This window comes from Perca fluviatilis, chromosome 12, assembly GCF_010015445.1.
Source record: "Perca fluviatilis chromosome 12, GENO_Pfluv_1.0, whole genome shotgun sequence".
Lineage (NCBI taxonomy): Eukaryota > Metazoa > Chordata > Actinopteri > Perciformes > Percidae > Perca > Perca fluviatilis.
In genome coordinates, this window is record NC_053123.1 from 14,601,656 (window position 1) to 14,745,246 (window position 143,591).

A 143,591-nucleotide genomic window follows, 5' to 3' on the forward strand; every position below is an offset into this window, starting at 1 on the left:
GCATTAAGCAAGAAATGGATGACTCCATTTTAGCACCAGAATGCATAAAGGGAGTTCAGGAATAAGGAGGATATATCTTTGATTAAAAAAATAAATAATTGGTATTTAAAAATATGCCCAAAACTCAGGAACTCAAAGTCTTAATTTTACCAAATTGATATGAGAATTTTTCATACTAACCAATGTCTGTACTGCCCTAGAAATTAGTTTCTTCTCAGTGAAAGTGGCTTCTTAAGCTGGATTTCACTGAGCCCGGAAGCTGTAAAAGCATTCCAACAAAATTAGGTTAAGCAATGACAAACTTGCTCAACACTGTATTTATGTAGTACAAAAACATGGGTACAGATACAAATTAGATGATCATTTTCATCATTAACATATTAAAAACATGTTAAATGACTAACAGAAACCGAAGGATTCATTTTTTAAAGTAAAACGAAGAAACATATTATGGGGAACGATTTATTGAGAAACAACAGAGGTTTCAAACTTATAAAAATCAGGTTATTGAACAATGTTCTCTCTTATTGATAAAATAGGTATACATTGACACAAAAGCTGTCTAAAGTAATTTTGATGGCACAACAAAGAAGCTTTACAGGTAGGTAGGTCAATTTTTTATTTAAAAAAGGTAAATCAAAACAAAAGAATATTTCTAAATTTGAAACAAATTGTCTATTTAATAAATCGACTGGTTTTGTCACCGAAAATAAATGGCAAATGCCAACTAAGCCCATCTAATATTCCTCTCCTTCCTCTTCTTCGTCAAAGGAATCAATCCCAACCTCTTCATAATCCTTCTCCAGGGCAGCCATATCTTCTCTGGCTTCTGAGAACTCTCCCTCCTCCATGCCCTCCCCAACATACCAGTGGACAAAGGCTCTCTTGGCGTACATGAGGTCAAACTTGTGGTCGAGACGGGCCCAGGCCTCAGCGATGGCTGTGGTGTTGCTCAGCATGCACACAGCTCTCTGCACCTTGGCCAGGTCTCCTCCAGGAACTGCAGTTGGAGGCTGATAGTTGATGCCCACCTTGAAGCCTGTGGGGCACCAGTCTACAAACTGGATGCTGCGTTTGGTCTTGATGGCTGCAATGGCCACATTGACATCTTTGGGCACCACATCACCACGATACAGCAGACAGCAGGCCATGTATTTACCATGACGAGGATCACACTTCACCATCTGATTGGATGGCTCAAAGCAGGCGTTTGTGATCTCAGCCACTGACAGCTGCTCATGGTAGGCTTTCTCTGCAGAGATGACTGGAGCATAAGTGGCCAGAGGGAAGTGGATACGAGGGTAAGGCACCAAGTTGGTCTGAAACTCTGTCAGGTCAACATTCAGGGCTCCATCAAAGCGAAGTGAGGCTGTGATGGAAGAGACTATCTGGCTGATGAGCCTGTTCAGGTTGGTGTATGACGGGCGTTCAATATCGAGGTTCCTGCGGCAGATGTCGTAGATGGCCTCGTTGTCCACCATGAAGGCACAGTCGGAGTGCTCCAGGGTGGTGTGGGTGGTCAGGATGGAGTTGTAAGGCTCTACTACAGCTGTGGAAATCTGGGGGGCCGGGTAGACAGCAAACTCAAGCTTAGACTTTTTGCCAAAGTCAACAGAGAGTCTCTCCATCAGCAGGGAGGTGAAACCTGAGCCAGTGCCTCCACCAAAGGAGTGGAAGACCAGGAAGCCTTGGAGACCCGTGCACTGATCAGCCTACAGATACAGAGAAACAATGATAAAGCCTGGATAAAAACAGTAATGCAAAGCATTACTTCACACTGCTTAATACTTAGGTGTACGACCATAAAATAAAAAGGAAATCTACAGTATCTTCACAGATCTGCATAAAGGTTTCATACATGCAACCTGTAGTCCCTTTCAAAAGGCTGCTCAGGCCCATTCTGCATCCACTTTTATTCAGCACTAGTAGCAGTGTGAGCTTCCATTCTATAACATGGCTAAATATACTGCAGAGTGAGGTCTGCAGTTCTGACGGTTTTCTGTGAAAATGAGCTGTTGACTGTAAGGAGCTCTGTTAGGAGGGCAAAGGCAGTGTGAATGCAAATTATGCAAAAAAAACCTACAAGTGCCTTACCAGTTTGCGGATTCTGTCTAGTACAGAGTCAATGATCTCTTTGCCGATAGTGTAGTGTCCACGGGCGTAGTTGTTGGCTGCATCTTCTTTTCCTGAGATCAGCTGTTCCGGGTGAAATAGTTGACGGTACGTTCCTGTGCGCACCTCATCTGGGAAATTAAAAGGACAGAAGCCACAGTTGAGAAAACTAATTCATCCATTATAGAAAACGCTATTAGTGGATAAATAATTTCACATGATCACTGTGACACCTCATTCTCTCACCTATCAAAACATTAATATGAAAATGTGTGTTGTTTGGTAAAATAAAAAAAAAGGTAAAATAAGTAAGACACAACTTCATCCTCAAAACAAAGTTCAATATCCTCTATGTTGTGTCAGCTATTGACAATTGGATAAGCAATGTCCGTGGAGAATGATGGATGATTAGATTAACTTCACTCAATTTTCACATCTGTCTTGCACTTATCTATGCCACAAAGGAAAATACTACCATCTTCTGAAATTGCTGACATCTAAGAACATAACAAGCTCCACGTGATAACACTACTGACCAATGACAGTGGGTTCCAGGTCAACAAAGATCGCTCTAGGGACGTACTTCCCAGCCCCAGTATCACTGAAGAAGGTGGTGAAAGAGTCGTCGTGGCCTCCCACCGGCTTGCAGTCGGGCATCTGGCCGTCTGGCTGGATGCCGTGTTCCAGACAGTAAAGCTCCCAGCAGGTGTTCCCCATCTGGACCCCAGCCTGGCCTACATGAACAGAGATGCATTCACGCTGGAAGAGAGGAAGAGGAGAAGTTGAAAAGGGGGGCAGAGAAAAGGAGAGAAGGGAAATACAGTGGAGGGAAGATAAAGTGGCAATGCAGGGAAGGTAAAGGGTTGCATACTCTTCGAAACTGTGTTGTTCTTTTCCAGTGAGCTAAGAGCTTTAAACATAGTGAAGGGATTTTTGCTTTGCAGAATTTTATTGGCAAATTGTATCATAATCAGATTTTACACAAACGCTACAGTTGTAGGGATCCAAAGGAGTCATTTAGAAACTCCGCCACTAGGTGGAAGCAAAGAGATATATAGGGGGAAGAAGGTTCAAGTCGAAAGAACAAGCAAAACGGATTTGCTGCAGAGTCACTGCAGGAAATCTGTAGTGTAATCTCTCTAAATAAATAGTCAACAATCAGAGATTTTGTCCCCTCCCCCCCTTCTCTTTCCCTTTTTGGGCTTTTCCGCCTTTAAACGATAGGACAGCTAGGTGAGAAAGGGGAGCGAGAGGGACACGACACGCAGGAAATAGTCACAGGTCGGACTCGAACCCTGGACTTCTGCGTCGAGGTATAAGCCTCGCAGTATATGTGCGCCTGCTCTACCCACTGAATCAACCCAGCCACAACTGTCCCTTTAAAATATCACGTAGTCTGGGACTGTGTTAGCAATGTTGGGAATCAATATGACCGACTGTTTTATGGAAATACTGGATTTTTTAAATCAATGTGATGAAAATCCTTGATTTGTCTGGTATCCAATTTGCTGGATTAGGCTAAATCAACATTCCTGTCTGGTTAGTATTTTCCCCAAAAGTTGTCAATTGATTTCCCAGAATAGGAATATAAAAAAAAGACATACAGAAGATTTTATCCATATCACCCACCCCTAGTTCAGAATGTTTAAAAAAAAAAAAAAAAAAAAAAAATGTCCATCACAAGTTACCTGAAGTCTGTCTTAACATTGTTAACTGCTAACATTGTAATTGTTCAATTAATAAAATGAACCAGAGAAAAGCAAGCATCGTAAAAACATCTTCCTGTTACTTTATTCACCCGATCAGACCTATGGATCAGACAGACAAGAGAAGGTGCTGGTGGGCAAGGGCTGGGGAGCAGTATAGGTGGAGGGTATAATAGGAATGACCCTGTAATGTATGTTGTTTATCAACAAGAAGTTTTATGATATATTCAATACTATAATATAAGCTATATAAAGCAAAGGTGATCCTACCCAGACTGGCCTGGGTTTCCAAGTTAGCAGAGCTCTTTGCAGCAGCTATTTTAGGTTCTTCATACTAACCTGACACCTAGCAGCAAAGGCTCAGTTACTGTTTCAGTAAACACTGACTGGCAGTCCCCAAAATAGTGATCACGCAGGGTTAAACTTTACACTCGATCTGCTTTTAATGTTAAAGTTGAAAATGATAAATGTAAAAGGCAAAATGTATGTATCGTGATTTTTAAAAATCAATTCTTTCTTTTTTTTGTATTTTTACCAATGATTCACCTAAATATTTTCTGTTTTTACGGTACCGCTGACGGCGACTACATCATATCCATTTTCTGACTGAAACCAGAAAATACATGTGATGTACTTCTTTACAAATTAAATAAATGTCAGACTGACAAAACTGAGAAAAGAAAAAAATAAGCTTTTAGAAATGTTTCATGATCTTGATATCTTGTGTAAGTGTATTATTCAACTTTTGTTTTTGTTAAAGAAGGAAAATAAAATCACAATACTCAATACTATTGAATCGCAATACTTTTAGAACCGCAATAAATGAAAATCGTAATACAAATCGAATCGGCACCCATGTATCGTGAAAGAATCCAATCGGGACAAAAGCATATCGTCCCAGCCCTAATATTTTCAGTCAAAATTAGGTTGTTCACTGAATGCTGCGATATTATTTTTCATCACCACAAGCATAAAGGAACAGTAAATATTTCAAGACAAAGTACACTCAAACCAAACTTCTCCTGTCCCTGTAACCTGTTGGGGTGTGTCTGTAATTTGCCGTAAACAAGGGCCTGCCTGAGCCCACACAGACTTGAGATTCCAGTTTTGTTGGTCACTAAAACTAAAAGTCTACAGAGAGCGAGAGAGAGGAAAAGTCAACAAGATAGAAACAAAAGAGCAATCAATTTGTTAAAAGCTTTTTCAGGTCAGCAGACACGGGAGTAGAGATCCCTTAATACCCCATCATCAAAGTGCAATCTGCTTCTATAACACGAAAACAGACATAATCTACCATAAAGTCAAGGTGAGGATAGATGAATATGATTTCATGGAATCTTGTCAAGAGACCCAAACTGCCATGTATTTAGTTTATTATGATGTGTATGAAACCATGCTCCAAGAGCAAAAGCAGACATATTAATTCATCTTTCCATTTTGTACGTTTACATGCTGCTTGAATGCTGACTTTGTTATTTAGTTTATTCTTTATTTTCTTTTTCATTTGGTCGACTATTCGGTCTGACAGCTTAGTCTAGATCAGGATGTGTCTACAGGCCAGACTGATATCATACTTGGAATGGATATTCATGGCACTTTGAGGATGATTCATCATGATTTTGGAGACCCTATCCATTTGTAGCACCACCATCAGCCAGAAATTTGTCACCCACAGCAGTGTCAACTTTGGATCTAACAAGTGAATGTGCATGTATTTATTTATTGTGGATATTAATGACTATTGTGATGATCATTTGACCTTTCTTCTGTTGCCACCCTCAGACCGAAATCCCCCAAAGAGTTGTGCGATGTGTTTTAATTTTGATTGACTTGCAGTGAAGCTCACACTGGTAGTAGGCACCTTGCTGTGTGTGCATTCTCAAAGTAAAAAACTGTGAATCCATTTCATGCTCTATTTGGCTAAATGAGTACACTTTCCTCTTGTGCCTTAGATAGCCCCATTGATTCTGATAAATAATAGATAACCCCTAGGTATTTCCTGTGGTGATGCCCTAGTCTTAATCAATGTGTACCAACCTGATAAGCCCTCACTGGCTGACTATTCTACATCTGTGTTACCCTTCAGGCAAAAAAGGCAACATGCTAAAGATGGATGAAAAAAGTTTAAATGTGCTATAGGCAGCTAGGTCAGGCAATACAAGACTAGAACCACCATTGCACGTAATATACAGAATCCGACTGTTAAGACAGGGATAGCCTCCCTTTTGAATTTAGTGCTATCATGACAAGTCCTTTGTAGGCTACAACAAGCACGGATTCTGCCAATTCTAAAAACATCTTGCACAAAGTGTGGGGCAGCCGTGTGAGTTCACTTATGATCCTGGGTCTACTTTCTTTATGCATATGTTATTTAGTGTCACTGGTCAGGTTAAATATAATTTGTATAGCTTTATACCATGCATTTAGTGTAGCTCTTGATATTTAAAAAAAACAACATTAACAATATAGGAACTTAATGGATCAGAATATTTGATCAGGGCAGGTATACTGTAGGAGTGTACTTACAATGTACACAATATCATTTGGTTTTATAAGGACTCACCACTGACAATGCTAACACTCTGTTTATACAACACTGTGCAAACAGAACATGTTGCCTGTGTGTGTGTGTGTGTGTGTGTGTGTGTGTGTGTGTGTGTGTGTGTGTGTGTGTGTGTGTGTGTGTGTGTGTGTGTGTGTGTGTGTGTGTGTGTATGTGTATGTGTGCTAGTTCAATTCCTGAAACAAGACACAAGACTAAAAAAGGGATTACAATCACCTTACCCAGTAACATCCCAATTACATACACTGCATTTGGCAGGGATTAGCCTACAGTCCCATTTTACTATGACAACATGTGTCTTTGCTTTCTACCATATGGAAGCTACTTTTAAATTGTTGTTGGAAGTTGAAGAAGCCCAGCCCACTGTTAGAACTTTACCGTGACTGTTTGAATTTGGAGGGAAAAGATGATGTCTTACCCTGGAGAAACACTAGTCTCAATCTGAGCTGACTTGTTGATAGACTCATTATGAAACACACCTACATTCCTTGCCGATGTGTGTGTATGTATGTATGTATGTATGTATGTATGTATGTATGTATGTATGTATGTATATACATATATATAATAAAATGCTATTAAAAGATCATCTCTCACTTCATATAAAAATACTGAACTATTGATATTTTATAATAAAATAAATGCAAAACAAAAACAAAATCACACTATATCAACTATGTTTGATTATGTTGGTCTCTGTGATCATCCCCACCTGCTCACACAGGTCAGCAACCAGCTCAGCGCTACTGCCAGTCATGACTCTATTTCTGTCACAAGAGTCCTGCTACAGGAAGGCGCAGAGGGGGCAGATCCGAGGAGTTGCTACATCGCACCACATTGAAAACGCTGAAGATTCACTGACGCACTTTGTAAACTAGCCCGGGAGCCAGACGAATCTGCGAGCTCGTTCCATTTGCTCTGGCAGATATAGGTCTACGATATAATGCGCATTTGCGAATAAGTCAATATAGCCTGTTAGGCTAGTAAACAAAATGGAATGGCTGGTGATATATTTACTCACTTTTAGAAAATAAACAAATCGAACTTTGGAGTAGAAATTTCTCTCCAACTAAAACTGAAAATTGATAATATACGTACCATTGTAGCTTCTTAGTAGAATGTCCTTGGAAAGAAAAGCAACTTGCAGCTTGTTATATTTTATCTGTAGCTTCTCACAGCGGCCGTCAATGTGGTCCGAGTGAGTGAGTAATGCCAGGTGGGCGAGGAGCTGACGCGCTATGTTCAACTGCAAACCACTCCCACCTGTCTATTTGACGTGAGCGCGCACTGTGAGCGCGCAGGCCACTTTATGTATTGCAAGATACTGTGTGTTATAGAAATTAATCCCCCTAAACCCCAAATTAGTCCCACTGTTATCATTATATATATATATATATATATATATATATATATATATATATATATATATATATATATATATATATATATATATATATATATAATAATAATAATAATATAATCATTTCAAACACAACCCCTGGGGAAGTTTTTACAGAATACAAGATTAAATAATGTGTTTTTATTTCCCTGTTCACACACTGCACACTGAGACAGCAAAAATCCTACAGAGAGAGGCTACAGGAGGCAGGTTAGTGTATGCACAGTTAAAGGGTAAATAATAATAAAAGTGAGTTTTAAGCTGACTCTTTAAAGCAGGGATCTCAAATTCATTTTCACTAAGGGCCACACTGGAAAAAGAGAATCACACCAAGGGCCAGATGTGTAGAGTTTATTGACGTGCTTTTGTTACTGCATATCGCTTTTTTTAAAAACATTTTGGTAGCTTTTTTCCTCATTTTTGTTGTTTTTGTTCCAACTTTTTTGTGGCTTTCTCAGACATTTTTTTACCTTTTTTGTGTTGACATGAAGCCCTACAAAAGTCATCAAAAGAGTTCCTTAGCCATCATAGAATTTAGCAAATCAAGCAAAACAATGATACTTTTTTTTTTTTTTTTTTTAAAGCAACACTATGTAACTTTTCCCGCTTTTGTCCCCCTACAGGTTGTCTCATTGGAACTACAGCTCACACTAAATGTTACATAGTTTTTGCTTTTAACAACAACCTGTTTCACAGCCTGAATATGAAAACTCTCTGCTTCTGGGGGAATTTCTGAGTCTCAGAGTCGGCAAATCTGCCATATTCTGCTTTGAATGTCAGGTAATTGCAGTTTAAAAAACACTTTCCTGTATTTTTGGTTTGGCGCAAAACTAGGTGGGCCAACATTTATTGGTAACCCAAATTGATATTCGGGCTGGATCTAAATCTGGAATGGGCCAGATTTGGCCCGCGGGCCTTGAGTTTGACACATGTGCTTTAAAGCATCTATTGAGAGGGGAAATGTATGGATGGAGAAAGGGAATTCTATAGGTTTGGGGTGGCTATGGACTTTTTCACAGCAGACATTTTGACTTGTCATAGTAGGAAAAGCACAGCTGAAATTGATAACCTTAACGATGGCTCAATTCCATCAAGTGTCCCACTAAGCTGTTTCAGTGAGTCAGCATGTACAATACCAGGACCTCTCCTAAGTGGAATGCAGCCATCATTAATGGTTTTGAATACACCTTTGCTTTTCCTATTAGGACATGTCAACATGTCTGCCATGAAAAAAGGTCTATTGAAAAAAAACTTTTACTGTCTATGAAAAAAACCAGTCAGCATAGCACTGAGTCCTGGAGTGAGGCATAGATAGAGACAGTTTAGTGCAGAGTAATGTACAGAGCAAATCGGCTCATTTATTATGTTTAAGGGGTTTTCTGCCTGGTTAGCTTTTTAAGACTATAATTCATATGTTTTTTAAATATAAAAAAAATATTATTTCATAATTTCCCAACACACTGCTCTGCTGAGTAAATTCCTACCTGATCAAACACCAAAATCAACTTGATATTACTTTTGTTTTGGACATTGTATTCATTCATTTAACTGATCAATTACATCGCCTCACTCACAGATTGTTTAATTCATACCCAGCAGTGTGTCTCTGTTTTCTTACATGATGATAGTCTAAATGCTAAACACATCTCAATACTGTCAATAGCCTAACAAAATGTGTGTAGGGAAACACCAAATCCCCTTTTCTTTCTTTTTGCATCAATCATTCATGTCAGTTGCATGCATCCATTTTATTTGCCAATACGTTACTTAATCACATTTTTATATCCCTGTCTCTAATTTGAAAACCCCCATCACTTTTGGTGCCCTGGAAATACAATCCCGCCCACAGCAATTCAAACTGCCCTTCTTGCCATAGACTGCTTCTTGCTGCATGTGATAGTCACGCCTACAGTCAGTTACTGTATCTCTAGGGTGGGACGAACATCCTGCAAACCGATCCATAACAGCAACCCTCCCCAGACTACTGGATATGCTGTCATTTGAAAGCTAGAGGTCGTAGTTGTTTCACCATGAGTCACTGAATGAGAAACACTCTTTTACTCATACAGTGTTCATTCATTCATTTTACTCAACAGACAGTCCATGTGACATCCTAAGAGTAGAAGTATTTTTTGTTCACCACTACAGCAGGACCTGTAAAGCGTTGTATTTATGTTTTTTTTTTTTATTTATCACTCTTCAACTACCATGCTTTCTGTGTAAATTGGGATTGTAAGATTTTAATTTGTAATGTCATATACAGAACCATATGTGGCTCTCAATAAAATTACAAATATTTACATTTCCACATATTTAGTTATCATGACCTCAAAAAATGTGCAAATGATCTCTTCATCTCATCGTTTTGTTCTGCTCTGGGTCTCTATCTTTCTTTCCAGTACTGGCATTATTATGACCTATTAGTGAAAAGACTCAATTGTGGGGCGTTGTTTGAGACGTATGCTCTCAAACAATGGAAGTAGGACATAGCTTTATGACTCAGGCAACACCTATGAGGGCAAAACACATTAAAGAAGAAGACAACAGCAAGGTGTATGCTTTCCCAGTGATATTTGACAATATTTCGGCTCACAGAACATGAACCAGACCTAAAGATTTGGTAGCATATTGATGATTACTGCAATGTCCTGTTTTCTGGTCTTCCAAATTGTGCCACTAGAGGCCTTCAACTTGCTCAGAACACACAGCCAGAATCTGGACAACAACTAGAAAATATGATCACTTAACACCCGTTTTGACCTCTCTTCCCTGGCTACCAGTGCAAGCTATAGCGCTGATTTTAGAAGGCCCTGCATGGACTCGCACCACCTTATTTATCTGAGCTTATTACACCATATACACCCACATGCTCTGTCCGCTCCCTTGACGCTGGCTTCCTGGTCATTCCCCTACTAAACAAAAAAATCTGTTGGTTATAGAGCATTCTCCTACTGTGCCCCTCAAGGCCTTCCACTACATGTAAAAGAAGCTCACATAGTTGACATTTTTGAGTCTAGATTGAAACCCCACCTCTACTCATTATACTATAGCCAACCATAGCACACCATCCTCTCTGCGTCCTTGACAATCAAACCTTTGAACTTATTGTCTTATGTTGCTGGTTTTGTACTGTTTATTATTACTGCTTTAATGCTTTTCAGTTGTTATGTTGCTGTCTTTTATTTCTGTGTTGCTTTAATTGTGAAGTGCACTGAGACCATGTCTAATGGGGATTTTACACTTTAAATAAATTTGATTGAATGATTGTTAATCATCAATTCATCAATTATAATGAAGAGTGTTTAAGTGCAACTGGCGCTATGGTATCACTCTTAGCTTCTCTTAGCTCACTTTTTTCTTGGCTGCCACAAATGTGTTCACAACCAACAGACTCACTCTGGTTAGTTGATGTAGTCTCTAATTTTTACTTTTGACTGACATCCATCGTTTTTTGGGAGAAAATAACTGTGCATGTGACAGCAAGGAGGAAGTCCACATGACATTTGTGAACAAAGAAGCCATAGATTGCAACAGTGTTGTATCTCAAAACAATAGATTATACTGAATCGACATCTCCCATATTACAGTGGATGCCTGTTGTTGGTCTTGAAAGTGGTTTGACTTGTTTTAATACAGAGCAGAGCATTCTTCCTTTGAACCATGACATCGTATTGAATTTGGGATATTCCTGCCAGCTGAAACAGGCAGAACTCGACCGCTATCCAACTGAAACTCATGTTGAGTAGAATTGTGAGCATGTGATCTAAACAACCTATTGGAAACCAATGGCTTTCTGGGCATAGAAATTTAAATGGAGTGGCAAGGACACCCGTCGTGGATTTAAAATCGTGATTGTGTACCTTGTTTTTGCCTTTGGTCTTTCATGTTGCATATCGTGGAACTAATCCGGCAGGCAGGTACTGTTTACTCCATGTGAGCTGACGCCTTAAGAGACAATTCACATGTTTGTTTCTGTAGTCTCCCAAAGGGGTTGAACAACTGAGAAAGGAGGAGCACACATCGTATTGTAGTTCTTAATAAAGACTGACAGTTCATTTCAACTTATGAAAAGAGTGTGGGAAAAGTGCAAGTGATATGCTTGAAAAACAATGTATATTATTTTAATAAAACTGTAAATTTTTGTTTGCTAAAAGTGCCATTGGATTCAACACACGTTACATGTTTGGAGATTTTGTCTTTCCATAAAAAAACCTTTTTAACGAAACTTTGAAGTTTCATCTTGTACTTTTAGCATGTATTGTATGTGAGAATCCACAGGCATCTTTAGAAGAAGAGCAACAATGAATCTGCTAAAGATCAAAGTCAATTTTTGCTAATTGTTTGTTCAAATTCATGCATTTAACCATCAAATTCAAGTTTCCACATATTGATACATAAGTCATACAGCATAACAATGTGACATTGAAAAAGTCAGTAATAGTAAATAGCTGGATTGTTCCCACCTTACCTCACCGTTATTTGACAGTGACACTGCAGTGACAGTGTAATTTGATTATTTCTCAGACTATGATTCTGATTAAAAATATCCCTGCTATAAAACAACCTCAAAGTTGTTGTTTTTTATCCTGTTATAAGCTACATCAAGTCATATATTAGAAGGTGCTGAGGGAAACTGCATTAGGTTACCTTCCCCTCATCTGGGGTTCTGCTTCTGCTTTCTGAAACATGAGGTGCACATAAAAACCAGTTGTCACAGACTCACACAATGAATAGGGTGTTGACCTCATTTTGCATTGTGTATTTGTCTGTTAAGAGGATGATCTTATCCTGGTCTCATCAGTAGGTTCTCTGATTACAGCTCAGATCGAATCACTGTTCACCTTAACCTGCAGGTATAAAATCACAGAGTAACACAGCTGTCTTCAGCACTGCATCTTCTTACTGATACCTGGACATTGGAGAAGAGAGATAAACTATGGTAAGAAAAGTGGGTTACTGGTGTAAAACTTACTTTAAGTGCATACTGCTTTATGTATTAACAATGTGTCTGGTAATTGAACAGTGTTCCTCGCTCTCTGCAGCGTGAATGTATCTCTATTCATGTGGGCCAAGCTGGGGCTCAGATTGGTAATGCATGTTGGGAGCTGTACTGTCTGGAACATGGGATCCAGCCAGACGGACAGATGCCCAGTGACAAGACCACTGGAGGAGGAGATAACTCTTTCAATACCTTCTTCGGTGAGACAGGGGCAGGAAAGCATGTTCCCAGAGCCATCTTTGTCGACCTGGAACCTACTGTCCTCGGTCAGTGCATGTTATATAGTTGATGATATATTACAGAGATTGGATGTTTTTATGTATTTATGAAGTTTTATTATTAACAAAGCTATATTAGAGAATAAACATTTCCATTGTAGAAACATTTTAATGTCAAGCTCTTGAGAGTGATTCAACTTTAGGAGCCCTCATTCAGTAAATCTGTTTGTCTATCTCCAGATGAGGTGCGTACAGGAACCTACCGGCAGCTGTTCCATCCTGAGCAGCTGATTACAGGAAAGGAAGATGCTGCCAACAACTACGCCCGTGGACACTACACCATCGGCAAGGAGATCATTGATCTGGTTCTTGACAGGACTCGTAAACTGGTGAGAGTTTAGTTAGTTTGCTGGACAGATTTAGCATTTTGGCAGGCTTGTCTTTTGACTAAAGAAAATTTAGTTCACCAAAAAGGATATTTACGGAGCGGTTTTCAATATTAAAAACAATGAAGAAAAGGTAATTGAGTTTTTAAAAATAAATGTCCGTGTGACTTCATGCATTTTGATATTGTGAAACTGAAGTAGGATTTTAATAATCAAAGGAAATTTACCTTTCAGGCTGATCAGTGCACTGGCCTGCAGGGATTTCTAATCTTCCACTCCTTTGGTGGAGGCACTGGCTCAGGTTTCACCTCCCTGCTGATGGAGAGACTCTCTGTTGGTTATGGCAAAAAGTCTAAGCTTGAATTTGCGGTCTACCCAGCCCCCCAGGTTTCCACAGCTGTAGTAGAGCCTTACAACTCCATCCTGACCACCCACACCACCCTGGAGCACTCCGACTGTGCCTTCATGGTGGACAATGAGGCCATCTACGACATCTGCCGCAGGAACCTCGATATTGACAGGCCGACTTACATCAACCTGAACAGGCTCATCAGCCAGGTAGTCTCATCCATCACAGCCTCACTTCGCTTTGATGGAGCCCTGAATGTTGACCTGACAGAGTTTCAGACCAACTTGGTGCCTTACCCTCGTATCCACTTCCCTCTGGCCACTTATGCTCCAGTCATCTCTGCAGAGAAAGCCTACCATGAGCAGCTGTCAGTTGCTGACATTACCAACGCTTGCTTTGAGCCAGCCAATCAGATGGTGAAGTGTGATCCTCGTCATGGTAAATACATGGCCTGCTGTCTGCTGTATCGTGGTGATGTGGTGCCCAAAGATGTCAACTCTGCCATTGCAGCCATCAAGACCAAACGCACCATCCAGTTTGTAGACTGGTGCCCCACAGGCTTCAAGGTGGGCATCAACTATCAGCCTCCAACGGTGGTTCCTGGAGGAGACCTGGCCAAGGTGCAGAGAGCTGTGTGCATGCTGAGCAACACCACAGCCATCGCTGAGGCCTGGGCCCGTCTCGACCACAAGTTTGACCTCATGTACGCCAAGAGAGCCTTTGTCCACTGGTATGTTGGGGAGGGCATGGAGGAGGGAGAGTTCTCAGAAGCCAGAGAAGATATGGCTGCCCTGGAGAAGGATTATGAAGAGGTTGGCACTGACAGCATGGGAGAGGAGGATGAAGGAGAGGAATACTGACTTTCCTAAGGCCTGCATTCAAGGCAAAGTACATTGATATTGAATTCCTGTTTTAAAATAAGACATTTAGTTTTTTTGTAGTGAAGAAAAAATGTAGGTCAAATAATTTGGTTCAGAAAATAACACATTTTAATGAACCCCAATATTAACATTATCCTCAAAACAGAGCAAAATGGTAATAAAAAAAACCTCTTACACCATTTTAATATTTAAAAAGTTGCACCATGAGGAACTTTGTAGCATATTCTGCATACTGTGACACACATTAACAAAACAAAACTGATCCCAAAGTTTAGCTGTACATCTTAAAGACAAAATCGTTAGTTATAGTACTGTGTAAAAACATGGTATTAGCATCAGAGCAACAAAAAAAAAAAAAAATAAATAAATAAATAAAATTGTGGTCGGACATATCTTGCTTTGGGCATTCAAAGATATTTTCTTTCTGCCGTATCAGTCTGAAAAACCTTCTCTTTTGTGCACCTCCCCCCACTATCCTCTCCCATGTGGAATGTAAGTTATGAAAGGGCTCCTATGTCAGTTTATATACCATTCAGCTGTGACTGTGTAAGAGCGGTAGGGAGAGAAAATAACTGACTAACTTCACTGACTGGTGTTGTTTGTGTAGCTCATACTCAGACAGTAGCCTACAGCAACAATAGGATCCCAGTTATGTATGAATCACAGCTTTCTGATCCAAAGAGGCTTGTTGAAAAGTTGTACCAAGGATAAGCAAAAAACTGGCCTTGACATTTCATGGAACTGTTGTTTGTTTTTAATCTTTTACATTTCAGTGGTGAGTTGATTTCCAATGTGATGTTTCTCTGTGCATTCCGAATTAGCCGATTAAACTGAAACTCTGCATGTTGCAATGTCATTTGTGTCATCCCACATTACTTGTAAGCACTCTTACTGCTAACCATTTACTTTTCCTACCATTAAATAATAGGATTATTAGGAATAAAGAACTTCATAGTGTTTTCCTCTTTTCCAGATCATCATTGTGTGAATATTTATTTAACGATTTAAATACAGACAAAGGGTGTGTGTGTGTGTGTGTTGAGTGTGTGGGTACAGATGAATGCATCCAATACACATAATCATTCTCTTAGCTCACAGTCCTTGTTAATGTCTATACTGTATTATAGGTTGAGAAAACTTCAGGGGTGAACATTTGAATGCTACTGGTAAATTTCCCAAAAAACTATTTAAACATTGTAATTAAACTCTCTCTCACACACACACACACACACAACATGAGAAAATAGGGGGAAAATGCATACATAAGCATCTAATCTCAAACTGACAGACAAAGCAAATCAATGTAAGGGCGGATAACATGACAGATAGTAATAGGGACTTCCCTTTTTTTCTTTTTTTTCAAACTGCTGCTCCCTCCCGCCAATGAGCTATGCAGCTGCTTGCTGTGCCTTCCTGCCTGCCCCCTCCACATCCTTGCCTATATAAACCCTGACTCTCCCTCTCCTCCGCACTTCTGCCTTGTATCTGAATCCTCAACGTCAGTCGAAGGACAAGCAGACACAATGGTAAGTAACAGACTGGCTGATGACGTAGCCTTGAAATGTCCTCTCTCTCTCTTCCCTTTAGCCTCCCTTTGTCTTTGTTTCTTAGCATTAGATTGATTAAACAGTAAAGCCTCTTTAATGCTCATAAGGCCTCTGCTGTGGAGTTGAATGTTACTGATACAAGAGCAGCTTTATCCTATTAAGTGACAGTAGTTTTTTATCTGAATGTATGTAAATTAAACTTTTTTCAGGGCATGTCTGGTGAGAATTGAAGGAGAGGAATGCCATGGGATAAATACTCATGACTATAAGTGTCCATAAGTCATTTCTGTACTCTTGGACAGTCTAGGTCAGATGACAGACACTTTTTGAGTTAAATTGCTTTGTCATTTCCATACTTGTTTGATGTACTACAACTAGTCAAAAAGAAGGAAACATATGTAACTAATAGAAAACAATAACTTGAGGCTTAATCATGTGTTTGTTGAGAAATTAAAGTAGGACTAATCTTGACAGAAAAAGGAGTAAGCGGGGTAATCGTGGCAGTGGGGGGATGGATAGAAAGAACAGAGAAAAGAGGAGTGGTCTGGCCTAGACAGTATGAGTTAGTTGGCAGCCATTTTGCAGCTGTTAGGAGTTTTTGGTTGGATAGAGATGTGGAGAGAGGGAAAGAGAGAGGGAGACATCCCTGACTGTTACATAGCACTATGCAGCTGGACAGGATGGGGGAGGAGAGAGACACAAAAGGGGAGGGGATGAGGAAAGGGAGGAGATACATGATGGAGAAGTGGGGGAAGGTTTTCTCATCTTCTAGAGGCAAGGCCTTCACGTTTGCCACACAGTGCCTTAGTACTGTATATAGGTTCCACATTCTTTGGGGAAACTCCATAAAATGGGTTAACTGCATTTCATCTGTAGCTGTGTTTCCTAACTACATTTGCTGGATTCTATAACAACAAAGAGTGCAGACTCTGGACAATCTAATAGCTGCTTTCATTTAAATGCTGTCTTGCTCGTTATGAGCAGCTGAAAGCTTCAACATTCTGCTCTGACACAGTTTTCAGCAGTCAATGTTTCTTTGTCAGCTAAGCTGTTTACTCCCTGAACCGAGTGCAGACATAATATAAAAGATTGTTATTAGACATGAAGAAAGAAAGAACATTGCAGAGCAATAATGAAAAAGGCCTAAAATGGTCTTTGTTTTTTCTGCCTTTTTATGACAAATGTAAAACTTGAAACCACTAAACTGAACATACTCGTGAGCTTATCTGACATACAGTGACGCACGCTGTAAAAGTCCCCAGTTATTTGTAAGCAGTTTGTGTTGGGTCGGGCTAAATTAATGCTGCAGTGTGTAGAATGCAACAAAAAAAAAAAGCCAGATCTTAAAGTAGAGTGAGACCACTTCCTGCAGCTCCCCTCTTTGTCGTATGGGAAATGCATGAGCAGAACAGCCACACTCTCTCTCTGAAATGATCTGTGATTGACCAATCTCCTGTGATAGCTAGATTTTCTGAATACAGAGACAAAAGGAGCTGCAGAAGTCTAGTTTTCTCTCAGACCACTTGAATTACAATATGCTAAATGATTATTATGCATTTTTGCCCAACAACGCCAAAAATAGAGTGCCCACAGCTTTAAAGCAAATGCAGTAATACTTTTTAATTAATCAATTACATCTGATTCAATTACATCTGATTTTACCAACCTCTCTACCTTCTTTTGTTCAGCGTGAGTGTATTTCCATGCACGTCGGCCAAGCCGGAGCCCAGATGGGCAATGCATGCTGGGAACTGTACTGTCTGGAACATGGGATCCAGCCAGATGGACAGATGCCCAGTGACAAGACTATTGGAGGAGGAGATGACTCTTTCAATACCTTCTTCAGTGAGACAGGAGCAGGAAAGCATGTTCCCAGAGCCATCTTTGTTGACCTGGAACCTACTGTCATCGGTCAGTAATGTGTAAAAGTGTGTAATGAACTTATATACACTTGACTTCACAACCAATAATTTCTAAAAGACAAGGTGTACTGTATCTACACCGATGACACTCTATACTTTGACTTAGACCTAAGTATTGCAGGTTAAATGCTATTTAATATTTAATTACAGTATCTAAGAAAATATGTTTAAAACATTCATACCCTGTGGAAATTAGCTTTCTATCTTGTTTTCTTTCACAGATGAGGTGCGTACAGGAACCTACCGGCAGCTGTTCCATCCTGAGCAGCTGATTACAGGAAAGGAAGATGCTGCCAACAACTACGCCCGTGGACACTACACCATCGGCAAGGAGATCATTGATCTGGTTCTTGACAGGACTCGTAAACTGGTGAGAGTTTAGTTAGTTTGCTGGACAGGTTTAGCATTTTGGCAGGCTTGTCTTTTGACTAAAGAAAATTTAGTTCACCAAAAAGGATATTTTTATTAGTTTACAATGAAGAAAAGGTAATTGAGTTTTTAAAAATAAATCCCAGAACGGGATTTTTTTCTTGTGACTTCATACATTTTGATATTGTGAAACTGAAGTGAATTTTAAATAATCAAAGAAAATGTTCCTTTCAGGCTGATCAGTGCACTGGCCTGCAGGGATTTCTAATCTTCCACTCTTTTGGTGGAGGCACTGGCTCAGGTTTCACCTCCCTGCTGATGGAGAGACTCTCTGTTGATTACGGAAAGAAATCAAAACTTGAGTTTGCGGTCTACCCAGCCCCTCAGGTCTCCACTGCAGTGGTGGAGCCTTACAACTCCATCCTGACCACCCACACCACCCTGGAGCACTCTGACTGTGCCTTCATGGTGGACAACGAGGCCATCTACGACATCTGCCGCAGGAACCTCGATATTGACAGGCCGACTTACACCAACCTGAACAGGCTCATTGGCCAGATTGTGTCTTCAATCACAGCCTCACTTCGCTTTGATGGAGCCCTGAATGTTGACCTGACAGAGTTTCAGACCAACTTGGTGCCTTACCCTCGTATCCACTTCCCTCTGGCCACTTATGCTCCAGTCATCTCTGCAGAGAAAGCCTACCATGAGCAGCTGTCAGTTGCTGACATTACCAACGCTTGCTTTGAGCCAGCCAATCAGATGGTGAAGTGTGATCCTCGTCATGGTAAATACATGGCCTGCTGTCTGCTGTATCGTGGTGATGTAGTGCCCAAAGATGTCAACTCTGCCATTGCAGCCATCAAGACCAAACGCACCATCCAGTTTGTAGACTGGTGCCCCACAGGCTTCAAGGTGGGCATCAACTATCAGCCTCCAACGGTGGTTCCTGGAGGAGACCTGGCCAAGGTGCAGAGAGCTGTGTGCATGCTGAGCAACACCACAGCCATCGCTGAGGCCTGGGCCCGTCTCGACCACAAGTTTGACCTCATGTACGCCAAGAGAGCCTTTGTCCACTGGTATGTTGGGGAGGGCATGGAGGAGGGAGAGTTCTCAGAAGCCAGAGAAGATATGGCTGCCCTGGAGAAGGATTATGAAGAGGTTGGCACTGACAGCATGGGAGAGGAGGATGAAGAGGGAGAGGAGTATTGAAGGGCCAAACATCATCCTGGCTTTACTATCACATATTCCAAACGTTATCATGAATGCAATACATTCCCAAAAACACTCTGATAACCTGCGATGGTGATCAATATCAGTATTATCAATAAAATGTTCTCATGAACCTATTAAATGATGAATTGTGATCATTCCTGAACTCATCCAGTATAGCTTGGCATCCAATTAAGCAAATATGTTATTGTAAATTACTACAACAATAATAGTCAAACACTTTGCTAGCCTAAAAAGCTAATACACCCTTTATACTGAGTCATCTGGAGTTATCTCTGAGTTTTGCATTTAACTTTTACAACTGTTACAGATTATTCCTGACTTTTAGAGAGGAAACTGGTAACATATGATATCAACAGCACTTTGGTGAGAATTACAAGATTTGCTGTCTATAAACCTATGTGGTATGTAGAGAAAATACTACTAAAATGAAATCATTAGTAGTGCCCAAAGAAATATTTCTATCAGAGTAAACATGTATTAAAAGAATCTACACTACACATTTGCCCTAATTAAATTTACAAATCATTCAATTCCAGTTTCTCTGCCTTGGCTAATTTCCTGCCCTTTTGTGCCATGTTGATGATGAGCCACAAAGTATACAATGGGCTGGGCTGGCCTTGTACCTGCAGTTGCTTCCCACAGCCAACAGATGGCTGTAGCCTATATAAAGAGGTTTAGTCATTTAACATGACTGCCCAGTCTATGAGCTCATCATGTGATCCTGGTGAGTCACACATTGAACTAAAAGCCTACTTTTTGGTAAGTTACACTTCTCTGGTCTACTCAATATAAGTAGCCTACTGTGCTCTCACTCTCAGCAATGAGTTTATACATTCTCTCTATACAATATTCTTCTCCTCTATATGTTAACGCTTATCTGTGGTTATAGTCAGCAGTGGAATAAGTATTCAGCTCATAAGTGAAAGTAGGCTATTAGAACTATAGTGTACAAAATACCTCATTACAATTAACAGGTATTTAAAATCTTAAGAGCAGAACTATTATCAGTAAAATGTACTTAAAGTAGGACTACTCATTGCACCATAATCGTCCCTGTGAGAATAACATTATTATAGGCCTGCATATTAGTATATTATTGGATAATTATTACTTATAGAAGCATGTTTAGCTGGTAATAATTTTAACTACTTCTTGGATGCTCCAATGTATACCATTGTACACTGGCCTTATGTTTGTGTACAATTTTGTGGCTGTCAGATAAATGTAGTGTAGTAGAGTAAAAGGTAAAGGGAAACAAATACTCAAGCAAGGTACAAACTACTTTTTTTTTTTTTACTTTAGCACAGTAGGCTACATTTGGTTAGCCAACATTGTACCACTGCATTGGTAACATTGTAGGCATAGGATACAGAAAAAAGATAGTTTATTTAATGATGTTGTTGCCATGGAAATATTTAGAAACATCTGTGAAAAGCCTGTTGGGCTAACCTAAATGGTTGGCCATAGTAGGTTTTCGTGACTACCATCAGAAGTTGCTGGTGTTTTTAAACCACGTTAGCACAGAGCAACAGGCAGTGCTTGAGGCAGGCAGGGCGGGTCTGACGACGTTTCCAAACACGAGCATGTTCCAGAAGCTCTATTTTCCTCTCTCAGCTGATAGTGACGTAACGCGTGCAGCTTAGACCCGCACACAAGGCAAACAGGGTTAACTGACTGCTTGTTTTCCCGGTGGTGGGGACCGTAGAGTAGACCACTGAGGCACAGCGGTACACTGCGGACATATTGTGTTGTCGAAAATATTTGTGTCGGGGCGGTGGAGAGGAGGACTGAAGGAGGAGGCTGTCTGTGCGGCTGTCACGAAGAGAGGGGGAGCACATACCAGAGGTACCGCTATCATAACTAATTCATTGTCGATCCAAACCGGTGGACAGACGGCTAAACTGCTCACTAATTAGGCCGAAAGACTCAGACGGTATGTTCATATAGCTTTGAATAGTCGTGATAAGTTGTGGCTACCCACTGTCAATAGACCTTACAGTTTATTATAGACGCCCAACTTTACCATATTAGGAAATAGTATTTCTACCGAAATACTAAATAATATGTTAGGTGTACCCTTTATGTTAATGCTACGTAGTTACTTGAATATAGACAGCACCTGTGCCTGCAAGTGCATCTGCCCATGTATGTAAGTTTGTGTAGGCCTGTCATGGCAGCAGCAGTTGTCAGATGCCATGGCGCTAGAAATAACATAGTAATAATACTTGTGTGAGCGCATGGCTCAATCCGAGGGGGCATAGAAAGTTAATTTTAGTTATTTTACCTCAGTTTGGAAGTCCTCTTCAGCCTTAAAACTGTTGGAAGTCCACTAATGAGATTGGCATGGTGGTTTGCATGCTGACTCTGACTGTGGCTATAATGGAACTACTGACTGTACTGAGGTCTTATCATTTCAAGGACACACTTTCAATTAGTATTAGTGATTAAAAAAATAAACATTGTTATATTATTAGCATAGTTTGGGATTAACTTAAAATGGATCTAATAATGGAGTCTTGCATGTATCTCAGATAAGTCACTGGTCTTTTCATTGATGAAAATGAAAACAGTGCTAACCTAACCATAAATAAAATAAAAGTACTGCTATCATCCCCTACCTCCATAGTAATTCTTATGGTCATCAATGTGAGACTATAGACTACAGTATTGATTCTAGTCTTAATCAATATGGCAGTCAACTCTTCAATGCTTGTGTGATATTTGGTATCCCATTCCTTAAACTAGTGAAAGATTGCAGCTTTAAAGAGCAACTATTGTTGGCTGAACTTAATGTGACTTTAATAAAACCCTGTCGACTTCTTTGGCAAAATGTATTTTATATATATTTATTGGAGCTTTTCAGCAGGCAAACGATCAGTTGCCTGGGGTGAATTTAATTAACTGTGAATCGAAAATAATAAACATATATTATTGTCACATAGACACTTATTAACACCCACCATACAGGTGTTTCAATTAGGCCTACTCTGGCAGATTAGCGCTGCTGGAAATGACATGTCATTAAACAACATGTACGAATAGTAAAATGTGTCCTGACATTTGAGGTATCAAAACTAACAAGCTAGAGAGGGAGATGTCAATCAACCTTTGTCTGTAGATGCCCACAGTCCAGAGAAAAGTTCCCAATAAAGGGAATTGCACAATTCCATAATCTGTAGGCCTATTTGTCAACACTTTAGTGTATAGAATGATAAACAAACGTGTACATTACGCATTGCCTTCTTTAGCCATTCCTCAGATTGCTATTGTTGTATATGACCATTTTTCTGCAAATTAAATAAATAATGAGCACAGAGCTGTTTCTTTTCCTTTTTTGGATTTTAGGAAATACCATAGATACCAAGGTTTTATAAAGCTTCTATGATGAGTGATAGGAATTTGATAAATGCACAATGTGTGTGACCAATCAGAGTTCAGTATATTCTGTACTGAAAACATTTGTAGTTGTATTTTCCTTTCAGGGGCAGTGCAGTGAGGAGTGACAGGAGGCAACATGGTGGATTACTACAACGTTCTGGGAGTGTCCAAAACAGCCTCTCAGGATGACATCAAGAAAGCGTGGGTAGTCTCCCTCAAGTGTTGGGGCTCACTTTACACAATTCATAAACAATAAAGCAATATTTACCTTGAATATAACATATTGTTTATGAAAATATATTTGGAGTTTACCTTCTTACTTAACATCGCCTGGTTATATAAGCCTTGAAAAATTTGAGGCCGCATCAAAATAAGCAGGTTCTTAGTTGTATGTGTCTGGATTTTACGAATTCAGAAATTGGAATACAATGACAAAACACCAAAAATACAATAACTCAATATACATTGTAACTAAACCCATTAGTAGAGGTTTGAGAACCACTAGTATGACAAATACAGACTTAGCCGAAACATGGAATGGTCCCAGTAGTCTGGTGTCTTATTTCTTGAAGGCTCTCCATAGTGCATTGTTTGTTGTTGTAGAACAGACCATAGTACTAGTACATGTCTTTATCTAGATATATTTACTTGTATGTACAGTATGAGTTAATGTCTGTGCTTATGATGTGAGTTCAGGTACAGGAAACTGGCACTGAAATGGCATCCAGACAAAAATCCAGACAACAAGGATGAAGCAGAGACAAAGTTCAAAGAACTGGCTGAAGCCTATGAAGTCCTGTCTGACAGTAAGTCAGGGCAGTGTGTATCTTTATATACTGGTAAATGTATATGTGTGTGTGTGTTTGGGTGTGTTGTCAAGTGGCTGTTGGGGGTTGATCTGTATTGACGCTGTGAATCATAAATCTGAATCTCTGTGTGATTATGTCAGGCTCTTCAGAGAGGAACTTCATTTACAGAACCCATAAATCAGTTTCTAACGTATGAGTTATACTTTTAATTTAATGTGTGTGACTGTCGGGCAGAGGCGTCAAAAGTGTTCACATTCATTACTCAGGTAGAAGTATAGATACTACGGTTTGAAAAGACTTCTGTAGAAGTTGAAGTATCAACTCAAGCTTTTTACTCAAGTAAAAGTGTAAAAGTACTGGTTTCAAAACTACTTAAAGTATAAAAGTAAAAGCAATGTAAGGGAAAAAAATGCCATTAAGGACAAAAGCTTAGGCAGCACCACAGGGGCCTATAGTGCACTAGCCCTCCACAAAAAAACATTTTTCTAAAGACCATAACACCTGGCCAATAAATGCTATTGAAGGGCGGGTCTTGGCGTGGCCATAGTGGGATTCGTAATATCGCTATCCGGATGGTGCGATTTATCTGGATAGGTTTTTTTAGTATTTTGTTTTTTTGAATGAAAACAAGCCCAACTGATATAGGAGTAATGAGGCTATTTTTACATGTAAGGAGTAGAAAGTACACATAATTGCATGAAAATGTAAGGAGTAGAAGTAAAAAGTCTGCTGCAAAATAATTACTCCAGTAAAGTAGAAATACTCAAAATATCTACTTAAGTAAGGTAACAAAGTATTTGTACTTTGTTACTTGCCACCTCTGCTGTTGGGTGTTTGTTAAGAAAAAAGAGAGAGAATGGTTTTGGTGTCTGTGGGTTTTTATTCCATCGTTAAATTGTACTTTGTTCCTCTTCTACAGCGAGCAAGCGTGAAGCATATGACAGATATGGAAACGACAGAATGGGACACACAGGTAAATAAAACCCTGCTCCAATGAGATATAAAGATATTATTGCATCTATTACCATTCCTTCTTCCCTCCTCGCTCTCTTTTCTTTTGCCCCTCTCCTCATTCCCTTACTTAGATTTCCTGTATCTTCCATTTCATTCACTTTTCCCGGTTCGGTTCCCTAATATGTTTACCTCCATCTACTTTTTCTCTCTCTTGGTTGCTCCTCACAACTTAATTTTTCAGGGTCCTCCAGCTCAGACTTTTCATCAGATTTCCCAGGATTCACCTTTACATTCCGCAACCCAGATGATGTGTTCAGAGAGTTTTTTGGCGGCCAGGATCCCTTCGCTAACTTCTTTGGTAAGTCATACACAATACTTATGTGGGGTTATATTAGCATTTTAGGAATATATTGTTCTGTTCATATTAGGGGGATTTATGGGGGGGGGGGCATTTATTATTTATAGATCTTATTTTTGATGGATACCCTCTGGACACATGTTAATGACTTGTGGAACAATAATTACATATATACGCCAGGGCTCCAGACTAACTTTTTTCACTAGGAGCACAGTGGCCCCCAACTGAAAATTTTAGGGGCGCAACCAGAAAATTTAGGGGCCCACACTGTAAATTAACATGTTAACCAAATATTCACATTTCTACTAATTTCCACTGTATTACAAATAAACACTTTGATAACAGAAATTACAATGTGCTGTTTCCAATTTATTTTCACATTTTATTGTGCACTTTTGAAGATGCAACATAAAAGGTAAACTGACAGCACATCGCTGTCATGACAGTACAAATATTTAAAAAATATACCAGCTCTAGTCTCCAGTCTACAATTACAATGAATTCAACTTAAAAATTAAAAATGCATTTTTTAGGCTACTAAACTAAAATAAAAAATAAAACACCTCCCTCTCTCCTCCCAAACCCATCCCTACAACCTTGAGTTGAATAATTTTTCATTTCTTACTCACTGTAACTTGTATTCTTTATTCTTTTATTCTTGTATTTGTATATTATTCTTTTTTATTTTCATCATGACCATTTTTAACTGCTCTTTACTGTTTCATGTAAAGCACTTTGAATTGCCTTGTTGCTGAAAGGTGCTGTAGAAATCAAGCTGCCTTGCCTTCTAGCCTCAGACTGTCAGTCAGTCCCCAGGGCAGATAAACCACAGTTTGCCTGCTTGTCAGGAAGTGTACATCAACAGCACCACGACTGCTTTCGCCTCACCGTTAGTATCATATCGCAGCAAACGCTGTCTGCGTGAAGTTTTGAACAACTGTAACCTAGGGTTGGGATCGGGCCGAATTTTTCTGTCCGAGCCCGGGCCCGCTTCCGACAGAACCATGACCGAACCCGGCCCGGCCCGACACCGTTAAAATCTCATTTTTTTCTCATACTAATGACACATGTAGGCTATGTTTGTTTGTGTGGAAAGCCCGCTTAAGCAACTGTAAGGCACTCAGAAATGTCAACAGATGAGCGCATCAGCACAGTGTTGCCCAGTGTTGCACACGGGGCAACAACCGCACGTTAACACAGGCGCACACAAGAGGCCCAATCATATAATTGAAATAAAATTAACATATGCCTAGACAACTATGTGAAAATACTTCCACACAGTAGACTTTACTTCATTTTTGGTGGTTTTAAAATCTCCTGAGGCCAACTTCTTTTTAACATCTTCCATCGTTGCGCTCTGAGCCGCAATGCGCTGCGGCATGCAGTCTGCCTGATATGCACGTGTTTCGTTGTCAATTAAAGCTATAAACACATTTCTGCAATTCTGCACACAGGAAGACGGATGTTAGGTTAATATTTTAATTTATTTTAATCACAAAAACAACCTTTTTTTAAAAAAAAACCCCCTTAAAAATTATTATGCCGCCCGGGGGGGGGGCGGGTCCCCCCCGCCCCCCCCCCCCCCCTTTCTTTTTTTTTTTTTACCCTCGGCCGGGCCGGCCCGGGCCGGCCGGGTGGGTGGTTTTTCCCCCTCCTTTCCCTTCCCCCTCCTCTCACCCTTTTTTGCGGCTCTCGCCGGCCCTTCTTGCCAACCCCGAGTGGGGGGGGGTTGGTTTCGCCTCTTGTGTTGTGGGGGGGGGGGGGGGGGGGTGGGTGTGTTGGTGAACTCCGCTCTTTGTCATATACAGAAAGGACAGATAATCTTGCGCTTACGAGCTCTCAGGTACCGAAATTTCCATGTTTAATATGTAAAAAAAGGGGGCAAATTTACTGGTCGCACATGTGCGTCTGGATGTAAAATTTGGTCGCAAAATGCGACTATTTGGTCGCAGTCTGGAACCCTGTACGCTCTAATAACATAACTAACTTCTTAGTTAGTTGACATCATAAAACCTACTGTAATATTACTCCTTACCTAACAGTACAGTATTTCAGTAATGTCTCTCTTTCTCTCATCCAGATGACTTCTCATCCTTTGGAGGCTCATCCTCTCGCCTCGGCCCCAGTCGCTTCTTTTCTTTTCCTTCAGCAGGAGGTAAACAGTTACATGCTGACAGTTGCGTGGTGAATACAGCATCCTGTACTGTAGCTGTCGAATTAAACATCATGACATATCGTATTGTGACCATAATGTCAAAAGCACTGGCGTTGAACAACTGCATCATATTTTAATCTGGTCCAGTTTTGGAGTTTTGTCAATTTACACAACACATGCACAGCAGCGATAGCAGCTTAATGCTGATGGAGATATAGTTCACTGAAATATGAGCGAACTGTGTTTTATTTTTGTCAACATGTAAACCTTCCTTTTGTTCAAGAGATAGAGGGCTGCCAAACTTTATAATTCCCTGTAACATGGAAAAATACCGTCATCGGTTAAAATTGAAACCTCAAAACATAGTTACATTTTTCAAATCAATGCAAAATGTATATTAGACTACCTTTTAATTAGAGTAGCGTTACATATGCTCCAAAATACACTACCGGGTAACTCACTGGTTTAACTCATCTAACCACGGGTCATGGATTTTGTGGACAAAACACTTTTCTTATTATTTCTTCCTTATTTTCTCATATTGGGACACCTCACTGTGCATTTCAGCCCACACTTTCTGTGGCAATAACATAGGAGTGGTATTACCTTTGCACAGACTGAGATTGCGTAATAATAATAATACATCAAAATGAATCACTCTTCTCTTCTCTTCTGCTTTTCTTTCCTGATCATCTGTCGTTCTTCAGTTGATTTTACCTCCTTCTCCTCTTCCTTTGGTGGTCTGGATGGGATGGACAGCATGGGTGGAGGGATGGGCAACTTCAAATCAGTTTCTACCTCCACTCGCATCATAAATGGCAAACGCACCACCACCAAGAAGTACGTTATGCCATCTTTAGAAAAGTAACCCAACTTGGGAAATATATATATTTTTTTAATATTTCATGACTTTTTATCTCAACAGGGACAGATGGGCGTGGGTTGTTATGAGCAATGCACTAAGACATGAACATGACAATAATATATTTTTATATTATATATTTTAAAATGATCTGAAATCTGTCATAATTCTACAGCTTACGCTTATTCTACAGTTACAGCATAGTAACGTAGTTTCTGATTTGGAAAGTATTCTCACATTTCTAGTTGTTTATGCCTAGGGTGTGATGGCATTCTGCCATGCAAATGCAGACACACACACACACCCAGACTAAAAACAATGATGGAAATGGAGAGATTTTAAAGATACCATTAATTTGTGTATGTGTCTTGCTTACAGGATAAAGGAGAACGGGCAGGAAAGAACAGAGATTGAGGAGGATGGGGTGTTAAAGAGTGTCCTAATTAATGGTAAGACACACACACTGAATGGTGTGACAAATAAACGTAGTCTTATGTAATATTTTCTATCCCTTTACTTTCTACTAGTTTTGTCAACAAAAGTTCAACAGTTGCAGTGAAATTTAGTGCTTCCACAAAAGTAGCACTAAGTCAAACTTAATCCAACACATTAACCTGAACTGGTACCACGTGCAAGATATGGCACGGTGACATCCCTACAGAATGTATTTCTGCATGTGTGTGTGCATATGTTAGTCCATGTTTCTTGTGCACACATACACAAATGTGTTGTGTGTGTTGTTCCCAGGTGTGGAGGATGAAATGGCCCTCGCACTGGAGCTCAGTCGACGAGAGGGACAGCCCCGTCACTCACCTCAGAAGCCACAAATCCAAAACAGATCACCTGCCGAGTATGACAGATCCCGCCCCAGCCCTTACTCTGCAGCCACACACCGGTCATTTAGCTCCGCTCCCTTCTACAACTGCGGGGTTGTGGGCGGCAGCGAGGATGACGAAGAAGATGAAGACCTGCAGATGGCTTTGGCATGCAGCCTGTCAGAAATGGAAGCCCAGCAGAGAGCAGCTGCTACTGACTTCATATCAGGTGCTGGGGGTGGGGGCAGAGCCATGATTGACAAAACTGGTGGTCATAAAGGAGGCAGGGTTGTTAAGACTACACATTTGAATGTGGCTATTAGTAAAAAGGTTGTTGCAGGGGAGAGAGATGAAGAGGGGCAGTTTAAAATGGGCTCTGGGCCTGGAGCTCGGTGGGAAACGGAGAGAAATGGAACCAGGGAACCAGACTTCTCTCCTGAGTCATCCACAACTGCCAGCACTACGCCGCTAAGCCAAAGCACTGAAGAAGAGTTTGAACCTGCCATGAAAAATAGTGATGGCAGTGTGAAAAAGAAAAAGAAGTGTGGGTGTATTATGTGCTGATGCAGTGTGTGTGTGTGTGTGTGTGTGTGTGTGTGTGTGTGTGTGTGTGTGTGTGTGTGTGTGTGTGTGTGTGTGTGTGTGTGTGTGTGTGTGTGCACGTATGCGTGTATTTGGGATGCCTTATTTTTATACTTACCTCAGTGTTGCCTTCAGCCAGACTCTAATGTTATGTGATTGCCAGCCTCTTTCAGACAGTGCTTCAACTGATCACAAGGCTTTCATGCTGTCTTAACACCTCTAAAAGAGACAGTGAGTCAACCTTGGCAGGGTGTCAACCTAGAGACATAATTTGCCAATACAGCTACAAGATCAAATAAAATGTGAAGCAATACAGAGGATTGTTTCTGAATGTATGTAAATAAACCAAAAAGAATGGGATTAGGAGGGTTTTAGATGTGGCCAAGTTGGTAGTGATTTAAATCCCAGTAAGGGCAGAGTATTTGTGTCCGTGTGTTTGGGTCAGTTGAGAAGTTTCTCATTCTGGTTCTCTGGCAAAGGGAATGTATCAGAACTGTGTCACATGCCCAGTCTGAAACAATAGATACACATCTAATGCAGGCCACAGAACTTACATAAAAACACACTGACTTCCCAGTCAGAATTGTTCAAACCAGTAGCTCAGCTTCTACACTGTTGCAAAGTTGCAATAGTCAGGGGCGACACTTTTACATCACTTTATGAAGTTGTAAGTCAAAGCACAGTGTACAATGTGTACAGCATTATGACTGATTGTAAACCACAGTTACAAATAATCATTATATACATTTTTCATGTGTCCTCCTTTTGGTGCCTTTGCACATTTTTACTACTTTACTCTGTGTTTACCTTGATTACATTACCACTGCAAATGTGCCAAGTACAAAAAAAAACTAAAGCAAAGCAAATGTTAAAGCTATACATTAGTAATTGGGAATGATGTCAGGTATTCTGAGGAGTGAGAGTTGTCAAATTCAACTGCATTATTATAGTTGTGCGAATGTTTAAAAATATGAAGCTGAGCTTCATCACCAAATCAATACTAAGTTTGATTTCCCTGTGAACTGTCAGGCCAGGGGGGGTGCTGTAGCTGCCTTTCCCTTCTATCAACATCTGTTGATTAAGTGTAACCTGAAGCCAGACACTTAACCCCACCTTCTCCAGTTTAGCTGCTTAATGCGCAGAATTACACAGACGTTGAGTGCTGAAAAAAAATTGCATTCATCGTTAAAATAAGAATTTTTAATCTGCCAATAATGAAGAGCATAACTTGAGATTAGTTAAGAATAAATCTATATAGTCTGTGTTTTGGTTTCAAATTGTGATGTTATATTTTGGTCTTATTGAAACCACAACAATATACGCGTTATACACACACACACACACACACACACACACACAGTCATAGTTGAATACTAATATAACAGTTTTAAATGTGACTGTTGCTGTATCTGTGAAAAGGCTAAAAGCAACAGAAATTCCTGTTGGTGTCAAAACACAAAGGTGTTAAAAGTAATTACTAGTACCAATAATATGTTAAAATAATATTTTTACAAACCTGTCTCAATAAGTACCTTATTACAGACAGTGTTCCTTTCCCTGTCCCGCTTTCACACTGCTCGTAGAGCACAATACGTTTGTTTGGTTGTCATATATTTTTCACAAGTGCCTGATTTATTTAGCATTGCATGACTTTTACTTTGACTTTAAAGGATAACTATCATCACTGTCAACAAGTACAGCTGTGAGAACACATCATCAGTTTCAAAATTCAAATAATCGTTTTCTCTGAGTTGTTTAGGATTTCTCCTCTCCAACTACGTTATTGCGTGTGGAGAGGGAATGAGGAAGAGGCAGATGTTTGTCTTTTTAAAATATATATCCACCTGTTTTATTTGTATGACATTGAAATGCCATGTGTTTTTTGTTTTTTTTCAGATTGTTAAAAGGGAAATAACAAATAAAGATTGAGCCGAAGAGGATATTTGAGATATTTGATTTTTTTCAGATTATGCCAGTAATAGTTCTGCATTTTCAATTAATTATCACTGATTTCATGCTATACTAGTACTACCATTACTACAACCAGCAATGATACATGTAATGAACTGCAGTGCTTATCATTCTTTCTGAATGATTCTTTCTGGGTCTGGTCTTTCTGAATCTCTATAACAGATGTAGATCAGCTATTTTAAAAAGAAAGAAATTATTGCGTATATTTACTTCTTTTTTTTACGATAAATGCCAACAGAACTTGATCAGTATGCTAACATTGGATTTCATTCAGTATGTTGTCCAAACCAATGTGTCCCTATTTACTTACAGTGCCATCCTAACCCTTTACACTCCCTCAAAAGCTGTTTGTTGATCATTATAAGTCTGCCTGCCTTCTCATCTGTTCATCTATCTGCTCACCCATGAGCTAATCTTAAGTTTGTTTTAAGATTTTCATTGCAACTATTATCTTTGTAAGAAAAAAGACATTGCTAATTAATTAATTAACAAACAAAACAAAAACTGCCATGTACAGTAGATGTCCATGTAGAGCTATCCTCCACCAATCATCACCCATTTGAAAAAGTCACTGAATATAACTTAATCTCACACTTTGTGATCTTTGTTCCTCTGCTAACGGCATGCTGGTATCACCTCTTAATTCTTATCTTGCATTGTCATGTTATGAGCTCTTATTTGCTGTAAATATATCTCATCTCAGACATCAAAGTAATACATTATTTTATTTGTACAAACACACTGTATTGTACCACATTATTAGGACTTAAATTGGAATTTGTTATTTGTCTTACACTTCCTGCTTCCTGTTTCAGACTCAGACTTCGAGGCCTTCACAAGCTAACCTGATTGGCTCATGCTGTGCTATGCTGTGCCCTAGCCCTGCTCTGAGGTAAAGAACCAGTGTGAACCTAAAGCACCCTGGAAAATGCCCCATAAGCCCCATGTAGATGATGAAGTCCCATCTTGTTTTAGAAGTCATATTTTTATCAGGTGATGCCTACAGTATTTGCATAACTGATAAAGTGTAACATGTCCTTATATGTCTATTCTTACAGGTCAATTGCCCATGATGCACTTGTCTCTCTCTCTGCCCACCTTGGCTCCTACCTGCTGAATGACACTTAAAAAGATACAAATGTGTGTTTTTTATGTATGTGTGTACATAGCTCATTGTGTAAACTGGAAAGTTTGTATTTTGAAACCAAAGGAAAAAGTTCTAATCATCTCTGCATTGCACTAACTAACAGTGTTTCAGCTGAATTTTAAATTTGCCTGGATATCTGATGAATAAGACAAATAGGAAAATGTTTAAAAACATATACAACGGAGAAAATAAAGCATTTCCTGCTCAGTCCATGGTAGTTTATCTTTGTAAAAAAATAATTTAATTAATATCAAACAAATATATGAATTTAATAAATTAAAGATGTAATTTGAGGTTCAAAAAGATCTCCTTGACAGTGTAATACACCTGTTTTGGGCTGTTCCACCCTTGTGCTGCAGGGGGAACTGTATGTAAAACTCTGAAAGTGCAACTTTTGATGCACTATTTTGAATAATACATCAATTTCACATCAATGGATAAAATACACTAGACAGCAGAACTTGAACTTTTGTATAAAACAAAAAGCACAACCACTAAACAAAACAGGGGTTCTAAAAATGAGCACTTGAGGCTTTTTTTTATTAGTTTTTTGCTGCATCACGTCACAAATTTATTCAGGTCAAGTCAAAAATACATTTATATAGATATTTTCTATCTCTCTGCTACATGAAATAAACACAATCATCAGGATGAATTATTTACATTAACCACAAGGTTGTACACCGAGTCAGACAATAAAAGAACCCAACCAGAGTTACTTTAAACGCAGAACGAGAAAGACACAAGGCGAGGTGTACCGAGTGGTCAAGGTACAGCGTCTGTTACAAAAGGACCAGTGCTTAAAGCCAACAATCATGTTGTCATGGCAAAGACAAGCCTTGCAAATAAAAACCTGCTGGAAATCATCACACACTAGACAGTAGCATACAGTATTCTGGTGGACACGTAACAACACACTCAGAGAGTTCAAATGGATTGAAACCGTATCAGCCAGATAAATGTCTTAGAAATTTGCTAAGTTTGTAAAGGGAGAAAATGTTCAACAGAACAAACCTTCAGTGTTGGTAATAAGTCATCTGTTGAATCATCATGTCCAGTAAATGGGTAGATGAAGCAAAGAATCAGATGGTGGTAAGATAGGTAACAATGTCACACTCCAACCATCAACAGAAGTGTATTCTATCCGGTCAGACTCAGACACAGGTAATGTGGAGAGGGGTACAGTAAATGCAAGTTTTTACTCCTTGTAGTTCACTGCTGATGGCCTCATTGTTGTCTAATTAACTTCAGAGAGCACAGATCAAATGTGTGCCATACTGGTGAAATAATTTGATATTCTGTCCATATTTACATCCTGCCAGAAATGATTTATTTAAGTTCCAAAAAGTTTAAAAAACCCAGAGAATGAGTAGATGGTAAAATACCGCATGCTGAAAATATGAGCAGTAACTGCTCCAAGTGTGGTCGAGCAAATTCCTATTTACAGTGATGGCCAGACATACATGACTGGATCCTAAGAGTATTTCTTGCTGTGTGCCTGTGGATGTCCTCACTGTGGCAGGGCTTTCAAGATGGCATTCACCTCCTCGGCTACTGCTGTCAGCGCAAACTCAAACTGGTCCTGATCAGGATGAGAGGTGGGGAAAAGAAATAGCGAGATGGAAATGCAAGAGTGAAAGGTGTGAACGGGATGGTTAGAGATACGACAGAGAGAGACACTTGGATTATGATAGACGTCCACTTCAAAAGTGCTTAAATAGTGCAAACACAGATTTATGGTACCTTGGTGCGGACCAAGCCAGGTCTCTGGTCTCTGATGTGCTCCAGTGTGGCTGCTATGTCGATCTCCTTCACTCCTAAAAACAACAACAGGAACAGTAAAAGCATCACGACCAGTTTTTGAGGTATACTGCCAGAGTTTTGGTGCCACAGAAGTTAAGAGCCTTTACTCTTAGCACTCTATAAAAATGTAAATAGGAAAATAGGATTACAAAGTTATCCTGACAACTAAGAAAACAATTATTATGCTACCCTCTTTATATTAGCTTGACACACTAAAAGAGGATAAGATAATGGTGAATTGATAGTTAATTTAGCTTAAGTCAGTACCCGTAGTATTTGTTAATGATTCCCAAATGATTTGATTAAGAAATCATTTGGAAACCGTCATTTGGAAACATTATTGGGATGGCTATTATAAAGTTGCAACCTTGTTAATAGTTGATTCATACTTTCTAAAGCATCTATAAAGATTATTCAGATAGCTCACCAAAAAAAGACTTAATAGGGCCAAATGATTGTTACTTCATGCTTTATAAACCACTTATTAATCATTAATTAATTATTAAAAACATTAGTTGCAACTTTATAATAGCCATCCAAATAATGTTTTTTTTAGATGTTTACAAAACAATTATTAACCATTGGAAAAGTATTAACTATCTAAATGTATAAACTAATTATTTTATATGACACTAAACTAATAATAAAATAACATGAATTACAGCATTACTGATCATTAGTAAATATCATTATGAATCATCATTTCATTGTTTTGTTAACAGTAAAATAACTAACGTTATCAACTAAAGTTTAATTAACTATCAATTTACCATTTATTAATGATGGTTATTAAAGTGTTACCTATTATGGAACAACAGCCATAAATGATACATGTATACATCTATAGTTTAGTGTGGAATAATTCAAATGTCACATAAGCAGACTCATTTAACTACATTGTGACTATAGCCCCCTCCTCTGTCCACAATAGGTAACACAGGTATACACACTGAGCTCTAATGAGCCTTGACAAATTCCACCCTCAATGTTGACTTTGCTGTTTGCGTGTGTGTGTGTGTGTGTGTGTGTGTGTGTGTGTGTGTGTGTGTGTGTGTGTGTGTGTGTGTGTGTGTGTGTGAGAGCAACTCACCCTTGGCCATGCGGTTCAGTACCATGTCGATCAGGATGTATGCGCCAGTCCGGCTAGTGCCATCACTGTGAGAGTGAGAGAGATATAAAAGGAAGCATTGCACTTGTAATTCTCCAGAGTGTTTTACCTGCTTTCCAAACACATATTCTTCATATTATATGATTCTGTAAATTCCAGTGCTTCACAGAAATCAGACACTCATTAGATTCTTTTTTTTTCTTTTTACCCGCAGTGAACGATGATTGGGCAAGAACGACCTCTGTAGCATTTGTTCACCTTCCTGAAAAGCAGGAACAAAGGGACAGCAGAGAAAGAAAGGAGAACAAAGAACAGAAAAAGGCTTTATTATAAAATAATGTATTATAAACTTAAATCAAGACATTAAATCAAGACATTATACAACACCAGGTGCTTGAGGTTTGTGATTCAATTAAAAGGCAATGAGAGGAGAGCACAATGTGGCCAAGAAAGAAGAACAAAGGATTGAAAGATATATGACAGATGAAAACAGTAAGATCAGGATTGAGGTAAAGGATGTCAGGACAGGAACAAACAGAAAACTGCATGAGGTGGTGGACGTCAGTGACATGGTAAAACAGGCAAGAATAGGTGAAGAGGAAGCCACAAATTCACTGTCCCTCTTGCAGTAGCCAGTCACACCTTCCAATGCTCATTTTTGTGACTATGCAACTGGAGCCAGAGTACTAGCTGCAAACCACAAAAATGACACTGGGAGATGTTAAAATACAAACCTATCAACCTGCACACTGGGCGAGAGGGAGAGAGAGAGAGAGAGAGAGAGAGAGAGAGAGAGAGAGAGAGAGAGAGCCAAGATGATAGATAGGGTATTGAATGTGGAACACACCATGCAGAATGGCAGGGAAGATTGGACACAGAGAATAAAAGATGGATGTGATGAACGTGATCAGGACGATAAAAACCTGCTGGTGTGTTAGGGTACCAGTGAGTCATTGCAACATTACACACACTGCATCCTGACCCCCTGTCGCGTTTAATATTGAGAGTCTTGTGGCACCTGTTGAAATCAAGGGCACAAGTGGGGATAGTCGCTATGTTCACGTTTACGTGCAATTGTGTAGTTTCTTACCTGCGGAAGTCGAGCAGCGGCCGCGTGGAGGTGGGGATGCCGTCATCCGGCCAGCTCAGCAGGTGAAACTGCGTCAAGGTCCTGGTCTCCTGCGTCTGGAGGTTCTTCAGGTAAAAGCTACGCACCAGGAAGTCCTTACACCAGATGTGCTCTGACACCAGGTTCACCTGATAAACACCAAGACACAAAGAGGAAAGAAGAGAGGGACGATGGCAGACACAAGAGAGGTATGGACAAGACGGTAAAAGAAAGTAAGTTGATGGATGCAACATTTCAACCCTGCAAAGTCTTCATCAGGCAAACATCCATGTGAACCTTAAGCAGTATTCTTGCTTAAATAAAAAAACATTTAACATAACCCTGCCACTCTTTTGTACATATGTGTTTTGAACAAAAACTATTTTGGGAACAGGTCTACTGGAGGGAAACTGTACTTATTACACTGAATGTTTGTTACTAGGAGAGTATTATAAAAAAAGTAAAATGAAAGGTTGTGAGTTATATGACAGGAAAATAACCTCATAGATGTGGTAGAGTGATGAGCCCTCATCGGGCCAGTATCGCTCGCACTGTTTCTCTCCATCTTCCACCAGAGCTGTCATCATCACTATCACTGTGCAGCCATTCTCCCACACCATCTGCCGGTCAGAGAGAACACACACACACACACACACACACACACACACACACACACACACACACACACACACACACACACACACACACACACACACACACACACACACACACACACACACGACACGCATTAAAATAAGTACAGTATGTGAGTAACAAGGCAGATTTCCTGCAGATGGACTGAACGGTCCAATGGCCTGCATTGTTTTAATTTGTCACTAAACAGCAAGTAAAGTAAAATCCTCTCAATTGGGAGTAAGACAGAAAAAAGAACAGAAGGAAGATTGTACTGACCTGCCAGAAATCAGCGACAGTGTGAGGCAGTGGTCCCTGTGTGGCAATATACGCTGGCTGGCGAGGGTCATGATCAACCTATGGGTTAAAAAAGGAAGAGAGCAGAGTTTCTCAGGAGGTGTTTCCTGCTGAGGATTCTAAAACAAGATATAAGTTACAGCAAGGGAGCAATTCAATCTATTACAATAAAGTCAAAAGCTTCAAAATATTTTCTTTGGCCTCTTGGGTATGGATTTAATTTTAGACATTAGACTTAAATCAGGTCTAAGTGTTCATAGTCTGATAGAGAGACTGTTAAAAAAAACAGAATATAACTGTAAGACACATCCAAATAGTTTCATATTCACAGTTCACAGATTTTCTCTAAAATGGTATTTTAGAAAAATTTATTAGTTTCTTGCTTAAGTCATATACAATGAAAATGTATTAGCAGCAATATATAGTTGTATAGTGTTCTATTATAGTTCAAATATATACCTAGGTCAAACTTGCACAGGACATCATAATCAAAGACTGTTTATTTATATCCTCATATTGTATATTGTATATATAGGGGATAACTCACCATGTAGCAAACCACTAATTAAAAATATCATCACATACTGTAAATGTTTTAGATTGTTTGAAGCATTCTTACAATGATGCTGGCGTTGATGTAGTCTTGTTTATTGGGGTTGACTTCAGTCTTCAGCTTCACCCGGGAGTGATCATCTGTGAAAGAAAACAGGTGTCAAGATTGAGTCACTGAACGAATGACTCAGCAGGGTGATCAATGACTGATATAAACATGACACCAGCACAGCTAAAGATAGGAAACAATCACAGTGACACATTGATGAACTAACAGGGGATGGATGCAGCGTGTCTGTTTTTGTCGATGTTGCTGGGGATTTGAGCCACAGCTACTGAACTGGGCTCAGCCTGGTACGAGCACAAAGCCTCCCACTCCCTCTGAAGACGGTCCTTATTACGCAGGTGATCCTCCATATAAGCCTGACAGAGACATAACATGCACATAAAATGTAGGAGGTTAATATCGGCGAGGTAAAGGATGAATTTGTTTTTTGCTACACCAGGAAGTACATTTTCTCTCCTTTCTGATGAACTCACCAGTATCATGTGCCCAGTAGAGATGTCCATGTTAGACTGGGCTGGCTCTTCGCTCCAGGACGGGGTGGAGCTGTGGGTGGACGACGGGCTGTGCTGGAGGCCATCGCTGAACTGGGAGGAAACGCTGCTGACGCGAGACGTGTCCGTACCCCTTCGACCGCCAGCACCCGGGCATATGGCGGACCCCGCCATGGTGCTGCTCACCCCGGCCACGAGGTCCTGGCGGGACAGGGAGGTTTTGGACGCCATGTGCTGCCGACATAGCTCCTGAGTGGAAAGTAAGGAGAGGGAGCGGTAGAACAGGAAAACAAGGTAATTAATAAATAACAGGGCTGCAACCATGCATTATTATCAATACTGATTGATTGAATAATCAGTTACTGTATAGGTGAATTGTGAAAAAACATGACAAATGCGTTCAAAAGTCTTGGCTTTTTTGCCACTTACTGTTTAGTACTGATGATTATTTTCTGTTATGGTTTCAGTGTTTTGCCTTGTATTTTGTTCCATTTCTGTTGTCTTGTTTGTAGATTTCTGTATGCATCCTGTTTTGTATATTTATGTTGTGTATATTTCCCAGTTCATTGTGTAGGTTTCTGTTTACCCTGTTTTGACTGTGTTCTGTGTATTTGTGTTTCCTGTTTTATTTTGATAGTCCTGTTTTCTGTCTTGTCTTGTCTAGTTTTACTTCCTGTGTTTTCCCGCCTTTGTTAATTACCCTGTCTCTCCTAATGTGTTTCACCTGCCCCTCGTTACCTCATTACCCAGTGTATTCAGTCCTTGTGTTTCCCTTGTCTCTTGTCATCCTATTTTATCTGATCATTCTATAATTTGTATTTAGGCCATATCTGAACTATCTATATGTAGCTAGGAGTGATGAACTTTACTCTTGGGGGATACTTCTATAGGAAAAGGGCCACAGGACACATCTGGCATGCATTATCAATGGGCCCCCAGGATGTTGAGATAGAGCCAGTTGGCATGAAGCCATTGGTCAGGTATCGAACCCACCCTAAGTTATGAAGAATAGATATACCATGTGTTAACAGCAGAACCTCAGAGTGACTTTTGAGAATCTGGGAAGCTGTCCTCTCCGAGCTCTGCAGGGCTTGTAATTTGATGCTGATTTCTTGAATGTGAATAAACCTTTATAATCAAGAAACAGTGTCGGCAGATTCCTCTCTACACAGCAACGCATCATCGATACCATATAAACAACACTTGTCAGATTGTTTTGTGTTTCGTCCTGTCTGTTTGCGTCCTGCTCAGTATTTCTCAGTCAGCGTGCCCGTGTTTGTCATCTCCCCTGCAGCCTTTTGTTCCTTTTGTTTGCCTGCCTCCTCAGGACACCTTGTGTTACCTTCTGCCTTTTGGATACCCTAGTTTGTTGGAACTCTGCCTTTTTTTTGTTAATAAATCATCGTATTCAACCTTCTCCTGCCTGCCTGCCTGCCTGCCTGCCTCTCCCTGCATTTGGGTCCATTATCCCGTGCTCCTCACAATTTTCTGATGATTGAGTTAATCAACTGACGTTATGATTATTTCATGTCATTAACATTCTACGTCATTCTTCTGTCTGATTAAAAACAAAATGTCTTCATTATGACCTACTGTATATGCTCTAAATAACAAATGTAAATTCACAAATTGATTCCTCTTTCAAACATACATAATGGGGTTTCTTACACATTGTCATGACATTGACACTTATGTAAAAGCAAACAAACAAAGAAACAGAACTCCTGGGATTTTGTACAAAATGGCCTTTCCTCAGTCCTGAATCTTCTTACGCTGCCCTACCTGGTAGTCAAAGTGTGTTTCTGCTCCTCCCTCTGGCCCCAGTCCAAGCTTGCCATTTGCCACTTGCTGAGAGTAGTGCCTGAGACAAGCTACGGCCATGGCCAACACCAGCACGCCTCCTACGACTGCCATAGAAACAAGGGTGATGACTGTGCCACTGGAGCCCTGGGAAACCCTGGTTACCTGAGGGAGGCCCCGTGCATCGGTCCTCTGTGGGGGGGAAAAAAACATAAGGAGCAGTGAGTAATATGGGCAAGGGGGAAGGAACACAAAGAAAACATTATTATTTACCTAGGCTAAGTGCTATCTCCATTTATTGATATCTCGCCTTTTGAGAGTAGTCAACCCAAGCTAAGCTACCCAGGGAATCTGCCCTCACCACTGGAATTTAAAGGTCACTCATTTCACTTGAACAACCCATTTGGTTCTATGTAACTGTACACGAGAGCAAGGTGTGCTCGGCGAGAGGTTGATGTTGAGTTTTAAAGACAGAGGTCCGAGAAGTCAAGGTAGTATGAACCAGGAACCAATTAAAAAGACAGCAGTGTGTCATTCCACCTCTTCATCATCATCTTTTCTATCTTTTAAAACTATGTTGCCCAATTATATGCAGCAGCCCCTGAATCCAATTGGTGTGTGTGTGTGTGTGTGTGTGTGTGTGTGTGTGTTATCCTGATAGTCAGTCTAAAGGGAATTTTGTTATCGATCTATAATTATACACACAGTTTGAGATGCGGGCGATGAGTCAGAGGCCTGGAATCATGCTGTTTGTTTGAACAGCAAATAATGAGGTTAATGACACCTGTGACTGTTGCCATAGCACCTGGGATCTGGGAGCCACAGGATGGGGTGGGAGTGGGGGAGATTGAGCACCATGGCAACAAGTGACATGATGGTTGTTATGAGGTGAAGATTTGCTGATTAGCTCTGGCACACGCACACGCACACGCACACACACACACACAACCACACACACACACACACACACACACACACACACACACACACACACACACACACACACACAGACAAACACCCCCACACAATATTACAGCACAGCAAGTGTTGTGGTGGATGTAAAACAAGCTCTATAACTGAGATGAATGTACTGCCTTTGTGCTGCGTCACAGTACAGTACAGTGCTTGTGCTCACCAAGTCATTTTTCTTACAAAAAGTTGAGCTCATTTTCTTCCTCAACACCTTCGTTTGATGGTATTTACTGATATTCCGACTGAGCAATACCAAATATATCCTCTGCATTTGCAAACACAGTGTTCAAATTTGTTGGCAAAGTCCTGGCTCTTCACAATCTTACCTACTGCAGCTTTAATTCAGTTTGAACCAGTTACACACTGCTGTTGCTATCCTAAAACCCTTTTAGCAATTCTACTTCTCAGTGATTAGAGAACGGTAAATGAAGAACACAGATGCAAATATACAATAACTTCACCAAACTCTCTGCAGCCTGGAGACCTCCCGTCTCATGCCCTCCCGGCTTGGTGCTGTCCGCGAGCTTCGACTTTTCAAAATAAAAGCTTGCGTCTGGTCCGCTATGTTTTCGTACAGTGTTTTGGATGTTTTTGAACTAAACAGTACGGCAATCGTGCTAATGAATAAGATACATTTTTCAGCAGATGTCTTAGTTACAACACAATGGAGCTACCAAAGCAGTTTTGTGTTTATATGTGCGAGCGGGTTTTATTCAATTTGGGAAATCCCACGGTCTCTAAAGCTACAGCTCAAATTGTCTGGCTGACTAAACAGGGAGGGACCCATCTGCTAGCAATAGGGGCCGAGACTGAGAGAGCTTCATGGAGCTACATAGATAAATATGCACCGAACAAGCCACTTTGAAATTTTGCTGATCTCATGAATAAAAAAGTTGGGTGACCCTTCCCCCTAGACTAAAATAAAATTGGATGACCCTCCCATCAACAAAGAATAAAAAGACATGACCCTCCCCTATTTTCCTCCAGTGGTCCATTCCATAAATACCAAACGGTCCCTTACACACTGAAATCAAAAGTATTACACAATTATCAAAACCTGCAAAGGGTCTGAGGTGTTCTGCTAATTGGGTGTGTGATTGTGCTGATTGTGTGTAGTGTTCTGAAAAACCAGTCCCTGTTTTCAAAATAGTGCAAAAAAACTGTAAGCAATCATGTGTGGTCATAGGTGTGGTCATTTGACAGTCAGTGCTTTGGAATTGCAAGGAAGTGACATCATGATATACTTCTGTGTCTAATGTATACAAGTGTGTTTAATGTTTTGCAAATCACTGTGTGTATTGTTTTGCAAAAAGTGTGAGGCTGACATTGTGCTTATAGTGGTGCACATCTGGACCAACATTTTGCTCCTTGAGTGTAAGGTTTTGATAATTGTGTAATACTTTTGATTTCAGTGTGTAAGCAATCGGCAAAAACTGTAATAGGAGCGGTTACAAAGGGAATTTTCCACAGAGGCTAAGTGAGATTCTGTGTATGTGTGTATCAAGTACCTCTCCCACTCCCGCCTGTACAATCTTCAGGCCTGTCTCAGACTCCAGGAAGTTTTTTTCAGATACTGTTGGGGTGGAAAAAAATCATCAATTATTATTGATGTGAGAAAAAAAAATGCATGTTTGGTGAAATGGTATTTGAGAAAGAAACTGTGAGAGCGACAGTACAAGTTGCCCACGTACTTTTCACTTCATGCTTGTGTGTATGTGTGGGTAGGTAGGTGTTAGTGTGTCTGTGTGTTTTTGAGCCTCACCAGCTTTAGCAGCCACCTCTTCAGCCGTCATGTTGTGTTCATTCTGGCGGATACGGAACGTCAGCGCAGGGCCCACCACACTGGCAACACAAAACCACAGGGACACACATGTTAGATGCTTCAAAACTGTAAAAATGATTCTTAATGTTTAGAGTAAAAATCTAAAATGTACAACTCTCTCTCACACACACACACGCACGCACACACGCACGCACGCACGCACGCACGCACGCACGCACGCACACACACACACACACACACACACACACACACACACACACACACACACACACACACACAGTGGTGTTACCTGATTTTAATGAAGCTGCTTGTTGTCAGGTGTATCTTATCAGCCAGTAGCTCCAACAGCTTCACTCCATCATACAAACTCAGAGGACTACGAATGAAAAACATAATTATCCTCCTTGTAAACATCATGTTTGATAAATGCTATATTTGCTGCTCTATACTAGCAAGTAATATGACATTTAGTGACTTCATGTTTAAGCAGTTTATTTATAATAAACAGAAAGCTGAAAGCTGATTTTGATCGAGTGCTGACCTCTGGTTGGTGTAAATGTACCCATACTCCTCCTTGGCTCCTGTACCCTCAACCAGTGGCAGCCCCTGCTTCTTCAAACTTTGTCCAGTTTCAGCAGGAGCGGCCTGCGGAGGCTGGGAGGCAGAAGGAGGGAGACTGGCGCTCTTGGCTGGAGGTGTAGTTGGCACTGAGGTGGAGGGGGGGGCAGGAGGAGCATCAGGGGGACCGGGAACAGGGACAGGCTTCTCCGGCTTATGGGACACACTGTCTGTTTTTAACAGCTGCATCTAAGGGGGAATGATGAAAGACCTGTCAGTCATAAAGGTGTATGATTGCTCCTTGTGAACACTGCTGACAATGAATGCTGACATACCTCCTTGAGGGCAATACGGTCTTTCTCAGTAGGATCTGTGTTAGGACAGACAACAACGCAATTCTATTTTAGCATTGTCTGTTTTATCTATTTACGCAAGAGTCAGCCAGCAAGATGTTCTATTTTTCTTGGGATATTTAGATCTCCACATCTTAAAAAAGCAACACTTACTTTACTGGCAGAAAATGGATGATAGAATAAAATCATAAGGTATAAAAGTCATATTAAAAGGTAGTAGGCTGCAGACTTTTTACTTCTAATCCTTCATATATGTATATACGGTATATAGATGTTGAAATGTAATATTGTAGCTTTATAGTTCCACTTTTATGTGTAAAAGAAAGGACAGAGGACTCAGTATTTCTATTTAGTTTAGAAATTACTGAAAGACCTGTTTTGTCTTGGGCCCGCATCAGCTGCAGAATGAGGGCTAGCTTGTAGAGCTGCTCTTGACTGAGATCTCTGGGGTCAACTCCGTACCTCTGCAGGACTCCTGACATCCTCTGGAGCAGGCCATCTAACACAGTATACCAAAGTTAGCATTAACTTTTCCAATTTAGAAATTGGATGGATGTACTGTATATGCACACAGTGTAAGTACGCCTATTGCTCAAATCTGTTGAAGCATTTCTTTAAATGTGTTGTAATACATCATGTAAATTAAATTTGAATCAAATGAAGTTCCTTTTCCGCACCATTGTTTCCAGACAGAGTGCTGATGTCCTGAGGAACTTTTTTATTCTGCAGCGTTTGTTGTCTGCCAGCAGTACCAAGTCTCTCCTCTAGGGTGTAGTCTTCCACATAGTCCACTGGTAGCTCCAGTTCCAGGTCTTCATAATAAGGCAGACCTGCTCATAGCATAGCATAGCATAGCATAGCATAGCATATGATGTTAAAGAGAATTGTTTAGTCATAATGTTTCTAAATGCTTAAAAAAACCTCTACATGGCAGTATTCTTTTGACCATACAGCAATTAAGTTTAATGTTTTCATCTGTCATGCTTCTTTATTGTGTGTTTTATTTAGGAAAATAACAAATCTCGTTTACCTGCAGGAGCCATGGCAGCGGCCCCTCGGTGGCGATAAGAGGGCTGCGCAGACGCCAGGTACAGAGACAAGGCTTCCTGTAGCAGCTGCCTGTCACGCTCTCGCTCTCTCTCTCGCTCTCTTTGATTGGCCTGGGACCTTGAAGAGGGGCGGGCATAACCGGCCCCTGTTCCAATGAGTGATCTCTCTACATCATCTTGATATCTATGCTGGAATTAGGAGAGATATTACGCTGATTTAGTACTGTCTGGATGTGTGTGTGTGTGTGTGTGTGTGTGTGATATCTAAGGTTTAATATGTCATATTCATTATATTTATTCGTGTTTCTGCGTTTTCTGATGTATTTACCATCTAGGATGATATACAATGGGTTTAATTCTAGAATGTGATGTCCTATTGTTTTATGAGTTGGGATTTCATTCATGTTTGTCTGTTTCAACCACACTTATGCCTGGGACAAGTTTTGTAGTTTGACACACACACACACACACACGCATGCACGCACGCACGGACACACACACACACACACACACACACACACACACACACACTCACACACACCTGCCTTTGGATGCTAATGATGTGTGTGTACCTGGTGGTATGCATATGGGTCCATTGAGGCTGTCTGCATGTGTAGTGGGGACTGAGGAGGATCGACAATCATGTAGTCCACATAGTTGCCACCAGAAGGTGTGGACCCCGACTTAGGGTTGTGGTGGTGGGGGATGTTCTGTTTGGACCTGGCAACCCAGAGAGAAACAAAGAGAGATTAGGACGGCACAGGGGTTGAGAGGAGGAAAGGATAAGGGAATAGGTCCAGAGGGAAATAAATAGACTCAGGGTGAAATGAATAGATGTCTCTGACTCTGTCCTTTGACTTATTTGTTTTGTGTACATTCCTCAGTAAATATCACTGTAACTGGAGAGTACTCACGAATGAGAAGAGGAGGAAGAGGAATTTGGCTTAGAGGGGTGGGTAGTATGGGGAACTCTCTTCAGCTCCTTTGATAAGATATACTGAGTGATGTCATTTTGCCAGGAAAGACCTGCACACGCGCGCGCGCACACACACACACACACACACACACACACACACACAAAGCAATTAAAGAATGCTAAGTGCTTGTATAGTGAATGGATTTCTGCCTGTACATTTTACTGCACTGTACTACTGTACTGTTAGTGTTAGCATGCTAACACGGTACACTAAAGGGTGAACATGGTAAACATTATACCTGCTAAACATCAGAATGTTAGCATTGTCATTTTGAGCATGTTAGCATGCTGACCTTAGCATTTAACTTACAGAACAGCTGTGTCTATGTACAACCTCACAGAGTTGTTAGCATGGCTATTGACTTTTAGTCTTGGTTTAAAAATATTTTAATTTGCATTGACTTTCTTTCCTTTGAATTAGACTGACACATGACAGAAGACTGAAATTTAAATTCCAGGTACAATAATGCAGATAAATTACAGAATGTAATTAATGTAAAAACGGTTAAAATGATCCCCAAAAGAGACACACCACACACCAACTATATTGTTTAAAACCTTTGACTATACAGTTACTTAGAAGCAATGGGGTATTCACTCTAAAATTCTTTGCTTTTTTAAATAATGCTATTGATGATTTTTATATGTCATCTCACCTTGCAGCATGAGCTGTTTGAGGACTTCCTGCATTCTCTTCAGAACAGGAACTGACACCTGGTACTGGAACAGGTCCTGCTTCGAGCTACGACACTGACCGAACAGTCCATCTGGAATAAACACACACACACACACACACACACACACACACACACACACACACACACACACACACACACACACACACACACACACACACACATAACATATACAACATATTTTTAACCCTTATTTTGCTTGAGCTTTCTTTTTAAAGTGACTTCTGGCCTAAAATCCAGCACAGTTTACAGACAATAAGGAGGAAAAGCACAGTTGTAAATAATAATAATATTACTGATGGCTGAATTCCATTTCCTGTAAGTGCTTCAGTTTCAGGGTTCAGGTATTGTGCATGCACTTACTTACTTGAATAGAACAATAGAACACCTACTACCTATAAATGCCTATTGAAAATACAGTCTCTGATAATGCAACAACGCATTTATTGAAGTTTTTATTTTCTGTGATTTTTAGCTAAAGCTGTTCACATTTTAACCACCAATATCTAATGGAGCTGTCCTTGAGGTATGGTACATTCCTTTGTAATAATACCCCTAATTCTTATGTAGCACACCTACCTGACCGCACTTCCACACAGCACACTAGCCCACAGCAGTGAGTCATAGCCTTGAAGTACAACCCACACACTTATACTACTTGTCACTGCTTTTGACAAAGTTCTGCCACTGTTAGTCTGGTGCTTTAGAAAATTTCCTTTGAAATAGTTGCTAACCTGCAGGCAGCCTCATGGCAACAGAAATGATGAATCATCATTTGCTCAGTATTATTTTTAGTGAATTGTTCTTATCTCATGATCACAAATTAATCTATATTTTTGAACATCTGCAGTACACGAACAGATGTACCAATTCTGTGCATTATGTCAGCCTAAGCAATTTACTTTTTTGACATAAGCCACAATGAAAAATGGCTGGAACCAGGGAGTCAGGCGTACTGGAAAACCCCTGACCTACTTAGTGTCCTGCTTCAGCATCAGATAGAAAAGATTCAGGAGGAGAGCAGCCGTCCACCAGAAAATGTAAGTTACGTAAACAAGTGAGTTAGTTATTGAGAATCTCAAATGTCCTACTTTATTTAGAGATATCAATATTGATGTCACATCAGTGGCATAAGGCCTGAATCTATCTCTGAAATCTCAGTGAATAAAAATGAAGATATTTCTGAAGAAAAAGATAGACTGTGATGTGATGGGAATAAATCGTATCTGGCGCACTGATGAGTCACCACAGTCTTTCACTACACTGACTAAATCTGACACAACCCAACCTGCCACTGTAAAACAGTGAATTGTTATACTGAAAAGATTAGTGAGGATTAATGAGTTTATGTAGTTTATATATTGTTATAGGAAACAGTACAGATTATGTTTTGCTACTCAATGTTTTGAAGAGTAAATAGACTGTCATGTTTTTAATTAAATTATGTTTTGCAGAGTTAACTCCTTGTAGGTGGGTGGGTATACAATCAGGTGAATGCGTTATCCTTGTGTTAGTGTTAACCAAGGTGATCTTTAGTCTGAGAAGATTTACAGAATATTCACTAGAGATACAGATACAAACTTGTGCATCTTCCCCCACAAATTGTATTCCAGTCAGTGAAACCTTTAATCAAATTACAAATAGTTGATGTCGATGATGTGATGTGACATAGGTTATTGTATCCTGGCAATGCATTGCACGGATAGAGTGGCAATACAGTAGCTGTTATTCTGGTGGTGAACTGGCTGATGACTGGCTGAGAGAAGAGGAACATGAGGAGGAGGACTGGAAGATGAATGTAGAGAAGACAGCAAACTGCATGGTTTGATTGGATTGGGACTATTTCTGGAGCTTGGGTTATTTCTGTAGATATCATTTTTGTGCAGGGAACATACCGTAGTAATTATCTTAGGACGGGGGATATCTGTTACATGTATAAGAAATGCAATGTTTGGCTCAAATTAGATTATTAAAAAAATGCTAATATGCAAATATTTATTGTTAAATTAATTGTGATGACAAGCATTTGTGCTATATTCTACAGTAGGTGAAAGTTGTGTAAGCCCGAGGAAGAAAAGTGTGTGTAGTCACAGTAAAGTCAATTAGCCAAGCCAATCAAACTAGAGACATAAACACTGGTGTGGAGCACCGCACTAAAATGTGCATGTGCTACAATGGCCTATTACAACAGACCCACCAAACCTTCCCTATTTGGCTGGCTGGATTCCTGTTGTACACTGACCTGGTATCCCCTAAGTAAGCACCTCAAGGAGCAGCTGGTTGACATGATCAGGGTGCACACAGAACTCAGGTCACAATGTATGACCTTAATCTGTTTAACACAGGCCTAACACTCTAATGTACTCTACAGGCTTACAGGGCCTGCAAAAACAACATTAATGTGACGGTGGTCCATCATAAATGACCTTACACAGCACCACAAACAGGTCAACAACACCTCCTCCACCACCACTGACTGTCTTTGAGAGCTGTGAAAACTTCTACCAAATGTATCAAAAATAGTGTGACAGTAACAACCTGAAAAACGTGTAATCTGTCTGGCATATAGCCAAGTCTATAAGGGCCAGCCACACATCCTGTAAAAGACATAAATAAACAATTGCTGAGAGCACCTAAAAGATGATATGCATTCATGGCACACCGAGACACACAGGACACAATTCATCTTCCCGCTGCCTCCTGTACCGGATCAGTCTCTACATCGATCAACACAGAGAGACGAAATTGATATCGATACTCCCATTCAACTCCTGGTACGTCAGCAAACCAGCCTGCTTCAAAAAACATTGGAGTATGTGGCTGGATTGGCTCAGTTGGTAGAGCAGGCGCACGTATACATGGAGGTTTATGCCTCGACGCAGAGGTCCAGGGTTTGAGTCCGACCTGTGACAATTTCCTGACTGTCTTCCCCCTCTCTCTCCCCTTTCTTACATAGCTGTCCTGTCCATTAAAGGCAGAAATTGCAGTCACACCTTTTCAACCTCCTAATCTAAACGCAACACAGCAGCTGCTTATTAGTTACCAGGAGACCTGTATGAATCTATGGAGACTATGGAGATTTTAAAAGAATTAGGTCAATTAGTATGTTTGTGTCTAAAAAACATTGTTTGCAGCTTATTTTGAGGCTCCCATGTTGTATCCTCAGACACACAGATGTGCATAAATACAGCCTCTGCTCCTGAGTCTGCTCCTGAGCTGCAAGTACGCTGATCCATTCTGTACTCCGTCCAATGGCTGTTCGTGTACGTAAGTGCAATTTCCACAGAGAAGTGCGTAAGTGTGCATCAGTGACTCATCGCTCTATTGCCACAACAACTGTGGGGGTGTCGACCTCACAGTGATGTCAGTGTTGCTATGGAGACAGTAGAGCGGGGGAGGGGCTAGCTGAAATGAAGATGAGGACAGGGAGAGGGGCAGGTGACGGAGAGAGATAGACACATTGGGCTGAGAAAGGAAAGATCCTTGACTTGTGTTTGTAAATTGTCACTCAGTCTTTGTGTTAGCGTGCTTCCAGTTGCATACAGTGTGTGTGTGTGTGTTTATGTGTGTGTTTGTGTGTGTGTGTGTGTGTGTGTGTGTGTGTGTGCATCCAGCTGCAAGGTTAATAATTTAATATGCTGTAAAGGTACAGAAAGGATTAATTAAGTACACCGCCTTAAAAGTTCAAGAGAGAGATTGTTTGATTGTGTGTGTGTGTGTGTGTGTGTGTGTTTGTGTGTGTTTGTGTGTGTACTCACCATCTGAGCAGAACTGATCCCCTGTGCACAGTTTTCTCTCAAACAAGCAACCTGAGGTAGAAAGACAAAGAGATGGCTAACAGGTACTCAGAGTACAAAAATCTTTCACAGTAATTTCCATGGCAACGACTGCTTTAACTCACATTTAGAGGGTTGAAATGAGAACGCAGTTCAGTGAGCTTAACCCTGGTTTACTCATTATAATCAGCTTCAAATGTACTACTGGACAGTGGTTGGTTAAACACACCCTGTCTTCCATATTTTAGTGCTCCCATTGTCAAAGCCAACCCACACTGCACTTATCATTTATAAGACCTTTACATAATTGCACAAGTACATTTTAAAAGCCCCCTGAATCCTCAGGTGGTGTCATTCATTAGCATAAAAACCTGGAACTTCTAAAAAAAAAAACTTAAAATACAAAAGGATCTTATTTTCACTTGGACAGTTTTGCTACTGCATAGACATCATCAAATGTGTTACAGGTTGGACAGGCTATCAGTGCTTCTACATATATCTTTGATAAGCATGTTGGAAGCTAAAACCTTGACCTAAATGTTGTGGTTGGGAAATACTGATCCGTTAGAGGGATAAGATTATTTTGGGGCTACAATGTTATGCTGATTTGTTAACTGGTTTGTAATTGAACAGTGTTGTCACTAGTACTGTGGTTGGTAATTCCTTTGCATTTCATTTTTAGCTGTTCCACCACTTCTTATTTTAGGGTGGTGAGTAAGACCTTGGAGGGTAGTGTGGGAAGGAGCAGCTGGCTGACGATAGATAGGAACGTAACTGTCTGTCTTTCTCTTTCACGTCACAGCTCACTATTTGCTACAACGCTAGGATCACGTTTTGTCTCTGTTTGCATGTACAAGACAAAAACAAGTGAATAATGGTATGGAATATGTGTGTGCATGTGTGTATGTGAGGAAATGAGAGATGTATTATTCCAAATGAAATGCAAAATATGGCATATAACTAGTTGGATGGCAGAATGGATATTAATTGAATGTTTACCTGAACATAAACTTGGATAGAGAAGATTGAAAACTATTTCCTCAAAACTTTACACACACACATACACACACACACACACACACACACACACACAATGTGCACACAGCACAAGTGAGTATCTTGTATTTCTTTGATGTCTTCTCAAATTTTTAACTTTGAAAACTGAGGCTATTTTTGAATGACTAATGGGGGCAGTAATCACTTTTCTGGAATTTTGCTTCACTCTGAATTATTTGGATCAAATCTTACTCTAAATTTTACACACACATTTGATGACTTCTTACTGTAAAAACAACAATAGAGTGTCTAGGTGCTGTTTTGCAAAACAACATGCAAAACCCATTTTCTTAGAGACCTGGGCTCTAAAGTCTGTGGAATGTTAAGTGAACCTTAATGTGCAGGGGAAATAATGAGGTATCTGAGTAATTGTAACACACAGGGGCTTGCAGTGGGACTGACATACACATCACCACAATGTTGACAAGACAATAATGTACGTAAATGCCAATGTTAGTCATCTAACACGGATTGGTTGTCCAGGAAAGGACATCTGGTAGTGTTGGGCCAACAAGCAACATGGATGTAAATCCAAGAAACAAATGACAAAAATACTTCAACTGTTTAATTTTACTGTTTTACTGTTTATTTTCTAGGGCTGGAAACTTATTTCCATTCCATCCATTTTAATTTCCTGTACACTTTGGTTTGGTCCAAAGGCCAACAGTCGGACTGGCAGCAACAGCTAAAACAATATTTGTTTTTTTTAGGAACAATTATTTTAATTTCAAATGGGAAAAAAGTGCACCATAGCATGGTAAAATGTAGCACAATGGGTTCAATGAATCTCATGAGTTTGGTGAGCAATTTTAGGGGAAACTTGACCTATTATACATGTTTGTCATAGCAACAGGACATCCACCCTTAAGCTCTAACATAAACATCATACTGCATGTGTGAGGATGGACAGTCGGACTTATGGATGGATGGATGGCTAATCAAATGAACAGATGAACTGGTGTGTGAAAGAACAGAGATGGAAGCAACGAGGCGTTAATGGATGAATGGACAAAGGGAAGCAACAGTGGTTGCTGGTTTCTCTCCATGGTGCTGAAATTTCAGGCACTTGCAGAATGGCTTCCCATTGAGCTGTCCATTATTCATTGTATTAAGTTTTTTTTAAATGCAATTGTGATTGGTTATAGCTTTTCGCAATGATGAATGATTTGTAATAGCAAGCTGCACATAATCACACACAGAATCAGCAGTATTTGTATGCATGTATCCAACATTTTATGTTCAATTTTGCTTGTTTTAATAGATGTTTTGTAAATGTTTGGTGTTCAAAACTAGATTTCAACAATATGACAATACAGCAGACCAAGTATGAGGGTTATTAAAAATATTGTATTCACAGTCCATCAAACTCTAACATTCCTTGCTATCACAATGAGCTGCTTTAGATGTCTAAAATAAACCGTACTCAATTGTTTCTAATCTGTTTAATGCATCACATTTTGGTGATTGCACTTAAATGATAAAACTGAAGTAAAACAAAAACCTGAGAGAGAGAATGACATTTAGCCTTTTTCAATCCCTGTCTGAATTATTCATTAAATTCACTCCACACTTCACAAATCAGATATGTGTCAGATGGACAGCTATTTAATGTTTGTCAGCAAAAACAGCAATAAAACATATCTTTGGGTGGAAGTCTGAAAGGTGGGGGTGGGCAACAATTCACTTGTTGCATCATTGCATCAATCACAAATGATGCCGGTTCATTGCATCCTTCTACAAAAAGGAAAAACAATGAAATCACTCTAACTTTAGCAATTAACAATATAAAATAGTCAAGCTGAAACTACTACCGCTGTCATAGTCAATACTATTAAAACAGCCACAATTGCTAATGTCACAAATTTGACATTGACACTGTTCAGGCATCAGTAAACACATTTTTAAGAAACAATTTCACTTGTTTTCTTTACTCATTTGTTTTCATTTATTTTTCAATACAGAATATGCAATCTACAATATATATCTGATTAAAAGCAGTCTTTTCTGTCTTCAGTGTATGGTATCATAGAAAATGTAGTGGTGCATAACTTTTTGTCTCTTTTTTATGGTTAAAATATAAAAACTGTTGTCAACTTTTCTCTTCTTTTTATCATGTACTGTATGTTAGTCTGGTCATTATTCATGTATCCCCAACAACTGAATTTGGTAGGTTTTCCTTTGTCAATAGAAAGGACTACAACGATAACATAATGCCAATAACAGCATTAGGAGTGTTGGTGGGTGGCATGACATGGATCATAATTGTACTAAATGAGCCCAGGCTCTACCAGAAAATAAAAAGAAAACACTCACTATAGACCCAGGTTTTCTCTTCCCTATCACTCTTCGCATCCTCCATCTCTCCGCCGCCTCAGTGTAATCTCATTACCTATATGTAGTACCCACACAGCCCGTCTCTCTATGGCAAATCATTTACAGTTTATTTTGGAAGAATGACACTTAAATATAGAGATCTCTAAATGTAGTCTCTGTTGAAATATTACAGAACCATGATAGCGATGCCACAGAGGATAAAGTACCCTACAGTCGGATGAGATCACCGTGAAGTCATTAGCTTTACTTAGACACACCATGTAGCCTACCTGTGGGAATATTACTGGAATATGACCGTGTTTTTTTCTGATAAGGACCATGCCATCATAATCACCATCACTGCCATTATCATCTTACCGTATTTATCTGAGATTCCGGGTTGGCACAGCACGGTTAAAAGGAGCAAAGCTCGCCATGGCTTAAAGTGTTGCATGGTCCTCTGAAGTCTCCCAGCAGCAGAGGAGATGCAGAGAGAAAAGATGCAAAGTCCTTTTGCTTTGGTCCCAGTTTATTTATTTTAAATTTTTTTTTTAAATCCCCATCTTTTTCAAACGAGCTGCAGCCAGTTTCGACAGCTCACATTGCACCCCAAGAGCCCATGTGACGGAAAATATAAATGAATAGCTGAAAAAAAGGTAATTATTCACAGTGAAGGCGGGGCGTGAGAATGGGGAGGAGGATGTGAACGCGACGTAGTATCGACTCGCCACTGAACGACTGCGGAAATAGCGTAGCTCCAATCTGTAGAAGCAGCTGGGGATCTCTCAGAGGGATTCAACCTTCTTATATACTGTCTATGGATTCAACCTGCAGCCGCTGTACGTCATCACGGCTAGCGTTAAGTTTTATTTCCACCTATTCACAGACGTCATGCATTCATTAATCATAAAGGTACGCGTGCACACACAACGTGGGAAATGCATTATAAGGCTTGTGCACAGGATAGGTAGCCTACATATCCAATTCTCACATCTTAAGATGATGTTTCAATTTAGACACTGGTAGCCAACTTGGTGTTTATTTGGTGATGAAACAAAAATGTGCTACACACATATTTTTGTCTTTCCCCCCAATCCGATTAATGGAAGGAAGGATGGGAACACGAGTTATATCTCAAAGAACTATGCCTAATGGCCCTACATATGCAAAGTAGTCTCTTCAGTTCACTTCAGCCCAGGTAAAGTAAGAGTGCACCAAGAGCCAATATATGGAAACTAAACTGACATTAGCCTACCAGTGTTATGACATTCCCAGTGTCCTGCCAGTTGTGATAACTTGGGTGTTCAAAAAATACTTTCTATATCATAGATAATAGATCTATCATAGGTAGATATTTGACTCTCAATCTAGCATTTTAGAAATGACCAAACTTAATGTACCATTCTTTTATTATGTATCTTATTTGAGGCTTCCTGATTGGAACTGCACTGAATATAGTAGAGATCCGCATACACTGAGGAAGTGGTGTCACAGCAGTTCATGTTGTCTAGTTGGCCTCTTGCTCCCTCTTGTGTCTATCAAAACACAAACAGAAATCCTACTGCACTACCATGCTGTAACATTACTGAATATATATTCATAAAACACTCAATAATAAATGGAAATGTCTACTTACATGTTGAGTATTTTGCTGATAAAGCAATATGACTGAAACAAGTGACACAGGCTACAATGGCCAAAAAAAAAATGTCATTGCCATAAACTTTTCCAGATTTCACAGGAATATATTGTTCTAGTTTTGCATATTTTTAAATCATTTATGTTCTGTTTGTGCAACTTGATTTTAAGGTAGCCCATATACATATACACATGTTACACCAAATTATTTGATTATTGAGCTGGGTTTGTTCTCCACTCTGTTATAGATTTTAGGAGGATACAATACTACTACTATTACTACTACTACTACTACTACTACTACTACTACTAATAATAATAATAATAATAATAATAATAATTATAATAATAGCAAGTTGAATTTACATGATAACATTCTTTGTGAAATTTTCTTTCTTTATTTAAAGTCATGGGTCTTGCCCAGTAGTCTGCACTGATTACACTATGTGCATTCAGCTCTGTTGTCATGCTGGCAGCTGTATGATGTAACAGGTGAAGAAGTCTATGGCTGGCCACACATTTACAGAACCCTATTCTGGACAATAATAGGGCTAGAAAATACTACTAATTATAGTAAAAATTCGGAAACTCTGAACATGTAAAATAATGAAAAATACAATTTGAAAGACAAAAAACAGCTGTGTCAGCTCTGGCGCTTTCCAAAGAGTACTAAAAATATACTTGCTTTTTAATAAAGCAAACTAACAGATGTACAGACTGCCCAATAAAGACCAGATTCTTGGCTTTGGCCATGATATTCACACAGTGATCCTATCCTTGGCAGCATCCAATCTGATAATGTCACGGGATCAGCATCGCTAGAGTTTACTTGTACTGAATGTTAAGTTGTGCATTGTTCTCTCATGAAACAGTGCTCATTTTACTGACAGAAGGTGCATCTGGGCTGTGCTAAAACAGGAAGTAGCCTTTCTATCTAGAATGGCTTATGAATCACATGGTTTGATTCGACACCCACTGCTCGCTATTTCAGGCACATTGTGTTGTCGCTGGCTTTTGAAATCATATCTCTCCTAAGATAGACCTAAAATAGATCTGGAACAAGTTTACTCTTAAAAGATGTCTATAAAGATGTTTCTGTGTTACATGGTTGCATGCAATCACCAATGTGCAAACACACACACACACACACACACACACACACACACACACACACACACACACACACTGCCTATATGGCTAATCCACTGTCTTCCTCACTCCTTTACTCTCATCACTCCTTTACTCTCATCCGTTCATCATTGTATCACTCTTGTGCGACAGCTCAACTCATTGGCATGTGTTTAGGCATGTTTGGTTGGTTGCTGGGCAACTTGCATTTAGTGTTTATGAAGGATGAAACCAGCTGAACAGCCTTTACCTATACATACAATTTAAATCACATTAAAACATCATAGGATTTTCACCATTTTTCACTCTGCTTTCTCTCACTATTGCTATTATACCGCCACTATTATCACATTCTGCAGCTGCCAGATCTAATATACACTAAGACTGTGACTGTATAACTTACTGTTTATTCATCCTAACACAGAATTATATAGAGGTGTCTTTGTAATTATTAAAACGCAGATTGCCTCTATATCTTAGTTTCTCAAGTCTAGTGGTTAAATAAGGATCCGCAAACAATTTCACATCATGCCATTTTAACATCATGTCATCCACACTGCTTGGCTCATGACTACCCTAGCATTCCACAGGCCAGAGGGCCCCGCACCCTACCCAAAATACCCCACCCTTAAGTTGACAGAATAGATTGAACTTTCACAATTATGTCTCTATAAATGTCATTTTAGTACAGGAAATGTATTAAAACGTAAATCCAGGCAGGATGAATGGCAGTGATAATATCTCATTATGAAAAGGTGAGGGAGGATTGGAGTGAATTCAAATTAATTGGAAATGAAATGTGATCTGTAGTGATAGAGATCTGTAGTGGATAACATTATTGGGTTAATTAGCTTTTTGTAATGCAAAGTTGGGGAAATTACTGCTAATATTTTTATATTACAATATTGCATTATTCCCAAAATAGAATCATGACATGGCTGACTATGTACTGTTGATATTCTCAGACTTGGTCCGTGTGTGTGTCTGTGTGATAACTATTTTCCCAGCCGTGCCGGGATCTGGATGCTAATTTAAGTGTGGGTTTTTCTAGGCTACAGGTCAGGTATTGCTCCTGTGTGTGGGGTTGTTAGGCAACTAGTAGGTAGCTCATTTTCTGTGCTGAGCTGATGATGTGGTCTTAAATTGGGAAACTCCCAGATGACCGCTCCAGTCATAGCAGAATATTATACAGTCAAGTCACATCACGCTCATATCAGGTCATTTCACATCATCTGTGGCAGTGAAAAGCCCCCACATCATTTGTGGTATATGAGAGCAGTGGAATGGGAAATCACGTGGAGCAACAGTTTTAAAATATGACTCTAAAACTCATAGCTGAAAATTTTAGATGTGAATTCATTGTTGGTGGATTCATTTTTTTAAGTCCAAAACTGAACCCTTGTCTATTCAGGGACCTTACCTGGACCACATGGGCCTTTGGCATTGGAACAAGGAAAGTCACGGTTCTGGAAGGGGGCCTGGCGAGTCCTGAAGTCTGGATTCCCAGAGCCACAAAAGACAGAAAGACAATCTGATAATAAAGAACATACATAGTTTGTAAAAACAAAAGTGTTTTGGGACAGTAACATCAAGTTAAAAAAGGTTTATTTCAAAAGATGTAAAACAAAATTCCTCCAGTAATACTTGGTAGTTGTGCTTGGACCATTTTTTTTCATTTTCATTTGATATCAGAGTTCGATTGTCATCAGTTATATTTAACCTAGGACATGTCAGTAAAAGTAGCGTCATTATGCTTATTTCTGTTGATGGTGTCTGGCTCTGTCTTTAGTCCCATGATCCTTTGGGAAAGTGGCTGGACAACAGAGTACAAACGGGAAAGCTAAAAATAGAGCTGACACCACCAGCAGCTGACAAACACACCCACACTGCTCTGTGAAACGCAAATACACGCACGACCACACACAAACGCCCCAGCCCCCCTGTTCTCGAACTCTACACCCACAAAGAGCTCATATACGCATGGGACACTCGTACTCATACACTCCTCTTTTCTCTGTAAATTAATTTCTACATCATCAGGATAAACACAAATGATTTGCTCAAGTTACTGCAAAAGATTTTCAGCTCACACACAGATGCACAATTTGCACCACCTAGAGCTAACTTGCATTAGTTCACGCTCGCTTGTGTCTTACCATTAACTTTGCCTGCAGTTGTGTTTCCTCTCTTCTGAATTCTCTTGTTGTGTTCAGTTTAAACAAACCGAACAAAAAAGGTTGTGTGGCTGTGTAAAGGGATGTGTGTGTGTGTGTGTGTGTGTGTGTGTGTGTGTGTGCGCGCGTGCGCGCGTGCGTGTGTGTGTGTGCGTGCGTGTGTGTGCATGACAGAGTGAAAAGCTTCTCTAAGTCCTAAACAAGTGTTGCTGAACATTTTGATATGTAATATGTGTTTGTTCACTATTTTACGCTCCTTGACTGGAACACTAGAATTTCCTATTACATTTGAATGCTTTAGTGGCCAGTCATAAACCTGTTAAGCTTGAGAGAGAAGTCTGAATTAGTATGAAAACACATATGCTTCCTTTATACACCAATGGTCCAACTTTGGACAAACTAGGTTTAATTGACATCTCCCTTACTCTACTGTTAGTTTTGTTGAATCAGGTAGGGCAGGACAACTTACCCTGTTTTAATTCTTATTGGTCCATATAGTTTTGTGACATCAGCAAGATTAATTGAAAACACCTGCATGGGTGTGCAGGACCTTTAAATGGATAACGTGTGTTGGAAGCGAAGTCAAACAAATGTTATCCCTCTATTCAGCTTTCAGAGGTATGTTTAGCATTTTACAGAACGAGAGTCGTAATCATCGCCATCATCATTATCATCATCATTACCAGCAACACATTCACACACACTAGGTCCTAAGAAACAGGGCAGGGCAGAGATGCCTCCCGAGCCTGGGCTTGCTTTCAGCTGTGCAGCTTTGGGTGTCTGCCATGAGCAATGTCTGTTATAGAGCAACAGCATATACACACACACACACACACACACACACACACACACACACACACACACACACACACACACACACACACACACACACACACACACACACACAACGTGTAGTAGTACTATTCTGTGGAGGACCTTGTATACTACATTACATATACATTCATTTCCTGGAGGCTCACCTTCACCTTACAGCCTGCTTAACCTAAACCCTTTGCGTAACCTTAATCTAAGCAATTAAAAAATATATATTAACATGAAATTAAATAGGAAAGGGTTGCATGTAGTGACAAATCCAAATCTGCAACTATGGACCTTTATAGCCTATTTTAGGCCCACTTTTTTCCTATTAGGGTTGAGTCTGTGCTGCTCAACCTTGTTTCCAGCCCCAATTACCCCACTTTATGCTAGCTGCCTAGCACCAAATGACATCTAACTAGTAAATCAAGTCAAGCATTTAGTAAGTTTAAAATAAGTAAGTTAAAATAGACTTCACTTGTTTTAATCCTAGTCAACATGACACCTTTATAAGGTGATATTATGTCATTAATTCAGCTGTAACCTGGTGGTAAAAAATGTATGGCTAAATCCATGGGGACTGAATGTTTGCTTTCAGGTGGGAGAATTTTTTTGTCCCTCGAAATCAACATGATGTATACAGACACAAACTAATACATATGGTATCAAATGTTCAAACGCTGCATTTAACAAATAGTGTATTGCTGGTCTGCACAGATTTGTCCACCCACTTGAGTCCAGTGGAGAGCACTTATGACCGAATGGAGAGTCAGTGACCTTCCCAGCAGCAGCTCTATCAGTCAAACCATACTGCTCCTTATGTAACCAAGGGTAAACACATAATGTAACCAAGGGTAAACTATTGTAGCTCTAAAGCTACTGGCAGGGTAGTAAGTCAAAAATAAGACAAATCCTATTGTGCAGCATTAGGACACTGCTAAAAGTTTTCTGTGATTGAAGGGATTCAATTAATACGGTGTAAGGTTTTAAAAAGTAGCAGCCAATAACATGTCATGCATTGATACAAATTAGGCTGTATATCTTAACAGAAAGAGGTATGTGCTTTTATGATCTAGTTTTTTTTAGCACCATTAAACTTGCATACACTGAATTACAGGAAGTAAGCCTATGCAATTTCAAATGTGTAAAGCTATTTAAAACTGATATAAAAATGGAATATCATCTATTTTAGTCGATTGACATATAAAATCTATCTCCTCAGTGGTTTATCTTCCCTTTGCATGTGGTATACAGATAGTGTTTATGAAATAAGACCATATAACAACTGCGTAGACTGACTGACTTACCCACACATGCTTACTCACTTAATCATGCATCCATCCAAAAATGCAGACACACACACACACACACACACACACACACACACACACACACACACACACACACACACACACACACACACACACACACACACACACACACACACACACACTTTCCAACAGTTGAAACCAGACCCCTTTCGACAGCTGAATCGAGGGTTCGGAACATAGGGAGAGAAATAAGAAAAGATGAGTGGCTGAAGAGGGGAAGGAGATATGGAGGAAAGGCCTGTAGAATAATGGATCACATATCAAGGTACTGCAATAAACTGATAGAAATATCACTTTTTTTTTATTTAAATGGTAATCATTTAGCTGTACGATTATTGATGCAACTGAATTAAAATTCAATTTGTGAAGTCAACAGAAATAGGTTTAGTTTACTTAACGGATTTCAGAGGCAAAATAAATGCCCCAAAAGAAGAAGTCACGTTACTAAAAGTCATCCAAGGATTGAATTTTGCGTTGCAATTATAAGCAGCTAAGTAAACCAAAGTTGCACTTTGACTCAAGCAGCCATATGCTTATGTCACAGTTTTTTAAAAGTTCCCATATAATGTAGTCCCTCCAAAAAAGCCCCATTAATGCTCATTTACAATGATTAGATTGAAATAAGCTTGGGTAGGAATGGAGGGACTTTCTCTGCTAGCCTTTAATTGGCATCTCCATTGTGTTTTCCTAATCTTAACCCATCTTCCAAAACAGGTCCATGGTGAACTTTCTTCACGTTGGATCCTGATTTAAAATGGTGGCAAAGTGATCAATTAAAGGAAAATGAGATTGAGGTACAGTGAAGAGCGGGGGAGGAGGAGGTAGTGGGAGGCAGTGGGAGTGCAGACGGGGTGAATGGAGACAGATGGAGGACGGAGAGGAGGGGTTGGGGTAGGAGTGGGTGTGGTAAATCTACAAATAGCTGCGCTCAGTGTCTGGCATTTCTTCACTTCGTTTCTCTCCCAGTTGCCCAGTGGGACATTTGGGTCTCAACACCTCAAGCGGCTCCATCCTACCACAAGCCAACCGTACAGTAAACCAGCCATGAGCAAGTCCTATTCCTCCTCGGCCCAGTCGGCCTCCTCATACCGTCGCACCTTCGGCTCTGGCGTCGGGTCAACTCCAATGTCCTCCCTCTTCTCATCTGGAGGAGGTGGCCGCAGCGCCTCTGCAAGCCACATGTCTTCCCGAGTCTATGAGGTCAAGAACGTCGGCATTCCCTCATATTCCAGCTACCGGGTTTCCTCTGGTGCTGGGGGAGCAGGGTTCGGCTCCTCTGCAGCAGTGCGCACCTATTCTGGTGAAAAACTGGACTTCAACCTGGCCGACGCCATGAACCAGGACTTCCTCAACACAAGGACCAACGAGAAGGCCGAGCTTCAGCACCTCAATGACCGCTTCGCCAGCTACATCGAGAAGGTGCGCTTCCTGGAGCAGCAGAATGCAACGCTGACAGTAGAGATTGAGAAGCTGAGGGGCCGCGAGGGGCCTGGCCGCGTGGCTGATATGTACGAGGAGGAAATGAGGGAGCTGAGGAGGCAAATAGAGGCCCTGTCCAACCAGCGCGCCCGTGTGGAGGTGGAGAGAGACAACCTGGCTGATGACCTGCAGAAACTGAAGCTCAGGTAGGTTAGAGGATGGTTGAATGAGTTGAGGGATTGATGTGTATCAATGGATGTACTGTTAAAGAGTGTCAATGAATGATGAAAACGGGGAGGAATGAAGAACACATTATGCTGATGTGGCTAATTGTTTTAACAATACTTTTCCAGAAAAGTAGAGTGAGCAAAAGACCGATGTTAGCAATTCCAGAAAAATAAACACCAATTGAACAGCTTGGACAGGGTCTCTGCACTTTCATTATAGGTTATTACAACTCTCCATCATTGTCTTATGACTTTAAAGCAAAGCAATTTCAACTTTAGAGCAAAGCTACAGTTTTTTCACTCGTGAACCCTTGTCACGGGTTAAAAATGTCTATGAGTTAAGAGCACTTGAAACCAAAAAGTGATCTTTGCTAGTGACAAAACTCTCCAGTAGTTCTAAAAAAACTTAGAGAAAATAATAGAGAAAGGTCTTCAAACAAAACAAAAACCAAACCAAACTAAAATTATGTTTATGTTAATCATCTGATGACCTTTCAGATTTTTCCTGCGACCCCTTGGGGGGTGGCTCGAACCCCAGGTTGGCAACTGCTTGTCTACATCAGAAAAACAGGGGGACTCTTGCCGGATGTTAATTGGAAAAGAATATAGGGCGGGGGGGGATGGAAAGCCGGAGAAGGGAGAAAGTTAAGACAGTGAAAGAAGTAAAAGCCAAGCATGTGGCATCAAAGACAACTCTTTCATTTCCAGAGGGTGTCTCTCCTATTCTGGAGAAAATGCAAACAGCAAAGTAACAAAGGAGAGATATGAGAATAGCTTCACTGCAATGAGTGTTATGGTCCACCAGCTTTTTACAAAGTTGTTTTTTAATTTGTTCACAAGAGACATAGCAGAGAGAAATTAAGAGAGAGAGACTTGCAGGCTCATAGGAATAAAGCTGAGGCAGACAGACAGACAGACAGACAGACAGAGAAAGTTTTAACCAGACAGAAAGAAAAGAAGACAGACAAAAATGAACACACACAGCCGGTTATGTTTGTAAGAGTAAAACTAAGAAAAACAGAACAAAGTTAAAATTCAAATGACAGTTCTCCAAATACACATTGCTTGTGTTTGTATTACAGAGAGAAAAAAAAAAAAAAGAGAGAGAGCTGTGACGTGGGAGAGAGAGAGCTGTGATGTGGGTGTATCTCTGAATGGTCTATTTGTAGCTACTAGGTCAGCTCTTTGAATTTAGTATTTCTGTCACTGCAACATCACTTAAAGTTAAGTGTACCGGTATGTAGAAACACAGACACACACACACACACACACACACACACACACACACACACAAAAACGTACAGAACGTCCAATTCACACAAAGCACATACACACTTCACTTTCTTTCCATCAGCCATTTTTAAATTGTTGCCTGCAGCATTGAGTGAAGCTTGCCAAAGCACCTGCTGCTCCCACTGAGATCAAAATACACACATAGACCTCCTGCCTGCTGACAGTTACAATGCACACACACACACACACACACACACACACACACACACACACACACACACACACACACACACACACACACACACACACACACACACACACACACACACACACATATACATACACATAGAATGTTTGTACAATTTAGGGATAGTATCAGCAACTACAGTACATTATATAATGTAAAAACACATTTATCTTACAAAATATTTTTTGCTAGGCTCTTTTGCTGAATCTGCAAAAAGCAGAGTGGAAATAAAATGTATTTACCACACACACACACACACACACACACACACACACTCTGCAAACACCTTTTACATGCATGCATTCTTTCTGCTAATTCTGGAAACAGCACCAGCCAAGGGCAGACCACTGTTCCTTTCTCACTGTTACCCTTCTGTGAGACAGCAGCTGCACCACAGCTTTAGGACTCAAAGAGCATGTGCACAAGCGTGTGTGTGAATATGGATACAAATAAAAGTTAGACTATGATGTGTCATTGTTTAGTCAGTTCTGTTCTTGTAAGTAAAAAAAGAACAGATCAGAATGCTGGAGGAATGAGAGGTGGTAACTAGTTTTTCTGTCTAGTAATTGGTCCCTGAGGAAGAAGTCATGCTCTCCAACACAGTTGTGTTTGTTTTAACTTATGTTTTAACACCCTTCTTTTTTTCTCTCTACAGACTGCAGGAGGAGATCCACCAGAAGGAAGAGGCTGAGAACAACCTTTCTGCCTTCAGAGCTGTAGGTCTTTTATTTCCATAAGATCACACTATATCTCAGTTTATCTCAGTATATCTCGTTTTATCATCAAATCCTGAAGTAAAAAATGAAACACTCCATGCAGTCAAAACTTTCCCTCTTTACTCTATCATCAAAAAATCTTTTCTTCTCAATTTCTTGTTCTGTCTGCACATTTTTACTTTTTTCTATTAGTTGTACTTATACAGTAATTTCTGTGTTTGTATCCAGGATGTTGACAATGCCACTCTGGCCAGGCTGGACCTGGAGAGACGCATTGAGAGCCTGCAGGAGGAGATTGCCTTCCTCAAGAAGATCCATGAAGAGGTCTGTTGATATGTCTTTAAATTATGTCTGTCTGCTATCTGCAACCGGACACCTACAGTTTAGCTTTGTACTATGTATGTCAGTAGGATGTTCTGTACTGTATCATATCACAACTCTGTGTGAGGCTACACTGCCACATTAGATATATCTCAAAAAGGTCACACTTTATCACATCCACTGATGTTAAAACATTATGCACATTTACCCAATCTTTCTTGTTCTCAATGTGGGCAAATATGCAAAGCAAGTGCAATAAGTGCAAGAGATACATTTCTGCACATTCACCCAAAGACATCATAGGACATACCGAGCTACACGCTCGCACATGTGCCAGCACAGTTGAGGTCCCTTCCTGTCATTTTGTCATCTCTGCCTCAACTTTGACCTCTTAGAAATGCTGAACTGTCGATTGGTAGAAAGAGCATGTCAGCTGTTGTGTGTGTGTGTGTGTGTGTGTGTGAGGGAGAGAGAGGTGAGAAAGAATGTGTGCATGTGAACAGATGCAAAGCTATTTATATATTTTGGTTTGATCAGAAGACAGCTGAGTGGGACCAAAGCTTACTAGTTTCACAATGTTAAAACTTGTCTTGTGCTATTCTTGATTTTTTAATAATATTTTTTATAATGCGCCACTGTGCAAATTCGTGGTTTGACATTTTACATTTCCCCTATGTTAATATGTAAATGTCATTGATGTAGAATGTAGAATGATTGTAGAATGTCCTAGCCTGATTTTATTTTATTTATGTTTGAACTCTCCCATTTAATGAGCTCCAATGTCAACATAATAAGTATAGTGTTGTGATTTTTCTGACATCAGTTATTAATGCAGATGAGAACTTTGCTTCCTGCCATAAAGTTTTTTTTTTTTTAAATAATGTTGTTTTTTGTCCTCCTGTCACCTTGTAGGAGATCCGTGAGCTGCAGGGCCAGATGCAGGAAACTCAGGTGCAGGTCCAGATGGACATGTCTAAACCCGACCTGACTGCCGCTCTGAGGGACATCCGCATGCAGTATGAGGGCATCGCCGCCAAGAACATCGCAGAGGCTGAAGAATGGTACAAGTCTAAGGTAGGATGGGAGCATACGCACACACACAAACACACACACACACACACACACACCTGTGTGTTTCCTGGAGACTTACTCTAACCCTAAACATAACCTTTAAGGAGTTTTTTTAAAGTGTCCTACCACACATATGGTCCCTGTGCCCCTTTGTAGCGCCCAACCCGGGCACTGCATCTTAACCCAAACCTAACCTAAATCTTAACCTAACCTTAAACCAAGTCTTCATCCTAAAATGTAATGATTTTATGTTATGGGGACCTCCATTTTGTTCCCAGAAGTAAGGCGATTCCCACAATGTAAACAGATTTATGTCCCCACAACATGAGTAATACATTCCCACACACATACACACACACACACACACACACACACACACACACACACACACACACACACACACACACACACACACACACACACACACACACACACACACACACAGATAGTCTCCTTCAGCTGTTGTACTACTAAAACCTAATCCCCTCTCTCCTCAGGTGTCTGACCTGAGCCAGGCTGTGAATAAGAACAATGATGCACTGCGTAATGCCAAGCAGGAGAGCATGGAGTACAGGCACCAGATCCAGTCCTACACCTGTGAGATCGACTCACTCAAGGGCACCGTGAGTATTGATCGCAGCATCAAGACACACAGCCCTTATCTCCATCTTTCTATCACTTTCACTCTGTGTTCGACCACTGTGTTCCACTTCTAACCTCATGTCTCTGTTCTCCTGTAGAATGAGTCTCTGCTGCGCCAGATGAGAGACATGGAGGATCGCATGACCCGGGAGGCTTCTGGTTACCAGGATACTATCTCACGATTGGAGGAAGACATTAATAAGATGAAGGTAATTAGTGATTTTACACTCTTCACTCGATGAATTCACCAGTTTATAGAAAGTTGCATCAGACTGGTGCAGAGTTCAGGTTTCTTCTCACTCTAGTGATAATCACTGACAAGAACTTATAGATTTAGCCACTGCATCACTGATTATTATAAATAAATTGACAGCCAACTTGAAAGCCACTGAAACCTCAAATGGGAACACTGCCTGTGTTTGTGATTCTACAGCTATTACACATATATTGTTAAGTTTGTGCTTGGTGTGAAGTTTATTTGAGCAGACAATACAACTTTCTACGTATTGATTTAAAGGATGACATGGCTCGTCACCTGAGAGAGTACCAGGACCTCCTCAATGTGAAGATGGCCCTTGATATTGAAATCGCCACCTACCGCAAGCTGCTGGAAGGAGAGGAGAGCAGGTGTGTGTGCATGTGTGTGTGTGTGCTGTTCACTTTTAGATGTGGGTAAAGTTAGATGACTTTTGTTTCAAGCTTTTATTGCGGTGTTTAATTTGTATTTAAGTCTTTCTCCCCTGTTACCAGCTTGTAGGCTAATGCTGAATGTCATGCTTCTCCTTTTTGCAGGATCACTGTGCCTGTCCAGTCTGCTTATTCCTCTATTGGATTCAGAGGTAAGAACAACAGTACATATTCTTCCCTTCACACAGAGATACCCATACAATCCATTTTACAGTCCAAATGAGTCAATGAAGGGATATAAAAAGTCTAATTATATCTTGTGACTGTATATGGTAGGTGCTATTTTAAAGACATGTTGCATACCTGCAGTGACAAATTCTGACCACTGTATGGCAATATATGACAAAACCTTCTTGGCTTTTTGATGCACAGGGGCAATCATCAACAAGCCACACATCAATAATCACACAACTTAGCCCATTCACCTGATGTCTTGAACCGTCCAAATGTGCAATTAATCTCCAATTAATCTCTGCCAATACATTCACTGGCACCACTTTGCGGCTGCTTAAATGAAAACAGTGAACAGTAATTAAAGATGATGTATTAGGTGCAGCCACAATTCATTAGCGTCCTTGATTTTGAATATGTGTTGAAATATTTAAGTGGCATAGTCATACTAACTCATCTAGCTCATTTGATGCCTGTCCCATTCATGTGCAAGGCAAGTCATTATGTTGTTCAAAGCCAATTAGTTAGAGCATGTGTCTTCCAACGGAATTCATTTTGTGCTTATTGTGTGAGTTTATGAAGTAGTGTAAGAGCTATATGAATGTGTTGTTACAGAGACCAGTCCTGAGTCCCAGCATCAGCGCTCCTCAGAGGTTCACTCCAAAAAGACTGTTCTCATCAAGACCATTGAGACCCGCGATGGAGAGGTTTGAGCACAGAAACACACACATGTATAGTAGATATATAGTACACTTACATAACATACAGTACACTTTTCAGCCCCAAAACACCCATAGCCATATATACTGTGATATCATTTTTGCACCTATTTATTTGAGATGTTAAGAGATAACATTAATTATTCTTCAACTGAATGATTTTCATTTGTTATATTCTTATCCAGATGAAGTATTCTTTGAGCCAGGGCGCTAGTGCCCAGTCTGTAAGTCTGGTTCCTATATCCCACCTACTTTTTATCATCTGTTCACTATGGGTTGAAGCAAACTACCAGATTTCGGATCTGTGTCTAAAATAGGGTGAAGTTAGCATCTGGCTGGGACAGCATAGATTAAGCAGAGAGTAGAAAGCAACCTCCATCCATCCATCCATCCATCTTCGTCCGCTTATCCGGTATCAGGTCGCGGGGGTAGCAGCTCCAGCAGGGGACCCCAAACTTCCCTTTCCTGAGCCACATTAACCAGCTCCGACTGGGTGATCCCGAGGCGTTCCCAGGCCAGGTTGGAGATATAATCCCTCCACCTACTCCTGGGTCTTCCCCGAGGCCTCCTCCCAGCTGGACGTGCCTGAAACACCTCCCTAGGGAGGCGCCCAGGGGGCATCCTTACCAGATGCCCGAACCCTCAACTGGCTCCTTTCGACGCAAAGGAGCAGCGGCTCTACTCCGAGCTCCTCACGGATGACTGAGCTTCTCACCCTATCTCTAAGGGAGACGCCAGCCACCCTCCTGAGGAAACCCATTTCGGCCGCAAGAAAGCAACCTATATATTGTAATCATAGCTGCAAAAAAGCATCTCTAGTCTCTGTTGACTCAAATCTTGTAGTTTGCATCGACCCTTTATAGACACTTATAAGTAAACCTCAATCCTCCACACCGGCATCTGTAAGGCAGCTTTACTGTCAGTGGCCTCTGTGTCCCCCTGCACAGCACTTCACTCCAAACAATACCTGCTTCACCATTGATGTAAAATACTCTCACTCTATTATTTGCAACACTCTGTCCTCAACATAGATGATTCATGTTTTTTCCTCTTTCTCTCCTCTTCAGGTTGTCAGCGAGTCCACACAGCATCAGCAAGACATCATGTAAACCGGAGGAGGCAACGTTAGAAACACCATATATGATAAATGAATACAATAAATAGTACAAAAATTTTCCTACCACAATTTATAAGCTGACCCTTTTTTAGAGACATAATGCTGCATTGTTAGCTTATTTAAAATGAAGCACAAAATTATAAAAGCTAATGCAACCGGAATACATCTTTAGACAATGTACTGTATACATCATAAACAGGATAGATGCAGTATGGAGGCACAATGCACTGCCTTTAGCCTGGTTTTAAATAAAGGTCATTCCAGGAATTATGCTTTTTTCTTGTTACTTTCCTTCTCTCAAAAACACCAGAATTTGTCATATCTTGTCTGCAAAATTAATTCAATGGCAAGAGTTTCAAATTAGTAAAATCAAGGCCTTGTGTAGCTGTATTGGCCCAGTATTCATAGGGAGGTTTGCAAGGTGCAAGAAAGATCAATGGGCCTGAAACACCATAGTCAAAAGCAATTACTATACTTTTCACTGCACATATTCCAAGTCGTTCTGTGCAAATGTACAAGTGTATGAATAAGAAGGGATTTTATTTGTGTAACTGATTTAAGGAAGTGAAATGTTGTCAGAAACACAAACATCTAATGAAAAAGGAACTCAGTCATGTTTCAAGTTTGAACTCATGTGCTGGGTGTTTGATTGTATGAGTATGGGTGACCATGAAATGTTGCTTCACTGTGGCCAAAAACTCAAATAAAGAGATTTGTTATCACCGTTTGTCACTTGAGTCAGCCAGTTTTTTAAGATTTTATAATAAAAGAAAAATGTGTCTGTACATAGCACATGTATTGTGTAAGACAATTTCCTTTTTAAACTCATCTAATTAGCATTCCTTAGATAGCCCACAACATGTCTTTCCATTGGTTTCTTTATGAACTATTTCTACCCACTGCATTCATCATCTGATGTGGGCGGTGTTAGCTTTCTAAAAATCATACGAGCGTAACCGCCTTCTGTTAACATTTAATTCACTTTTATAAAGCAAATAGGAGTTGCTGCGTTGCTATTGAAATTATCAGTAACAGGACTGATCTCAGTCTAGGGAAAAGTTAGTGAACAATGGCTTGTTAATGAGCTGGCCTCGGTCATGCTTTGTTGCCAGCGGAAGGAAGATTAGCACAGCATCAAGAATTGTATAGTCTGTGTGGTTTGTTTCTGATGTCATTGGACTGAAAATGTCAGCAGAGATTAAAAAGGAAGTGGAGGAGGAGAGAGAACAGGAAGATACAGTGAAGGCAGGCAATAAACAAGCATGCATGAAAGAGAGCAAGACCGGGAGGGTGGTACAGGGAGAAAACATGAAAGAGACAGTGTGCAGATGCAATGAAAAGGTTATTCAGAGACACACAGAGAAAAAGAGACGAGGAAGATTTAGGGATAATTAGGCAGAACAAAAAAATAAGCACAGAAAGAAAGAAAGTAAGTGAGAGACAGCCATTTCACTGCTTTTCCAGCAATGTTGATCAGAACTTTCTGATCAACTGTTTTTCTCGCAACTGCTCCCAAAGGCAACAGTTTCCCAACCATTATACAGCAATTAAAAAGGGTCGCCTGTTCCTCTTCAATTTCCTTTAAATGAAGTCAGTTAACCTCTGTGACTCTCCCCTGTAAGTTGGTGAAGGTACTTTTTGTGCTGCTTAAAGTTTCTTATATATATATATATTTATATATATTTAAATGAACACAGAAATAAACACTAGTGATAGGGATTCCCTCAGATTTATTTTTAAAAAATTGTGACCAACATACATACTGAGCGAGACATTTTACAATAATAAACTTGTCAGTGGTCTCTGACAAACTGTGGCTTTAGTATCACTGGCCAAACACACCATATTTTGTTCTCTGAACTGTATTAGTGTGTGCGCAAGCGTGCCTTGGTATTTGGTATTAGTACTCATGAATGCACCTCTGTATATATATATATATATATATATATATATATATATATATATATATATATATATATATATATATATATAATATATATATGTATATATATATGTATATATATATGTATATATGTATATATATATATATATATATATATATATATATATATATATATATATATATATGTATATATAGGAACAGTAGAGACAAACAAGACCATTAGATTGTAGAATAACAATGTTTATCATATTTTAGGTCCATATAAATTCATGCTATCAATAATAATAATAATAATAATTATTAGGTGATTTGTACACATTTAAACAGCGTGGAAAGAAAATGAATTGTCGTCTCTTCTCAAAATGTGGAGCAACTATTGAATTACTGAAGGTAGCTGATAATCAGAGTCAAGGCTCAGTTTGTTTGCTGATTTTCAACATTACACGATGAAACAGCAGGATGAGAATGACACAAGTGCTTCCAGCACCCAGCCAAATCAAACCAATTGGACATACAGTAGTAACGCAATATAAAACATGTCTGATACAATCAGCTGGATAAATGACATAAGTGATCATGGTGTAAACATGAAAATGAAAGAAAACGTCTGTACATTTTAAAATCATTTACAGTTCAATATCTACAACAAGTGTTTCCTCACGTATATTCAGCAGTGACAGGCAATCACAAAAAATAATGAAAACAAAAATTAAAAAAAGCTAATAAAAATAACTGACAATTTAATTACAATAATTCATGTTGTCCCCAAAGACAAGAACGGGGCCTATTATGTTTCAAATTACCATTTTGTAAATTTTTATTTTTCTAAAATGTAAAGACAGTGATGTTAAAAACGCTCGACAGTAAAACCCCAAAAGAAGACCCAAACAGGACTAAAGTGAAAGCAAAAGCCAAAAAACACTTGAACAGCCACTACTGCAAAACATTATTGTTACAATGATAACAATGATACAGTAGATTAGAAAGTGAGTTAGCATAATGCATGTCAATAGGAGGGAAATTGTTTTAATGTCTTTTCAAAGCCCTTTACCTGGACATCATAGAGAGAAGAGAAGAGAAGAGAAGAGAAGAGAAGAGAAGAGAAGAGTTTGTCCTTCATCCAGCCAATGTGGATTGTGTTTTGTGCACCCTGGGACCAACAAACTATAACTGGAAATCTGAGGTTTTCACATGACAACAGGGACACACTAAAATACTGACACATTGGAAACAGTTACACAAGGATTCTCATGCAGTATGGGTTAAGGTGGTAATGATCGGTCCTCTAGTGCTAAGCCTGTCACATCCCATCTTAAGTACAGTACCGTGGAATGTTTTTGTTTATCTAAACCTCAAAAGTAAAATCTCCAAAAATGTACATAAAACACAATCCAAGTCTTTTTGTAGTAACATTTAGTCTCAGTGGGAATTGTAACATTGGTAGTGTTGGTGTGTATTGTGGGGAACTACAGTACGTCAATTTCAAAGAGGTTCAAATAAAACAAAAATAGTTCCATTGTTCCATCCTGTACAAATCTAACTCCCTTCACCTCTCTGGATGTTCAGTACAACAATATCAATGTTCGGAGCACATCTGATTTTAAAAGCAACTCATATGCAGATGCATGTAACACACAAACATATGCACACATAAACAGTAAGTCTAGGAAAAAAAAAGGCCAGTAGTAAACATTAGAGGGCGCTATTTGCAAATGATTTCATCTTTTCACTGTCTTATCATTTACAGGAGATTATCTTCCTCCTCCTCCTTCTCATCATTGAACACTGCATCCAAACTATAAGATTCACATCTTTAATTGGACCAGTAAATTGGCAAAAAGAGGAAAAACAATACAGCATATTTTACATACATTACAATGAAACCCCCTCTCCTTGGCCAAAATTTGGTGCAGTCCATCACTTGCCACAGGGCTCCTGTGTCCACTCACACACACAAACACACTATATTTAACTCTGCCATGAATGACCAGATAGCAATGTATTGTCTTTGTGCCTTAACAGCATATTTAGACAAATAGCTGACAAATTTAAGATTTTTTTTAGGGTTAGAAGAGCAAAAGGGACATCAGAGCACTTAAAAACATGACAACAAAGATAATGACATACAGCAGCTTAAAAAAATATTTTAAATTCAGTGGAAATGGGAAATTAGATGGGAGGTACGGATGTGTCTCCTGCTCAGGTCCGTGTGGTAAAACAGCTGGCGATGGAGGGCAAAAGGAGAGTTATGAGATTCCCCTTGGAAAATGGCACCAGTGTAGGCAATGACACATGGAGGATTCGTGGGTGAAATAACATAAAAATTGTCTTCAGTGTGAACTCTGAGCTGATGCACACCTAAAAGCAGCCACTTTTTCAGCTTTTTGACTTGCGCTGCCATCTCTGGATTGACAGGGTATCAGTGAAGATATCAGGCTGACATCATGTACTTCACACATGACCTTTCAGTGAAGAAGATGATGAAGAAGAGCTGTCTTTCTGTGTCAGTGTTAGCTGTGTTATTTGTTGTTGTTCTGTCATTTTCCTCTGAGCGCTCTTAATGGAATCCTTGAAGCAAATAATTTCCTCGTTAATAACCCTTGAACTGGGGGGCACCGGGGTAGTTCACCTGGTAGAGCGTGCACCCCATGTGCAGAGGCTCAGTCCTCGCGGCAGCGGCTGCAGGTTCGATTCTGACCCGCAGCCCTTTGCTGCATGTCGTTCCCCCTCTCTCTCCCCTTTCATGTCTAAGCTTTCCTATCAAATAAAGGCCTAAAATGCCAAAAAATTATCTAAAAATAATAATAATAACAACCCTTGAACTAAAGATATTGTGGAAGGTTTTTTGAAGGTAGTGCTACCTTGACTCCATGAAAGCCACGTAATGCATTTAAAAAAAAATAATGCATCCCTCATGCGGTGAAATTAGTGTTTTGATTCCTTCCTCCACTGCAGTCTGAGAGAAAACTTCTTATGGCTTGAAGCAATCAGAAGATTCTTTAAATCAAATATTTCAATCAACTCCCTACCAGACAGGTCTATTTTTTCCAGTGTCCCCCGGACCAGTATGGTAACGTAACAAGTTTAAAGTTGAAGAAATACGGTATGTAATGACTCATGTTCGAGATTTGACCAAGCAATCAGTTCTTACTCCATCCAAAAGAAGAGGCTCAGCTCTTGTGTCTTGACATTCATAAAAAAAACACAACATGACCGAACTGGCCAAATAAATACAACTTCTTACAGGTCTGAGAGGAGAAAACCAGTGTGGGACATATTGAGTTCCTGTAGGCAGTTGATTAGGTTGGCACAGCAGGGTTAGGTTTTCTACCCCTAACTGTGACAAAGAGGTTTGAAGTAGCCTTGTGCGATTGTGTGTGTGTGAGGTTGTGTGTGTGGATGTGCATTTCTCCGTCTCAGATGCGTACTGGGGGTCCACTGGGAGCCGTGAGGGGCACTCGAGAGCCGCAGTCGTAGTCGAGTTCGGCCATCCGGGAGCGGCTCATCATTCGACTGTGGGAGTACGCTCGTCTGTCTGTTTGTCTGTCCCTGAAACTCCTGATGTAGCTCTGTGGATGGACAGATGATACACGGTTGGGGTAGGAATATACTGTATAGTGATCAGGCACAGTATCTATGGCACTGTATACATGTGTAACTTAGACAACTTGTTTTTGGTTGTTGTCCGTGTTTTCGGGAAGTGTGCAAAATGTGTGGTTTTACTAGGGGTTATTTGTAGGACTATTTCTTGGATGGGAGCACATGAAGTCTCCACTGATAGCCGGGGAACCTTACAGAGACGACAAGAATTTAGGAAGTCACTGGTCCTGGCCAAGAAATAGTCTCACCGATAGCCCTCGGTCAAACCTAGGTAGGCAGATTTTCTTACCAACGAATAGAACCAGGCTAGCTGTCTCTAATCTTCATGTTGAGCTATGCTAATTATCTGCTGGTTCCAGTTTTATACTGAACATACTGAGATGAGAGTGGCATCAATCTTCTTATCAAACTCTTGGCAAAGAAAGCAAAATAAGCATATATACCAAAATGTCAAACTATTCCTTTAAAGGTGTAATATGGAATAAGTAAAATATAGATTATGACAAAAGAAATTCATTTAAAAAAGGAAAACAGACTGAAAAGCAACCTGTATATACACCCATTATTTCAAAAGGTCAAAACACATTATATTTCTATTTCGTTAACATTGCCACATATGACATTTGTGCTGCATTCATGTGGTGTCGGAAAAATTGGAATAAGGAGGCTTCTGCATCTTACCGGTGACAGCACATCTCCATCAAAGCGCCTTTTAGGGTTGGCCTTGCGGTGGTAGCCGGGTTCAGTCTGAGGAGGAGGGACTTTAGGTGGCTGAGAGCTCTGGGCTTGGTGATGAGGGTGGGAGGCCGCTGGGTGATGGTACTGCTGGTGGTGGTGATTGGTGTGGGGTTTCTGCTTGTGGCTGGTTTTCTGGTTCTCTCGTTTTTTCTTCTTCTTGTTCTCCTTTTCCTTTTTCAGCCTCTCTTCCCGCTGTCGGATCCGCATGAGCTGGACCCTCCGTTGCTGTCGACTCAAAACCACTGGTGACAAAGAGACCAGAGATGTGATAATGTGTGGGGAGCGAAGGAACGATAGATAATAATGGGGGAGTGAGAGGATGATAAAGACAGAACAATGCAGCTTTTATAGAAAAACAAAACTGAATCAAGTCAAGAAGAAAGGACACATTCAAAATCACTCAGACTGACCAGAAAACAGGAGAAACCTTCGATAGGATGACATTTTCTTTTAGATATATTTAAATTAGCCTTTAAATGTTGATGGTGAATTATCCCAAAGGGGGTTATTGTAAGTACAGGCTACAAAAAGAAACACTGATGTCCATTTCCTAGTTTCTTTCATTCTATTCAGTCCGTTGGCAGACAGCTCATTTTCCTCACTGCATGTACTCAGTCTCCAGACATATTGTGAGTGGGTGAGTGTGTTCGTGTTATCTCCACACCCTCCCTAGCAAAGGATGTCCAAAATGCATCCTGTCGCGCTGTCCATTGATCACCCATGTGATTACTTTGGGTATGCATGTTTGTAAGCATTTTGATTCAGCGGTGTAATATGCAGTAGTGTCAGGGATCTGTTTCATGCTCATTATTATAAGTATGACGTCCCCGCTGAACTTCATGAAGGCAATATGTACTGTATGCGTCACATTTAATGTGTGTGTATGTGTGTGTGTGTGGGTGTTGAAGTGTTATGAGGTCTATTGTTGTTTCTTTGTGAGGGCGGACAGCGAACGAGGCACCATCTGCCAGGGAAACTGCTTACTGACACCCCCCTTTTCTTTTCCTCAGCTCACCCCACCGCAGGCCCCTCTGGCTACATGCTACTGTTTGTGTGTGTGTGTGTTGTTGTGTGTGTGTGTGTGTGTGTGTGTGTGTGTGTGTGTGTGTGTGTGTGTGCATGATCTATCATTGTCCACACATGACCAAAAAAGGTGCACACTAATTCATTCATGCCTGTGTCCGGCACTCTATTCAATCAGCTGACAGACAGATGATTTTCCTTACTGCTCCACTTGGGTACCCTGCTTACGTGTTGTGCCCCAGTTTATTACCCTCCCCTGCCCTTCCCCCATTACACCTGCTCCCTCTTTTCCCCTGTCTTTTCCCATATCCTTTTTTTTTCTCTGTCAATACAGTGCTTGTCATCATAAAAGACAGACAAACTCGGACAGCTGTAAATAAGGTTTTTTAAGTTACATTTAGGAATACATGCTGTATAGATCAATTTAAATGGGTTTCTAACACAACGATGACCCTTACTGACCTGGCTCCTATCACAAAGCAGCAGTAATTGCAGTAACATTCATAGTATACTTGCTAGATCCTCCCCCTCTTTTTCCCCCTCATTTTTTCCAGTCACAGGCTATACTGTATATATGGCAACAAGCACGCAACACACCTGCAGTACATAAAGAAATGCAACAATGTTTTCTTTTTTTTGTCCTTGTTATTTTCGTCTTTTTGCTTTCTTTTATCCCTCCTTGGGTGCTTCAATTGCCAAAAATTCTCATTCTCACATATTTGACTGAGATCTATGTTTATATAATTCACTTGTCTGTGTGTGATTGTTTAACGGTGAGAAAAACCAGAGTGTGATCAATGCATGTTGGTCCTGTTTCTAAACATATAGCTACATGATAAGAAATGAAGGCTTTTTAGCAACTTTTTGTGACAAAGCAGTGTGTCTTGAATTTTTGGTAAATCAGTTATCTTTCTTATAGACCGTTTTTATCCTATATGTGCTTCCTTCATATATCTACCTCTTTCTAGGTCTCTTTCCCCCCATACTCAATTGCACATTTTTTAAAATAGCACTAAAAAGCTTCTTCTATCTCTTTGCCCACACCCTCTGACTGGAAGCCACGACAGCCTGCTGTTTAATCCCATTATTTTAGGCCATGTGTGACTTCTTCTAAGACACTGTTTAACTCAGCATGTCATACGCCAGCAATGATCAAATGTAAGAGTTTGTGCGTGTGTGTACGAATGAATGAGATGTGTGTGTTTCAATTTTCCTGCAGTTAGTGCATGAGGGAGTGAAAGACTATGCCCCAGTATATTTCTGTCCCTGTCTGAGGCTGTTTGTGAGCGGTGTGTATTTGTGTTTGTGTGCTGCATTTACAGTGTGTGTGTGTGTGTGTGTGTGTGTGTGTGTGTGTGTGTGTGTGTGTGAGAGAGAGTGATCTTGCCATCTGTGTTGGGCTTGCTTTTTAGAACAGATTAAGGCTGTCTCTGTCAATAGCTCATTCTGCTGACAACACTAATGTTAGTGTATTTAGATTCTCCCTCACACAGTGTTCCCTGCCCTCACAATGGTCGTGATTTCTTAAGCTGTCAATTAAACTGCCTATTTTATAAAATGAGGGTAGATTTGTGAGTCTTGATAAAATGGCTCCAGCTTGTAGTGGCCTTTGTGAGATCGATACTGAAACAAGTCTCATCATCATTCTGTGTACTTGACTGTGTATCTAAGATTAAAATAGTTAAGTTAAAATCAAATACATAAAACTAGATTGAATGCATCCTTGATTAAACACCCCATGCACAAACTTCAACATAGTCGTCTTCATGTCCATAGTCATGTCATGGGTGATATTGGTGGTAAATGCTGTAATATGAATTTAAAGCTGCACTACACAACATGTGTTTCCAGAGGTCTGCACCAGCCTTGCTTGAGGCTTGTGGCTGTGGCCTACATTGCCATAAAGCCAGAGCGGACACAGTGAGGTGAGCACCACCTCTCTTCATCATCAGCCATTTCTGAGCACATCCATTGTGTATTCCAGGTTGGAGCAGTAGCTGCATCACACTGTAGCTTTATTTCAGCAGTAAACTAATAGACATTTTCATTACAATTTAAGAAAATGCAACTAACTCTTTTTTCATAAGATGCGCGTTTTAGCATTTTTGAATTCATTAGCTTATATGATTTTTATTGAAATCCTCCATGGAAAAGATCAAAGTCTTGGCTACTGTTTTCTGACGTCCCTTCAGCCTTAGGCATTCTCATTTCCCTAAATGTTTGTGGAATTTTCCAAACCTGCCATTTACTTTGTCCAGAAAATGTCCCTGGTGTATTCACACCTTTACATATTACCTGACCTCCACATCCACCTGAAAAACCTGCTCCCAATTCCCTCAGCAGCTCCCTGTCTCTGCCCCTGTTTCTCTAAATCTGCCTGTGAGCTGCTACCTGTGTTTTGGACCTACTGCCTGATTCTCACCTGCCTTTGACCCCTGTTGGCTTTGTTTACTTGTTTGGACAGACTTCAAATTGCAGAGTAAGCCTGTTTACAAGTGTCTGCATTTGATTCCTCAGCCCTGTTTTCAGTACTGTGACCAGTACATAATTTTACGTAATATCCAATTACCAATGTAAAATAAGCTATGAGCAGTTGAAGAACTAAGTTGTTTTTTTTCTAGTTGAGTATAAGGTCAGTGTTGCTGTTGTTTTGCTACATTCTTGTAATTTGTTTTTTTATAGATTCTATTGTACTGTAAGAGTAACCTCTCATAAGATGTTGTGCTTTTCTGACTGTAAAAGCACTGTTGTATTCTTGCACTTCAGTCATGTTTTGTACACCTAGTAATGACCCCTGTTTCTACCAACTAAAAATGTCTTTAAGTGCAACAACATACTGACACGTAAAAAAACAAAATCAACAAATAGGGCAAAAGATTATTCTAAAAATACTTTGCTAACATCGGTGTCTTAAGTTACCGTTTGAACCTGGTTAAAGGAGTCTGGTTGTGTGTGTAATGCTGCATCACTCACCCTCTGTGTGAGAAAATCCCTCTGCAGTGACTTTCCATTGGATCAGCACTCCGAGGAGGGCCAGGACAGGCCACACCCCCAAGATGACCCAAGTAAACCAGCAGACTGGCTTCTTTGGTGCCACCTGCAAATAGTACACTTACAATTTTAGATGAATAATTTAATTTGAATAAATCTTCCAATACCATTATTTTTTTAAATATATCTTCCAACACGTGAATTTGTGCAAACTTAAAGTGATGGTTCGGAGTAATTTACCCTAGGGTCCTTTGCACCATGACCTCCAGCCAAACGCCCCCCCAGAAGTTTTTTTCACCTGGGTCTAACATTGGGCAAGTTAGCTTAGAGTAGCGTTAGCCGCTGAATAGCTTAGCACGGGGCTAATGGACCCACGTTTGTATCTCTTAAATGACCCCACTAATAATGCCCGAAATTATACCAAAGGTCTACACTAGTATATATAGGTTATGCACTCATAAAACGATGGATTGGAAAGTTTGTAAGTACACCAGAAGTTTATGTAAATAACACTTGCCTGCTGGCTTCTGCTCTCTGCTGTTGTTGTTGCTGCTGTGAGACGAGTGCTTAGGGACGTCTACAAATTACAACACCGAAAAGAGATGCAACAAAAATATTTTTTAATTTAACTTATTTTTTAAAGTAAGTGCTGTAATATAACTAGCAGGAGACAAGTAATAATTGAGGTAAGTTTGGAGACATTACCTTATTTAATCATTAAATGAATACATATTTTTGTTGTATCTCTTTTCGGTGTAGTAATTTGTAGACAGTCACAGCCCTAAGCACTCGTCTAACTGCAGCAGCAGCAGCAGCAACAGAGAGCAGAAGAGAGCAGGCAAGTGTTCATAAACTTCTGGTGTACTTACAAACTTTCCAATCCATCGTTTTATGAGTGCATAACCTATTTGTACTAGTGTAGACCTTTGGTATCATTTCGGGCATTATTAGTGGGGTCACTTACGAGATACAAACGTGGGTCCATTAGCCCCTGCGCTAAGCTATTCAGCGGCTAACGCTACTCTACGCTAACTCGCCCAATGTTAGACCCAGGTGAAAAAAGCTTCTGGGGGTTGTTTGGCTCGAGGTCATGGTGCAAAGGACCCTAGGGTAAATTACTCCGAACCATCACTTTAATGATGACAATTTTGTCAGTTTGCACAGACCTCCCTGTTCTCAGATTTTATCGGTCAGTCTGCCAAACTCTCTCTCTCTCTTATGCAAACAAACACATGGAAAGCGCAGACCAAAGCCGTGACACAGTAATGATGCACACACATGACTTCCCTCTAACATATAGATTACTCATACACAGAACAAAAACATGCCTCAAGGTAACTTCAAATAAATGAATAGCATGTATTTCTCTTTGCCACTAACAGTTTACACAGACACACAAACACACAGATGAGCCTACCCTGAGTCTCTCGTAGACGTAGTGGACCAAGGCGAACAGCTCTATGAAGTAATCCACGGTGACAGTGATGATGGCAGAGCCGAATGTGGCGGTGGAGAGGGTGACGAAGCAGCGCTGCCACTGAAGAGTGAGGACGGCAAATAGCGTCCCAGAACCCAGGAGAATACCCAGAGGAACCCACACTGTTCTGGGGTGGTAGAACTCCTCCATAACCTTGGAGAGAGAGGGTAGGGTTAATTTTACTTTGGCAGTTGGTATTTCCTTTATGGTATTTTTATTGTTTTAATCAGCAGAATTAGGGCCTGGTCACATCGACCTTCATGACATGAAAAGTGTACAAAATCAAATTAATTTCATTGCAGCAAAGTAAACCCACACCAAGAGTTTAGTTACGGTGAACTTCAACATGCGAAATACCACCATGGCTTATAGTCACCATCTACCAAAATGGATGACCTGAGGCCTGCCTTGTGGTGTGGTTTGTGGTTACAATATTACTTTAAGTAGATGTTTTTAGTGTTGATGTGCTTATTTGTTTGTTTTAGTTGGCAATCTAACTTTTTTGCTAGCACCCTTAATGACAAGCTAAATAAAAAGCTACCTGGCTCTTCATACTGCCTATGCAGTAATACGCTGGCCGATTTATGTGTTTTCATCTCTTAAGATGCTGCCATTACTGCTGTGGGAAAATCGTTATAATTGCATTTCAACGTGCGTCCTACAGGATCTCCTGGGAATATTTTTTTTTAGCTAAAAGCTTTGCAAAAGTGGTAGATAACCACAACCACATATTCCACTTTTTGGTGTGACAATACAATGCTTTATTCGTAAAGCTCATATGCATGGGAAGTGTTATTTTAACCTTTTATTTTAAGGTGCCATGGTATTTTCCTTGATGTTCTGTAGCAAATAAACATAAATTAAAATAGTGCACATTTAAATGTGTCTCCTCACCACCAGTGAAGCCACTCCAACCAGTAGGCCCAGCAGCAGGCCCACCATAAACAGCCCCACACTTCGAACCAACATGGTCACAAGGCCACACAGGGTCCCGATACCCAGGCCAATGCCCACTGACGCCTCGACGCTGAGCTGAGTGTCCATCACCCTCTCCTTGTAGCACAGCATGAAGATGACCACAGAGCCAAACATTAGGCCTGTGAGGAACAATACGGCCTTGAAGCATCGATAGCCTGGAGGAGTAATGGGAAACAGACCACTGTGAGGTTATCACAAGCATACAAATGCTGGTACATGCTACATGCTGTAGTGTGTATATGACTCGGTTTCTCTTTAAACACACACACAACAAGCAGTAGCTTTGAATGCTGCATCAGGATCGACATAACCTGAACATATGCCAACCTCATCCACTGCCAAAAACATACGAAGACCAGTGTACAACAACAAAGCCAACAAATGATGACCGAAAGAATTTGGGAACCCTTTTCTAATGAGGTACTAGTTATAAAAAGTTTATAAGATGTAACTATAGATGAGACCATAGATGATTGTAACTCATTGTTTCATTCATTTTGATCTATAAGCCATCAAAAGCAACCTTTTACAGCGTCTTTAAAACCTTCAGCTGACGTTTATCATTCTCCATCCATCATAATTTCTTTTTTTCTTTCTATCTAGCTATGTATTTCATCTAACAGATCTCACCAATCGACAGTTTGATTACTTTACTTCCTTCCTGGAAAATGCTAATTGCTAAAATCGTTTCACTTAGAACTTATTACCTTTTAAATGTACATTTGATGGATGATTGTACGATTGTAGTAACCCAGAAATTGATGTTATAAATGGTTTATGGATACATGAATGATTACTAAATGATATACTGACCTGTAATCAGTGTAATCGGTCTATCAGTTGCATCTAAAAATCATTTACATGTATTTGATCTCTGGTGTAACATTTTCTCATGCTTACATTCTACAGTTTTCTCAATTTAGCTGATAAAGTGTAGATTGCTTTGCAAGGTCTTGAAAATAAAAGGGTGTTGTCTCCTCTAACAGAGAAGATAACATAGTATAGGGATGATGCAGAATGAAAAGCAAAACAATAAACAGCCACCTTCCTGTGGTGGGTAAGTGAGGCATTTCTTCATTACGAGCAGATAAGCTGTCTCTATAAACCTTCATGGAACTGCTTTAAAATATGATATTCATCGTATTACAAAAGGTTATCCACATTCATTAGTCAACGGGCCTGCTGAATAAAACAGCTGCTCTCCTACTTTTTTTTTATTTTCCCATCGTATGCTCCCTCCTGTCCTTGGCTTTCTCTCTGTTTACCTCTCACCAGTTTATTTCCATCTTAATGTGCTTTATTGCAGTGAGAAAAGACCGCAACGCATTAAAAGCTCAAATTATCAACCGTTACAATCTCCTTGTACCTTGCTTTTGTGTTTATTAATGTTTGCATCTCCCTTTCTTTTTGCTCTATATCTCCTTCTCTGTGTATGTGACTGGACTCTGTCTGGAGGGGAAGCAGCATCAGATTGTTATCTGTGTGTAATCACGCATTGCACAGCTGAGCCGAACAATACTCTCCCTCTCATCCAACCCACTGTCCATGCTGCTCCATCTTGACCATACCTCATTTATTTGATGCACTTCTAGCTTTCTTTACTTCCTTCTACTCATTCCTGGGTTTTTTCCTTTGTATCTTTCAGCCACCAGGCCCCTGAATAAAACGTGTGCTGAATGCCACTGTATTTTTCACAGTTGTTTCCGGTCTTCTGTAACAGAATGCCTGAATGAATAGTCTGATGTGGAGTAACTGTGGTATTTCCAAAGCATCTACAGCCACCTCAACATTGGTTTGGTCAGCCATCACAAACTCCCAACATTGTTCTTCCATACCAGATAGTCTGCATCAATCAATCTATCTATAAATATATACTGTGAAATATAATTGACTGCTCCTAATCTTCTGGTCCACTTTCCTTGTCCACTTTTCTCTGACCCATCCTTTCCTCTCATTTTCTCAATCCTTTATTCCACCCCCCCCCCACACACACACACACACACACACACACACACACACACACACACACACACACACACACACACACACACACACACAAACACACACACACACACACACACACTGTTCCACCCCTCCTACTCCCACTTTTGTTCCTTGTTGCTTCCCTTACTTTTCCTCCAGCCATCAGAACCCTCAATCCTATCTGTTCACTCTGGCTTATTCAGCTCTTGTCTGCTTCCCTTCCACTCTCTTTTCCTTTGCGTCATCCATCTTGTCCCTACAACATCACTCGCTGCAACTTTTTGTTTTTTGTTCTCTGGATCAAATAAATGACAGCCAACCTTTTCTTCTCAAGACCTTGGAACTAAACCACATTCGGCAGTTGCAAGAGGCATGTATCAGCAGGGAGTGTCAATTTTCAGACTGTAGAAATGTCATTTCAAATGTGACTGTGGGGTTTCTGAGAAACATCAACAATATGCATTGTGTCTCATTTGCAGAACGGTCAGTTTGTTTGGTTATAAAGCAAGATCTGGCACTGCATGAGGGGGGAAATGCACCTATTTATCTTCTCTCTGAGTATGCTGTCAAACAAACAGAGAAACCAATAGATAACAGATGGTGAAGGACTGAGGAGCGTAAGTATTTCAAGTAAAATTATGCCATTCAGTTTTATTACACAATGCTTTGCTGTTAATGGTTTTGAAGCATGTATAAGACAACCTTTTTAATCAGTGTCATTCCCTAAATTGAAGTTTTTGTCAACTAGAGACTTTCAGACTCATGTTAATTAAACAGATACAGAAAACACAAGTATTACTTCCATTTGGCCGGAGATACAGGACTCTCAAATGAAGAATAGCTAGTTTCAGCAGGGGTTTTGTCCCCTGTGCAATAGCAGCCCTGAACAATCTGCCTCGCTGACACTTTTGTGAGCTGGGATGCTTTCATGGAGATTCTGTGTACTGACTCTACTGTATTTGTATGTGGCTTTTTGTGTATGTGTATATTTATATGTTGCTATGTATATGGCTATGTGTACTGACTGTGGAAAGAAATATCCCTCTGGGACAGTAGATCTACATCTAAAGATAGCATTTAGTTTGCTAAATGCAATGATTCCAATGTTAGCATGCTAATGCTAGCAGAAAGCTGAAGCTGATTGAAAAAAGATTTTTTTAATTATTTGTCAATCCTCAAGGTACATGTAAGTGGCAGTTGAAATGTATCTTCAGCAACCCCCTTTTTATACACAGTACACACATGCAAATTAGGAGGTAGTGCTGGGTCAACCATGGTAAGGCGCCCTTGGAGCAGTTTGGGGGTTCAGTACCTTGCTGAAGGGCACCTCGGCAGTGCCCAGGAGGTGAACTGGCAACTCTCTAGCTGCCAGTCCTACTCCATACATGGTCTGTATAGGTTGGGTTACTCTAACCGACGCCCTTCTTAAGCCAAGTCCCTAAAGACTGAGCTACTGCTGACCCCCCCAAAAAATTTACATACATTTTTTAAAGAAGAATAGGCAAGGCGAGGCAGCTTTATTTGTATATCACATTTCAGCAACACGGTAAAGTGCTTTACATAAAACAGAATAGAATGAGAACATCCAATAATTTTATTTTAGTGCTGTGAGCCACTATGGTCTTGTTGCATGCTGTCAACTTTGTAAAATAAAGTTGCTAGGTAACTGGTTTGTAATGCAGGGACTGACGCTGCTGATGCTTTACCAAGACATCTACAGTGAATGTTAATGTCATCTGTATGCTTTACCGAATGTCTCTGTTTTGTATTTGTATGCAACACATCTTCTTAGTGCTTCAACATACATCAATATTCATCCAAAAGCAGCATATATGTTGATTTTTATTACATTTTATTTTATTACATAATACATTACTTTTTAAACTTTGTTCTATGTTTTTATCTTACAGTGTTTGTTGTTTGTGGTACTCGCAGTAGATATGAACATTCCTGTATGTGTCTGCAGGTAAATGATCTATGTTGTAAAGGATGTATTTTTGTGGAATGCATTTTAGTTTACATGGAGGACTATATACATTAGCAGTGGCCATGTCATTTAAAAAAGGATGATTGATCACAAGACAATACATACAAGTTGAAAATTCAATGCATTGTTTCTGTCAAGTGGTTACTGATACCATGTCACTGGAAGAGAGTTCAATTTACTCCAGTATAAAAATAAAATATTAAAAACTATTTCCATGCATATGATGTTGGGGGGGGGATTTTTAAAAGTATGGAAAAAAAATTTTTTTCAAACCCAAAGGGAGGGGAAAAAAAATTTTGTGAGGTTGAAAAAAAAAAAAAAAGGGGGGGGGGGGTAATTGATTACACAGGCTCGTAAGCTAACCCATTGCAATATATTGCAATTAATTGTACCTTTGTACAAAAATGCATGTCATTATTCGACCACTCTTATGCAATTTCGCCAGTCCCTATTCAAGTTGAAATTACATTTTTAATCAATAATTTTTTGTTGCAACAAAAACAACTTGTAAGCCTGTAACCATTACAGCAGATCTCTCACTCTAATTATTTATTGATCACACATTCATGTAATGACTTTACACACAATCTCATTAGGATGAGACCTTAATACTTTGTGATACAATCAAACTCAGTCACTGGGTTCAAAACTAGGCCTCAAGTAAGGAAGTTGTGTCTTAACATATGAATGGACCCATGCATAAAGTATGAGTCCTGGCATTTGATGGCACAGAGGAATAAATAAAACAACAGGGGTCCACTGCCAGTTAGGCCTGGTATTTCTGATCAGTGCTGCTGCAACATGTGGTCGAAAGAAATAGGAACGTGCCTTTCAATAAGCAGCAGAAGATGCCTTTTTTCTTTAAAAGACAGCTGGCAGTCCAATCTTTTTAGTATGCTGATGACAGCAGACTTGGGAAAGGGTGTAGGGGTAATGGATATTCAAGGATTTGATAAGATGCAATTCTAAGAAAACATATGAACATATAGCAATGCCACAATAGCTTAGTCTGCAGAAATGAGATTCCAATATTAATTCACATAGCCAGAAACAAGACAACCTCTCTGTACTGCTCTTAAATCAATAATATCATACACCAGCAGAGTAGAATGAGGGCCTCTTTGGTTACATGTTTTATTATTATTATTATTATTATTATTTCATAGCACTTACACATATAGAAACTATATATCAGCTACATGTTTCCATCGTGTTGGCCATTGATGCTACTGATAGATGTCCATGTAACTATTTTAGATTTACTAATTAATGCCCAGAATCTCAATTTTATCTAAATCCCTGCAACAAAACAAATGAGTGAATTTCCCAAAGTGTTTAAATATTTCGTTTGATTGTCAACTGAAACAGATATATGAGTTTCTTTAGGTATGGCGATTAGCCCTTTTTAGCGGACAATGACAGGTACAAGTGGCAAGCTGTATTTTGATTCTGAAATAATACTAGAACAGGGTAAAAGCTGTTTCAAGCTTGACATGAGAAATCACTCAATCACTTTTCAGTGGTCCCATTTTAATGAGCATCAGACCTTAAGAGAAAAGCCTCCACTACATCATCACTTACCAAAGAAGCAGTAGATGATTCCAAAGAGGCAGCACATGGAGCAGACCACTGAGGGAACAATCTCATATCTCCTCTCAATCTCCTGGTCACACCTCAGCCCCACCTCAGCCAAACCCAGCAGGTGGCCGGTGGAAGTCATGGTGACTGAAGTGAAGTGGGTTGGAGTTTAGGGGAACAAAGGAGGGCAGGGGGGAGGGGTGGAGGGGATGTGCAGGGGATGACTGGATCAGTGGGCCTCACCCATTGAGACGTGTCTACCTGCAAACGGGAGATATAGAAAGAAAGTGATGGAGAGAGAATGAATGAGAGAAAGACAGACAGAGGAGAGAGTGATTATTGATTGCTCATTTTAAGTTCTCAGCTGTGAGTGCTGACAGAGCAGTAAGCATGCATCAACATTTAAAAAAAAAAAAAAGAAACATCTCAGCATAGCACAGCCACTAACAACTACAGCTTTAGATTAAATGACTGCATACTAAAAAAGAGCAATTCAGCCAATATCATTCACTTATACAGCAAAGAGGTTGCAACAAATTGTTGCCAACAGTTTGACGAAAGTATTTGACTTGTAGCAGAAGAACTGCAACACACACATAATGGTTGCCATGGAAAGATTGACAGAATGCATTTGCATTCATTTGCATGTTGTGGGAAATTGTTGCACAAGTATAAGACTGTTTGTGAGCTTGGTATTTGTGGCAAAAATCTTAGGTTTTTCCGTAGGATAAAAAAAAAAATCCTTAAACATTTGCATCTCTACTATGTCCTGATCTGCCGCTGCTCTAATCACTCACTTGAAATAAATACAGCAAATACTCACTCACTGCTGCTGTTTCGTCAAGCTGAAAGACTGCTATAGCATATTTTACAAAGTACATGGTACAACGTGCAGTAGAAATATTACATGTATTGATTGTTCATGCTGCCAATGCTGAACATAGTGTATAGTTCTAGGGCATTTAGTGAAACATATGCTGGAGTTTTGATAAATAAGACTAAACATCAGATAAACTGCAATGTTACCTAGCAAAAATAAATATAATGGTTAAGGTCTTTCAACATGAGTAAGGCAGCAAGGATTTTGGTGGACAATTTTTCAAGATCATACTTCAATATAGCAATAGCAATGTAAAGGAGATACACTCTATGAGTGCAATTATTTCTCCATTTGGGAGGAAAAAGGCTGCACTAGAAACACATCACATCCAATGAACAAACCAAAACCTGGAGTGAAGTGTGTTATTTTGAATGGGAACTATTTGATTGATTGTAACCTTTAGTAAAATCATACATTGTATTCCACAACCTAATCTAAGATGCATTATCAATGTAAAAGAATGGTTATATTGTACCAGTAATTTAGTGTGATTAACTACTGTATATAGTAATTAGACTCCACTGACTATACTGAATCCACTATCATTTGTAAATGATGCCATAGGGCAGATTTTGCTATTACAGTGTTTGTTGGTTATGAGCAATTACTTGTTTCACAATTAATTTTTTTGTACCCATGTGTGTAACGTATTACAACCTTTCATCTAATGAGATGTTATGTATAGATCTACGGTTACATAATATAGTCCGGTATTGATAACATCAGTCTTAATTGATCTCCTTGTGTACTTTGGGTCAACAAAAGACACTAGTAGATCAATAAGGAGTGTGGTGTTAGCTACAGACACATTGCTTCCAATTGTTTCCTTTTACTTTATGGCATTTGTTGAGATCTTTTATTGGATGAAAATGTGCCTGGGGCTTCCATTTTGGTCCTGTTTTTGGTAGTATCTGTGCCATCAGCTTATAAAACAGATCAAAGTCAGCTGTGTTTCACATATTTTGTGTGATGATAGCAGAGGGCAAATTCAGTCAATCACTGTGCTGCACTCTACCCTAATAGCATAATGCATAGACTTTACAGTTTTAATGTGTGGATAAGAACACATACAGTGGCAGTGTAATAGACTCTTGCTGTAAACCACACACCCACACACAGCTCCACACTCATTCAGGCACCAAATCCCAATGGTTTAATTTTCAGTTGAGCCACAAATTAAGACCTACTAATTGTATAGACTCGCTCAACGGTTGATATCTTTAAATAGGAGCATCCTCTATAGGAAGTGGCATACACGGCAGTATTTTCCTCTGCATCATCATTCTTCACAAAACAACTACTATACTACATATTTTATGCATTAAGCAGGGTTGCCCTCTGTCTCCATCATAACATCTTAATTGCTAAGGCTTAGCAATGCATGCAAAGGTGTGAGTGTGTACACACATTTCCAGTCTTCACACAAGTCCTTTTTGTTTCCATTAGCCACGTGTGACTCAACGCATTCTCATAAATGGGTTTGAATGATATTGTACGAAAAGTTATGCACACTCAAACGTATGATACTATACGAAAACTAGCAGACCTCACATGACATCGGCTACAGAGCTCCGTGCTACAGAGTGGCAGTTGCTAGGTATTTAAGTCGCTACAGAGCTTCATGCTGCTGACTACGGTGCTTCGCATTGTGCTCCGTCAGGTCAGCGGTAGTTGGTGGTTCAGTTACCCCAGAATAGGGGACTGTGAGCCGGGTACAGAGCACCGCGAGCTGCCCGTCGTGGTGCTCCGTCAGGTCAGCAGTCAACGTGGTGCAAAATAAACGTATAAATCATACAAGAGTGCTTAACTTTTTGTAGCTTTTTGAACGTATAGTTCATGAGAACAGGCTGTGTGACTACACATTAAATCTGTCTGGCCCTGTTCTCATCTTCTTTACTCCTATCGGCATGCATGCTGTCTGTCTGGTAAAGCCCCAGACTTCGGAAGGAACATGCAATCTTGAAATTGAGGGTTTTACTGATGTTAAAATTGTAGTCAGGCTCAAACAATTGTACTGCACAGTACATCAGCCTAAGTGCAGTAGCACTACCCCCAAATCATATTGCCTTATTCTACTGTAGTTACAGAATGCACTCAAAACACCTTACATTTCTTTTACAGCCTCTGCGGGTTACAGATTGCGTTTTAGATTTTAAGTTCTGTTGCTCTGGATCCATTACCTTTATGTGGTTTTTTCCTTCAGGTCACTGCACTTGTCATGTCAGAGTACAGATGACATACTCACATACTCTCTCCCCGTCTCCCAGTCTCCCTATCCTGCGTTTACTCGTGCACATGCATTCACAAACACACAAACTATACAAACATACTTGCCAGCCTGATTGCAGTGGGGAAGTAATTCTTCTTATTGACTTAGTAGGTGCTGATTAACTTTGGCAAACACACACACAACACACAACACACACACACAGACATGGGGATTTTTAGCAATACTACACCTCTGGAGCACTGAACAATCAAAATCAATTTTTTTTTTCACAATTTTTTTGCTGTGTCATTTGGAGATAACAAAACTACACAGAAGTAGAATTCAAGAAGAAATCATAGTGCGATATTGTCCCATGCTAGACTAGCTTTTGAAAGGAAATTACTTGACTACTTTTGCTAAAACTCAAGTTTCACAGTGGTCAAGATAAGATAAAGAACTGTAACATTAGAATGCACTGACCATCATATTGTGCCTAGCTAGAGTAGGAAGAACAGATTTCAATTTGACCTGTAGCTTTATTGGTCGCAACAAGCACACCATCAGCACTGCAGAAGAAACAAAAACATATTTGCACTCACATTAGGGAGAATGTCACCAATTGTACACACAACAGTCAAGGTCTAGCAGCATTTTTCTATAACCAATTATACTATATTAATGAAGTAAATGAAAAAAAAAATGAAAAAGTCTACAGTTTACTGAAATGATCTCAATAAATAATTGCTCAAAATTTCCAGTTATCATTAAGACATTTAAATGTCAGCTGCTCTAATTACTTTTAAGCCCTAGCCACAGTACCTTTCATCAGATCCCTTAACACCCACCTGAGTCTGTGCCTCTGGGCTTCCGTGTCACTACTAATATGGAATTAAAAGCATTAACATAGATTAAGATGAACTATAAGCTAGTATTAAACATTATAATGATACAGTGTAAACGATGCTCCCTGTGGGAGAAGTCAGGAGCACACGACTCAGAGCAAAATGAAAGCTGATTAGCATTATTTAAGGGTGTTTGAATGCAGCAGTCTTCAGTGGCAACCATGTTAGATACATGCACAACGTGCACTTCACTGTCATGTTGAGTACAATAGTAACAACTGTGAGGATAATATGTGATGCTGCATTGATTTTTTGAAGTTAATTCCCCCACTCAGGTACAGAGCAGCAGTCCTAGAGCAAGACACTTCAACTGAGTAGTACGTATTGAGAGAAGAAACTGTCTGGTTCACTGAGCGCTCCTATGCATCACACCATCCTGCTGCCCTGCAGACTTGGGATTCCCCGTCAACTGATCATTATAAGTTGCTGCAGAAATGGTTATATGGTAAAACTTTAACTAAATGGCTAAGGTGAGTAAAGTTGAGGGAAAGCGCCTGGAAACAATGTCACTTTTTACAACATATATTAGAAACTAGAAAGCATTTAGAGAGAGCACATACTTTCGCCAAGGGATTACTTGCACAATCCCCTACATTTAAATGATTATTATTTAAAATAGGAAATGTTTAGAAAGGCTAAATCTATCAATCTTAAAATACATACAGTAATAGACGCTCATGGAATACATGTGCTAGATTTTTCCCATTGTGTTAAGTAGAAAGCTTCAAAAGGAAAATATTTAGGGCTGTCAAACGATTAATTTTTTTTAATCGCGATTAATCACTGAATTTCTATAGTTAATTGCGATTAATTGCATGTTTTATCACATGATTAAAATTATTTAGCATTTCAGAACTGTTTTTAAGTACATATTAACAATGGAAAGCTATTCTTACCAGTGTATCTTGATTGTGAATCAAATTAATGCAAAGAAAGTGACTTTATGAACTTGATTTTAAGATTTGTATTTGTTTATTATTTATTTATTTACTGTAAACAAAAGAAAAATGTGTGAATCTAGTCACACATTTGAATCTAGAGTCAATATTAGGGTTGGGTATTGTTTGGTTTACAGCGGTACTTTTAAAATGGTACTTAACAGTGTGTGAACCGACACTTTTTAAGAAAGTTAAAAAAAGAAGGGTACTAAACAACAGTTGCCGACATTAAAGAACAGCTTGTTTATTTCTAAGGCCATATGGTCAAAATTAAAGGATTTAATAATAATGTAATAACTATAACAATAACTTATTTCACTAGTAAATAGTTGTTGAATGACAAAAACAACCACCAGATGGGAAAAGGGCATTTAAGATTTACTTTGAATGCACCACGAGGCTGTAGATTACCAGTTTCATTGAACGCAGCTGCAGATTCGGAATCCTCTAGTGAAATACAGACAAACTTTACACCGTTTAGCTTTAGCTGTCAGCATTGTAACCGTGTTTAATCCTAATCTTAATCGCATCACGATTAACGCATTAATGCTGACAGCCCTAAAAAAATGTAACAAAAAATGCCCTATTTTGCTTGTTAACAAACCTAAAAAGTCCTGGATATGCACCTGCATACAGAGCTGCTATTTTAAACAAAAAGACTGCACCAGTTTGCAGAGCGGGTCAAAAACCTGAAAAGTAATTGAAGGAATTCCAGTTCATTATTGCCCGTCTTGGAAAGACAGACTCAGAGGGTGAAAGATTTTGAAGATTGTAGCTTAGTTCCACAACAGGCACCCTGACTCAGGAGAAAGATCGAACTGAGAATGCTTAACAAGGGACGCTACTGCACTGCCGAAAAGAATTATGACTTATATGAAATTTGGTTTCTAAATCTCGAGTTACTAAGAACTTTTCTGCGCTCCTCAGGTATCATAATATTCTTAATTTTATTCAAAAATTACTTTTATTACTACAATTTCCTTTTGTATATGCTTATTCTTTTGTATGTCCCTTGCATCCAAAATTTCACAGGCAAAAAAAATAAATCTTTGTAACACAAAGTCACATAAATTAATGGAGTGGCTTAGTTACACAATGCTTGCTCACAAGCAATTAATGTGGTGAGGGAGTTAGTGATGCACAATTAGTTTGATTCCAGTGGGTCTTAAAAACAAGTCCCAATGAAAAGAAGGGAAAACAGTAATTTAAAAAACTACAGACCAGAAATTAAGTATTATAATACAGTTTGAGGATTTTTCACTGAATAACTACAGTAGAATCGAATGGTTGTATGCCTCCGCCAACCAGTCAAGTTGCAGTTTACATCCATGTCTGTCCAGACTCATATAATATACTGTATGTAGTAAAGACTTAATAAAAGCTATTAAGTTTATTTTTGGGGGAATTAGAAGTTATCACTATATTGACAGTGAATAATCTCCAGTGAGAAACATGCTATCTTCACTTATTTTGTATTTTTTTATTTTTTTACAGAAGATTGATAGAGAACTTTGTCACATGGTGCAACAACAATTACCTGAAGCTTAATATCAGCAAAACCAAAGGGCTTGTGGTAAACTACCAGAGGAACAGGATAGAAAACAAAGTTGTAGCCATGACAGTAGACAATGATTTAAGTATGGATTTTGCATGCAAAGAAGCTACAAATACCAAAATGTGGATGCTTCACATACATCTTCAACCTGGCAGCACAGTAGATCTACAATCACCACAGTTTCAAGGTGAGCACCCAGGACGAGTGTCACCAATTCAGTATCCGAACAAATGTCTCCCCTTCTGCCCCGAGTTATGGCAAAATAATGGCCAGAAAAGTGTTTTTGCAGAAAATGATTATGTCCCATTGAGGTTGACTTTATTTACTCTATATTACTAAAATTTAATCACTTCATTATTTTATCCTATTAGACATTTGTGTGAAATTGTGTCATAATTAGCATATGAATTCTTGAGTTATGGCCAGAAATGTGTATAGTGAGGTCATAGGGACCATGACCTTTGACCACCAAATTCAAATCAGTTCATCCTTGAGTCCAAGTGGACGTTTGTGCCAAATTTCAAGATGTTCCTGAGATGTTGAGTTTACAGGAATAGGATGGATGGGAGGCTGTCGCAGAGGCATACAAGAAATTATTAATTGATTTGTCAATTCGCATTCTGACCTGACACTACCTTTGTTAACTGTTACACCCACAGAGAGATGACATTATTAGAAAATAAGGTCAGAATAAAGAAGAAAAAACAGCACATTAAGCAACAATGTCACGTCCTGTCTGTTGCTATAACAACCAGCAGCGGTACAAGGACCATGCAAATGGGAAGTGGGGCTCATCTCCATGGGAATGTGCATGTTAAGAGCCAATCTGTGATGGTTTCTTTGAGGCTCCTGGCAGCAGATGGTTCTGACCTCTGACCCTATTCAGCTAGTGCCTCTTTATAATTCACTAATTTATTAGGGTATCCACTGAACTTAGTGCATTATAACATTCCTATCCTTGACGTTTAATTTTATAGGTATATTGGTTACTACCAGTTGCCAAACAACCTTTGAGTTTGGACGGATCAAATTATAAAGTCTACAGTAACCTACAGTGAGGTTTATGTTTATAAAAAAATAAACATTATTTGGAGTATACTTTCACACTGAACAGTAATAGTCTTCAATCCTGAAGAATCTGCAGGAAAGATGTAAGTAAGTAAGTAAGTAAGTAAGTAAGTAAGTTAACATTATTTATATATGTCTCAGATGTGCTCATTTTTGCAAGTGTGATTGATAGTCTAGTACTAATTCAAAATCAGACAGAATTATCATGGGATTATAGAAAACATGTAAATTAATATCAACACAGAAGAACAGGTCTGTATTAAAGTTTGTTTCTCTTTGCGGTAAACAAGCAATAATACATCTGAAGGTTATGGTTCAGTCAAAGCAAAAACCTGATTTGTAGAGACTAAACTATGGATCTAATTATAACATTGAAAAGAGTGTTCAGTACAGTTTTCATAAAATGTACATTTTAGTTGGCACATGTGGTGACACTCAATGAACCATACATTCGAAAAGCTACGAAAGGTTAAGCACTTTTTTGCTGTGTGCACGACATTGACCGCAAGAACGCGGCTGGCCACATAGGGAGGTTGTCGGGGAGGAGGGGTGGGCGTTAACATGCAGCACTTACAAGGCAGGGAGGGGAGTTCGCTTCCCGGGGAAAACTTTCACCCAGGAAATGCGTGTTTGTTTTAATACAAACGACGATCTTTTCCTAAACTTAGTCGTTTTGGTGCCTTTAAACTTAATTTTTGTTGCCGCATAACGCTCACCGGCAGCTCGCGGTGCTCCGTACCCAGCGCACAGTCACCTATTCTGAGGTAACTAGACCACCAACTATCGCTGACCTGATGAAGCACCCTGACGGGCAGCTCACGGTGCTCTGTACCCAGCACATAATCACCTATCCTGGGGTAACTAGACCACCAACTACCGCTGACCTGACAAAGCACCACGACTGGCAGCTCGCGGTGTTCTCTACCCAGCCCACAGTTAAAGGAATGGCAATTCAGTGTGTTTCCAACCCTTTGTTGAACAGAGAGCGCCATCTAGTGAGCTCAGAAAATAAAGACAGTGGTTCGCAAACCTTCATTTGACCATCACTACCGCCAACTACCGCTGACCTGACGGAGCACAATGCGGAGCACCATAGTATGTGGCATGAAGCTCTGTAGCGGCTTAAACAGCTAGCAACTACCACTCTGTAACACAGAGCTCTGTAGCCGATGTCACGTGACCAGTCGGAGGTCTGCTAGTTTTATCTTTTATCTTATCATACGTTTTAGGGTGCATAACTTTTCATACGATATCATATGGACCTGTTCATGAAATGACTTTTTTTCCCCGTCCAAAGTAAAGTAAGATACTTCCGAAAAATCTAAATAATCACATATGTAGCAACACAAGTTTGCACAGCACAGGGTTTGATTTTCCATCATCTCCACTTGAGAGCTTTAGTATGTAAACTCTGCAGTGAAACCAACATCTAAATGCTGTTTCACCGGCTCGCTTTTCCTCCCTCCTGACAAATAGGGAGCACTGAATCACATCACAGAGCCCCTTTGACACAAATAGTTCACATGATGATTTGCTAAGCCATTTCCTTGCTTGCATGCCTCCGTCAGCCCAACAGGCCAATAATGTTAGGTTACATATCAAAAACCACTGGCAGTGTAATAACCTTTCTGCGTGTTGATATGCTCTCTGCTTCTGTTCCTCTTCTTTTCAGATGAGTAGTCAGTCTGAGGTCACAGATCAAATCTGAACACAGTGGCACTGTAATAAGGGTTTTAGGATTTCTTCTGCTGTATGCCAGCTTGTATCTTTGGCATCCAAAGTGTATTTGCCACTCAGTACAGCGTGACTTAACCTTCACCTCTACGAGTGTGCCGACTTATACAGACCAATGAACTTATAGCGACATAGAAATGCTGCTCCCTAAATGATTTATCACTATGTATAATACCAGATTATGTACTGGAACACTAGATTATAATTTCAAATGCAAACTGAAAAGTATGAAGTAAATATCAAACTGTTTTCTGCAGAAATTCAAAGGAATGTGAAGAGGAGTGAAGATGTCTCTGCCTTAACTGGGAAGTGTATGTGTTTGCATGTGTGTAAAGCATTTCCTCCCCAAACCTGCAGCAAGATAAATTATATTTTCTAAATTCTATTGATATGGGCAGACTGACAGAGGAAAAAAAAAAAGATGAAGGGTTTTAAAGGTTTTGTGCCTGTGTGTGTTGTGTATGTGTGTCAGCATGAATATTTCAGAGGCCCCACACTGAGTGGTGGCGACAGAGCATCACCAGAACGAGGACAAGCTGCTCTCCAGGGTGGGGATTGGATGGGTTGGACAGAAAGAGAGAGGGGGGGCAGAAGGAAAGAAAGGCCTGGAGAAAAGAAGGCGAGCAAGATCAGCAGCAATGTTTGGACATGGAGACAGTTCACAAACAGAAAGACATGAAGACACCCAAACGTTCACATAATTATAAAGTCTCTGCAGGTTAGGAACCGCATCCTCTTTTCAAATGTGTGTTTGCAGGGAACAACAAAGTTTAAATGAATGTTTCCTCAAAGACAGTGAGTCTGACTTGACAAAAAACTCAAAAGAAAGTATATCTTTTTTCCTCCTGGCAACTTCAGGTCAGCTTCCTGCCTTTTTAACATTTTCAAAGGTAGACAAAACCAGACTTTGGTTTAACTAGTTCCTTTGCAAAAAAAAAACATGACAACACAACAGAAGTGATAGCAAGTTAAAGCCGTGGATGTGAAGGTAGGTTCACTCTTCTTAAGAATGTATACTGTATTGAGCAAAAAGAGTGTATTTGAAAGTGTTCATCACATTATGTGTATCAGCATTACAAAATCAACACGGTAGCATCTCTTGGTTTTCTCGAACTTGTTGTTTTGCCAAAGTAAAAAATCTGACCATGATTCCTACAAAGCTCCAATACGATACAAAATATTTCAACAGTGGTGTGCCTTTAAGAAACATTTGTGTCATTACTCTGGATAATAAACAGACCTTTGCTTTAAACATTTTTCTCTGGAACTACTTTCTGCCGAAGAAATGAACCCCAGAAAACTGACAGCGTGTTCTGTGGATAGTCAAGAGTAACTATGAAGTTTTTCACAAATAAAAATCCATTCAATGCTATTGTATTGGGGTGGTAGCAGAAATTGAGGATATCTATCTATCTATCTATCTATCTATCTATCTATCTATCTATCTATCTATCTATCTATCTATCTATCTATCTATCTATCTATGTCCTTTGTACTCTAAGAGGGTTTAAATGGACAATTTTTTCTCCTAACTGGTATGAAGTGGTGATATTGATTTTTAAATGTACCTAAGTGTAGGCTACAACTCAACCAATAAGACTAAATATTACATCAAGACTGTAACTAATGTCATAATTATTTATGTATCAGATAACTTGTGTGAGGATAAATGACAATACAACCTATGAGGAAAGGGAGTACAGTAGGTTATAGTTCAGTAGGCTAAAGCAGGATGGAGATTTAGCCTGGGTTAGTCTAAGGTGAAATGCTTTAAAAGGTAAACCTTGCTAATACCTAAAGCTATTACCGAGATAGCAAGCCATCTCACCCTGGCAAGGTTAACAAGATATTACAGACATAATCACAGGATTGTAGAGAGAGCAACCTTTCCTCCTATGAGTTGCATCCACATTGTAATATTTTACAGTAGTAGTACATTTGTTTGCAGGGGAAACACATGGCCACATACATTATTTATTATTAATAATAGGGGTTGCAATATCTGTTTGTCAGGTGTGTGTTTGATCCACCACTTTGATCCAATTTCGTACAGACATTCCTGGTCCCCAGAGGATGAATATTAATGTAAACACAGATTATGATTAAACTAAAACAGGACATGATGACTGCCAGTGTTCAGGGCAAATCCTTACATAGCCATCCACACCCCAACCTCCACGCTAGACAAATGTCCAACTACTTTCTTAATCAACACTGGAAATTGCAAATGTATGTAACATTAATAAACCAGAACACTTGTTTATTAACATATCGTTAGAGAGCAGGAATGCGTCTTTGCTTCTGGGTAGCTGGTGTTTAATCCACAGACTAGAAATATCTGACTTTTACAGTCTTTGTATTTCCTGACTCACACTTCTAAAAGGGTATATATCAGACTTCCTTGCAGTCTGTTTGGCTTTATATCCTGTCTTTTTGTCTGACCATCCATGTGCTCAATCGTCTGTGCATACTGTAAGCCACAGACTCATACCCAGATAAGATTTAGGATCTTGATTCAGAACAGAGAGACAGTGATAGCCATGTCATGGTTACTATCCGTCGGCACCTTTGCTCTTCTGTTCCGTTTCCAATTTGGAGACAGAGAGAGGGAGAGCATTTATGTGCATGTGACATTAAGTAACAGTGTTGCTGATGTAATGGTTACTAACAGGATGACTGTTTCCATCTAGCCCATCTGTCACCGGAGAGACTACTACAGTGTGTGTGTGTGTGTGTGTGTGTGTGTGTGTGTGTGTGTGTGTGTGTGTGTGTGTGTGTGTGTGTGTGTGTGTGTGTGTGTGTGTGTGTGTGTGTGTGTGTGTGTGTGTGTGGTCAGGAAAGCAGAAAGAGACTTACAGATTTTGAATCTGCTTAAGACTCAAGACAGATCTGACCTAAAAGAAATATAACAGTCCTATGTAGCATACAGTATATGCTCATACAATCTGCTGTAGAATAAAGACATTGAGGGAATAAATCCCAGTGCAATTACTTTTGTTCCACAGACCATTAAGAGATAACCTAAAATTATCTCAGTTCTATCATTATATTCAAAAGGACACTGATCTTTATTTCAACATTGAGAGATGTGATAGCTCTATAAGTACAGTGCCTTGAGAAAAGAACAGTACTTTTGTAATGCTGGTGACCTTTGGGAGGATGTTCCTTACTGTGGCAATAGTTTTGATAGTGATGCAGTAGTGTACAGCATTTGTACCACTTACCAGTTTCCTACAATAGTTACCAACATGTGTGCTGTTTAAAATGCTTACACAAAGCTTTGTTAATGTCCACAAGAGCGGGAAGTAAACTGGGAAGCTAATCATGTAAGTTGTTTATGAAGGAAAACGTTCCAACACTTACGGTTTCCATTTTCTCAAATGTGAGCTGCTTTTCTTTGATTTATGTCATTGCAAATTGCATATTTGGGGGTTTTAAATTATGTGTTGAACAAAACTAGCAATTTTAAGAGCTTGGGTTTTGGGAACTTGTAATTAGGCACTATTTTCTGACACTTTATAGAATAAATAATGAATACATTCATTGACAATTTTTTTTATAATGAAGGTAATAATTTGTTGCAGGCCTAACTGTGCAGTTACACTAAACTAGCTCTGTGGTCAGTTGGCATAGTAACCAGAAAGGCACAAATAGCCTTGTTCTATTGGAAATGCCTAGACTGCAAACTGCTGTATCTACTGTAAAGAAGCAGCATCCTTATCTTACTGTAATTTTGCTTTACAACCTTAAGAATTCTTTTTTGAAATTGCCCTTGCCTCTCTTGGTAGCCTCTGTACTCTCTGTTTTCAAAGCAATTGCCTTTCTGTGCATTTCCTTCTTTTTGATATTTAATCACATCTTACAGTGTGTGGTTGATAAAATTATTGGATAAAAAATAAATACAAATTCTAATGTTAAATGTGAACACCAGTAAAGACATTACCAATATTCCTAAATGCAATATAACGGCACAATCTGTACCGCTCCTTAGATAAATAAATGCAAGAAATGTAGATAACGCTATTTTCCACACCTATGTTGTCAAGTGCTATTTAAGGCCATTTCCTTGCCAAATTGAGAAATTAAGTCATTGCTTTTATGCTTAAAGGGTAGGCTAACAAAAACAAATTTGGTCACAATTTCAAACGGTTGAAATGCCTTTCACTGCTAACAGTCTTTAGTTTATAATTTCCTTATCTGCATCCAGATAAGGTCTTTGAGTTCTCTGCCCCCTCCATCATGCATACACCATGCATTTCATTTGCCCTTTTTTTTTAATCTGTAAAATAAAACTAAACTAGAGGACACTCACAGTGAAACACCCTCGGCCTGGGTCATTTGGTTGCTCGGGTCATTAGGTTTCAATGCAGGAGGGTGATTTGAATAGGAGCTGTTAATTTTCTACTCACACTCTCCTGCTCTCCCTTTGAGCTACAGGCCTATTGAGATGTCTGAGTGACCTATAGACCCCTTGTGCACCCGCCCACTCACACACACACATACAATAACAAAACACAGAGAGAGAAAAGTATGCCCAGAGACCAGGGGCGCTTCTACATTGAATTACACATTGAGAGACCCCCTCGCGCCCCAACAACATAAGTGAAAGAGAAAATTATATTTCTCAATTGCACAAATCCTTCATTAGAGCATTTGAAAAAAACACTTAATTTAACTATTATTACAACTATTATTATTTAACTATTGCAATTACAATAGGAAACACACTTTTTAAGGTGCACAGTCTCCACCTCCAACATTGCAAAAAGACAATGAACACAATTCTGCACAAAATATGACAGTATAGGTTATCAGAACTTAAAATAAATATACACTATATACATAAATGTTCCTGGGACATGGTGACCTCAGGTATGACTTGATCAACTTTAGTTTGGAAAAGCTCCTCTCTGCTTGAGCCACAGTGACTGACTGACAGGGACGGACTGGGACCAAAAATCGCACCTGGCATTTTGGCCCAGACTGGCCCACCACATAAGATCACAAATACCACCTGTCCTTGCTCTCCCCTGAATATGTATAGCAACTCCTACTCCTTAAAACTACTAACGCCATGTAATGAGTAAGCAAGAATCAGAGAGTTGACATATTAAATACTTCAAAAAAGTGCCATTTATTAATACAATAAAACAGTATACTACTCATGAATCATAAAACAAGCTATATATATATATATATATATATATATATATATATATGTATACACTGTAGATATGTATATTTTTTATTTATCATTTCAAGAGGCCCTGTGCTTTAATTTGAAGAGGTCTATCATGAGTTTTTGTCTGCCTAAGCAGATAGAAAAGCTACAATTCTCGTTAACGTTTGCATGATGTGCAACGTTTATCTAGGCTACTAATGCAATCATACAGTAAAGCATGCCTACGTCTTTTATTATTGTAGTGTTATCATCAACAGTTTGTCCACCACTCCATTTTTTGGCTCAGTTTTATCAAGGGCCAAAGTGTTTTAAGGAGAGTTCTGTTTACTGCAGGTTCTACTCTCACTCCCTCATCTCTGTCCCTCTCCTCCTGAGTCTCCTCCTCACTGCCATGGCCGCCGACACCACCACCATTATCATCAGCCACGAGAGATGATGAAGGTCCTGCTACTGACGAAAACATGTCTTTTCGCTTTTTTCTTTTATTTGAGCCGCTTGGGTAATTTTGTTTCATTTTCGCGTTTAGACTTTCTCCGTCTCTGTGTACTTCCCAGTTCTCCTGTCACCGTGTGTTTGTCTTTCCCGCCCGCTTGTCCTCATTTCTAGCTGATCATTCTCTCACCCAATCCCTTTTCATATATTCATCCATCCATTGATCCATTTAGCAAACAACAACAAAGTATGAACAGAAACTGCTTTGCCGCGCAGTGATCTCAGGTGTTTCTTCAGATGTTGCATGTGTAATGTGGGCAGCCTTGGAGCGCTTCAAATGAAGTGATATGAAGAGTGTGTGTGCGTTTCCATCCGCATGTTGGTGGCCTCAGCATTGATCCCCATCTAAGCCTTGGTCACTGCTTGTGGCCTGGAGGTGAGGTGACAGGGGAGTAAAGAGGCTTTCATCAGATTACAGCTCATTCTCTGTCTTTCACCGTCTCTCTTCCCGGCATAATTCATCCTCACTGCTGCTTTCAACCACTTTGCTCTGTCTCTCTTTTTTCTCCTGCTGAACACTAGACCGACTTTACACCACAGCGTTGAATTTGTCTTCAATCCCACATGGATCGATTTGTCTCTTTCCAAATGTCCCCCATGAGCTGTTCAGAACTGTATGACTGCACATCAAAATGAACACTCAAAATGCAGAAAATGTCCTTTTACAGTTATTCAGGTAACTGAGGTCAATCTATTTGATGCACAGATGAGTACAATCTATTTGACACACAGATTAGTACATATTGTTTTTAACAGCGTAAACAGATTTGCCATTTCTTTCAAAGCCATTATGCCTTTATTTCTCACAATTATTTTTATGCTGCTTGATTATGCGGTTTCTGCTTTCAGCGAGCAGTGAAGGAAAAAAGGAAGCTCAAATTGACTTCTTATTTTTATCGTCTGAAGGTATGACTGCCTTGTATGCACATAAACTAGGGACCTACAGCTGCCGACCAGCAATGTGCAAATAATACTCAAATTGTCGAAGGTAAAAATAAAATTATACTAGTACTAGCAATGGCCCCTGTCAATGTTATATTCTTCTATAATATTTGGATTATTAATAACGCATTAACTTGTATTTTGTCATTTTAATGCTGTATCTGGTCAAGGTGGAGCTAATTTTAAAACAAGATACACTGTTGGGTAGTTTTATGTACTGTATAAAACTCCATTATATGCTCATTATAGGTTTTTCAAAATCACACCCTGCAAAGTAGCTACCTAGCTCTTAAATAAATATATTGGAGCAAAATATTGGAACACTTTTTGTCTCTAAAATGTAGGGGAGTAGAAGTATAAAGTATAAATGCAATATTCAAGTAAAGTATACGTAAAATTTGTTCATAAGTGCAGTTCTTCAGCAAATATGTATACTCGGTTCCTTTTCACCAGTGTGATGGTGTGAAAACAGGACACATTCAGAAACACACAAACACATTGTGCTGCTCACATCTGTCTCTGTAGACTCGTCCTGAATTACTGCATTCAATTGTGGCTCTGTTGGCTCAAATTGCTCTAGTTATTTGTTGCTATTTGACACACACGTTCACATAGACACATTATTAGTATGTATTACAAAAGAAGGATGTCTAATGACCTCACCGATTCCTTGACCAAATTTAAGGTTAATATCAGCCACAATTCTCCTGAAGATGAACCAGTACTTCCTATTCCAAGTAGTATTAGTTCTGAGAGTATTTGCAGTCAACACATAAAGTCCATACATACTGTACACACATGTACAAAACGTTCTGCATCTGCACACACACACACACAAACACACACACACACGCACACTTTCAGATATAGTATGCGTCTAGAACATAAACGTTGGCAGATGCAGCAGATGTGTCTGCTTAGATGGTAAGACGGGACTCTTTCATCTACAAACCAACATGACAGCCAAGCACACACACACACACACACACACACACACACACACACACACACACACACACACACACACACACACACACACACACACACACACACACACACACACACACACACTAACACACACACTTGCCTGAGGGTTCTTACACGCTGTGAGTTAGATCTGGTTGAAACTAGTTCCTCCCAACTTGACACTGTTCTCATAAGACTGCCCGCGTCCTGACCAGCGCACAGTGTAAATACTGCTCAAATCATTAAATGGATGCACAGACAGCATATTGGTGAGCTGCACAATAAACAGCAATGTATCTTACCAGTACTTTAAACCAGTGTGCATGTTTGTGTGTTGTGTGTGTGCATGTGAGTATGCCAAAGGGAAGGACAGTACTGGTGTGTATTAATGGGATTAGGATCGACTTTACCTTTTTCTTCCCCTCACCCCCCACCTCTCTCTCTCTCTCTCTCTCTCTCTCTCTCTCTCTCTCTCTCTCTCTCTCTCTCTCTCTCTCTCTCTCTCTCTCTCTCTCTCTCTCTCTCTCTCTCTCTCTCTCTCTCTCTCTCTCTCTCTCTCTCTCTCTCTCTCTCTCTCTCTCTCTCTCTCTCTCTACCCTGCCTGCCTATTCTTCTGAAAGTCCATTTTTCTCATTGTATGGTAATTCTTTGGGGTTTTCTTTTGTGCTTGTAGTCATCCAAGTCCCCTTCTACCCTTTTCCTCCTACCTTCTCTCTTTTCACTTCACTCTTAATATCTATGGTTTTAATAACTCCCATTTTCACTCACAGTCCTCCCTGCCCTCTTTAACCTCCCATCAATCTTTATCTTTAAAATATAACAAAAACACTGAGGTATGTTGCAGACTAGCTCTGTCAGACAGAGAAGCCCCTGTAGACGTTTTGTTCTTGGCCTTGAGTCTGAGTCTTTTTATCTTATGTTCACTGTACTTACATAATCTGTCATCAAAGTACTCCACACTGCGTAGCAACACGGTCAATCCATGAATGGATGTCTCTCTGGTACCCATCCTCACCTCAACACTGAGATCTGCTAAAGTGTTTCTATCTTAAATCTATCTTAACACTAATATAAAAAACAATTACTTGAAATATTTGTGAGGGTTTTCTTCTCCACAGTGAAAATATCCTTTAAATGTAGTGTAATGATGTTTTGAAGTTCAGATAAGAAATGAAGATATTGTTTTACTGCTTTTTGAATGCTTAGGAACTCTAACCCTCACCAGATTTGTCACACCTTTGTCAGCTATGGAGAACAGTAAAATGCCATAAAATGGACAGCATTTTTTTTACTTCTGGCCAGACATCTCATCCACTCAGAGCCTGTCACTTTGGCCAAAGTCCTAAGTCTGAGGGCCGCTTGGCTCTCGGTTACGGTTACATAACTATCAGCGAAGCACCATACGGGGGGCCTCATTGTGGGGCTGAATCTCAGTATGCTGAGATCTCAGTATGCTGTCACATTTATATTCCCTCACTAACTCCACATTATCTTATCTAAAACACTGACCTAACCCATCATTACACAACACTGAAATTATAATGCGATATTGAGAGCTGTTATTAGTCAAACATGGAGGAATCAGTGTAGGAAGAGCACAGTGCAACAGAATACACCGTCAACCAGAGTAACTAAAGTGTTCATAACACTGGGCCTATTAGAAGAATGGTGTTCTGACTGGAAAATTGTCGGCTGGACCATTCGGACATCATCAGAGATGAAAGTAAATGTTAAACACTTTCATTTTGCTCAGTAACTCCTGTAACAGTGCCCTGCTTGGTGACCCCCAGTGAAGCAGCACAGTTGATAGCAGTAAAAAGCATGGTGCACACTGAGTTTATTGTGAATATTTGACTGTATAAACACTATGTTCCTAAAAAAACAACATGCATTCATAGCCCGTTTTTATCTGATGAATGGTGGTAAAGAAATATGATAAAGACCTTCTGAACAGGTTGATTGAGCTATTCATTTCCCAAAACCAAGACCACAGCTTCAAATTTCAGCCCAGGAAATGAACCACACACCAAGGAGAGCCTTATTAAAAGATTTAATAGCACTACAAAGTAAGAAAGTCTGAGGGTTGACACCAGTGCGCTCTCTAATGTCAAACAAAAGCACAAAGTCAGTAACTGGCTGCACAGTGGTTTCCTTACACTATCATACACTTCATCTTATTTATGCTTCTTCCCATTACGTCTTTTCCTCTGCAGCTGATATTCAAATACTGCACAGCCTTCAAATCCATCATTATATCTCAAGAGATCTCATTTTACATTTTGACTGTGCCTGGTGATTTTCAATACTTATGGCTAAAATGAGCTGGTTAATGTGGCTCGGGAAAGAGAAGTTTGGGGTCCCCTGCTGGAGCTGCTGCCCCCGCGACCCGACCCCGGATAAGCGGACGAAGATGGATGGATGGATGGCTAAAATGTCCCTTATAATCTGTAATTTAAAAGGAGATCTAGTGCTCATAACAGCAAAATGAGAGTTTATGCTCTTTGCATCTCTCGCTTATGTATTTCACTATATTTCTCACCTCATCAAGGTAGGTATGTACATTATGTAACAATTATTTTCTTTTGTTGGTGTGTGTGTGGGGGGGTTAGGTTGCTCCTCCTTGCACCACATGGACAGCTCTGCACAAATGCCCTCACATACACCAAACACATACACACACATTATTTACACCAAATAATATAGAGCAGACAGCTACAATTTTCTGTATGTCAAATGGTTTAGTTTTGATCCATTTATGAACAATTCCATCTTAAACTGCAGCAGTGGGAGAGAGAACATACAAGTTGAAGCAGTGTCATTTTCAGAACAGAATAGTGTGGTACCAAACCTACATTTGCATGTTTAACAAAGGAAATAAAAGAAAAATGCCTGCACACTTAGCTCAGCAGGCTTGCTGCCTATAATTACTTCTTCTTTGCTACAGCAAACTACTAATTATGAAAATGTTTCATGTGCTATTACTGTAGCCTGAATAAGAGAGGAGGTGGAGAGAGATATCCAGCAAGAGAAATAAAATGTTTCCCCTCTCGGTTTTGTTTTTGTATAAATTAGATTTAAATGTAGGTGTTTTTACTAGATAGATAGATAGATAGATAGATAGATAGATAGATAGATAGATAGATAGATAGATAGATAGATAGATAGATAGATAGATAGATAGGATGTGGGTGCACATGACTTTCTGTGAGTGCAAATTAATTTGGCTCCCACTGTTTACACGCTGTCTTACCCAATTATTTTACAAGGGTATCAAATTCTGAGTTTAGTCTTTTTAATTATTAATGCCCACACATCATGAAGGATTTATCTGGCTGACACTGATATGAGACCGTTGAGAGGTCTGGAAGTGCTCGTGCCTTGTGTTGGAGCACCAAATGCTCCGTTAAGCAACGGTTTGAAAACAATAGAGGGAAAACAAAAGCGGAGCTGTCCTCCATGTGTCTAATTTCCAAAGGCAATTTACAGTGATGGTGGACATAAGGCTGCGGGCAACATAATTAGCTCTTGCGAAACATTTTAACAGTATGAACGTGGTTCGTCTAGGCTGTTGGGTGGAGATAACAGGACAAAACGTTACACTTTAGTCTTTGTTATTTGTGGCACGCGGGAGACTCAATTCAATAAAAAAAACCTACGTGCTATGCAAGCATAACATAAATGTAATTTGACATGAACAAAGAAAACTCACCTCAGAAATGCAACATATTAGCGTGTGTTTCCTTTGTCATCCCCAAGTCCAAAAAGAAAAAAAAAAACTGTTTTTAAAAAGAGAAGAAGAGAATCTCCATTTGTTTGCTTGAAAACCCCAACATCATGATCTCAGTTAACCGGGCTCGGTCCAACAAAAAAACAACAACTACAAAAAAACAGTGAGCAACTCCAGAAAAGCCTAAAGCGAAGATGAAACAATGCTCAACTCCTCTTCAATTTCACACTTACTGTCTGCCTTTCGGTGTCCAGACAGACGCGTTGTTGCTAGCCGGTAGGTAGGCTACCTCATGTAATATTGAACGCCGATAATGGACCACTGCGACGGGAAATGGAAATGCTGCCTTGCGGTTTTTATTCCGTGTTTACATCAAGCTTTCATAAATATCCCTTGTAAACGACCAGTGTATATGCGCTTCCTTTGTGCTCTCTGTCTCGCTCACTGTGGGTAACGGGTTAAACCATTCCTGCAGCACGATAGGGGGGTGGAGAGGAGCTATTCATGTGGATATATGGGAACGAATGGGCTTGGTGACTCGTGGCCAAATGTTGTTATTGTCGTGGATAAAGAGACGGGGATGAATAGATGGTGGAAAGGGAAGAAGATGGCAAGGGAGGAGGAGGGGAGAGAAAGTGGGAGAGAGAAAGAAGAAAGAGGGGCAGTAAATATGCAAAAGATGTGTATTTGATCTGTGTAATTTACAAGGAACAGACTTTATTGTGATAATAATCTATTTCAAATGTAAGAAGTAATTTAAAGAATGATTAGCACGTGTTAGGTACAAGATAGCATGCCTTATTTGACATTGAAAGGAGTTTATTAGTTCTTTTTCTGGCAGATTATGACCTACTGAAAACGGTATAATCACACACACTAAACCACTTTACTTCTCATATGCAAGTGCGATTTCTGGTAAACACGCTCTCATGCTAGATTATGCAACAGAGATATAATTACATCCAGTGTAATGGGGTAGTGTTTATAGTGTTTAGAGAGCTTTTTGTTTAGAGAGCTTTTTGTTGTGCTGCCTGTTAACTTCACTCAACACCAGCAGTGTTAGTTCAGGACCTTGGAGAGCTCCCAGCCAGCACCAGTATGTGTCAAATAAGAGCTGTAATTTATTTATTTTTAATCATAAAATATGAAAGAAAATGTTTTTTTAAGAATATTGCATTGGTTGTTGTTACGAGGAAAGGGAAATTGAACAGATGGAGCCAACTTGTAGGCCTAGTTAAGACCAGGTCAAATGGGAATTTAGTAATAACATCACTCAGAACAGCCTGATCTGTGTGGTGTTGGCAGACTCCCCTCTAGAGGCCTACGTCTAGAGCATCAGTCCTCCGTCAGACTTTTGCAGCCGTTGAGCAAAAGCAGCCAGGTTTTAAAAAGTGAAAGAACTTAACCAGAGCTCTGTACATACTGTTAAGTGTGTGGATATGATATGAGCCAATGGCGCCATCTCATGGAGAGCTCCTGTGGGCGATGGGAGGAACCCTATACAGTCTATGGTGGAACCTAAACACATTTTATTGTTTGCACCCATAGACTGTATATTATTAACAGTCTATGTTTGCACCAGATAAAACCTGTTGTAACATACATGTATAGTGACACATATAGGCTAGTTCAGTGTATCTTGGGAGCTGTTAACTATCCCGAAAAAGACAGGATATCAAAGGTAGTGCTTGACAGAAGCCTTCTCCATCATATACACATTTTACAATTGATAGGTCGTTTACAATAATGTTAATTTGAGATATTTTGGTCTAATATATTTCAAGGTACACTGCAGTGAAATATCAAGACATTCATCTTTAAAACTTAAAACATGAGTGTGTAGAAAGTGTTTATTCCTTGAGTCACTTGGCTGCTGCGCTGCTTTTCAGCTTCTCATGTCACTTCACGTGTTACGTAACGATATAATATCAGATTAAGAAAGATGGGTCTTTATATGCATGCTTTAAAGCAGGCCTGGTCTTGTTTCTTACCAATGTTTTGTTTAGGTTAATTGTGAATGTTAGCTATAGATATAGGCTCTTTATGATATTATATTTATTTATCTATTTATTTATGTATTTATTTGAGACATCGATACTTTTAAGACTTGACAGTAGCCTATATACTGAGAATGTCTGAGGCTAATTTTAAACATTAGATTACAAAGATCAACAACGAGCATTTTTTTAAATCGTTGGTGCAGAATTTTATTTTTAAAGCTGCACATTGTGTTCATAATGTATCTGTTGATGTGTAGTTTCATATAATGTACAGATTCCTGTGTGGACGCGCAGCAGCAACTGTGCCTTTAAGAGCATCAGCATCCTCCTCTGTCACGGACGCGCACACAGCAGTTCAACATTTGAGAATACAGCTTAGCTTTCTGCACACACATCCCTTCTAAAGATACATCATAACATCACATAATTGCATTTATCGCCATTATTTCTCCACTGGACCTTGATGAATTTGCCTCAACAATCGCCGTAGCGGTCCATCAGATCGTTATTGCTCTTATTGCCTTCCTTCCCGCATCCAAAGACTGATCTGCGCTACAAGATGGCTGAGTTGAATTTGGGGAAAGGGTTGACCGCAGGAAAAGTGGCCAGCAACGTTCAGAAAAAATTAACGAGAGCCCAAGAAAAGGTAAGAGCTGCTCACTAACGTGTCAATGTATGGGGAATTATCGTTCAGGCCTACAAAGCCGTGAAGCAGCAGTGCCGCATCCTTCACCAAGGCGCAGTGTCGCATCACGACATCATAATAATAAGGGGGCTGTGGGCTATTTGGGGATGGGGATGTCCACTTTAAACACATCGTTCCTGTAGTCAATGTCATATAGCGGACACGTGCATATTGCAGTGAGATACGGTAAGCCTACTCATAATTTAGCCCATGACTGATGTGTTTCTGGCACTTTAAATCAATATCTGGGTATCTCAGTAAGTGTTTGTCACACAAACGGTGACTGCAGAAACACTCCCTTACATTTTGCTAGCACTATGATGATAAGTATTGCCCATGCTGCAATATGTAGTCTATAGATGGTAGATATGAGGCCTAGTCTATGCGTTCATGCCGTACGTTGTGCGCCGAATAAATGGCAGGGGGCGCTATTTGTCTATCATTATGCATCATGTGTAAGAGACACAAGCAGAGAGAAAACAGATAATGGTGACCCATTAAACACAGTGTGCTTTATACATGTGTGAATACTACTGTATTGACAATATGTATACATTTGTATGGAAATAATGTATATAATGCATACATGCATTCATGTATGATGTGATTATCTCTTATATACGTTGTGTCATCATACTGCAACCCACTCATTTTACTCATGAATGCGAAAAAACAAACATATTTGATCTTAAACTTAGAAGAAAGGGAGAGGTCAAGACAAGAAGACAGGTGAATGTCCACAGGTGCTGTGTCTTTTAGGGAACATATCCCTTCTTCTGTCTTAAAGCTGAACAGAATCAATTGCTAACCTTACCCTTGGTATTGTGGCTAATGTTATTATGTGTTTGGCTGACAGGTTCTTCAGAAGCTTGGCAAAGCCGATGAGACCAAAGATGTTGCTTTTGAGGAGGGAGTGATCAACTTCAACAAACAATATGTGAGTGAGTGAATGGCACTATGTCGAAAGGCAGAGTCATGTTTCTAGAAATCAATAATGCTAGTGACCAATTATTGCATACTTATATAGCTTGCCAGACTTTTTAGTCACAAACGTACCTCCTCCATATATAAACAGAATTTTGCATTAGCTCTAACAGGTTCATTTGCTGAGACTGAAATATGTACTGGCTCAACAGGCTGTGAATATGTCTCCTCACACTGGTTCATTTTGTGTTCTAAGACCCATGTTTTGTGTTTCACCCCTAGACTGAAGGCAGCAAACTGCAAAGGGACCTTCGGGCATACCTGGAGGCAGTAAAAGGTGACACACACACAAGCCTGTACAAATTCACACTTGCATGTACCAAGCTAAATCGATCTTCTGCTTATGTAGAATAAATGTGTGTTTGTCCTCAGCCATGCACGAGTCCTCCAAAAATGTGCAGGCGTGTTTGGCTGACATGTATGAGCCAGAGTGGTACGGCAAAAACGAAGTGGATTCGATTGTGGAGGTCAGAAACCCTTTTTTATGAATGTGTTTAAAATAAGAGTGGACAAACTGGTTTCCATATATAGGTCAGAACCACTTTATAGTATATTAGTTGATTGATTGTGTGTGTGTGTGCTTGGCTCCTTATTAGCTTATGCAGCGCAGCTGCAATGTTTCCTAGGGTCCGCACAGCTTGCTAATTCCGTCAATTAGCAAAATTATAAACTCTTGTAAGAAATGGTTTGGAACACTTTAGAATTTCTTCTGACTTCATTAAGTGCATTAATTTTAGATTATTGGCTCTTATGTGACAAAAGTACCATAAGCTAGCTGCAAGAAAACGCTGCAATCGGTTAAAATGGTTTCAGTTTATTCTTAATTTATCTACAAGACCACGAGCCAAGACATAGCAACAGAGCTACTGGAATTAACTCAAAAGTGGTGGAGAAATATATCTAAGAATCATACTTTTGTAATTAAACAACTTTTTTTTCTTATCTCTGATTGTGATTATATATGGTACTGTTATGTTCATCCATGCTGCAGGACTGCGATGTGCTGTGGACTGACTACCACCAAAAGTTGGTCGATCATGCTCTCATCTCCATGGATACTTACCTGGGCCAGTTCCCTGATATCAAGGTAAGCTGTGTCGTCATAGAAACCTGCAGAAACCACAACCAAAACATAACTAGCATTTAGTGTTCATGGAGTGGCAGCCAGCTCCACATTATACTGTATATTATTGTGCTCTTACTGAATTTTGAATAATCACACACTCCCGAAAAACAAGTTTATGTTTGGAAGATGAAAACTGAGTTTTTCCTTGAAGATGGAGACACTGAATAACACATGCTCCTCTTTTTGTTCAGGCACGTATTGCTAAGAGGGACAGGAAGCTGGTCGATTATGACAGTGCCAGGCACAACTATGCTACCACACACAAGACCAAGAAAAAGGACGGGGGCATTAAAATTACCAAGGTAAAACAAATTCAAAAATATTTTTTTATACAAAAGTAGTGGCACACTGATAATGTCATTTACATACGAATAAACATTGTGTTTATTTGTTGTATTCTGACTCTCTCCTCTAGCCCTCCTCTTTGTTGGAGAGGGCCACTCCAGGTTGGGCTCAGGGTATCTTGTCTGCACACAATGTTGCCCAGAGCAGTCTGTCCAGGAGCCAGGTACACAATAATCTTCCTGCACTTTGAACTTGTTGCATTTTATCGCTCTCTTTTTCTGCCCGTGTTCCCTATCACTTGCAACTGTTGAATATCTATCAAAGGCAAAATGAAAATGACAACGACAGAACAACTGTAGACAAACCATGTCAAAACATAAGCATAAGTGTCAGGAGATGTTAAGCTCACATACAAAACATACCCCAATGCATTGTGCCAATGTGTGTGTGTGTGTGTTTGTGTGTGTGTGTGTGTGTGTGTGTGTGTGTGTGTGTGTGTGTGTGTGTTTCAGGCTGAGGAAGAGTTGGAGAGAGCCCAGAAGGTGTTTGAGGAGATTAATATTGACTTGCAAGAGGAGTTGCCTTCCCTTTGGAACAGGTGTGTATGTGTGTGAGTGTCTGTGGAAACTGATTTTCCTGTTGATGGATGGACGCTGTAATTACATTTCACTTACATCTGTGCTACATTGCTTGTCCTTACAGGATGCTAAATTAAGTCAGGCCAGTAATGCAGTCAATACCGTCTCTCTCGCTCTCTCTTCTCTGCCCTTTCTAGTCGTGTTGGATTTTATGTCAGCACCTTCCAGAGTTTGGCTGGTTTTGAGGAGAAGTTTCACAAGGAAATTGGCCGGGTAAGTCTTGTATATGAACCTCTATTAGTGTTGAATTTAGATAAAGACCAGACAAAACAAATTGACACAGTGTAAAAGATAACAGTTAATGGTAAATGTCGACAGTGCCAGTTTAGACTACATCGGCAATTGAATCAACAAAAAAAAAAATACAGTAGGACGATGGTTGGGTATCGTTTGGATTTTTACGATTCCGATGCCGAACGAGTACTTTTAAAACGACTGCGATTCCTAAACCGATTCTTGAAAAACTGAAAAATGACATTAAAGAAAGGCTCTTTTATAGAGTTTTTTTTAAAATTGAAAATTATTTAAATTTAACAATAAATTAACGTAATAAAGTACTTACATATATCATAAGTAAACCTAAGTCACCTAACACACAACATTAACACGTCTGTTTCGGAGTGACAGAGGGAAAATATTTCAGTCGACACATTAAGTGGAACCAAAATGAGGAACTGAAATTTGCGTTCTAATCCGGTCCGATTCCTACCGGGTGCGTAGGAACCGGTTTCATAGTGGAACCGGGTTTCGTTACCCAACCCTAAGTAGGACATGATATTATCCTCTGTTTTACTGTCTGAGCTTGAGAGTTGTATATACTGTCTATCTGAATTTGGACATGATGATGCAAACAAGCTGTAGGATGATGATGATGTAATGCTGTTGTTGTTAGGTATACATATCTAACACCCCGTCTTCCCCCCCTTTGTAGTTGGATCAGGATTTGTATGACACCTTGGAAAAATTGGAAAGAACAGACATCCACCAAGCAAGCAGGTTAGTTTCATTGCATATTTTTAAACATCGCAGATGTTGATTCTAAAACGATTCACGAAATTAAGTGCCAAGGTATCTTTTCAGCAAATAGGTTTCTATAGGTTAATATATTTCTATGAAATCTATTAATATAAGCAACATAAACACCGACAGGCGACAGTGATGCTATTCAGTAATTAAAAATATTTTTTTTATATTCCCCGTAAACCTAAGGTTTTTGCGATTCTAAAGAAATCCCGTAATCTACTTGAAAACATCTGTTTGTGTGAGATCCCGGAAATCTTTGAGCGCTGAGCCTCATCAATCAATCACTGTGGTTGGTCATCTTAACCAGCAAAGAAAATACTTGCTATGTTGTATTTCTATGGCACCTTCTAGACTTGGGCAAATCACATTTCTGAACCTCTTGAGAGCACATAATTAATCGTGCTTGATGAATGTAGTGAGCAGCATCAGAAGTTAAAATAGCAGTAAATTAAGAGGTAAGGGTATTTGTAACAAACTCATTTATTTTCCCCATTATTGTAAGACAAGTGAGGAAACTTACAAAATATGAAACTCCTGGATTAAAACACTAGTTATTAAAAGTATTTTAAGCTACAGCAATAGACAAAGTAAATGGCATGCATTAACCTGGAGCCACCCCTGAACCCCCCTTTCAGAAAGACAGGTACCAGTGGCGCCTCATCGTCAGGAACAAATAGGAGGTAACCGGCAGCAACTGTGGTAACCATGGTGACACAACTCTTGTCTGTCCGTCCAGCTGTCTGTCTGTCAGTCAGTCAGTCTGCAGGCTTGAGAGAGTTGAGGGAGAACTAGTGCTTGGTTGTGAATTCACAGACACTGATGAGAGAGCTATGCTCCCAGAGTTGCAGATATATAAGAGCTGAGCAAACCTGCATGTTTAATGCTCCACCAGGCAAGGCTGTTACATAACAATACAACCCAAAACACAAGGTATGTAATGGAGTAATGTACATGTACATGATGAATACACTAGGGGGCCACAAAATGAGTTACTTGTCCCTGATTAACCCCTTTTTACTCCCCTTATCTGTGTAATGTGTACAGTTGTTCTACAGTAGCTTCCCAATTTCTGTGTGGTAATTTGACTAAACACATTCATTTAGAGATATGCAACGTAGAAGCACAAAACTGAAATGATAAAGGTATTCTAACTAGATCAAGCCAAGGCTTCAAGATCAGGTAAGCAGGATTCACCTTAGGGCCCTTATCATGTCAGTACATTGCTTTAGTCCTGCATATTCCCAAACATGGTTACAATTACAGTGTATTAACAAAATATACCTGGAGCTTTTGGTGTTAATAAATAAAAGCTGCCCTCTGGAGGCCCCACTTGTTCACTTTGTCTTGGTAACGTAGTGCTTGAGTTTTCAAATAGTTACCTCTTTCTGCCATTTGAAGCCACCAATGTACAAAGTTGCCTGGTCCAGCAATAAATTGCAGGTTTTCCAAACCTTAAATATCTACAGATCTAGGGCTGCTTTTTGTCAACAGTTAGTGCCTCTATCACTGCTCGCTTGTGAGGCTCACTCTTCTTGCATGACAGCACTTGCAACAACAACAACTTACGCTTGGACTGTAGAGCATGCATTGTAACTTTTTAAGTTGTGTTAGCTGTACTTTTTAACCTTTGATCAACCTTTCTCTCACATCATTTGCCAACCTTGTTACGTTCTCTGTAATATGTCTGTATTCTCTATTTTGCCCTATCTCTCTCTCTCTCTCTCTCTCTCTCTCTCTCTCTTTCTCTCTCTTTCTCCCTCATTCACTCAGTGCGGTTGGAAAAGAAGCATCTAACCACACTCTCAGGCCAGGAGGACCACCGCCAATCCCTAAATCTCCATCCAAGGTAAACACACACGCTCTCACACACTGAAACCATCTCTTTGTTCAGAGTCGTGTCTGAATAATGTCTCTACACAGGTATGACTAATAACAATCATGCTGGCTGCATTTCATGCAGGAGCCATCGTTAATGTAATCGGTTATCTTAATCGGACACAGTTGGATAAATCAGTTAATTTTGTCATCTGAGTTTAAGTTCTACAATTTTCTTCCCAATATTTTTTAATCTAACACTTAATTATTAAATATATATATTTTTTTAAACATTGAAATAAAAGCATTAAATTCAGTTTTGTAAAATGCAGACTGAAAACATAATGCTTATTAATCGAGCTTTGGCTTAATATTTACTTGTGGCACAACTTTATTATTGTTTCTTTTACCGTTCTAGCTAAGGCCTGCAGTGCCTCCTCCACCCAAGGTGACCCCATCTAAGGAGTTGAAAACAGAGAACATCGTCAGCCTGTTTGATGCTGCAGCTACTCCTGATATCAGCGTCACCTCCCCTACAGAGGTTAGTGAGCAGCTGCTGTTGACAAACAGCCGTAGCCCCTTAACTTCCAACTCTCCTGCGCAGGTCGGAGCCCTGTGTGTCCTTTTATCTGGCCTGCCCCTCCTCCTCCTTTTCTCTTCTAGTCTATTCATGTCTACTCTTGTCTATCCTGCTTTGCTGTCTCTTCTGTCCTGTTCCTTGACCCTGTTAGCCAATGAGAGCTCCTATTCCTGTTGTTATCAGTTTGACAGTCCTGCAGTGAGCAGCCTGTTGGACATGGACCTGGACTCTTTCAGTGCAACAACCAAGGCCTCTACGGTCACACAGGTGGATGATTCATGGCATGAACATATAGATCATAGAGAGACCCTCCACTGCAAGAAATGCCAAACTTCACAAGAGATTTTTTAATTTTATTCATGATATCTAAGTCCAAGAGAACTTTGCCATCTATTTATTATGCTGGGGAACAACAATATTTCCGGTTGCCAGTGCAGTTGTTTGACTTTAAATATATTGAAACATGCTTGTCTGGATACACAATAAAATCACTTGATAAGGATGGCATAATTTGAGGTATTACCTGCTTCTTTCCAATTTACCAAACCAGAGGAAGATGATGGCATGATGATCTGTAGACTACTGCTTTTAGTGACCACTTCTTCCTGCTGCAGCACTAAAGCCCTTCTCTGCTCTTACTTCCTTCTCTTCAGAACTCTACAGCAGAATGAAGTTTTAGATACTGGAATGAAATGAGTTGTACTTACTTTATCTGAGTGTACAACTCAGCAACCTAAAGTTGCTCATATTCCTTGGAAGGTGGGATAAAATAAGTACACCTCATGCTATTTCATTCAAAATATATTCAGCTGTTGTTTGATCCAGGTCTGCTACTCAGCCTCAGTACAGCATTCTTATACACTAATGAATGATGGCATGAAGCCTTCTGTATACCTTGACCCAGTTAGTAGGTACCAGAGCGAGGTAAACTGGCCCTATTATGACAGAACATGTAGGGAAAAGATCACATAGTTTAGTTTAGTTTATTAGGATCCGCATTAGCTACAGCAGGGCTGTCTTCCTGGGGTCCGACACATATTCAGACTAACACAATACAGTACATAGCAACAGAGAACATATATAATATGTGACAATGCTATCATTAACACCCTTAACTTAAAGGTTATAGTCCTGCCGACAAAATGTTTTGATCCCTTTTAGTTATAGTCCCTAACATAAACCCAACTCAAAACCATACACATACATCCACAATCACAGCTTTGTGTCCTCGCCATTACGTTTTCCCACACATCAACCAATCATTCTCAGCTAGTTGATTATTTTAATACTTTATTTTATATTTTAATATTTTGCTTGTTTAGATCACCTGTAGATCACTCTACATTCTTTAGACAATCTATGGCATTACAACACTAACGTAAAGCAACACAATCATTATGATCCCCAAATTTTACACCTAGTGTGATTTCAAAACTCATCATCATGTTCATGGTCATAGGCTTGAGAATTACATCACTGTCAGTAATGTCATCCATTGTTACAGTATTGTAATTGTTTACAGGCTCAGAGTTCATAACAGAAATTCTTAAAATTCTGTTATGTAAAAACTTCCTGTTTCTTTTCAGAAAACAGAATGAATGTGCGCTGTGTGATTTAAAATACCTACTTTGACTTTGCATATTTTCTGAACTACACCTTTGTAAACTATGAATCTAATGGCTACATGCAATGGTTTTTACCGTAATTCACATTAAGTTAAAGGATGCACTCACAGGGACAAACCTGCAGAGAATAAACTCCCCACTCTGCAGCTCAATAGCATAATTTAGCCCTTCAGACTTTACCTGGTTTTGCCTGTACTCTTGTTCTGCTGGAGATCTACTGCTATGGGCTTGTAGGTTTAGAGCATGGGACCTGCACCGGAAATGGATTATTAAGTGCAACAGAAAAGAGCTTAGTTTTGTCTTCTCATGCTATTCTTCCTCTGCTTTTCACAGACGGAAAACTGGGACTCATGGGTAAGCATATCATCCTTACCATAAAACATGTTTTAACATTCAAAAAGTTATTCTGCAATTACCATTATGATCATCATCTTCATATTCTTATTTCTTATTGTGTTCATAGTAACCATCAACTCATTTGTCAGTGCTTACATTTACTACAAAATAGCCATTATACATGCCCCACTCTCAATATGCTTGTTGCAGGACATGTTGGGTACTTCTATAATGGCTTTTACTGTAGATTAAAACAAAAAACAGTTCTATAAATGGATTTATTTCATTTGTCTGTCCCAAATATGTTTGTGCGTTGTCTTTGTGTCAGCAGTGCTTGATGTGACACTGAAGAGATTGTTGTACAGCACAAATTGAATTTGGGAATGAGCGTGGGTAAATTCAGTTTCAAACTAACATTTTACACTGTAATATAGTTTATTCAATCAATATAAATGGTCTCTGATGTGCAATCATCTAGCCATTACTTTCTCTTCTACAGTAAAGTTGCGGTATGCACAGTATATTAATGATAAACAGCATACTGTAGACCTAAAACCTATAAAGTATTGATCATAAGACACCCATCACATTCATAGAAAATTACAAAGTTAAATGAGTTATGAGATTAAAAACCCATCTTTGTGAAATGATTTGTAACTGAATCAACCTTTCTTTCTGTTTTCCCTTGTATCCCTGTATGTTCACATGTTACACTGACAGAACATGTAGCCGTTACATGCTCCATGTGACACACAGGGAACAGTTTTGTTCTGCAAGTTGAGTGAAGTTGCTCTTGTTTTCAGTGGATTGTTTCATGGAAATAAACGAACAAGCTGGTCGGCAACTTCACAAAGCCTTGCTTGCAACTTGGCATTCTGACCATTAACTAACCGTTTTGTTCATCCCTATCACTGTAAGAGAGATGTGTCTCAACAATCATACAGTTCTGCTGTATTATAGCTTGAGGCAAAGTAGTTATTGCTCAAAAAGGAATGACACTTCTTCTCTTACAAAGCTTCCTTCCTCTTTCTCCATCTGAACATAGCCGTGGGAATATAAACCATGCTTGCAAACTACATGCAGAAGATCCAACATCTATTTTCTGATGGGAAAAGGCTGACAGTTTTTGCGTTTCTGCCTTCTGCTGCCAGACTTCCTTATCTTCATCTGTCGTTTAATTTGATCTGAACCTTCTCTGTAAAGGTCTATCCTTCTACATCTATCTTCTTGGGTCTGATGATAATGATTATGATAATGATGATGATGATGATGATGATGGTGATGAATGATGGTGATGATGACTTGCTGCTGAACTCCTCCCATGGACGTCCATGGCATCTTTCAAGGCCCCATTTCTGCTAATATGCTGCAAAACTGTTCCATTGTCCCTTAAATATTACAAATAAGTTTAATCTAAATAATGTTTGATGCCAACTCCCCCAACCCCTCATCCATGGTTAAATCCCTTAAAAGGCCATTTTTGTGGTTTAGCAGGTTTTAGCCCTTTTAACTAATGAGGCATTATTTTTGCATCACAGGCACAGTGGTGCTTTGAGTGAAATGCTAACACTGTGCAAACATGCTGACAAAGACAATGCTAAAATGCTGATGATGAGCAGGGTTATGTTTATCATGTTCACTGTCTTGCTTAAGTGTATTATCATACTAACATTTGCTAATTAGCACTAAACACAAACTGCAGTTGAGGCTGATGGGAATATAATTTAGCAGGTTTTCAGTCATAAACCAAAATCAAAATGATGAGGGACAATGTAGTTGTTTTTTACTCTAAGGCAAAACTGTAAACCTAGTGGCACCAGAGGAAAAATCAGGGGATCTGCAAAAATGGATACAGCTAACACAACTTTTAGTTAATGGGCTAAAGCATGCAAAATCACCTGTATGATCCTTTAATGTTTGAACTCCTTTAAAGCTGAAGTGCGGAACTTTTCTCTCCCCCTTCTGGCAGTGAGAGTAATTACACAAACGCTGTTGATAATCTATTATCTGTTCATAATAACACCACGTCGCTGTGGTCTTTCACCCCTACCTGCCTGTCAAGGTTTTGGGAAAACAGAGGTAGACTGACATGCTGTGTAACCAATCAGAGAGCCAGAATAAGCAGCTACTTTGTGAAGTACTGTAAGCGAGTGAGCAAGGTTGGTTGACGGCACTTTGTGTACTGCTTATGGAACTCTGATGTAACAATGTCGTTGTAGAGTTAATAAACTACGGTAACACTTTACTTGAAGGTATCGACATAATCGTGACATGACACTGTCATGAATGTGTCATAAACGTTATAAACAAGTTAAACATTTATGACTTCTGTCATTAAGTGTCATTCGGTTTTTGTCATGACAAGTTGACATTGTTTGGGTTGTCTTGATTATGACAACTTGACATTAATCAAAGTGATATTACCAGAAGTTGTCTTAGTCATGACAAGTTGACATTAAATTTGTTTGGGATGTCTTTGTAATGACAACTTGACATTAACCAGGATGACATTACCAGAGGATGTCTTTGTCATGACAACTTGATATAATTCCTTGACATAATTCCATCCTGTTTACCTTCAAGTTGTCTTAATAAGGACACTCCAAAGAAATTTAATGTCAAGTTGTCATGACAAATACATCTTCTGGTAATGTCATTACAACCCGCATTGTTTGAACTTGTTTGGCAAGGTCTGGATGTAACAGACGTTCATTTATATGTAAAATTTCCGCACGCTAGCTTTAATTTTTTTATATCTTACCTGCCATTTTGATAATACAATCCTTATGCACCCCGTGAGTATCAAACTATATCTTTATCAATTTCCTAATCGCTTGTCCCTCAAAAATATTTTTTACTTTGTTCTTAGCCCACTGTATTCTTCATACTTTGGCCATACCTCCACACGCCCTGCAAATATTCTTCTTTTGTCCTGGTCCTGCTAATGTCCAAGTCTTTTGCCCATTGAGATGGTGAATCTGGCCTCAAATATCCCTTATACCTTACCTTTTTGTCCCTTAAAGTTTCCTCAACTATTAAACCCCTAATAATACCCATAAAGTAAAAATTTTTTTTTTTTACTTCTGACTCCTTGAAACCTGACCCTTGCCCCTCAGCATGAGGACATTGGTGCCCAGGAAGAGCACACCAAGCAGCACTATGACCCTTTGGCTGCTGCTGCAGATGCCTGGGGGGATGATGGTACACAGCCTATCCGCTATGACCCCATAGCAGCCGCCGCAGAGGGCTGGGGGGATGACGGAACCCGACCAGTTCGCTATGACCCTGTGGCTCTGGCTCAGCAGGCAGAGGGGGATGATGAGAGCCAGCAGGCTCATTACGATCCCGTGGCTGAAGCCCAGGAGGACTGGGGGGATGAGGGGGGCCAGCCGGTCACAGAAGTGCCTGCCCCAGAGGATGAAACACCTGCAGCTGAGACTCCAACTGATGTCGCTGAGGAAGAAGCCACACCAGCTGCTGCTACGTTGGATGATGAAGAGGGTCAGGTAACCGAGGAGAGAAAAAAAATGGAAAGATGCATCTGGACGAAAATGGTGGATGCATCGATTTTTGAGGAGGAGGTTTGAGCATGCGGTACTGGACAGAAACAGATGATAGAGAGATAAATTGTGAATGGAAGGTGGAGATATGGAGAAATATTTAGGATGCATCTGGACCAACAGCATGGATGCATCAACTGTGCAACAGAGGGCAAGTTAGAAATTAATTTCTGAGGGAATAAGAAGAGCATAAACACCTGCTTCTCAATACACTTAGCTAATCCCAGTCACTGCTAATCAAAAATCCACGCATATAGTATGCTGTGCAAAACCTGTGCATTAGAATCCAAGCTTACCGTCTATTCCACATACATACACATACTCCATATATAACTTTGCTGTTTAGGCTGGGCGGCTTGTCTTTTTGTCTGTCTTTGTCTTGTTTGTGTGTTCTGTCTTTCATTCTTCCCCCCTCCTTATTTCAATCTTTCATATGTCTCATTCTCTGATCTTGTTCTGTTATTCTATGTCTCTCTGCTCCCAGGGTGAATCTGCAGCAGCAGCAGCACCAGAGGAGGAAGCACCGACAGAGGAGGTTCGTGCAAGAGGAACTACTATAACATGCAATAACTGTTATGTGCTTTTCATTGCAAAATTACAGATATAAATATAATGATGTAATATTGTAACATTGTTCTTTGAAGAGCTTACCACCCGTAAATATTTGTTATGTACAGTATCTGTATATATGTTTTAGGTGACTATATTGCATCATGCTTATTCTCATTTACTAAAAGAAAATCACATAATTTTTGTCTATAATATGTCAGAAAAACATTTTTCCTTAACATGCTTGAAATTACATTTAATTTAATTTAATCAAAAACATAAATTACTTAAAGCTTTAGTGCGTAACTTTTTGATCTGTTACATTCAAGCCATTGCCAAGTGAGTTGCTACAAAGCTAATTAAGACTATCAGCTCCACAAAACTCTCTCTGCATTTCTCAGTATGGCTATGTTCAGAAGACAGTGGCGTCCGGTGACAGAAGCTTGAGTGAAGATAATTTTCTCTTCTGAAGATTCCATCATGTTTTATTAATCCTCCGTGTCCTCCTTGGCTACTAGCAACTGCTCGGAGGAGGGAGGGGGGCGCTTGCGCAATCACGGAAGGCTGTATAATGTGGACGCGCCAACAATGTTGTTGTCATTACTTAGAATTCCTCATGGGGGCGACAAAAACGATGCACTATAGCTTTAACATTGTTTCCAATACTGAAACTGGACTTTAAGCATTTTCTAAAAGCAAGTATCCTTTACTGTATGGTGTAGTGTCAGGTTACAGACACTCTTATAGAACATTCTGCTGGCAGAGTTTTGTTAAATCATGTTTTTGAGAAAATAAGACTTAATTATGGCTCTTTAAAAGATGAACACATTTTTTTATTTTGCACTACATGTCAGTAAATAGAACATCTGTTTTTTCTAGACACCTGAAGTAGCAGCAGAATCAACAGAAGTAGCATCAGAGTCTGAAGAAATGCCTCCTGGCTTCTTGTTTAAGGTAAAACAAAATAAGATCGCTATAGTGCTGAGCATCTACTTAACCCAAATATAAATTGTGTATACATATGGAGATCATTAATGTTTTTTTTTTCATTTGTGTGATACAGCTCCAGGTGATGCATGATTATGCTGCCAATGATACAGACGAACTGGAGATGAAGACTGGTGATGTGGTGCTGGTAATCCCCTTTGACAACCCTGAAGAACAGGTACACACACACACACACACACACACACACACACACACACAGGTATTGACTGTGGTGTCACCGTGACAGTGAGGTGAATATGTCTTTATTTGCATGTCTGTGTTTTTAGGATGATGGCTGGCTGATGGGAATGAAGCAGGACGACTGGCGGCAGAACAAAGGAAATGCCCTTAAAGGAGTATTCCCTGAAAATTTTACCCAGAGGCTGTGAAAGAGGAGGACAGAACGTCATTCCAGCTTCCTTCTTCATGTCTCTCTTCCTCTTGCCTCAATCCTTCTTTTCCTCTCTTTCCCTGATACTGTATCTTTACTAGGACTTTGGCCATAGAAGCAGAGCTGTCACAGCCGTGGTTGAAATCCTGCGTTTCTAAGGTCTGCTACACTGTGCTAAAAGTGGATCTTTGCATTTCTTTGGATTTCTGCCAACATTTACAGTTACAGATGTAGCCATTTTACAGGTCCCACTCTTTGTAGTCTTGCTGCACTATTGTTGCTACTCCATATCGGAGGAATTGATTAGAGAATCCTGATCATACAGGATCGATGCAGGGATGGGTGCCTCTGCAATGGCTACTGCTGCAATTGCATTATGTTTTATTCTTAGCCATGTGTCATCATAAACTCTCCAAGGCATATTCCACCACCATAACAGAGAAAATGTATTTTGAGATGTGCTTTTGTTCATCTGATAATGAGAGATTGAGAACAGTATAAAATTATTAAGACAATGCCAAGTGTAGCAAATTGTCCCTTACATTCATATAAGCCCTGAAATGTGTGTGTGTGTGTGTGGTGCGTGCGTGCGTGCGTGCGTGCGTGCGTGCGTGCATGCATGCGTGCGTGCGTGTGTGTTTTTTTTTTTTTTCATATAAAGGATGGGGTGTAATTACTAAAGCCAGACTGACAGGAAGGTACATGTAAACTTAGTAGAGGCCTCACTATGTTTGAAACATTCACCCAACACACTGGAAAAATAGAACCAATTCTTAGCTGGCAATTTCATCCCAGTCAAATGCGAAAAGACCTTTGAATACATAAGGTTCAGAATCAGCATGTAACCAGCCCATAAACGATCAATTGCATTATGTTTTATTCTTAGCCATGTGTCATCATAAACTCTCCAAGGCATATTCCACCACCATAACAGAGAAAATGTATTTTGAGATGTGCTTTTGTTCATCTGATAATGAGAGATTGAGAACAGTATAAAATTATTAAGACAATGCCAAGTGTAGCAAATTGTCCCTTACATTCATATAAGCCCTGAAATGAATGTGTGTGTGTGCGTGCGTGCGCGTGCGTTGCGGTATGCGTGTATGCCGCGTCGCGTCGCGTGTTTTTTTTTTTTTTCATATAAAGGATGGGGTGTAATTACTAAAGCCAGACTGACAGGAAGGTACATGTAAACTTAGTAGAGGCCTCACTATGTTTGAAACATTCACCCAACACACTGGAAAAATAGAACCAATTCTTAGCTGGCAATTTCATCCCAGTCAAATGCGAAAAGACCTTTGAATACATAAGGTTCAGAATCAGCATGTAACCAGCCCATAAACGCATCAACAGTGAGGATATATATATATATATATATATATATATATATATATATATACATACATATATATAGGCAATCTCACCAACAACTGGGCTTGAATTAAGCCACTCACTAATGCTGCTGAGGAAGATCTCCATCTTCTCATGTACAATTGGGTTGTTTAATTTTGGCAGTAGTCTGTTTTAGCCACATGTGTAGCCATCAAGTATCATTTATTTTTTGGGGCATGCATGTTTCCTCACCTGTGGTGGTTGGCTGCCATTATGACCATATATAAGTGGAGGTGGAGCATAGCAGGGGGTGTATCAGTAAAGACTAAGCATTGCGGTTTCTGTGCCAGTATTTGTTATTTACTGATCTAGTCACTCTTATTAGTCCTGGGGTTGTGCTGACCCAATGCCTGTTGGACACATTCAGCCCATCTTTTATTCCTACTTTGATTGTGTACTTGTGTAAACATGCGCCCCTGGTCGTATTAGTTTAGATTAAATGATAGTACAGTATGAGTAGTGTGAACCTGTTGTTAAAATCCAAATAAATGCGCATGCATTTAACTGGTCATCTGACACCAACCTAGTTACAGCAGGAATTCAATATCAAATTGCTTTAAAAATCCAAACAAAGAAACTGATCCGAGAGTCTTATAGAGTAGAAAAACACGACTGTTTTCATCTTTGTCAGTCAGGTTTTTTATTCCTTGTTGTTTGAGTTTGTGTGAAGTTGTGTGAAGTGGGCATGTAAAAAAATATTTTTAAGTGACTTTTTTTCACAAGGGATTCCAAATATGCATTAGCCAGGCTAGCTAAAAAGCTAGCCACCAAACTACAACAATGAGACGCTGCTACTGGTAGTATAATAGTTAGGCAGATTTGGTTACACCTTATTGCTAATCAAATATATAATAACTGAGCCAGCCTCATTCGTTTTTGAAAAATGTGCCGAAAAACAATTCCTTCCGTTTGCATAGAGACAACTCAAATGCAGATGATTCAGATTATGCACCAGAGCAACTTCTTTTATTTTTGTATGCTGCCAAGCAATGACTACATATAGCCTAATGTAACTATGTCAACATAATTGCCAACTTACTGTAGGATGTTATGGAGTGTTTTGTACTTCTGTCAGGTTTACTGCTCTCAACATAGCCGCTTACTGTAAGTAGTTAAAACTATCTAATTCATTCAGTCACTGACTCAGAAAAGATACACATTTCTCATGATGTTATTAACATGTAATAATTGTGCGAGAAAATGGTTGTGTGCGATTGTATGTGTGCGTGTTTACGGGTTGTTTGGAAACATAAATTATTTATCTATAGGCTATTGTTATTGGACGATATCACCACCACCTACCAGGGGATGAGGTTGTTCGTTTTACGGGAAGTTTTTTTCTGACTGGACAAAGACAACTCAAATGTATTTGGGTCTTTTCCCACTGGCTGGTATTATGGTTCCAGGTGTTATTGTGCATTGGTTGTGTATAAGTGTAATTTTGCCAAGCTGTGATGACAGGTAATATTCATATTCTATAAAGACATTCATATCTGTGTGTGAGTTACTGTGAGCATGCTGACTTCCCATGTGTTGTTATGTGAACACCCTTAATTTAAGACAATGATACTTGGGTCACTTTTGAGGCAGCTGAAACAGGCAGATTTATTTATTTTTTATTATTTTTTATTTTCTTAGTAAGAGGGGTGGTGGGCAGCTATATATGGAATATTTTTCCACCATTCACTCTCAAATCAGTCCTGATTATAAATGCTGGTTGTCCATTAGCCTTGCCTCAAAATGTTGCCGGGGTATCATGGTCCAAACAGACTTAAACATGATTACATGGAGACAGGACACAGAGAGAAACACTTCAAACAACCAGACTCAGGTGGACAAATGTTTTGCAATGGTTTTCAGTATTTTAAACACTTGAGATGTGCATGATTTTTTCATACGTATTTGAAAAAAAGCCTCGTGAGAACATCACTTGCATATTTAGATGAACCAATCACTTTAATATTTTTTTTATTTTCAAACATACCGTATGTTTCACCTGGGTCTGGTTCTCTATTCATCTATATGGATGATAGTGTCTCCTGTGATGAGCTATAGGATATGACAAAAAAGTTTTTTCCTGTACCTAAATGACCAATAATAATAAAGATTACATAGAATCTCCTTTTCTTTATTGATCTTGTGTGGTTCTTGTGTGTAGACTACTTTGATTGTTGACTAAGAAAAACAAAAAGTGCCTTTTTTAATTAGCTGAATTCTGTTAATCTGTGGATTTTGTTAAGTACAGAAGCATCCAGTAGAACTAACTCTACATCCTGAAAAAAGCATGCAGGCATGCATCATGAGGAGGAAAGAGGAGCGGTTGCTGTGTGCTGCTGTCCGTGGTACTGAAACCAACCAGCAGCCCACCCTGTAACCACAGCTATTCATGCTGCATTCACATTGTTCCAGCTGTTGTGATGCATCACCATTTACAGCGATCACTCACTTTTATGGGTGTTTATGGATCAACATGTAACAGATGATTATCAGCAAATATTTAAAACCCATATGCTAGCCCTTATTGATATTTCTGAATAAAAAAAAAGCCAGGGCCTCTCTATCAGAACAAGCATGATGTAAATAAAAAGAGACTTTATTACATAGATTAAACAGTATATATTAGTACTTTAGTGATTAGTAATGTATAGAATATGATCTCAATTTGTTGTTACCAAAAAAATCACAGAGTAGTTTGGGTTTAAAAACAACAACTTTATGTTTCAAATACAAATTGTATGCACATAGTTGACGAAAATAACAATAGTTTACATTATTTTCTAAAAATAGATCTTTAGATAGTCTCTCCAACAATAGCTTAATATACATATGTGACAAATCTTTAAGAAGGCATATAGAATAACGCCTTGGAGTTTCTAGATACTTGCAAAGTTTGAGTCTACAGTGACGACTGTAAGAACACTTTGGGCAATATCAACTACACGTTTATCCATATTCATTCAGCCACCTATCACCACTGCTTCCCATAGTGTTAAAAAACGAAAATGTCTGTACCTCTGCGAATCTAGGTCTTAAGTCTTGGGTGATAGATGGAATACAAAAAAAGACCATGCAAAGGAGAGCTATCAAGTAACTTTCTATTCAAGATAAAGAGATTTGCTATCTGTTATTTAATATGATGCATAGCTGGTGCTTAATACAGTAGTTGAATACAGCCTGAGTGTTGTGTATACATAGATGTGTGTATACCTTAACTAGATACTACTGACCTGAAAATTGAAAACCTGAAACAATGCAAAATACAAAAAAAACACACTTTTTAAATAAAGTAACTGATAAAAACATGAAGATGTACAGTATATATGAACCACATGAATCAGTCTGAGACAATCAAGTTGACTGAAAGCAGATGACCTACTTGGATAAACAGATTGACAGCATGGCTGTTATAACCCCATGCAGCTGTTTTGCATCAGTACTTAAGTATAAACACAGTGTCCATCATCATTCCAAAGCCCTTTTCAGATGTGAAGCTATAATGCAACACTAACAAATTGCTACTGCTTTGTTGTCTTTCTTTCCTTTTTAACATTACTTAACTGTATAAATACCTTTGTACATATAGAGCTTCAAATTACACCAAGTTTAGTCACTTTTCTCCATGCTATTCTGTCTTTTCTTCTTTCTCCTCAAAAGTTTCCTTTTCACCTTAAACCTTTCTCTGAAGCCTGTCGCTCCCAAAATGTGTCACAAAAGGTGTCCCTGTATGTTTAAATTTCCTCAAAATTTATCAGTAAGCCCCAGCGTGATCTCACGCTGCACAAATGTTGACAGATTACAGTAAATACAGTACAAAGAATGATGAAATGTGGTTGTCTTACTTCTTACTTTTTTGTTTTTTAAATGAAAGATATCGTTTCGAACCACAGTCCTTGTTTTGTTTTGTTTTGTTTTTTTTTTATCTCTGAGGTGCTCTGAGTGGAACTGCAAATATTGACATAGACGTTCAACTTTTAAATTGAACATGGGAGATACTTATGTAAATATTTCTGTTGTCATTTATGTTTAATATCCTGTCAAACACTGACAGAAATGTCTTTGGTTGTCTTTCTAATCCTCTAAATCTACTGGAAGGAATAAAATTGAAATTACCAAAAGTATAAAACTAATGCTCCCAGTGTCTTTTCTTTGTCTTTTGCACAATTTTACATGTGCTACAAAAAGGAGTTTGTTGAAGTACAGCAAATGCAGGCAAGTAAGGTAAAAACAAATCTTCAGTATAAAATCAATTGTCTATGGTGGTCCCTCAATCTGTGCTTTGGTGCTCCTGAATACAGGTAGGTGAAAGAAGTCATCAGTGTGAAACAAGTCTCTGTGGCTCCTGCCTATGTCCTTGCTCGATCCCCCAGGGGTGGAAGTGTCCAGCGTCCAACAGCATTTGCCCCAGCCTCTGTAGAAGCCAAGGGTACCAGTGCAGGCCGTCGGTCTGCGATTCTGAGGGTCCCATCAGGCTGTAGAAGAACCTCAGTGGGGCAAGGACCCAATGGGCCAAATGGTGATTGTCCACAGCAGCATAGCAGGATGCCAGCACACCGTTCACCACTATGGAGCCATGCTGTGTTAGTGGGGCATACAGCCCGGTGCTCCTCTGTTCTTCTACAAAAGTCACAACTGAAAGTGTTGCCTGTGACCCTGTTTTCCCTTGTGAAGTAAGTATGCACTGTCCTGGCCGAACCTCACTGGCAAAAACTGTCCTCAGACCTGCTTCCCAGCTAGACCTGCCCTCCCGTATGGAGCCCAAAAGTGGCTCTTCGGCTGTCTCCTCCCACTTTGACTCACTCAGCCCACCAGTGCAGACTGTGACAAAGATCAAATGAGCAGCTGTGAGAGTAATATTAAGTCCTGTGTCGGTGCCAATGATGTAGAAGATCTTTGTGACGTTGGGCTGGTGGTCCAGAAAGGATAAGACCGGGCTGTAAAGAAGGGGTCCGTGACCATCTGACGTTGAAGAGGCCAAGACTTGCTCGCCAGGGTGAAGGTCTCGCATCTGTTTAGTAGCCCCACCCTCAAGGATAACCTGAGCATTACCAGGGAAACAGCCACCGGTTTTGGCTGCCACAGAATGTTCTGAAGAGATGAAATAAAGAGAAATTTTATTATTTTATTTTATTTAACTTAGTTTTTATTATTGCATTATTTTTTGGTAACGATATAAGGATAAGGAGTCAAAACATAAGGAGAGAAGAATACAGTTTTATCTCAAGAGTAGAGAAAAAGTGCAGCAGCACTTCGCCTTTAACAGTGGCTGTATCTGCAAATTGATCTAGGTCACTGAGTGATCTATAAAACAGGCGAGACTTTGACACTGACTCAAGGACAACTTTATCTCAGCAGATCAGCAGGAGATTGTTATCATATGTATATAATGTGACTCAACTTTGTCTTTTCTGTCTGCCTCTGGCTCTCTACTTATTCTTACAACTGAATAACACACACACACACACACACATACATATACACACACAGAACCATTGTTTTTTTACCAGCAGATTTCTAACCCCATCCACAGTTGATAATTTGATTTTCTAAACTATTGTATATTACAGTAGTGATTTCTTTGAAATCTCTAATTCTCCTTTGACAGGTTTGGGTGGCCCTCTAAGTATTCTGCAATACTAAGGCCTTACATTTCATTATATAGTTTCCTATGGAGTACTGTTTTTCTGAGGCTGATCAAATACTTGGTGGGAATGTGTTTTAACAACAATTGGCAAAAAGCAGCTCTCCTCCTGCTATTTTTCATATCATGTTAATAAAAAGGAGACAGTTTCCCCCCTCACTTTGCTATGCCATGTATGTCTATTTTGCTACAGTACTTAATTTGTCAAACGGAATTTGGCATGATGACATCAGTAGGACACAAGTAATACAATACATTATTAGGAAAGCATGTCTGCTTCTTATCTGTCGGGAAATTGTCATTTATTTAGGCTGCCCAAGATGCCAGAGGATGTGCATTTGATCTTGTTAAAGTATTTCTGATTAAAGTGGCCCTTTAAGACGCAGTGAGACAAGGTGGCAAGAAAAGGTAGACAGGAAGAGCTAATGGATAACCAGCTGATTGTATTACCACAGGCAGAGCACGGCCTGGGGTCAGAGAAACAGGAAAGTACACATACTCAGACCTGGGTCAAGATATTGTTTGGATTACAGCACAGTTTGTGTTTTAAACTGAGTCACATGCCCACTCTCAATGGTTCCACGCAAGTAAAGACCAGTGGCACATTGTAATGAGCTTGATTCCTAACAATTAATTCTGCTAATTTGGAAAAGTGGAAAAAATGGAAGCAAGTATGAAGCTACTGAAGGCAAAATCTGTGTGTGTGTGTGTGTGTGTGTGTGTGTGTGTGTGTGTGTGTGTGTGTGTGTGTGTGTGTGTGTGTGTGTGTGTGTGTGTGTGTGTGTGGGTGGGTGTATGTGTGTGTGGGGGGAGAGTTGTGTTAAAGCAGTCTTAAGGCAGCCAAATATTTGTCCAAGGTGTGTGTGTCTGTAAGCCAGAGGCTGCAGAGAAGGAGACTGTGACCGGGAGGTGATAAGACTCAGATAAGAGATCTGAGAGAAACCTGCTGAAGGAAAAGCAACAGTAAAACAAAGGGAGAGTTAATCATCTCACAGCTTACTAACCTCAATGAACTGCTAGAATGTAGTTTGGCATCAAATAACTGGTGGTACCAGACATTGGTAAATGGGTTTCTAAAATGTCTCAAAATTTAGAATGGCTTGAGGTGGAATGCGGTCAAGTATTATTGGCGTAAGGACTGTATCTGATTCGCAATAAAACAAGAAAAAGATTATACGCTCTATCATAGGAATGCAGAAAGGAGAGTCAGATGTCACTTTAAATACACCGTAGATGTTATTTATTGCATATGTAATATTAGCTATTGCATTGGCCCATCACTAAACACAGCAACACCTACCTCCATGTCAAAAATGCCCGTTTTACACTGACTATCTGCACATCATACAGCTATATATTCTATGATCACAAAGAATGCTAACTTTACAATGAGATCAAGAAGAAAGACTGAATACAGCAAAGAGCACAGGTGCACCACCCTGCTTTGATTGGCTCCCAATAGGCCAAACACACACACACGCACACACACACACACACACACACACACACACACACACACAGATTGATTCTAGTGCTACTGAAAAGCAAGGTAAACCGTTAGCGAATCACCAACAAAGGCATCAACCTCATTAGTGGTAATGACAGCTGGCCACAAAAACAAGAAAATACAAATACACACACACACACACACACACACACACAGACATCCGTCTCTTACCTGACTTGACGCTACAGTGAATGTGGCCTTTGGACTCGTAGTAGACCCAGTCAAATCCAGCTTCGACAGCCAGCCGGGCCAACATGGCGTATTTATTTTTGTCCCTATAAGAAAAAGAAGAAAAGAAGAAAAAGATGGTTTAAACTCCAAATGTGATTCAATCAGAGATTGATTGCATACTTTTCCACACATGCACATTCATACATTTATTTGTATGTATAATATATTTAAAATATTGTAATTTCAGGAGGAATTTGGCCCCAGGCTCAAACATAAATTTAAACATGTTAAGTCAGTTTGAGTCAGCAAAAATAAATATTGCTAATTGGTTTACTCATCACATTACTGATACGTTGACTCACAGAGTGACTTGTGGTGTGTTAACTGACTATAAGAAGTTTAAATGTTGTCTGCTTTATGTCTGGTCTGATTACATCACATAATATGCTGTATTGCATACCTGTCTGAGGTGGTGATGTCGACAGCACGTCCCTCATAGTGCAGCGAGTCCTCTGAATGATGACCATCCTCATCCCAACCCTCGGTCACTCTCAGCTTAACACCTGGCCACATGTTCATCACAGAGATGGCCAGAGAGTTTAACTTGTCTTTACAACGCTGAGACAGAGGTACATGGAAGGGAAAAGTAAGGCAGGCTGTTAGGAACAAACAATACAAATACAAAATGAGGTCCTAATAATGCTGAGAGTGTAGCATGAGGTAGAGAAAGATCAACCGAAGTTCGGAGAAAAAAAGACACATATATAATGTGGACAGTGAGTGTGTGGGTGTGTCTGGTGAAGCAGATAGTCAGAGACATCAGTGTCATCACATTAAGGCGGGGACAGTGAAGTTGGAACGAGAGGACGACAGAAAGAGGAACAGCATAGCCCAGAGAAGGAGAGCAAGAGAGTAACTAAAAAGTGAGATGCCCATTAGGTAAAAGTGACAAGCGCATACCTCTTAACTAACACAGACTCAAAACACATACAAAGAAATGTAGACAATAACTCATTGTGTCCGGTGAATGGTCAAAGTACAAACAACTTGTGCTTGCTTTGGATCATTTAGCAGTTTTCCAGTGACTTACATAAGGCTTGAGGTCAAGATGCCTCTCAGCAGATCTGGAGAGCTATTTGCTCAAATGTAGTGACTCTGATTTGAAGCACTAAATTGTCATTGTGATTAATGTCAACCATAAAATGAATTGATTATTGAATTAATTAATGTTATTTGTTTTGCACATCACCAAATTTACAAAAAAATAAGGGTTGGGCAGAGATCGGGCTTTCTATGTATAAAGGAGCCACTACAATTACATATGGGTAAGTGTGCCTTCTTTGTGGGCCAAATATACATTAAGACCATGATGTAGAACTAAGATTAAGATTAGGCTACTGTATTGACTTTGTTGATTAAATGTATCCTGCATAGACATTGGTTTAACCCTTTAATAAGGGGTTTTACGCACCTCCATTTGTCTAGCCTGATGGAACATTGCACAGATTGACGATGATTGAGACTATTCAACAAAATAAAACTTAGTTTGGGAGTGAAAGCAATACTTCAAGGCAATATCAGCAGCTAGGAATGTCAGGTAGCAAAATCCAGAGGTGAAACGAGGGGCCGAGAGTCAATGAAATCAATCATTTTGGTTTAAACATTTGACTAACAGCAAACATTTAGGAGGCAATTGGATCCAACAGTGTGGCTAATTATGAAGTGGTCCCGTGAATATAACTGTAATAGTAGCCAATGGACAGTACAATACCAATTATCAAGCAGTCAGGAACAATTGTCCATATTTGCGCATCTGTTTTTGCATCCATGCCCTCCCATTCATCTCCCTTCATTACCTGGGTCATGAGCCTGTCGGCGCCCGTGTCCTCCTCATCTTTGAAAATAATATCTGTGTTGTAATTCGGCGTCAGTTCTTTAAAGCGCTCGGAGTTGCGCGTTATTTTGCCCTCGGGTCTCCCGCTGGCTCCCAGGGTCTTCTCGGCGACGTTGGGGCTGAATTGCTTGTAAGCAAGCGGGATGAGCTTCTTCGGGAGCCGCCTCTTGCCGTACCCCCTCCCCGGCCCGCAGCCCTCCGAGGCAGGTGCGAGGAGGAGGACCAAGGCACACAGAGAGGCGGTGAGAAGGAGGAAGGAGATCCGCATCGCCCCGGGGGGAGGGAGGACTCTCCCGGGGGAGAGAGATGTCTTCAGTCCTCAGTTCCTGACTCCATCGTCCGTGACAGTCGCAACATCACGTCCGAAAAACTCGGATATAAGAAGCTCACCTCGGCAGCTCCAGGCACCATGAGGACACCAAAAGATTTTTAGCAGCTCCAAAAAACTGACCCAAATTGAGAAACTTCGCTCCCTCCGCCTTGCAGAATCAACAGTAAGTGTGCAGGCTGTAAAGTCCGTGTATTTAAACAAACAGGTTCAAAGTCGATATGGTGGGTGAGAGAGTTAAAGAGAGAGAGCGGTGACTGATATTAAAGTTGCAGTGTTGTGGTTTCTCTCCCTCTCTTTCTTTTGCTCTGGGAAACTGTCACAACAGCCACTTTTGCCCGCTGTTTGGTTGGTGCTTTCTCTGGATTGAAAGCGTCTCCACTCCATATGCGGCCGGCGTGCAACAAGCTGCAGCTTTCCAGTTGAATTGAAGGGATTTGAGTGATCCAAAGCGATCTGTTGCCACTTCAGACCGCACCCTGCCAGTCCTGCCCTCTCTCTCTCCTCTCTCCCTCTCCCCCTCTGTCCCTACTCTGCCACCCACCCCGCCCCTCCTGGGCACAGGGCGCACTGGAGAGTCCTGTCCACACTCTGCTTGCAGGCAGGCAAGCAGCAAACACAAGCTTTGTCCTTTATAGCTGCCACTTTCAGTCCGTCTGTGCCCTTGACAGCTCTGCATGCTGACAACCTTGTTTTTTGTTTTTGTTTTTTAGACTGTAAACAACAGGCAGGCAATCACAATCAATTAAACCAATCAATTTCCTGAAGTATAAAGCCACTAACGTGTTTTCCCTGCTGCATTACAATATTAAATAAGATCAAGGGTCATTGGTTGATTGGCTGGCTAGTGTTTGGTTGACTATGTATTGTCATAAATGAGGTAATTTAGTAGCTGTGAGCCTAATTTCCTGGATGTTTGGCAGGTGGACTGGCTGAAGCATTGCTTAGCTGAATAACTAACTGACTGACGGACTGACTAACTAAATCTATGATTGGCTGACTGCAGGAATGACTGCTGACTTACAGCAGTGCCAGATAATTGTCCCAATTAATTGACTAGATCTTCAACAGGGGGTCCGCCACCCCTAGGGGGTCCTCAGAGTCATTGCAAGGGGGGGGGGGGCGTTAAATTATTAATGGTTAAATCTGAAAATAATAAAATGAATCTATCATAATATTAGCAAAGATAAATCAGCATATTTGTAAAAAAAACAACGATCTCAACAACATTGATGATACACATGGCCTGTAAGGTAGCCACTATGGTAGCCATCCACAGATACAGGTAAGCTCATGAATTCACTGTGCCTTCCACATGTATGTTTGACATTAAAACATAATGATAGATGAATATTTAAATTATTATTATTTTAATAGCTTAGTATTATAGGCACCATAAAAAGGTATATAGGCTTTAGGCCATTTTAGGCCAATTTTATACAATATATGTAGTAAGGGGTCCCTGCTTGTCTCTCTTTCAGGTTAGGCGTCCTTGGCATAAAAAAAATGTTGACGACCCCTGGTCTAGATTAATTAACTATTATACCAGTTTCAAAAACTTGACAAATTACATCTTTAATTTAATAACTTTTGGCTGTCTGTCTCCTCAGCTGCTGCACACACACGCAAGCACGCACGCACACGCGCATGAATGCACACATGCACGCACGCACGCACACACACACACACACACACACACACACACACACACACACACACACACACACACACACACACACACACACACACACACACACACAGTTTAAAACCAGCAAACCCAACCCCTCCAAATTAGCTCTTCAAATATTTGCCAGCAGAAAATCAGTGGTCTCACCTCTGTTTCTCAGGCCAGGCTCCTTTGAATGAACTGAACTGTACAAGGCTAAGGGTTTCCACAATTTATGTTTTATTATTTGTGAGTGTAAACACCATAAAGTATTTCTGCTGCACCACCGCTTTTCATGTCTCTTGATGGAACAGTGAAAAGCAAAGAGAGGGATTCACACACAGTAAACAGCCATCTATAGCTGTGTTTGCCTTTTAGCTGAAATAGAACATAAAGTGAGACTTATGAAAATTCATTAGAACTTTCCTGGTTTGGAACGAGCCAGTTAAAAGAAATCAAAAGTTGTTGTATAGAGATGTCAGTGTTCTACTAATGTTTCTAGCTTTGTAAGGTGGAAATGCTCTGATAGCAAAGTATCACCTCATTGTAGAAACTTTCTCCCCTTGTGTTTTCTGTTTTTTAGTGATACGGGATATGGGGGATACTTGTTAATTCATAGAGAAGTGTCACATAAGTCCCACACCATTACATGTATTGGAATAGTGTGGTCATGGTTATTGACGACCTATTGTAAGATCTTACAGCTAAAATGTGGCCTTGCAGATCAATGGTTAGCAGTGCCTCAGGTGGTAGAGCATGTTGTCCAATAAACTTTGGCTTTTTTTTGCTTCCTTGCCAAGAGTTAGATGAGAAAATCTTACATTTTACATGTGTAAAAAGTGTGTGTGCATGTGTGAGCAGAAATCTATATATGCAAATTTGTTTGTACCCACGTTTGCACAAGCATATGTTTTCCTGTAACTATCAACATTGTGGCTGTGCGTGTGTGTGTGTGTATGTGTGTGTGTGTGTGTGTGTGTGCGTGTGTGTGTGTGTGTGTGTGTCATCCTTCCTTTGAAGATCATAAATACGGGCGTGGCTCCAGGCAGGCCCGCTGCCTATTCAGCGTGGCTGTCGACAATGCTTCAGAAGTGGTCACATTCTCCCATCTATCCATCCATCCCTTCCTTCATCCATCCGTCTTTCAGTCCCTCCATGCCTCAAGAAAGGACACCATGGCCTTTCAAGCAGACAACAATCTGATCAGACCAAACCAGAGTGGAGCTTGAAACTTCACACACCCCCAAAAAATCTTTCAATGTTAGTATTCATCAACCTGTCAAGTTATCTGTCTTACACTATTTCCCTTAGCCTATTTCTGCACTACAGCAATGGTTCGCATACGGTAAGGTATGAGCTCAAACTCACATGCATGATCACACACACACACACACACACAGTGCAGGCACACAAGCAAAAACACATATCCAGGCATATGTGCGCAGTACACGCTCACATGCTAACAGATACACACACATACACCAGGCCAGCCGACAAGCCAACCGAACATCAGGCCCTCGCTCATTGATGTTTGTTAAAGTTATTAATTTTCTCTGTTAAATAAGAGGCCACGGTGGCAGGACAGAGGGAGATGGGTGCCAATCTCACTCAGCTTTCATCTACTGGCATTGGGGCTCTATGAGTCCACAGCTTAGGGCCTTTACATGGGCATCGGGGTTACCCACGCTTACCCGGGGCCCTAACCAACAAAGGCTCTGAGTGGGGCAAAAGGATGAAGACACAGATGAAAGGAAATGCTAAGAAGGAGATGAAGAGAATGCAATGGGGAGCATGTGAAAAAGGATGATACAGACAGACAGAGAGATAATGAGAGACAGTGAGAAAATTGTACAAAGGCGTTGAAGAGAACATACCAGGAAATGAGGGCGCAAGATGTGAATTGGGGAGTTGATAAAAGAAAGAAAGATTTGGAAGCGAGGTTGAATGAGTAAGAGAGAGTGAATACATGGCACATTAGCTGGTAAACAAGTTAGTTTCGGTTGTTTTGCAGTCAGTGGAAGCTAGCGTGTTTGTGGCTTGTGGTGAGTCGCTGCAATGGGGGTTAAAGGACGTTATGCTCAAGGTAACAACAGCTGGTGGTTAAAACCACCATCCCTCTTCCTCCTTCTCCTCCTCCTTCTGTCCTTCCACACACTCCAGCGTCCAACCCCAGACCACAATAAACACCTAACACATACGTTTTTTTATACACAAGGCTTCTAGGCATCAGAGTGGTTCTGTCTGAAACCTTGTAAGCCTTAATCTTCCAAGACAAGGAGATACAACTTTATGCTGCACTTAACTATAGCATTCTCACATTTCGACATACATTTTTGGCAGGGAGTGCCACTTGGCCTGTGCGAGCAGTTTAGGAGCTAAGCTGGAGCTAACACAGCAGCCAGTGAAAACCACAATGACCAAAACTGTCTGTCAATGGTTGAGAGTGGCACTGATACTAGTCTTGCTAAAGGCCAGTTCAGTGCAGCATGTTTGGTCAGAGAGCAGACAGAAGAAAAATAAAAGCAGAGTGATATATAAAAGTGGAGCACAGGCTAAATGTGTCTTAGAGTTAGCGGGATAGGCTAGCCACCGCATGGCTAAAGCAAACAAAGAGTTGCCCAGGGGACTGAAGTACACTGTGCTCTGACACTAAACACATATGGACGGAGAGACAGAAGCACACACGCATACACATACACATAGGAATACACAAGCCCGCAGGTAGCCACAGCCATGGGTTGTCAAACACACACAAATCTGTGTATACTGTAGTAACACATGCAACATTTAGTTGTGAAACTATTTGGGCCTTATTGTACAAATAATGATTTGAAAAGAAAAGATGAGAAATGCATTTTGCTAACCATGATTGAGTTCTGATACCAATGTAACAGTCTAAATGCAGCTGCAACTCAAATCAGATTTCTATCCCAGAGAGTCATTGAACTTCATGATAATTGCACTTTTGGGCATATTTATTAATTACACGCATAGTTTTTCAAAAGTTCCATTAAAAGACTAGTCTTAAAATAAGACTTTTGAGGGCTGAGTAGGACTCAAAGGATTGAAGACTTGTTTGAAGATTGTTGACGAAGACTTGAGTCAAATTTGTATGAAGTGTCCTAATAACAAGTCCAGTAGCCTGGTAATGCCAACAATAATGCAGTCAGTGCTCCTGCTGTACTTTCTCCATGTCAACTGAGGGATCTTTTCTCCTCTCTCTCTCTCTCTCTCTCTCTCTCTCTCTCTTTTTTTTTTTTTTTTTTTTTTTTTTTTTTTTTTTTTTTTTTCTCTCTCTCTCTTTCTTTTTTTTTTTTTTTTTTTTCTCTCTCTCTCTCTCTCTCTCTCCTGAGTGTGTGCCACATATGTGGGCTCTGTGGTGATGTTTCTCTGCTCAGAATGGATTCACCAGCTCAAAAACGTCCTTATTATATTTATATTTTACTACACCACTAGAAAACCATGCCAGCTGGGCTGCAGAACTTTGGGCAGAAAGAGGGAGAGAAAGCGAAAGGGGAGGAGGGCAAGTGAAAAAGAGAGAGAGCAAGGAATGAAAGATGGAGAAAAATGGAGAGAGGCAAACAACAAGCAGAATAGAAAAGAGGATAGAGAAAGACAGACAGGTAAATTCGGAAAGGGGAGAACAAATCAAAGTGGAGTAAAGAGCAAAAGAGAAGGGTGGAAAAGTACAAGTGAGGCAGACAAGTGGATAGAAAGATGTTGAGTGGGCACCCTGAAATAGGCTGTGACAATATGATTACCCTGGGTGCTAAAAGGTAAACACAAAAATGGGCTAACGAATAGTGGGATATGAGTCAATTTGCTCTCACACACATACACACTCACACTCATGTGCACACACATACACATGCATATAAATGGGCATGCTAACAGGAATCTAAAAAAACAACAACAGTGACCTCTGATGAGTGGAGCTGGAGGAAGGACAGAGGGACGTGGCTTTAAAAGAACGCGGGGAGGGACATAGAGAAGGAGAGTTGATGAGGGATGAGGAAGGGAGAAAGTCCACAGATGAAGAGGGAAGAGGTCAGGGGAGGGTAAGTGGGATGACAGGAAGATTTAGTTGAGTGGAAGGAGAGGATGTAAACCCAACAGGAAGGTGTAAAGCAAGTGAGAGAAAAGACAACGTTAGGAGGGGAAATGATTGGAAAAGGAATAATTGTTTATGGAGATAAGTAATCAGAGAAACTTCACTGTTTTCCCCCTACTCCTTTATTCATTATGCAGTCTAAACACAATCTCCAAGTTCCATTCATACAGTATCTTTTCACTACATTATATTATATTAATTTGGCAGATGTCTTTGTCCAAAGCAACTTCATCAAATGCATTCAGCTTCCATAGGACTAAGCGCCAAGACTGCTCAGTGCTTCAGTAGAAGTGCTTTCAGTAGTTTTATTTTATTTTCTAAGAAATGATGCTGTAACTCTGCTGCCCTATGAGGCCTGTACAAAGAAGAACCTTAATTAAAATAAGCACTATAGGGTCTTTGGTAGACATCTTCACAAATTGTAGAGCCCTTGCCCTAGCATGGCAATAGTATGGTAGTGATGGACAGGTCTCTGTTTTGTTCCTTCCCTTAAATAAACATATATTCAGCCTTAGCGTGTTTGCAAGGCAACCAGTAAGGCATGCCTTCACCTGATTGTCAAATGATGAAATTATAAGAATATCTGGGTGTCATCAGCATAGCAGTGGTAGGAGAAGCCATGCAAGAGTATAATGGAATAAGTGTCCTTGTATAGAGGGAGAAGATGAGGGGGCCCAGACTGCATGTTTCAGACACTGATGCTTTCTATGTCACCTGATAGGAGCACCCATCAGAGCATTAGACACACAACCCTTCAAGAGTGGAGAGGAGGATCATGTGGTTAACCATGTCATCAACGCAGCAGACAGAATCAGAGTATGAGGAGAATGAGTTTGCTCTAGTAATGTGGCAGCACCACTGTCACCACAGAAAGGGTTAACTTAGGTAGGTGGCATGCCTTGAATCCAGACTGTTGAGGGTCTAGAAGGTTTCCCACTTCCCTAAATTATTCTATCAGCAATCCAATCCAAATAAAACAACCAATTAAGCCTTTAGCCACCACACCTCTCGTCTACCAACATAGGAGCCAGAAACTAATCATCAGCAACCCTATTAGCCGCTAAGGCACACAGCCTCCAGCTGCTGGTACAAATGCCAACACCACCTGCATCAAGAACCCAAAATCAGAGTGATGATGGTCAGGAGAACCATGTGGCTTACACTTACATCCAATCTTTTTACAATCAAAGATTTAGCATTGATGCTCTATGACTGTAAATGTATCTGTGCTGATTTGAATGTCATGGTCAAAGACCATCCAATGGATAACAATCCCACAAAGCCTCCGGATAGAATATTTTAACATCTGTTGCCATCAACATGTTATTATGGGGAGAAAACACATCTGCCGTGGTTTACTTTGAAGTAACATTAGAGTTTTGTTCTGTTTGCAACTCTTGATGCCCTGTCTGCAACTGAAAAAGATACTGAAAAGCTCAACGGGATCTACTTCCCTAAATGAAGGTTCATACATAAATAGTACAACAGGACTAATGTAATAATCAATCCAGCACTTTCAGAACTATGGTTCTTTTGCTAATTCAGCAATAGAACTAAAACAAAATATTTCCACAGCACACACAAGGTATTTATAGAAATCTACATCAGATTCACTTTCCCATGAGACAAATAGTTAGCAGAGTGGAACAGTTACTATTGAGGAAGGAAATTGGGACATTGGA

At 39.9% G+C, this 143,591-nt stretch overlaps 9 protein-coding genes across 21 annotated transcripts; 5 read left to right on the forward strand and 4 right to left on the reverse strand.

Moving 5' to 3' along the window:
* Positions 1 to 448: 448 nt before the first annotated feature.
* LOC120570072 (tubulin alpha chain-like) lies at positions 449 to 7,632 on the reverse strand. The gene is made up of 4 exons (XM_039818298.1): positions 7,480 to 7,632; positions 2,649 to 2,871; positions 2,095 to 2,243; positions 449 to 1,712 (listed from the first exon to the last, which is right to left on the reverse strand). Exons 1-4 carry the CDS (start codon positions 7,480 to 7,482, stop codon positions 738 to 740), a joined length of 1,350 nt encoding a protein of 449 aa, XP_039674232.1. The 5' UTR covers positions 7,483 to 7,632; the 3' UTR covers positions 449 to 737.
* Positions 7,633 to 12,701: 5,069 nt separating this feature from the next.
* LOC120570509 (tubulin alpha chain-like) lies at positions 12,702 to 14,592 on the forward strand. Its single transcript, XM_039818900.1, has 4 exons — positions 12,702 to 12,719; positions 12,823 to 13,045; positions 13,238 to 13,386; positions 13,618 to 14,592. The coding sequence occupies exons 1-4, from the start codon at positions 12,717 to 12,719 to the stop codon at positions 14,590 to 14,592; spliced, it is 1,350 nt and encodes a 449-aa protein (XP_039674834.1). The 5' UTR covers positions 12,702 to 12,716.
* Positions 14,593 to 16,052: 1,460 nt separating this feature from the next.
* LOC120569679 (tubulin alpha chain) lies at positions 16,053 to 19,808 on the forward strand. The gene is made up of 4 exons (XM_039817683.1): positions 16,053 to 16,139; positions 17,849 to 18,071; positions 18,304 to 18,452; positions 18,686 to 19,808. The coding sequence occupies exons 1-4, from the start codon at positions 16,137 to 16,139 to the stop codon at positions 19,661 to 19,663; spliced, it is 1,353 nt and encodes a 450-aa protein (XP_039673617.1). The 5' UTR covers positions 16,053 to 16,136; the 3' UTR covers positions 19,664 to 19,808.
* Positions 19,809 to 20,370: 562 nt separating this feature from the next.
* dnajb2 (DnaJ heat shock protein family (Hsp40) member B2) lies at positions 20,371 to 32,928 on the forward strand. Of its 7 annotated transcripts, XM_039817690.1 has the most exons (11): positions 21,260 to 21,532; positions 23,153 to 23,266; positions 23,762 to 23,871; positions 24,794 to 24,847; positions 25,070 to 25,186; positions 27,267 to 27,341; positions 28,049 to 28,181; positions 28,582 to 28,652; positions 28,951 to 29,247; positions 32,387 to 32,463; positions 32,630 to 32,928. In XM_039817690.1, the coding sequence occupies exons 2-10, from the start codon at positions 23,202 to 23,204 to the stop codon at positions 32,413 to 32,415; spliced, it is 951 nt and encodes a 316-aa protein (XP_039673624.1). In that variant the 5' UTR covers positions 21,260 to 21,532; positions 23,153 to 23,201; the 3' UTR covers positions 32,416 to 32,463; positions 32,630 to 32,928. The 7 variants fall into 7 exon arrangements, with proteins under 7 accessions (XP_039673623.1, XP_039673621.1, XP_039673619.1 ...); XM_039817689.1 differs by lacking the exons at positions 21,260 to 21,532; positions 32,387 to 32,463; positions 32,630 to 32,928 and adding an exon at positions 20,371 to 20,446 and having other exon boundaries at positions 23,170 to 23,266; positions 28,951 to 31,540; XM_039817687.1 differs by lacking the exons at positions 21,260 to 21,532; positions 32,387 to 32,463; positions 32,630 to 32,928 and adding an exon at positions 20,412 to 20,446 and having other exon boundaries at positions 28,951 to 31,540.
* Positions 32,929 to 33,222: 294 nt separating this feature from the next.
* ptprna (protein tyrosine phosphatase receptor type Na) lies at positions 33,223 to 54,812 on the reverse strand. Its single transcript, XM_039817682.1, has 24 exons — positions 54,487 to 54,812; positions 50,722 to 50,772; positions 46,925 to 47,035; positions 46,207 to 46,318; positions 45,865 to 46,012; positions 45,274 to 45,481; positions 44,921 to 45,073; positions 44,617 to 44,742; positions 44,226 to 44,260; positions 43,874 to 44,139; positions 43,622 to 43,708; positions 43,312 to 43,391; positions 43,058 to 43,122; positions 40,560 to 40,769; positions 38,760 to 39,026; positions 38,495 to 38,642; positions 38,287 to 38,360; positions 37,650 to 37,727; positions 37,238 to 37,357; positions 36,720 to 36,886; positions 35,838 to 35,891; positions 35,612 to 35,676; positions 34,462 to 34,535; positions 33,223 to 34,300 (listed from the first exon to the last, which is right to left on the reverse strand). The coding sequence occupies exons 1-24, from the start codon at positions 54,560 to 54,562 to the stop codon at positions 34,229 to 34,231; spliced, it is 2,847 nt and encodes a 948-aa protein (XP_039673616.1). The 5' UTR covers positions 54,563 to 54,812; the 3' UTR covers positions 33,223 to 34,228.
* A 7,321-nt stretch (positions 54,813 to 62,133) lies between these two features.
* Positions 62,134 to 70,492, forward strand: desma (desmin a). 2 transcript variants are annotated; one of them, XM_039818877.1, is made up of 11 exons: positions 62,134 to 62,820; positions 64,977 to 65,037; positions 65,266 to 65,361; positions 66,271 to 66,432; positions 66,927 to 67,052; positions 67,170 to 67,280; positions 67,589 to 67,698; positions 67,864 to 67,910; positions 68,545 to 68,636; positions 68,834 to 68,872; positions 69,716 to 70,492. In XM_039818877.1, the coding sequence occupies exons 1-11, from the start codon at positions 62,240 to 62,242 to the stop codon at positions 69,755 to 69,757; spliced, it is 1,467 nt and encodes a 488-aa protein (XP_039674811.1). In that variant the 5' UTR covers positions 62,134 to 62,239; the 3' UTR covers positions 69,758 to 70,492. The 2 variants fall into 2 exon arrangements, with proteins under 2 accessions (XP_039674811.1, XP_039674812.1); XM_039818878.1 differs by lacking the exon at positions 68,834 to 68,872.
* A 1,395-nt stretch (positions 70,493 to 71,887) lies between these two features.
* tmem198a (transmembrane protein 198a) lies at positions 71,888 to 109,107 on the reverse strand. 4 transcript variants are annotated; one of them, XM_039818513.1, is made up of 8 exons: positions 108,601 to 109,107; positions 91,593 to 91,678; positions 88,027 to 88,284; positions 82,392 to 82,630; positions 81,438 to 81,650; positions 80,003 to 80,126; positions 75,950 to 76,248; positions 71,888 to 75,237 (listed from the first exon to the last, which is right to left on the reverse strand). In XM_039818513.1, exons 3-8 carry the CDS (start codon positions 88,163 to 88,165, stop codon positions 75,085 to 75,087), a joined length of 1,167 nt encoding a protein of 388 aa, XP_039674447.1. In that variant the 5' UTR covers positions 88,166 to 88,284; positions 91,593 to 91,678; positions 108,601 to 109,107; the 3' UTR covers positions 71,888 to 75,084. The 4 variants fall into 4 exon arrangements, with proteins under 4 accessions (XP_039674447.1, XP_039674448.1, XP_039674446.1 ...); XM_039818514.1 differs by lacking the exon at positions 91,593 to 91,678 and having other exon boundaries at positions 108,852 to 109,107; XM_039818512.1 differs by lacking the exon at positions 91,593 to 91,678.
* Positions 109,108 to 110,929: 1,822 nt separating this feature from the next.
* LOC120570476 (myc box-dependent-interacting protein 1) lies at positions 110,930 to 125,723 on the forward strand. 3 transcript variants are annotated; one of them, XM_039818856.1, is made up of 19 exons: positions 110,930 to 111,264; positions 112,160 to 112,240; positions 112,510 to 112,564; positions 112,660 to 112,754; positions 113,279 to 113,374; positions 113,605 to 113,715; positions 113,829 to 113,921; positions 114,211 to 114,296; positions 114,474 to 114,549; positions 115,268 to 115,332; positions 115,995 to 116,039; positions 117,130 to 117,205; positions 117,593 to 117,715; positions 119,713 to 119,733; positions 122,832 to 123,221; positions 123,760 to 123,810; positions 124,704 to 124,778; positions 124,888 to 124,989; positions 125,099 to 125,723. In XM_039818856.1, exons 1-19 carry the CDS (start codon positions 111,178 to 111,180, stop codon positions 125,198 to 125,200), a joined length of 1,830 nt encoding a protein of 609 aa, XP_039674790.1. In that variant the 5' UTR covers positions 110,930 to 111,177; the 3' UTR covers positions 125,201 to 125,723. The 3 variants fall into 3 exon arrangements, with proteins under 3 accessions (XP_039674790.1, XP_039674793.1, XP_039674791.1); XM_039818859.1 differs by lacking the exon at positions 122,832 to 123,221 and having other exon boundaries at positions 110,931 to 111,264; XM_039818857.1 differs by lacking the exon at positions 115,995 to 116,039 and having other exon boundaries at positions 110,931 to 111,264.
* A 3,562-nt stretch (positions 125,724 to 129,285) lies between these two features.
* Positions 129,286 to 136,759, reverse strand: LOC120570577 (indian hedgehog B protein-like). The gene is made up of 4 exons (XM_039818969.1): positions 135,767 to 136,759; positions 134,371 to 134,528; positions 133,911 to 134,014; positions 129,286 to 131,679 (listed from the first exon to the last, which is right to left on the reverse strand). Exons 1-4 carry the CDS (start codon positions 136,070 to 136,072, stop codon positions 130,907 to 130,909), a joined length of 1,341 nt encoding a protein of 446 aa, XP_039674903.1. The 5' UTR covers positions 136,073 to 136,759; the 3' UTR covers positions 129,286 to 130,906.
* Between the last annotated feature and the right edge of the window lie 6,832 nt (positions 136,760 to 143,591).

Coding starts and splice junctions, on each gene's coding strand:
- LOC120569679 (XM_039817683.1), top strand. Junction 18,072..18,303: donor CCTGGAACCTACTGTCATCG/GTCAGTAATGTG, acceptor TTTCTTTCACAG/ATGAGGTGCGTACAGGAACC. Junction 18,453..18,685: donor TTGACAGGACTCGTAAACTG/GTGAGAGTTTAG, acceptor TGTTCCTTTCAG/GCTGATCAGTGCACTGGCCT.
- LOC120570476 (XM_039818856.1), top strand. CDS start 111,178: ATGGCTGAGTTGAATTTGGGGAAAGGGTTGACCGCAGGAAAAGTGGCC. Junction 114,297..114,473: donor TTGCCTTCCCTTTGGAACAG/GTGTGTATGTGT, acceptor TGCCCTTTCTAG/TCGTGTTGGATTTTATGTCA. Junction 119,734..122,831: donor CGGAAAACTGGGACTCATGG/GTAAGCATATCA, acceptor CTTGCCCCTCAG/CATGAGGACATTGGTGCCCA.
- ptprna (XM_039817682.1), bottom strand. CDS start 54,562: ATGCAACACTTTAAGCCATGGCGAGCTTTGCTCCTTTTAACCGTGCTG. Junction 36,887..37,237: donor CACTCTACCACATCTATGAG/GTTATTTTCCTG, acceptor GGTGTTTATCAG/GTGAACCTGGTGTCAGAGCA. Junction 35,892..36,719: donor CCGCTGCTCGACTTCCGCAG/GTAAGAAACTAC, acceptor CCTGCTTTTCAG/GAAGGTGAACAAATGCTACA.
- LOC120570509 (XM_039818900.1), top strand. Junction 13,046..13,237: donor CCTGGAACCTACTGTCCTCG/GTCAGTGCATGT, acceptor GTCTATCTCCAG/ATGAGGTGCGTACAGGAACC. Junction 13,387..13,617: donor TTGACAGGACTCGTAAACTG/GTGAGAGTTTAG, acceptor TTTACCTTTCAG/GCTGATCAGTGCACTGGCCT.
- LOC120570577 (XM_039818969.1), bottom strand. CDS start 136,072: ATGCGGATCTCCTTCCTCCTTCTCACCGCCTCTCTGTGTGCCTTGGTC. Junction 134,529..135,766: donor CCGACAGGCTCATGACCCAG/GTAATGAAGGGA, acceptor CCTCTGTCTCAG/CGTTGTAAAGACAAGTTAAA. Junction 134,015..134,370: donor GACATCACCACCTCAGACAG/GTATGCAATACA, acceptor TTTTTCTTATAG/GGACAAAAATAAATACGCCA.
- dnajb2 (XM_039817689.1), top strand. CDS start 23,202: ATGGTGGATTACTACAACGTTCTGGGAGTGTCCAAAACAGCCTCTCAG. Junction 24,848..25,069: donor CGACAGAATGGGACACACAG/GTAAATAAAACC, acceptor TTAATTTTTCAG/GGTCCTCCAGCTCAGACTTT. Junction 25,187..27,266: donor TCCCTTCGCTAACTTCTTTG/GTAAGTCATACA, acceptor TCTCTCATCCAG/ATGACTTCTCATCCTTTGGA.
- desma (XM_039818877.1), top strand. CDS start 62,240: ATGAGCAAGTCCTATTCCTCCTCGGCCCAGTCGGCCTCCTCATACCGT. Junction 62,821..64,976: donor CTGCAGAAACTGAAGCTCAG/GTAGGTTAGAGG, acceptor TTCTCTCTACAG/ACTGCAGGAGGAGATCCACC. Junction 67,911..68,544: donor TTCCTCTATTGGATTCAGAG/GTAAGAACAACA, acceptor GTGTTGTTACAG/AGACCAGTCCTGAGTCCCAG.
- LOC120570072 (XM_039818298.1), bottom strand. Junction 2,244..2,648: donor CCTGGAACCCACTGTCATTG/GTCAGTAGTGTT, acceptor TTAATTTCCCAG/ATGAGGTGCGCACAGGAACG. Junction 1,713..2,094: donor TAGACAGAATCCGCAAACTG/GTAAGGCACTTG, acceptor CTGTATCTGTAG/GCTGATCAGTGCACGGGTCT.
- tmem198a (XM_039818514.1), bottom strand. CDS start 88,165: ATGACTTCCACCGGCCACCTGCTGGGTTTGGCTGAGGTGGGGCTGAGG. Junction 76,249..80,002: donor GGGATTTTCTCACACAGAGG/GTGAGTGATGCA, acceptor CTTTGTCACCAG/TGGTTTTGAGTCGACAGCAA. Junction 75,238..75,949: donor ATGGAGATGTGCTGTCACCG/GTAAGATGCAGA, acceptor GTCCATCCACAG/AGCTACATCAGGAGTTTCAG.